This window comes from Pituophis catenifer, unplaced genomic scaffold (genome assembly GCF_029215685.1).
Source record: "Pituophis catenifer annectens isolate HBS135680 unplaced genomic scaffold, rPitCat1.0.hap2 SCAF_3, whole genome shotgun sequence".
NCBI lineage: Eukaryota > Metazoa > Chordata > Lepidosauria > Squamata > Colubridae > Pituophis > Pituophis catenifer.
The window spans coordinates 71,074,640-71,218,051 of NW_027256883.1; the positions used below are offsets into that span (position 1 = coordinate 71,074,640).

The window sequence follows — 143,412 nt, forward strand, 5'->3', positions numbered from 1 at the left end:
ACTGTAATATATTTAAGAACTGAAAATGATTCCATGGCCTATTGAGATTAAAGATCTTCTGCTGTACCTTCTATAAGTTGCCAGACTGTTTTCACGTCCAAGCAGAAAACCACGCTTCTTCCTTTCAACCTCTGAGGATATATATCAAGCATATTTTAGTTGCATAGAACCTCTTGATTGCCAAGTAGAAAGTTCATTTCCTGGAAGAGCCTAAGTATTTGCCTGGAGAACCCACTGGCTCTTACTGACTTTCTTCCCTTTTCTTTATTTGCCTTGACTTGGAGTAACAGGTGTCAATCCATCTAAATCTTGAAGGAATCAGAAAACTGAGCGGAGCACAGCCACGTTCTGGTTTTGGTTTGGTATTAGAGATAAAGATTAAAGGTAAAGGTTCCCCTCGCACATATGTGCTAGTCGTTCCCGACTCTAGAGGGCGGTGCTCATCTCCATTTCAAAGCCGAAGAGCCAGTGCTGTCCAAAGACTTCTCCGTGGCCATGTGGCTGGCATGACTAAACGACAAAGGCGCATGGAATGCTGTTACCTTCCCACCAAAGGTGGTCCCTATTTTTCTACTTGCATTTTTTACATGCTTTCGAGCTAGGTTGGCAGAACCTGGGACAAGTAATGGGAGCTCACCCTGTTACATGGCACGAGGGATTCGAACCGCTGAACTGCCGACCTTTCGATCGGCAAGCTCAGTGTCTTAGCCACTGAGCCACTGCTTATAAAGATAGGGATCAGTGAAAGGAATATAGGAACTACCGTATTTTTCAGAGTATAAGACGCACCGGAGTATAAGACACACCTACCTTTTTTGTTTTGTTTTTTTTATAAAAAGTTTTTTTTTATTTTTTAGACAACCACACATACAAACATACAATGTATTTTCTTTGAACAGAGTATTTGGTCGGTTCACAAATTTAAACAGTATTTAGTCATTTCAATTAAATTTACAATTTCTATATTTCCTTTTTGCCATATTTATTCCTCATCTATTTTAAAAAAAACAATATTACCCTTCATCCTCATCTCTAATCTTAATCAAATTCAATTTTCCCCTTCTATTCTATATTATACCCCTTCCCATCGTCATCTATTTTTATATCCATCCTCACATTGGGTTAATTATGTAATATTACAATTGTTTAATACAAATTCAACATTTTAATATAAATCAATTAGTTATATAACTATCTTTTTTGTATATTAATCAATATGAACATGAATATTCCAATTATTTCCATGCAATCCAATTTCTTACAAATCAATTAATTATATTTACCAATAATATTAAACCAAATAATTTCCCCCAAATATATTTCCCCCAAATATATTCCTCCAAACCACAACTTAACCATTTCTGCTTTGAACACAATATACAATTAATAGTATCTCAATTATTACAATTCCCTAGTTAAATAGAGCTTTCCCCTTATGTCACTCATTTTCGCATCTTAAACTCTCCCAATAACCCAAAGTTTTGCCCATATAATTCTCCAAATCACAACTTAATCATTTCTACTTTCATCACAATATATAATTAAAAATATTTCAATCGTTACAATTTCCCTAATTAAATTTAAAAATGTTCTGTTAACCAAGCTACAACTTAATGCTTTTTACTTTCACCACCATATACCATTAAAGGTATTTCAATTGTTACAGTTTATACTTATTCATATTTCTAAAAAAAATAAAAAATAAAAACTTATCATTGTCTAGATTTCAAAAATACAAATATTCCAATTAATATTCATTTCATTTTTACAGTCATGATTTCCCATTTATTTCTTACTACTAATCTTATTTCAATTCTAAATATGTATATCGTCTTTCTCTTTCATTTCTTTTTCTCCCTTCCCATTTTTATTTTTGCCTTTTTCTTTCTCCTTTTTTTCTTTTGTATTTTAAAATCTTGAACTCTCCTCTTTTGCTCTAAATTTCCCATTGTTTGCACCTACCTTTTTTGATGAGGAAAAAGAAGAAAAAGAAATCTCCCTCTGCCTCTGCCTAATTTTGTCTCATTGTGGCAAACAGCCTGCTTTACTTTCAGTTTCGTTTTCAGCATAGCTTGATTAGCACAAGGGGAAAAAAAATCTGCTCCAGCCTTGCAGCAAGTAGCAGAGCCCTGCGCAAAACAGCTGAGAGCAAATCAGCTGAGAGTTGGGAGGCCGATCTAATCAACTTGTGCTAATTAGCCTGTGCTAGAGCTGAAAGGAGCTGTTTTTTCTTGCTGTTTGCTTGCAAGGAGGTAACTGCTCAAGGCAGAGGCCAAAGGGTGGGGGCCAGTGGGTGGGCGGGGTACATTCGGTGTATAAAACGCACCTAAATTTTCATCACATTTTAGGGGGGGAAAAGGTGCCTCTTATACTCCGAAAAATACGGTATATTGAATACGTTGGATTGAGTCTATATAATACATAAGATACTAATGCTTCTGTGAAGCAAGATTCCCCACCCCCCTTTTTCCTGGAGAAGGCACCAAAGAGGTTTTAACAAAAGCTACGACAAGAGAAGGGTTGAGTAATTTAATGCTGAAAATACAGATGCTGTGTGTTGATAATGCAGCTCTTGCCAGGTTGATATACTTAGTGTGATGCTTCTTTTAAAGTGTCGCCTTCTCAGAGGCCTGTGTTGTGTTAATATGTGGAAGAGAGGAAGGAAAGGGGCTGTGATCTTCTTGCCAAGAAATGAGAAGAGAGGGAGGGAGCGAGCGAGGGAAAAAACACATACAGTTAAACAGTACATACCGCAAAACAGGTTAGACAGGACTCTAAATCCAGTTATGAGTCGGTTCTCTGTGCTTTGAGGCATCTTCCCTAAATTTTTCTTCCTACCTCTTTCGATACCCCTCCCCAAATTTTCTTTTAAATGGTCTTATGAAGTCTATCCTTGCTTGCATTTGGGGTGGTCGAAGATCAGCAGTCTTCTTTGCTGCTCCCAGCAGTTCCTTGAGGAAATTCTGTACCTTGTGTTCTTGCCCTCTGTTGAAATTGTCTTGTGACCATGTAGAGAGGAGGAAAAAAATGGTATGCAGGGTTACAGCTAACACTGCTGAGGTTTTCATTTGTTTTAATAGTTGAAAAAAACTTCAAGGAAGCTTTTCAGTTATTGGCAATTCACATCTAGTATCAATGCATGCATATCTATTCAAGGAATAATGGGGGAATTTGTGACCAATTCTGGGAAGTCGAGTTTATTTTATTTTATTTATTTTTAACATTTGTATGGCTGGCTGCCCATCTTAAACATAACTCTGAGTGGCTGACAACAATTAAACCAATACTATAAGTCAGTGATAAAATGTAAAATTTGTTACTACTGGTTCTGTGGGCGTGGCTTGGTGGGGGCCGAAGAGGTTGTAAAAAAATGCTTTTAAAAGCCTCTGACGATCCCAGCTGAGCCGCACGATCGTCAGAGGCTTTTTTTTTTTTTACTTTTAAAAGCATTTTTTCGGCCGAAGAAGTTGTAGAAAAAATGTTTTTAAAAGTAAAAAAAAAAGCCTCTGATGATCGCGCGACTCAGCTGGGCATGCTGCAGGGATTTTTGTTACCGGTTTCTGAACCACCCACTGCCATTGCTACCAGATCAGGCGATCCGGTCCGAACTGGGAGCATTTCACCCCTGCTATAAGTACAGGTAGTCCTTGACTTACGACCACAATTGAGCCCAGAATTTACATTGCTAAGTGAGAAATTGCATGCATAGCTCAACGGTGAGTTGTGTCCCGTTTTACGACTTTTCTTGCCACATTTGTTAAGGGAATCACTACAGTTGTTAAATTAGTAACACGGTTAAGTGATTCCCCATTGACTTTGCTTGTCAGAAGGTCGCAAAAGATGGCCACCATGACCCGGGACACTGCAACTGTCATAAATATGAGCCAGTTGTCAAGCATATAAATGTATCTGGATATCCCCATGTAACCATGGGGATGCTGCAACGGTCATAAGTGTGAAAAATGGTCATAAATCACTTTTTCCAGTGCCGTGCTAAATTCGAACAGTCACTAAATGAACTGTTGTAAGCCGAGGACTACCTGTATAAAATCATGAACTATAACAGCCAGAAACAAAAAACCCGGTGCTTCGGTCATCTCCTTAGGATGTCCCTCAACCAACTCCAGATATCCAGATAACTCTTATCCCAGCACCTGGGTCTTGATCTGGGTCCTAAAAAGCTAGAAGGGTTGGGGGCCTGCCAGATCACCTGTGGGAGGGTATTCCATAAAATGGGGCAGCCATGGGAAAGGCAGACCCAGCATCTCGCCTGAAGTGCTTGTTGTCCATCCTCTGCAATCTGTTGATACCAGATGGTTTAGTAAACACACCATATATATTCTGAGTTTTGGTTTGCTACAGCTTCCAGCTGCCAGGTACTCTCCTAGAAGTGCATACACACAGTTGTGTTTGTGTATACATAAAAATGCACTGGGGGCTATATACTCACTTGCCATGGTTTTACGGCAAGTAAAGAAGACATTGTCCTTTTTTGATGTCTGCAGTGCTCTGCTTAATTACTAGAACTTGGATTTCAGGCTAGTTTCAATAAAATCACACATCTGGCAGGAGATCCTTCGGTGGGTAGAGTTTCTAACACCATCCCTTTTAAGTTCTTCATTCTCCTCTTGTTTCTTTCTTAATATATACTCCCAATATCTGGCAGCTAACTGCCTTTCCTTTTGGTTAGTTCATGTGTATGTTCTTTTACTCTTGATGGCAGTGGATGTGAATGTCTGAGCCTCCATCATTTGACTGACTGTTCGACAATGAAGCCTGTAGTTTCGCTGCGTGGATCTTGACCTGAAACTGGTGTATGTGAATGGAAGGAGTGACTTAAATTTGGGGAGCATTGGCTCTGTTGCTATGGGAAAATGGTCAGCATTCTGCTTTATTCAACCTGAAAGCTGCAGTTTTAGCTATTGCTGTGATCTTTGGTTCCTAATGATGAACACTTTCAGGGCAACTGTCTTACAGAACAGCATTGGTGAGCTGCTTTCCAACAGATTAAGTCCAGCCTGTTTCTCCCTAGTATTTGGATATGTGTTTCCTTGTAACCAGTTCTGGGATTTTGTGGCATATCAAATGGTTTAGCACAGGGGTGTGAAACTCAAGGCCCGCGGGGCGGATCTGGGTGCTTAAATCTGGCCCATGGGGCTGGCCTGGAAATATCAAAGGACCTGCTTGCGGTGCCTCTGCTGGACAAAACGGGCCGCGGGCAGGCCCCCATGGCCTGTTTTCGGCCTTCCTGGCTTTCTGCAGCACTCTGCCAGCCAAAAATGGGCTGTGCGGAGGGTATCTGCGCGGCTTGTTTTTGGCTGGCAGAGTGCTGCAGGAGGCTGGGGAGACTGAAAACGAGCAGCCCCCCCTGCACCCCGTTTTGGCCGGTAAAGTGCTGTAGGAAGCCGTTCCCGCCAAAACAGGGCAGAGGGCCCCACGTGTGCATCCCCGCTCCCCGTTTTGGCTGGCAGGGTGCTGCAGGAGGCATCCGTCCCTTCTCCCCCCGCTCCTTGCCCCCCTCATGCCAGCCTGCGGAGAAGAACTACAATGCTGATTCAGCCCTCAAAGAAATCCAGTTTAACACCCCTGGTTTAGCATTACTCTGTGTTTAGGTACAGGAAGTCCTCAACTTATAGTATGTCCACAATTGGGACCAGAATTTCTGTTGCTAAGCAAGGGGATTGTTAAGTGAATCATACCTGATTTTACAAGTTCTTTTGCCACAGTTAAGCGAATCATGCAGTTAAATGACTCTTGCTTCCCTCATTGACTGCTTTGTTGGAAGCCAGCTGGGAAGGTTGTAAATGGCCCTGGGATATTGCAACCATCATAAATATATACTGGTTGCCGAGCCCTGAATTTTGATCATGTGACTGTGGAGATGCTGTGATGGTGGTAAGTGTGAGGCCTGGTTACAAGTCACTTTTTAAATGTTGTTGTAACTTAAAACAGTCACTGAATGAATCGTTACAAGTTGAGGACTACCATATTATATAAAACAAACTGTCTTTCTATGTGGTAGATACTGAATTCTCATTTCCCCCTTTGTCTCTTTTGGAATAAGGGCACTTGCTGGTATATCTGTAATTGAATATTTAAGACACTTGTCTTATCATATATATGTATTATAATTGCAACTGGCACACTCATATATATATTATAATTGCAACTGGCAAACTCCTAACGTCTCATAGTGGTTGTTAATACTTAGCCATTTTTGTGTATACTTTTCCTCAAGCCAATAATGTTGTAGGTGAACGCTTCTTGCATGACAGTTTGAGGTAGTGTGGGAGAAAACTGCCCGATGGTTGTGGTGAGCCACTGTGTGCACACAGTTCATTGCATAATAATTTTGGCATATGCTGCAACTTTTAAATTGGGTTTCTTGTGCCAGTTCTAACGCTAAACAGATCATTGCAAAAATAATGAAAGAGAGGAAATCTTGATATAACAGTCCTGAGTTTTTGAATATTCCTATGTCGAGTCACAGTATAAATTCAACTCAGATGATTAGTTTTAAGAAATGGCAGCTACAAGCAATATTTCATGAATCCTCTAATGTTGTTGTAGATCGGGGTGGAGAACGATGGCCCTTTTATGACTTGTGGGCTTCAACTCCCAGAATTTCTGAGCCAGGAATTCTGGGAATTGAAGTCCTCAAGTCATAAACGGGCCATCATTCTCCACCTCTGTTGTAGATGATGAAGTCCTTATTTACCCCTTTTAACAGCACATCATTCCCAAGATGTGGCAAAGACTGAAGCATTTCAAAATATAATGCCAGTTATATTATCTCTGTCTCTCTCTGGCTGCTAGCATATCATTTGTTACCACAAACAAATCAGTTGAAATCACAGATGAAGACACAATATACCATAATGCTTTTTTTCAACAAATGTTTTTTCTCAGGAACAGGGGCATGCTGCTAGCAGCTCCAGACAGCAATATTGGAAGGGAAAAAAATCTAATACAACTCCCAAACAGTTAATATTTTCACATTTTGGGTGTTGGAGAGTTCCACTGGATTCAGTGACTGAACTGATATTTAGAAACTTTTCATAGTCAGGATGGAAGCAAAGCATTGGGAAAATATTTGTTATTTGGGATTCATAGGATTAGCTTTCAAGTGGATTATTTTTCTCCACAAAGGTAGCATAACCTCGCTTCGACCCATTTTCGTGTGATTTAGGAAAAAGTGTTGCCTGCAGTATTATGAGTGGTTGAGCTTTGCATTTCCTCCTCCTCTTCTTTGATTGGCCTCATCAGGGTGAATTATGTCTGGCTGCTTGGTAGTTAATTGGACCCTCTTTCCCATTCACTAAGCTGATAAGTCCTTCTCTGTCTGCCTTCATCAAGCATCTTTGTTTGAGAAGTTGCTGAGGCTGAAGCAATGTAGCAGACATAGGGAACTGTGGTCCTTTTATGACTTGTGGACTTCAACTCCCAGAAGCATGGTTGGCTCAGGAATTCTGGGAGTTGAAGTCCACCAGTCACAAAAGGGCTATCGATTCCCACCCTTGCAATACAGAATAACTACTTTCTTATTTGGTGTCCTAAATGAAGGTAGCTCTGTGGTTTCTTTTAATAGCGGCCTTTTTCCGTGTGCGACATCCTCCAGCATTTTAACTTTTCCAGAAGACCTTCCGAATTAACCTTCTGTTGATTCTTTCAAAGCAAACTGTCCAATTACCTAATACACGAGGTGAAGGAGCAGGCTTGTATAGCTGATGAGGCTTTCTTGGCAGCTTGTAAATACAGGTTTGTGCAGTCATTACAAACCTTTTCTCCCCATTTCACTGTTGTTTTTGATTCTGCAAAATGCTCTGGAACTTCATAGAGGCTCCCATTTAAAGCAGTTGATTGTTTTGCAGATGCAAAAGAATATAGGAATTGAATCCAAAGTACCTTGATCCAAGTGTAGAAATTTAATGTGGACTAGTGTCCACATGTGCTCTAGTCTTGGAGCACATTTTAGGTTCCCATAAGGAAGAGATACTTTCTTTATCCTGCTCCCTGTTGGAATCCTTTGGACCGGTTAGGCTTTTTGCCATGTCACTATAATAGTACTACTTTTGTTTTTTCCCCTCTTTCCTGAACAGCTCTAAGCCTCAGCTTTTCCTGTTCAGCCCTGAAGCCAGTGAGTTTAAGGGCTCTTCAGTGGTAAACACTAAAGATTTGGATTATCTTCTCTGTAATTAACCTGTGGAATTCATCACCACAAGGTGTGGTGATGGCCATTAATTTGGATGGGTTTAAAAGAGAATTGGATAAGTTCACAGAGGACAAGATGTTACCTCTGAGTTGAGGATAGCTTGCCTCAAACCAGTTGCAAGAGAATGGCAAGAACCGATGGGTATAACTTTGTTTTCTGTTTGTAAGCATCCCACAGCCATTTGCTTGGTTATTGTGAAATCCAAACTGATGGAGCAAGATGGTTCTCGGCCTGATCCAGCAGACTGATCTTCATGTTCCCAGAGTTCAGCTGGACTGTCCAACCACGCCTTATGATATGGCATTCCTCTATCTTTAAACAGTAGGGAATAGTAAACTTTATGTTATGGCTGATGATGAACTTTATGTTATGGCTGATGATGAAAGGGTAAGGAAAGTTGTATTTGCATCAGCATTGGAAATAAAAGAGTTTGTTGTGATTGCAGCCAGCCTTGCTGTGTTTATCGCAATTTTGGAATTCCACACATCTACCAGCTTTCTGCTAGCCTGACCTTCTCTCCATACATTTAAGGTGGAGAGGTCATTCTTCTGGGTAAAGTCAAATTTTACACATAACTCAGCCCCTACAAAATAAAAGATAATTATTTGGAGATGCTAAAATAACTTGAGCTGCCTCTGCCTTTTGAATGTTCAATTGCAAAGGAATGAAAACACAGTCAGTGTATTGAAGATTTTTATGCCTGCTTTTGGAAGCAATGTCTAGTTGTAAGCACTTGGGGGAAGAATTGAACAATTTTATCCCTCAGTTGATGAACTTTAGATGTCTGAAGGCAGTATCAAATAAATTACCAATATGATTTTTGCCATGAAATTTATCTAGGGTTATTTTATTTTGTAATTATTCTGACTCCTTACTGTTAAAGATTATATTTGTTTTTAATTGTTAGTTGCTTCAAGCTTTTAGCTACTGTTTTGATCTTAAAGTGAGAGGGCTTTGGAAAACATATTTCCATATTTCTTCGGAGAAAGGCGGCATACAAGTTGAACAAATAAATAAATAAATATTGATGTATTTTCAATCTTACGCCTTAGTTAATCCTCATTTAACTATCATAATTGGGACCAGTAAATCTGTTTTTAAATAAGCCAGTTGTTAAGTGAAACCACAACTGTGCTGATCATACTTCAGCTTTCTTGGTTTTGGCCTGCAAAGTTTGTACATGTGGAGATTGGTCTTAAAATTATGTTTTTCATCATCCTCGTAATTGTGAATGATTGCTAAATGGGGACTACCTGTGCTGGTTGCATTTGATCATTAAAGAGACATTTTTATGGTTCCCAAGCTTGACAAAACTGAATAATGGTACAGTTATATTTTCCTTATGATAACAGTAGTCTATTCTTTTTTTATATATGAAAAAGTTAACCTGTTCAGCAAAGCTAATTTAGCTGTACCCTCCCAAAACAGAATTTGTTGCCGAGATTTTGGCTGGTTTGAGAATGTGGGTCAAGAGTAAGAATAGTAGTAGTTTCCTTCAAGAGGCTTCTTGTACATATTATTTCCCTCCCTGCCCCAAGGAAAAGCATATGGAAAAATGTCAATTAGCACTCCCCACCCCCTGCAGCCCTGCTAAAGGTCAGGGATTGAGTTATGACCCCAATCCTTTCAACAGTATGGAGGATTATAAAATTCACTCCTTTTAGAATGTTTGCAAAAGTCACTGCTATGTAAAACATAGGAAGCATTATGCTCCTATTGCTTGAACATGTGTAAATACTATCAGGGGCCTGTCATTTATGATTGTTCTTTTTTTTTTCCTTTTTTTTAAACTGCATGTTTGGCCTGCAGTTCTGGATATAATCTGTTTGCTTGAATCTCCTTAAATTTTTGTAGGATTTCAGTGGCCTAGGTTAGAGGAACAATATGCAAGCTTGTGATTATGTTCTTGTTACTAATAATTTTTGGTTTAAAATGAGTGAGATTTAAAACGTTTGTATAAGATTTTTTGCTGAAGTCAAACTAGAGCAGGGGTGTCAAACTCTATTTCATTGAGGGCCACATCAGGGTTGTGTTTGACCTCAGGTGACGGGGTGGGCGTGGACGGGGTGGGCATGGCCAGCTCAACATCACTCGTGTCGGGGTACCTGTGCTGGCCCGAGCGCTCTGCCAGCGAAAACAGCTGTAACGGCTTCCTGCAACCCTCTGCCAGCGAAAACGGAGCTCGAGAGAGCCGCATATGGCTTCATGAGCTCCATTTTTGCTGCCAGAGGCAGTGTAGGCCGGTCCTTCACTGTTTCCAGGATGGCCCCATGGGTCAGATCTAAGCACCCTGTGGGCTGGATCCGGCCTGCGGGCCTTGAGTTTGACACCCCTGCACTAAAGGAAGTTTGAATCCATAGTTGTGGGTTGATAAAATTCCTTGTCAGTAATAGCATTCTAATACATATATGTTTGCTGTTATTATTTATTAAATTTGTTTGCCACTCATCTCACTGCAAGTTAACTCTTAGAACATGATCAGCATTACATAGGCTTTAAGACATGGGTGTCAAACTCGCCACGTCACATTGCCGTCACGTGATGTTTCACGACGGTTTTCCCATTCGCAGAGCTGGGGTGGGCATAGCCTGCGCGTGACTCATGGGCCACCAGTTTGACATTCCTGCTTTAAGACATTGTTTCTCAAACCTGGCAACTTTAAGATGTATGGACTTTAACTCCCAGAATTCTCCAGCCAGCCATGCTGAGAATTCTGGGAGTTGAAGTCCACTCATCTTAAAGCTGCTAAGTTTGCAAAACACTACTGTGAGATGTCCTTATAGCATCTTCTATAGTATATGAATATTGTTATCGCTTCAGTCTATTGTAGATTGGGTTGTGGCACACAAGCTATGGCTTGTTTAAGGCTCTCAATTTCATATCTAAGGGAACTTCCTGATTTACACAATTTCTTAAACATAATAATTCCTATATTCCCTATCTTAGGAGCAATTAATATAAGGTATAATGTTTATTTAAAGCCAGCCTGTATTGATCCTTGATAGGGATAGGCGTGCCAGTGGTTAGACAATCTGGATTTGGGAAGGAAGCCTTCGGAAAATTTCAGATTTAATCCTTGACATGCCTGATGAAAAACAAAAAAACCCTCTTGAATTGGTTCCAGACAAAAGTTGATTGTGGAATCAACATGACTCATTAATTGAACTCAGCAATGGGAGGGATACTTGACATGTTGTTCATTTAGTAACTCTCCTGTATTTTCCCAGTGCTGCTGATATCTTTTTTTTTTCTTACCACAAAAAAACCTGACTACTTGGGTAAAGAGGTAGATGCATTTTAGATATCTCTCCTGTCTCTTTTTAAAGACATATGGTTTTGCAGTGGGCAGATGAAGTTATTCTAGCTTACCACCTGTGTGTTACTGAATTTGCGGTTGATGTTGTTTTAATCTTCTATTTTTCCCATAGAAGGAGCACTGAAGTCCTTTTCTATCCTTTTATTTTTAACCTTATGAACTCATTTAATATGTGACTTATTTTTGTTGCTCTTTTTTAATTAAACAGTTTAAACCACCCAATACTGAAGGTTTATAATACAATACAATAAAATATTATTCATTGATTTAAAATATTTAGTTGCCCATCATTCCTAAGATACAAGGCACTAAACAAAGAACCAGATATGCCAGAAATGTAATAAAGCAATTTAAAATCTCAATCTATCTCTCTTTCTCACTCTCTGCAAGAGATAAATAAATAGGGGGAAAGGGTGTCCATTCATGAGCAGTATAGCAAGATCGAGAGGAGGTTGAAGTAAGTTCAAGATGATGTTCTAATTAACTAAAAATAGTCCTTGTTTAGCTACCACAATAGGGACTGGCAACTTGGCCATTAAGCAGAATGGGGTTTATAATCTTACTTAAGCATTTCTTTGCTTTACCAGACCTATGCAAAAATTGGTAAATGCAAAAATAAAATTACTTTTTCCACACCATTATAACAAGGCAGTTGCTAAATGGACTACCACAATAAGGAATAATTGAAAATAATACATATATGGATAGATAGGTAAATGTTGCTGATAACATTCTTCAACAAAGTGTTGCTAACTATCTGATTCAAATAGTAGTGATTTGCCATTTATTTATTTTGAGAGCACATTACCAGGCTAATTTACCTCAGCCCTCCTTTTATGTAAGGGTTGTTTTTGTGGATATAATTGTACCATTTCTCAGTTTTAGGACTGATTAAAGAAACAGGTGATAAAAGAGTGGAATCCACTCAGTTGATTTAAGGAATACATGAACTGGAGTGAGTCTGGCTGTTGGATAAATCATCATCATTGAAGAAAGGCACAAGGGGTGCTGAGAGTCTTGAAGTGAATGAAATACAGGTAGTCCTCAACTTATGACTACAATTGAACTCAAACTTTCTGTTGCTAAGTGAGACAGTTAAGTGAATTTTCCTCATTTTATGACCTTTCTTGTCAGTTGTTAAGTGAGTCATTGCAACTGTTAAGATAATAACATGGTCGTTAAGTGAATCTGGCTTCCCCATTAACTTTGCTTGTAAGAAGATCACAAAAGGGGATTGCACCCTGTGACACTGCAACCGTCATAAATGATGAGTCAAGTTGCCAAACATCTGAATTTTGATTACATAACCTTGAGGATACTGCAAGGCATGTGTGAAAAATGGTCATGAGTTTACTTTCTTCAGGACTGTCGTAACTTTGAATGGTCACTAAATGAACTGTTGTAAGTCAAAGACTCCCTGTATTTGCTCAAAAAAGGCTATCGTCCTCCCATAATAGAGAAAGCCCATCGCAATTCCACAAACAGAGCAGGCCCAGTTGTTTATGAGGGCAAGGAACTGTAGACGCTCCTCACCTGGCAGGTGATGAGAAAGAGATTTCTGCCCCTCTCCCTCCAGGAGAGGCACCAAGGTTGAAGGCAACGCGGGCCCGGCCTTGTGAAGGATTTGGCAGCAAATAGACTGTGCTGAAACCCAGGCAATTTCCCTGCAAGCGGGAAGTTTTCACCTTTCTTGGTGACTAGGAAAAAAAAAAAAAAAAAGAAACAAGGAGTGGCTCTGCTTTTGAGAAAGAATTGGGTGTGGTGGGAAGAACAACTTTGAAAGCATTACATTTCCCTTTGGAATTACTTAGAAGGAAATGGAGGCAGTGTGCTGCTGTGTGGTGACAAACAGAAGTTGCACGTAGCCGTTGCCTCTCAGCTTCGACTTGAAAGTCTGTGTAGGTTCCATCTGAAAGACGGGCTGGATGAATGCTGCTTCTGCCGCTGCCAAAAGCAAACCTGTCATTTTGGCTGGAATGCTTGTACAGAAATGGGCCTAGCTAGGGCTGTGCAAAGAAACAGAGGCGCTCTCCCTGCCCCTCCCCACAGCTGTTTTTCTGCATGTTTTCCTGGACGGTGCCAAGTGAAGTTGCTGTCTGTCCTTCTTTCAGATTCAATAAATCATGAAAAGGGGGTTCTGGATGGAAGGCTTGCAACCGGGATCATTTAATATCAATTACTTGGGCCCTTTAAGTCCTCCCCCCCACTTCACCACAGTTATGGAAAGTGCATTAAAGATCCACCCTCCTTCCCAGCTCTTTCTTTCCTTCTGTTCTTGCACCTCAATTTTAAGACGGTGTCAGCTGCTGTAAATAAGTCTAAAGTCTAAATACGTCTACCAAAGCTGCTGGTCTGCTTTTTTAAAAAGAAAACAAGAGCAAAAGTGAGGTTTCGGAGAGCTTAGTAGCTTCTCTGGCCCTGGAGATGAAGAAGCCTTTTCTTCATGTCATCTTGGAAACTGAGCACAGATGGAAATTGTGTTCCTCCTCAGCCAGAGGCCCATTTTGCAGCCTCAGTGAATTTCTGCATCCAAATCTGCTATCAGTAGCAATTCTGACTTGTGATGATAAAGGGGAACTTTTCCACTTTCTACTTTATAACTTATGTTGGTTATAAATTAAGCAATACAAAGGGAAAGATTTTAAAATCCATCCTTTAGTATTGACATGGGAGATTATAGAGCAAAAGCAGCCTTTAAAGCCACGCTTGTTTCTAACTTCTAAAATCTAAGCCCTGAATTTAGTTTTATTTAAACAAAAGTCTTCTATGATTTTGGGCAGCAATCTGTGAATCTCTTAGCTCCCCAAGTGAAAATAATCTGCTACCTAAACTCAAATTTTCCACAGCTAATTCATCTCTTCTGCTGGATGATGCGAACTTTATAAGGCGGAGTCTAAATTATTGTCTGGCTATTGTGTTCATATGTAGCAAGCACCTGTGGATATACTGGTAGACCAGTGTTTCTCAACCTCAGCAATTTTTAGATTTGGGAATTCTGCAAATTGAGGTTTGCACATAGTCAAAAAGAGTCATTCCAGAATTTGTTAGAAAAGGGAGGGTCTTCCTATATATCTTCTTAACAATTTCTCCCCCCACCTTCCGATTATTGAAGAACTAACATGGCTTTTGAAAAAAAAAATAAAGTAATAAATTCACTACTTTTAATTTTGTTTCTAATTTCTAAGGCAGCTACTTCCATTTTTCTCTCCCTCCCTCCTTTCTCTCAGTTTTTTGTTCGAGTCATTATTGAGTCCTGGACTAGTCCATGCAATTTTCTTGCAAGGTTTTTGAAGAGTTTTGCCATTGACTCCTTCCTAGGGCTGAGGGAGTGACTGGCCCAAAGTCACCAATTGGCTTTGTGCCTAAGGCAGGATCAAAAGTCACAGTCTCCTGGATTCTAATCCAGTGCAGCATTGCACCCAACTGGCTCTCGCTTTTGTTCTAATGACTCCAAAAAAATTTAGATTTTGATTCTTAAAATTGGTTGTGAACTCTGTGAACCAAAACCTATGGAAGCTTGCAATGACAATGTCTTTGAGAATGGGACAAGCTTGACACAGATTGATAATTGAAGGTGGTCATTACTCTTCTTAGGATCCCACTGTGATCCACACAAGGCTGCAAGTCAGTTGACTTAAAACAAGGTTGGATTCTGGATGAAATTACAGTGCCTTTAATAGCTAGCTGGCGAGAGGGAGTGTTGGTTCTTCTGTAACATCCTTCAAATTATTCTGTCAGGCTGTTAAGGCAAAGGAGTCCTTCCTAATAGGGTTTGGCTCACTTACTATTCACTGAGTTATATAATCCACTGATCAAACATGTTTCAAACTGCCTTGTTCGGTTATAGGCCTGTTTTATCTTCCTTTTACAAATATGAACAGAGCTATGTGCATTTTTAAAGTTTCACTACATGGGAAATAACTTTTTTTTTACAGGAATGACACTACAGCCCTCAGAAAGGCATTTTGTCTATGATAGTGAGTGCCAGTGCAATTCTGATATATATATAAATTTAGAGTTTTCCATCTTCTGATATTTCTAATGAAAGTGTAGCTGGTAAGCTGCTTTGCAAGATTTGTAGGGAAAAAACATTGATAGAAGTAGTTTCCCGTGTACAGTGATCGCTGAACAGGATTTGGTAATTTGGCACAAGGATGTTTGTTCTTCACCCAGCAAGTGTGTCAGTTCCCTCTTAACTGGAGCAAGCCACTTGGAAATTTGGGTGTTCCTTATCTTTTGAACTCCACAATTTTTAATAGTAATTATAAATATATATTGTATTATTATCTCTTTGAATTATCCTCCCTTAATGGTTTATATGATTGCCATAGGGCATCAATTCTACCAATGTATTTAAGCTACAAATCTGATGCTCCATCCTTTTTTTTTCAAAAGAAAAAATGCATGGCTAATTATGGATTATGTGGAAATATTATTACTCCCTGCCTTCTTTTGGGAGGAGCTGCCTATTTCTAATTGCATTTAGGGTGAAGAAATTTTAATAGAATTTAGAAGGATCTATCTATCTATCTATCTATCTATCTATCTATCTATCTATCTATCTACTCACTCACTCACTCACTATCCAAATGACTCTGGGCACCCCAACTCCCTCACCTCAACTCATGAAAAGAAAAATACAACAGAACAGAAGAGCAAAGTACAAAAACAACTGAAACAGAGCAAACCAAAATAAAATATAAATAAATAAGGTAAAATAAAGGAAAACCAAACCAAGAGGGATTTTTACAGTAATGGGATACCTCCAAATTTGGGTAGCCCAAACAGTCAAAGCTGCTTGGTCTTGTCAAAAGATGCAGAGGGAAAGGCCTTGAAGGATATGAGAAACCAAGCAGTGCTCAGATAAAGGAGCCTGAGTCTGGAGCAAGAATGTAATGTGAGTAAACTCTCAGGCATCCCTCCCTTGTTCACACAAAGATAAAGGGAGGGAAGGGGGAAGCACATTTAGACCTGCAAGATTCTGTTACTAAAGATTTACAATAAAAGGACAGTGCATTGGTTTCCGGGTGATCTACTTTATGAGCTGACAGGTTTTAGCCCAAGTCTGTTTCTCCTCTCCAGACCCACTTGGCTTCCAGGCACTGGGTCAGGTTTTCAGCAGCTAAACTTGATCAGCCAACGATTGAGATGTATTAGTATCATCCATTTGTTGATGATATCTGACCCAAGCTGGCAAATGTCTTTTCTCAGAGGTTTCATGTAGGTTTTAAACAGAAGGGGAGTGAGCATTGATCCCTCTAGCACCCCACCCACTGCCATGGATATGATCTCTTTCTACTTATCAATGCCAATTAAAACCAGCCACAGAGAAAGGGAGAAAAGACTGTAAAACAGTATCTCCCACTCTCAACCCCCAAAGCCAGTTTTGGATGCTGTGGGGAATGGTATAGAAAGCTGCTGAGAGCAAAATCATGGATGCAAAATCATGGATGCAATACTCTTATCTTGGCTCCATCTCAGGTGGAGCATGACCAATGGGATCTCAATACTCGGTCCTGGCATGAAACTTAACCAAAATAGGTCCAAATAATTCACTTTCTCTAGGGTCCTCTGGAGCTGAAGCCTGATCGCCACCTCAAGCATCTTCCCTAAAACATCAGTCCTGGACAAAACTTCATGTTAAATCCAGTGATGTCTTCTTGAGGAGAGTATGCACCACATCTTCCTTCAGGGCTGAGCGGACCATCCCTCCCTCAAACAAATTGACACCTACTGCATGGACTCAACCACACATCACCTTGTGGGTAGTCTTAATCAACTGGGAGGGACTACAACAAGTGGCTGAGCTAATAAATTGGAAAACCGTTTTCAGTTCCTTGGGAATCACAGTTGGAGTCAACCAAATGATTTTATCTGCCAAATAGTGAGAACATTTCTCAAAATGACCTTGCATATGGCAGCCCATCCCCCAGCAAGGAACGGGTCAAATGGGACCACTGAATATCTGCTGGCAGATGCAACAGGGGCAGAGAAATGAGCATGTTTTGCCAACCGTATTATCATGGTGTAATTCCTAGTATGGCTTCTTACTTGCGCTTGATCAGGTTTGTTCTTCTTATTTCCAAAACCAAGTTGGATCCATTAATTGCTTGGGATAGACCAATCTAACAGACCTTGATCCTTTGAAGTGTGGGGATGACACCAACAAGCCAAACAGCACAAAGTGTTCTTGCCACAGTAATAGAAATATAGCTATATCCTCCAATACCAGATCACATTTCAACTACCCCAAGGCAGAACCAAGGTCTAATTTTTAACCTCTGGTATGCATCACCCTCATGACCTGAAGCAGATCCAAGATTGCTCCTGAGCCACCCCAAAAGTTCAAAAATTTCCAGGTGGAAGATTGAAGTCCCCAAGAACCATAAGCTCAGGATTCTCAACTTCCAGCCCAGCGACAGGATCCAGCAGTTCAGGAAGGGTATAGCAAGGAGATGGTAGAAAGTAACAATCCCATCTGCTCCCTGAGCCCAACTTTGACCAGAGAATCTCCTTATCTTTGGGATGAAGCCTCTGAAAGCCCACAATGACTCATAGATGACAACTTCTAAACAGTCAATGATTTGGTATTTGTTTGGAACCCTCTTTTCCAGGCCATTAGATGCCAAGGTACTGTGGTGGAGCCATGGAAAATAGTTGCATCAGACTTGGGATAAGGCACTAGCTTTTACAGTACTGCAAGATCACTGGTTCTCAGAAATAAATTTCCAATAAACTTCCAATAAACGTGTCATGGCATGGTAGCTGTAGTGTAGTTTCTTCCCAGGCTGCTCAAGTCATGTCTGAAAAGGTCTAAGCCCAGGAGGCAGAGAAATCTCAGTTTCTGGCTGTTTTATTCTGCTGTAAGGATGCGTTTCTGGGATTGTCTTTTCCCATGTGGTCCATGCGTCAGACTTGCCAGACGTGTTCGAAAGGAAACTTGGAAATAACTGAGAACCTTGAGGTTCCAAATTTCACACGACACAAGCGAATGGGTTTGTGTCATTTTAAATGTTAATGCTTTCCGTGTTAATTTTCGATTTACAAGGAGAGAATTGAGCTAAAGCATTGTTTCCTAGTGTAGGTTCCTTCTCCTCAAGAGGGAGTAAAAGTTGTACCGTTCCCCGAGGTGGACTATCTACATTCTCGGAACTCGGCACCTCCTTTGGCTGCATCTGGCCCAAAGGATTTGTGTATCAGTCAATACCCATGACTTTTCCCTTGTGAAATCTGCTGAGGATGTAATTCTTATATTGCTCTTACTCCTTGTTTGCTTGACAGACAGTATCTTCATAAAACAGTCATCTCTATGCACAGAGCCTATTGCAGCAATATTTACATTCCCTTATGCACAGCAGGAATGCTTAGAAAAAGGAATGTGGCACACCTAGAAGCTCTGAGTCGTTTCTTGGAGAAGATTTAAGAGTTTGCTACATGGAAACAAGATCTTTGGGAGCAATCAATTCCATGCTCACCCCTCCCTTCAGATATATCCATAACTGTTAAATGAAGTGTACTTTAGGAAGTGCCAGGACTAAAATGGGAGTTTGACAAACCTGGGGATGCTAAAATTATAGATAATTTATAAAGGGTTTGTGTGTGTGTGTGTGTGTGTGTGTGTGTGTGTGTGTGTGTGTGTATCTTTAAACCATATTTGTTCAATTCAGTCAATACAATAGCTTCCAAGCTACATCCATAATTGGCTTATGCTGTTACAGCTTGGCAAATATATTCCTATGGGGATGAAGTCTGTGTTCATAAAGAGTAAGTGATCTTAATTTTATGTGGGGTGATCGGAGTTGCTAAAATGCTGCACATGAATTCCCTGTATGCAGTGTAATAGGGAAAGCCCTTGTGACATAGTTAGCTTTTCAACCAGATATATAGGTTGCGCATCACACTTCACTGACAGTTACAATGCTGAACTTCTCAGAATCCCCAGGTTCTAGGAAACATTGGGATAGAAAAAGTCTTGTACACAAATATTTTCAGTAAATATTGGGAGGGTGTGTGTATGCTTTTGTGGGTGTTGTTAAAGGGACAGGGTTTTTTTTTTTTTTTTCCAAAATTGAACAAAGATGTGTATATAAAGCTTCTAAAGTAAGCCTGAAATTCATAAATAACAACACATTGATGTTAAATTGTTGAGAAACCCTTCGTAACTGCTTAGTTGATAGTGTCCATTAATACTAAGGAAAGAATGATAATAGATTTCAGCTAGTGAAGAAGTTGCAGTAACCTCTTTAGTTGATTCTGGGCAGTTAAATATACATTAGCCAATTTTCTTTGACACCCCCCCAAGAATAGTGATTCTGCACCGTAATCTTCCCCAGCCTGCTGTTCTCCAGATATGATTGGCAATCGTTTGTAATATCTCCAGCCATGTTGTCCATAAATTGTTGGTTATGTAATTTGATACAGCTGAAGAACATCATATTATAGTAGCTATTATACGACAAAGAAAGTGGTACAGCAAGGTGGCAGTTGTAAATGAACTAGTGCAGTGTTGGCGAACCTTTTTGACACTGAGTGCCAAAACAGGAATGCACACCCGCATGCTGAAAACCAGAAGAGCAGATGATCTTCTGGTTTCTGGTGCACATGTGTGTGCGAAGACCAGCTGCCGGGTGCGCATGTGCTGACCTTGGCCTTTTGGGGGTCCTCACCAGGGTGGCGGGACATCCCGGTTCCACAGCCTCAGATACAGAGACAAAGTTGGTGGGGAATGCTGCCTCCCTCTGCTGGAAAGCTGGAGCCCCTTCCCCGCCTTGGAGAGAAGGGGCGTCAGTGTTCCCGGGGCTCAGGTTGGGGGGCCAGCAGGCGGGAGAGCTTTGCCCCAACTCTGGATGGGATGAAGTGCCCCCCCAGTCCACCACCAATAAAAAGCCAGCACAGCCCCCCACTCCCACCACTTCTGCCAAGGGAGCACAACTGCTTCCCGGCCACCACGCCTCTTTCCCCGTCACCAGACAGAGTCCTATGCAGACTCAACTCCTGTGCAGCCCCACCACCCCAGAAGAGCAGCAGCAGCAGCGGCAGCCACAGGGCAAGGGGCAGTAGTGACCAGATGGTCTCCACAGCCACTCCTCCGCTGGTGAGCCAGGCCCTCGGTGGCGTCTCCATGTGTAAGGATGCTCCTCCTCCTCCTGGATGGTCCAGCATCCCGGCGTCGCCTCTGGTGGCTGCAGGAGCAGTGGGCAGGGCAGCTAGCCACCCAACCAGCAAACGGTGCCCTACTACCCGGTGTGCCCGAGCTGGCCAGGTGTTCTGGACCGTGGATGTGCGTTGGTGCCGCAGGCTTGAGGGCTGGGCCTGCAAGAAGCCTGCGAGGGAGGGAGGGAAGCCCTGTCCCGCCTGTCCTGGCCGGCAGCTCTGCTCCCCTTGCTCTTCTGGGATCTGGCATGTCGGCCAGTTGGTCTTCAAGCACCCAGGAGTGCCAGAAATGCATGTGCTGGGAAGACAATCTTCCGGTTCCCGGTGCGCACATGTGCAGTGGCCAGCTGGTCTTCGCATGCTCTTTTCTGGAAAACCAGAGTTGCCGGGGCTCTTCTCTGGAAGACCAGGTGGCCGGCGGCTGCTCTTCCGGTTTCTGGCACTCCTGCGCACATGAAGACCAACTGGCCGGTTCCGCCGGAACCCAGAAGAGCAATGGGTGCCCAGAGAGATGGTTCTACGTGCCACTTCCGGCACCCGTGCCATAGGTTCGTCATTATGGAACTAGTGTCAAGCGAAAATTAATTGAATTAAATGCATTTATTAGATTTGTTGCTGTCACAATTAAATGATGCTTTCCTGCTTAAATATTGTCTAATATATCCAGAATCTAATTTAATAAAAATGGAGAAACTGAAAACCCCTCCTAACATATAGCAAAAAGCACAGAGACCATTAAAATAAGTAAGAAAAACCCAACAAATCTTAGATAGTAGCAATCTCAATTCAGATCTTTTTCTAAATATTTCTTTTTGGAGCAACTTCAGAAATGCTAAGTGAAGTGGGAGTTGATTATATTTCGAGGAAGAGATATTTTACAAGGCTAATGGAACAACTGAGATATAGCAGTTAAGAACCTCCACCTTGCAAAAGTTGAGGGACACCAACAAGTTCTTCAAGCACACCTGGCCCCAGGTGTGTTGAAACTGGTTAAAAAAAAATCTTGCAAAATACTTTAGTGCCAAGCCAAATAGCACTTAACTCAAAAGCAGCACTTTGGATTGCTCTCAGAAGTTAATACTGTAGGGATACAGCTCAGGGCCTAAAGCACAAGTTGAATATATTGATGTCAATGGGTACTCACTAGTAGCCAGAATACTGCATTCTAAACCAATTGAAGCTTCCAAATGATTTTCAAAGTTAGCTTTTTCATTGCGGTAGACCAAATGAATGGTGATGAGGTTGTTCGATTTCAGATAGGACTGCAACCAGTATACCAGTTGACTGTGCAACAGTTCTGGCCATGGCCTGTTCCTACCAATCTAGCAGTAGCCATAGAAACAGTGGACTGGCCCACAGTGCCTCTGCCAGCAAAAATGGAGCTTGGGAGGGCTGCCTGCGGCCCTCCTGAGCTCAGTCTTCACTGGCAGAGGATTGCATGAGGCCATCGCAGCCGAAAATGGAGTTTGTGAGGGCCGTGGGCAGCACTCCCAAACTCCGTTTTTGCTGGCAGAGAGTTGCAGGAGGCCATCACAGCTGAAAATGGAGCTCAGGAGCCCATTTTTGCTAATAGAGTGCTCAGGCAACCACAGGCACCTCTGATACGAGTGACGTCGAACTGGTCACACCTACCATGGCTGCGCCCACCCTGGCCCCCCAAGGTCAAGCACAACCTTGATGCAGCCCTCAAAGAAATTGAGTTTGATACCCCTGCTCTAGAATGTTCAGAGGTCATAGGCTGACCACAATCTCGGTGATTTTCCCTAAAAAGAGGAGCTTTTAGTCAAAGTGCTTAGAGTGCTAGTTTGGTTTAGTGGTTAAGGCACCAGGCTAGAAAGCAGGAAACCGTGAGTTCAAGTCCTACCTTAGCAACGAAAATCAACTGGGTGACTTTGAATCAGTTACTCTGCACTCAGCCCCACCCACGGTTTGCCTGAACTGGTAGGATTTCACCACTGATGCATACATACATACATACATACATACATACATACATACATACATACACATAACACACATACACACACACACACACACACACACACACACACACACACACGTCAAATGTACCGTACTTTTCGGAGTATAAGATGCAGCGGAGTATAAGATGCACCTTAATTTTGGGGGAGAAAAACAAGCAAACAAGAATTCTACCTCGGCCTACCAGCATTTAAGATGGTGCTGCTTTACACCGCCTTCCTCCTCCTTCTGTAAGCGAGAGGTGCCTCAGAGATTCGGCTGGGAAAGAGGGCGTCGATTACTGATAAGTTCTTTTCCAGAAAACTTATCAGGGTGCTCCTGCGATCTGCAGGGACTACTCGCTTTCCCCCAAAGAGACCCCAGGCATGCTCTGGGGGAGGGACAGAGCACAGCCTGAGGAACAAACCTCTTTGGGACGGTCTGGGGAGGGGGAATCTGCCCGGCAGCTTCGGGGAACAAGGCGGGCGCCACGATTTGCAGCTGGTCACCCCTCTGGTCGCCCAGCGGGCAGTTCAGGGCAGACAATGGTCGCAATGACTTCACTCCCCAGCAGTGTGAGGATCTGCCACCGCTGCTGCCTAAGCCTTCTCCGCGCCCAGGAGCCAAGCGAGCTGAACGGGAGTTCCTAAAGTTAAGCATCCCTCCTTTCCAGCCACCGCTGTCCGGATTTCCCAATGCAATTCTCAGAGGCGCGTTTCCTTTGGCATCAGGATTCCAAAGGAAAGCGTTTTCGGGTGGCAGACCTGCAATCTCCTTCCCGATTCCAAACATGGGGTGTGCAGAGGCAAAAAAAGTGCATCACATTTCAGGCGGCGGATCCAGCCAGGAGGAAAGAGAAGGTGAGTCTGCTGAGAAGGAGGACGAGGGCGCGTGGCTCTGCAATGTGCAATAGGAAGAAAAGCACTTTCAGGCAGCAGCGCTGCAATCCCCTCCCCGAATCCAAAATAGATCCCAGTTCCCTGCTGCACATTGCAGGGGAACTGGCTGCCTGCCACCTGAAACGTGGCTCTGAGAATTGCATTGGGGAATCCGGGCAGCGGTGGCTGGAAAGGAGGGACGTTTCGCTTTAGGAGCTCCCGTTCGGCTTGTTCGGCTCCTGGGCGCGGAGTGGGCTTAGGTGGCGGATCCTCACATTGCTGGGGAGTGAAGTCATTGCGACCATTGTGTGCCCTAAGCTGTCTGCTGGGCGACCAGAGGGGTGACCAGCAGCAAACAGTGGGGCCCGCCTTGTTCCCCGAAGCTGCTGGGCAGATTTTCTCCCCCCCAAGATCGTCCAAAAGAGGGTTGTTCTTCAGGCTGTGCCCCAGTGGTGGGTTCTTTCCGGTTTGGCCCGGTTCGGCCAAGCTGGTAGCAGTGATGATATGATGTCACCGAACCGGTTCTGCCGCCCCGCCCCCCACCCCCCGCATTATTCTTACCTTTTATTTGGCCCCACCCCCAATCTATTGCTGCCTTCTGAGTCCCAGCTGATGGCTAGAGGGAAAAAAACTGTTTAAATTCTTGCGCGGGGCTTCAAAGGGCCGCCCTACAGCTGATCAGTGTTAAAAGAAAACAAATGAGTAGACTGGTGCCTGCAGAAATACATGAGTAGATCAGTACCTGCAAAAATAAATGGGTAGACCTGTGCCTGCAAAAATAAATGGGTAGACCAGTGCCTGCAAAAATACATGAGTAGATCAGTACAGCTCTGCAAGCAGTTAAAAGCCTGGTAGACCAGTACCTCTGCTAAATCCTAAATAATTGTCACATGACCATCAAGCCATGCCCACAAAATAAGCCACGCCCACAGAACCGGTAGTAAAATTTTTTAGAACCCACCCCTACTGTGCCCCAACCCAGATCCCCGTCGCCTGGAACTGCCCGAAAATGTCTGAAGGATGGGGGCCAGCGGGTGGGCGGGGCTACATTCGGAGTATAAGACGCACTCAGATTTTCACCCCCTTTTTGGGGGTAAAAAGGTGGGTCTTATACTCCGAAAAATACGTTAGATGGATCAAAAGAGGGATTTTTTTAAAGGAGAGATTGAACCACAAACTCTTTCAGGACTGTTGGCCTTAATCCAAGTGAGGCATTGGTCACTTCCACGATTCAATTTGGTTCCCTGAAGGAGCCAGGAGGTGCAAGAATCAAGCATACATGTGTACAGGGATTTATGATGGAGAATCCTGTCTGCTTTATCAAAGTCCACAGGTCAGGAGGAATTTCAGATAACATGGCAAGATGTTGCTGCAATCACTACACTGGGCTGTGCCCAGGAAGACTCCGTTAATCTGAGTGATGTTATTGGAAAAATATTCTGCTTAACCAGACATTAGCAGCCAGGCAGGAGATTTCCCTTTTGCTCCCTAGAATTGTTCCTCTAGATCAGGGATGTCAAACTCGATTTCATTGAGGGACGCATCAGGGTTGTGTTTGACCTTGGAGGGGCGTGGGGGGGGGGCGTGGGCAGCTCAACATCACTCCTGTCGGGGGCGCCTGGGGTGGCCCAAATGCTCTGCCAGCGAAAACGGGCTCCCCAGCTCCATTTTCGGCTGCCATGGGCTCCTGTAACCCTCTGCCAGCGAAAACGGGCTGGTCCTTCGCTGTTTCCAGGGCGGCCCCGCAGGCCAGATCTAAGTACCCCATGGGCCGTATCCGGCCTCCAGGCCTTGAGTTTGACACTCCTGCTCTAGATTAAAAGCAAACTTGATTATGTATGGGGTATTATCCTTCTCAAGTTCCAAGTCCTCAAAGATACTGAACGTGCTGCACCAATTTTTCAGAACTTTATAGTAATGAGGAATTGTGTTCTTTTTTTAAAAAAGTTATAAGATGAATTCAGAGATATATTAGGCCCACTAATTCTACATTGCAGAGTAAGTTATTTTGTGACTTGGCTTGCATTGTTGGATTCCATGCTGGAACGCATAGTCCCACACTTGAGAATTCCAATGTGGAACGATAATAGACTATAGCAGCTTTAAATCTAAAACTGAATGTGCTGCTTTCATATAAGAACTGATGCGGGGGGGGGGGCAGCTTTTTGGATCAGCTGTGGCATCAGGTCTCCCAGCATAAAACTCAGCATAAAAAAATATTTTAAAATATTCATATACAAAGCAAAGTGACTTCTTCTGATGCTAAACGGTTTGCTTTTTATGAATAATGAATATGGATTTTCTGGATAATTAAATGTAAAATTACAATCTGTAATGACCATGCTGGTATGTCGGCATTCTAGGCAGCAGGTTTGAATATTTAGTGAAATGCAATTTACTATTTTTGAATAGTAGCTTTTTTCTTATTCTTAGGAAGGAGGAGGAAAAACAAATTTAACTTAAGGGAGGAGGATAAAGATGGGGGCAGGATAGAGGAAGAACATCATAAGATTCAGGACAAATGAGCTTGCACTTTCTTGTTCCCTATTTTTCTGTGCAGCAAAGCTTTGAGAAACCGCTCTCTCTCTCTATTCTAGCAGTGTTTGGTCAGAAGATTTGCTGTTGATTTGCAGCTTTAATTGTTGTTGGTTTCACAGTTAGCCAGATGTTTAGACTGGATTTGGCATTTTTATCCACCTATCCAGTCCTTCTCAAGTCAGCCTCAGATAGGCAGATGTTGTTTGATGGTGTTAACGGCATCGTTGCAGGATGGAAGCTGTCCTACTTCCTTTTGCAATTGAATGATGGTGATTTTGTTAACACCAGTGGTGTTCAAGTAAGGCTTCCCGTGTTTTGAGATTGCACTGGTACCTATGAACTATTTTTGTTGTGTCACAACAATGTGAAGTCACAGCTGCCAGTTCTTTGTGCCTTCATACACATCCAGTGCTTCCCAAGAACCTAGGATGTTTTAATGTATTGGGGTACTATATGTGCAGGTCTAAGCAGTGTGGAAATTTTCTCACTGAACAGATTTTCTCAGTACCATGCGGGCTTTTTTTTGCTATGGCACCAAGTGTGCCAATAATCCGTGGGACCACCATAATCTTTCAGTTTTCAGATCTTGATGCTTTGTGATCTTTAGATCTCTATTTCTTTGTGCTCTATTTTATTATCCACATCAATTGTTCACACTGTCTTCTTTTCATCCACAGTTATATCTGGTGCGTTATGAGCCAAGATTTTGTCTGTCTATGTTCGGAAATCCCAAAGCATTATAATTTGTTCATTTTCTACTACTTTTTCAACTCTTACATTCCCACAAATTTTTCATTGCAGGCATATGATCATTTTCACAGATGTTCAAGTAAATCAGTTTAGCAACTGTGTAATGTCATTGTTTATAACTAGTTTGTGCAAACGTTATTGCATGAGCTGAGTGTGTGATCTACTTTTTTTCCTGCCTCTTTGCACAATCTACAATTTGAATCATTTGATGATTTTTCGGTCACCTGACAGAGTGAGATGGGTGACATATAAATTTAATAAATAAATAAAATTTCAATTATGGCCTTAATTGCATTAGTTCAGTCAGAGTAATCATTTTACATGCAGGCTGTATGATGCTTTGAACATGTGATTATTATTATAATAAAGATTTAGTACGCTACTACTATAGTTTGAATTGCTGATTCTAGTGTTGGAACAAATTGTGTTTCTGAAATAATAATGTGTACATTGTTAAAACAATACCTTTATATCACATTGTTAAACTCCATTGGTATTTCATCGCTTCTTGTTACAAATCCATTAAAAAACATTTTGTGCCTCTATGCTGTGTGAAATCACTGGCTGTTGTTTTTATGTGCCTTGGTATTTTAAGGCCATAGTTAACTCAAAGTTCCTGATGGAGTAAAGTATGTAGAAGAGACTGCTATATTCCATTTACAGATGACATTGGTCTGTCTCATTTAATAAGAGTCATCTTAGATATGTTATTGTTAATAAATGTATTTGATATTTTTTTTAAAAAAAACATGTTATAGACCAGGTCTTTGTTACTTCATTTTTATAAAGTGGTAGTCAGGATGGAAAATAGGACTGTATTACCACATTTTGAACCAGAACGTGGGGAGACCACATTTTGGTGGTCTCCCCATGTAGAGCACCTGGTGATAATCCTGACGGGAGGGGATCCAGGCAAGACATTCTGATTCAGGAATGAGCAATTGGGGGACATGTTATATTTGTGCAAGGCCCTCCTCGCAATAGCTGCCCCAGGAGCTGAGAGTCTTGGAAGACCCTCAAATTAACTGCCAGTTCCTTCTGAGGGTATGTAACTGCATTCAGAAACAATGGAAGAAAATCCCCACATTTAAGAGCCTGAAAATCCCCAGACATTTGATTCTGTTGGAATTGAGCCTATGCTTGTTTCTCTTCATCCAGGTCTCCAAACATTGAAAAAAAAACCAACTTGACTTGGTTGACCAGGGATCAAGAGATACAATTGGGTATCATCAGACAACCAGTTTGGTGGTATGGTTAAGGGTAGAAACTGGGAGACTAATTAGTAGTTCTGCCTTGGGCACTAACTATCTGGGTGATTTTGGGCCAGTCACTCTCTCTTAGCCCTAAAAAGGAAGCAATGGCAAACCACTTCTGAGAAATCTTGCCAAGAAAACTTCAGGGTCTAGTCTAGGCAGTTGCCAAGAGTCAAACACTCAGTGTACTGATGATACCTGACTATATGCTGTCAGATGTCCTCACCTAGTAGTTTTATGTGGATGCTAAATAGGAGTGGGGAGAGAGTAAAATCCAGCAAAACAGGCGTTTAGATCTATCTAGCCCTCTACCAATATCAAACTGGAACCAACCTCAAAGGAAGAAATAGAAAAATTGCAACACCATGTCTCCCGCCTAGCCTCCTGAGCCAGTGCAGATGGAATAACATGATTGATATTATTGAAAGCTGCTGATAGGTAAGGAGGACCAGGATGGATTCACCACCTGCATTCTGATCCAACCAGAGGTATCCACATAAGTGCAACCGATGCTATCTCAATACAATACTCAGGAATGAAATGCAACCAAAAGATCCAAATTATTAGCTTTTGCCCAGTTTCTCTGTAGCCTGACTCTGTTCTCAATAACTTCTTTGGCCCTCCACATACCGTCCCCCAAAGGGAAGGTTGAAAACAAAAGAGGCAGTTTGTTGTAGTGGATAAGATGCTGGCCTGGGGACCAGAAGACTGTGAGTTCTAGTCCCGCCTTAGGCATTAAAAACTGACTGGATGTCTTTGGGCCAGCCTAACCACAACAGGTTTGTGATGGGGAAAATAAGGAGGAAGGAATATTGGTATGTTAGCCACCGTGAGATGTGTATGAAGAAAATGGTGGGATAAATATCTAAAATAAAGAAAAGATGAAATATGTCTAGTACTGTTGAGTCCAATGATGTCTACTTGATGAAAATATAAACCACCACTTTTTAAGTGCAGGTAAGTCTACTTCCTCTGTCAAGGATGAATTCACTACTGCTTGGACCTAATGACATGTTGTGTCTTGGGGCCTCTGACCTGTTAGCAAGAGATGCATTTACCAGCAGTGGTCCAATCATAGCCTCAATAACATACTCATTTCCTTAGTACTATCAAGCTTAAATTTCTTCCAGGTAAAGAAGCCTGGCCATACTTCAGCCAACTCCATAGGACTTGTATAGGCTAGTCTCCAAGTAAGAGCAAATCTGAAGAACTATATTAGATAGATACCTTGAATAGTCCTTACAACAACACTGCATATATTCCATGCCCAGAGGGTCTGGATTATTTTAAACAGGGCCACCTGTTGGCAGTCTGTAGGCTTAATAAGAATGGGAAAACACCTTCATTTTGCCTAGACTTATTGCCATGAAGCAATCTTTAAGAATCTTTTGCCCAGACCAGACATATTTGATTTGCTCTTCGTCCTCCTCTGTGACACTTTAGAGGTATCTCTTCTCTTGTTTAATTTCCTAGAGTTCCTATGAAAATTGAGGGGATCTCCGAGATCATTGTTGCTGTCTAATTCCAAGTGATGACTAATGTGTCAGTTGCATCAGACAGATTTCCTCTGAAGCCTGATAGGGGTCCATCAGTGCCTGGAGCAGACCAATTGAACAGGTCCTGTCTCCCTGTGGCAAGGAGCAGCCATGAAGAGCTCCGGGGCAATCAAAGAGTGATAAGACCTTGACAAGGGACTGATACAGACATCAATATCCAGATCACGCTACTATTGCTGAGGAAAAACTCAAATCACACTTCCGTGGGTCAGAGAGCCCAGCCAGGGAAGCAGCCAGAGCGTGGCAACCCCCCTCCTCCCCATCCTTAGACCCAGCTTCACAAACAGGATCTCCGGTTATCTGTGAGTCAGCAACTCTGAAAGTCACCAGAGCCTCCCAAATGACACTTACTCCTCCACTGAATTGAGTAAACTGCTAGTATCTTGAGCTATTTATAAAACTTATACAAGAATTCTGATTAAGTTTTGGACTCAAAGCATTTTGCTATTGACATCTGCTTAGGAACAATACCTAGATAGGTGGCAGTTAATTTTAAGGTGATCTGGTCTGAAAGAATTTAGCATGTGTTGGTTAAGGGGTCAGGAATCACAGATCTTTTTTAGTTTTGTAGCAAAAAATAAATATTCAGAAAAAAAAAATAGAGCTTAAAGGTAAGTCAGTTAAGTCTAATGGCACCAGGCCCTTCCCTTTTGTGAGACAATGTGCGGTTGCATTAGAGAGGCCTGTACAATAACACTGCTTGGGCAAAACTCCAAAGCGCTCAATATGAACAATATTTACATAAGTTGAACCGGCCTCCTTTCAGAGAGCTAGCAGGAAATCCAAAGACTGCTGAGTGGTCAGCAAAAGATAAAAACAGACAAGACTTGGGCTGCTGGGGACTCCCTTGTACTGCTGGATGCAAACTTAAGCAACAACTGAGTGGAACTTTCCTGCATTCATGGATTCAAAATAGAAAGAGACGTGCCTGCTCTCAATTTATGCTGACTCAGTAGTGTGGTGGTGTCAGGAACACCGAGAATGTGTTGAACCCTCAAACCATTAAATGTAGTTGCTTTGCATAGAAACGCCACATGTAACGTTCTGCTCTATAGTTCATGGGTTGACTTTGTCTTTTCATTTCGAAGGATTGGTAATAAAAAATATATTGTTCCCTCCGCAATCCAACCCTCCACATTCATTTAATTTTGTATGTTAACTTTCCCGTTGAGGACAGCCTTTCTAAATGATTAATGCAGTTTTGACAACTTCATGGAACCGCTATGCGAGAGACATCTGATCTCTTATTCATTGCATCCTTTCTTTAGGTTTTTCCCCTCCATCTCTCCCTCCCTCCCTCTGTTTTTGCTCATCCCTCGTGCTGCCGCTTTATGAGAAGGGGAGGATGGGAAACTCCAGCACATTTGTTACCAATTAAGCGGCCAGTACATTCTCAAAACATAGTAGGTCTCACGAGTGGTGTTGTGTGTGTGTGTGTGTGTGTGTGTTTTGTTTTTGTTATGTTAGTGGGTAAGTCTGTAAATGAAACAGAAAATCATCACCCCTAATCTTATGTGACTCAGACTGGCATGGCCATTTTTTGTTTCAATAAGCCAGTTAAGCAATTAGGCACCCCGGGGAATGGGTTATTATGAACTAATCATTCCCCTGAGTTCAGGAAGGTATGAAATATAGCCAGGATACAATTGCTTGACATCTTCTAAGCATGGTAATCCCTAGAATCAAGCCACATTCTTTTGAACTGCCCTACTAATATTTTAAAGCCTTTTGCTCCTCAAGAAAGGAAATTTAACAAATTTCTTTCAGATCAGGATCTCTAAAACTCAGGAGCGATCTGCAGAATTGTTCCAATTTGACATAAGGAATGTGGCAAGGATCCCTTTGTAGGGGAACAGCTGTGTTACTGTGGGGTATAATAATCAGAGGGAATCTAGCAGTACATTTTCTAACTAATCCATCCCGTTAAGAGGCATCAATTTTCAAGAGTTGCAACTTATTTCTTCATATGTTATCAGATGTCTTCGGATTATTATTATTATTTTTTGGAAATACAGGTAATCCTTGATTTACAACAGTTCATTTAGTGACCATTTGAAGTTACAACGGCACTGAAAAAAATGACTTATGATCATTTTTCACACTAATGACCATTGCAGCATCCCCACTGTCATATGATTTACAGTACATTCGGATACTTGAAAACTAGTTCATATTTATGACGGTTGCAGAGTTCTGGGGTCATGTGATCACCTTTTGCAACCTTCTGACCAGTGAGATCAATGGGAAAGCCAAATTCACTTAACAATGTTACTAATTTAACAACTGCAGCAATTCACTTAGCAAATGTGGCAAGAAAGGTCATAAAATGGGGCAAAACCCACTTAACAAATATCTCAGTGAGCAACATAAATTTCTAGCTCAATTGTGGTCGTAAGTCAAGGACTACCCGTACAAGTAAAAGGCAGTGTTAAATGAGAAGAAAGGTCCTTAAAGGTATTACCTCTGTCAAACCAATTGAAATACTACAACATTTCTACAAGCTTGGAACTCAAAAGCTTGCAGCAATTTTGTACAATTACACTTGACCTAACAAAGGTATTGCCTTTTGCCAGTTTTATTTACTGTTGCTGGCTCTTGGATCTGCCTCATTTGAGCAATATAGTCTGGAAATAATTTGAGCAACATTATTTGCTTAGCTACCTAAAAATGTAGTGCTGAGGCTAGGAATTCCAGAAGACCATCAAAAGGAGGGTTTTGCTTTCTCTGTTCTCTGCTCCCCGCCCTCCAGTGCCTTTATTTATATTCAGAGATCCTTGAGTGAATAAGTAGAGTTTCCAAGTAAGTAAAATAGGATTTTGCCTTCTACCACAAATATGGATCTGTGCTGGAGTACAAACCATACACTGGAGCAGGAGGCTTGCTCGTTTCTTGTTTCTTAATTTAGACATTGATCCTATGAAATTTGACTGCTGGGCTTCAGTTTAATATTCAGCTGGTATGTTGTGCCACCTGTTTGCAGTGATTAAGATTCACCAACTACTTCACGATGTCATAGTGAGCACTTGGAGATGATGGCTTCATCTTTCTCCCACATCTTCTCCTGGTTAGCACCTTGTAAAGCCAATCTGGCAAAAAGAAAATGTTTAAAAATGCTCAAAAGTGCGTAGACCAGAAAGATTTTTACCACCTCTCGAGTCTACGTATTCTGTTTGGGTTTGGCCCCCTTTTGGCTTCAAATAAAAAACACAAGCTATAACAAAACAAGCCTGAATTGAATTTTCTAAAGTTCTTTTGCACCATTGTCTAAAAATTATCCCTGGGTGAGTGTCTTACTTGAAAAGCCAGTTTTTAAAAAGTTTTTTTCCTGCAAATAATGATTTAATTTTTAACAGCATTCTCAAAAAACAACAACAAAAAAAAAAAAACCAATGCATTGAGACTTGTGTTTGAATGAACTGAGGATATTTCCAGGTAATACTTTACATGCTGTAAAGCCTGCATCTCTGAGAGAAAAATGGCACAATATTTTATATCATTAAGAATTACCCTTTTAATGGTGAACTTTTTTTTTTAAAGAAAAGAATTGAAAGAATAGTCCCTGGCTTGCCAAAATTGCTTATAGTAGGAGAAAGCTATTAGACTTCTCAAAGTCTCAGATATGATGGGAATTACCGACACAACTGAGGTAGCAGGTTATGGAAGGCTGGAATATGCCTTGTTAGACATACTGAGACACACTGAGATTGTAGAAGTAGATTAACTAAATTGAACAATCAGGCTAGGGAAACAATATGTTGCATTCCTGTGGTGTTCAGCATGCATTGTATTAGGTGCAGGTACTGTAAAAGTGCCAGCTTTGTTTATGTCTCTTTCAAAGTAGAAGTCCGTAACTTAGCTTACTTCCTGTGGACGGAGTCTTCCTTTCTAAGGATGCTTCCTCCCATATCACCTGCCTATGGTTGTACAGTGGTACTTTGGTACTCGGCTGCTATGAAACTCATTGAATTTGGTACTCAGCATATTTTGACACGAAAATTTTGTCCCGGTACTCATTGTTTGTTTAGTACCCAATGCACAAGCTAGAACTTGTCAGTGTCGGCTGCCTTGTGACTGACTACATTATTCCTTATCGGAAACAAATGTTTGGTACTCATCGTTTTGGTGCTGATCGTGCCTTCCAGAACCGATTAACGATGAGTTCCGAGGTACCACTCCTCCTCCTATGAGGAGACTCATAGAAATAGTGAGAAGACTGAACCCATGGTCTTCCGCTTCAAACAGTAAAGAAAGGCTGGAACTGTGCCTTCTGTACACTGTGTAGCATGAGTGATCTGCGCTCAGCCTTCAGGCAATCCCACTTCCCCAGTTTACTCAGGTTAATCATCCCTAGAGTTGTGCTAGCTTTCTGAAATCCTGAGAAGTCTAGTGCAACCATCAAGATCTTACATGCACACCAATCCAGTTCTCCAATATGGGATTGTCTCTGGCTTCAAAGCATAAGGCCTAGGTTCCAAGTACCGGTATTTCTCACTAAATTAATATTAAGAAAGAGTGCAATAATTTTGTGGACCTAGGAATGAGCCTCACTTAAGTTAATGACTTATTGCAAGGAGATGCATTTTGTAGTGATATATGTGGTTAGGCTGTGGCCAACGCGGCCACTGTCTATGTACAATGTGTGATGGCCAATTGCTTTGACTCTTTTTCATACTGTTGGGAAGGGGGACAGGATGAGTGGCAATTACCCATCTTAATGAGTTGACTTTTTGCTCTTTCGGAGACCAGAAGGTTAGCGTGGGTTACAAGAAATAGAAGGCATCTTGATAATTTATTCAGCTAATTAAAAGCAAATAAAGCTGTGCATATATCTCGCTGGTATCTCAAACTATTTTCCCAGTGAAACTCATCTTCAAAAGGTGGGAGACGTCTGTAGTAAGAGACAGCAGACTGGATCACTGTGTGTGTTGGAAGTGTGATGTCAGGGAGCTGAAGACAAAATGATGCGGATGATAAGAGGGTTGGGGGGGGGAAGTTGGAGAGGCATTTGTTTAGGAGACGCCTAGTCACTAAAGCCGTCCAAGCAAAGAAACCCCCAGGGATAAAACAGCTGAAAATAAGAGGGTCTGTTTCGCTCTTGACTTGAGAGGAGTGGCGCTTCGTAATAAATGACTGTGTGGCAGCTGTCTCCCAGCTTTGTCCCTTAATCCCATCAGTAAGAGCAGCCAGGATTGCAAATGCTGCTTTCAAGCAGAATTCAATTTGGGGGTGGGGGGAGGAGGAGAGAGAATAGGAGGTAGTGAGATGATGATGAATCGAACCAATAAATCGAACCAATAAATAAATGACTTTCATATAATCAGCAGGTTTATATCGTGAAATTCTTTGGTTATTTTGTAAGTTTCACAGGGTTTTTCTTCAGCCACCGTTAAAAAGAAAAACACCAAGAATAAAATATTCTCTCATTTTATGTTGCTTTTTTTTCTTTTTTTCAAAAAAGTCAACATCAGTGTCACTGAAAGATAGATGTGATGGAGAGGATTTTAAAAAGCCATAATCCTAGATTAGGCTCTTTTTAAAGCAAATGTTAATTGGGAATGGCTTGATTTTAAGACATAATGAGGTTTATTAATTTCTTCTTAATGAGCTGCTACTCATTTAAACAAGCCAATCTTATTTCAGAGACATCCCTTTAACTAAGATGTATCTGGAATACCAACAAATGGTTGTTATTGATGCTGCTGTTTCTTGCTTTTCATCCCCAGGTATTTTCTATTTAGAACTTGTAATGCTGTTGTTTACTTTGTTTACATTAGATGCTAGAGATAAAGCCTCCCTCAGGTTTATTTATTTGTTTGTTTATTGAATTTATATAGCCTGATGTAACTCTGGGCAGTGTATACAGTTAAAACAAACATTAAACAACCAGTATAATTCATCTACTTAAAAAAAAAAAAACCTGTAATAACAAAAATGACAGAGAAGAATTCAGTCATATTTATACCAGCCATTTGATGGGCTCCATGCTTTCTGATGGCAAAACCAAGTTCTGAGGGCCTTCTGGAGAGCCAATAGGGTTGGGGCCAACTTCACCTTGGAGGAGATGATGCTCCAAAGGGAGGGGGCCATGGCAGAAAAGGCTTTCCTCCTTGGTCCCGCCAAGTGAACCTCTTTGGCTGATGGAACTTCTTGCAGGACCTGATGGGATGGGTGGGTGTAATTGGGGCCAGGTGGTCCCTCAAATAATCTGGCCCAAGTAATAGTGATTATACAGTGTAGTCCTTGGCTTACAACAGTTTGTTTAGTGACTGTTCAAAGTTACAACAACACAGAAAACAGTGCCTTATGACTGTTTTTCACAGTTACGACTTTTACAGCATCCCCATGATCATGTGATCAAAATTCAGAGGCATGGCAACTGACCTATATTTGTGACCATTGCAGTGTCCCATTGCATGTGATCCTTTTTTGTGACCTTCTGACAAGCAGTCAATGGGGAAGACAGTTTCACTTAACAACCGGGTTACTAACTCATCAACTGCAGTGATTCACTTAACAACTGTGGCAAGAAAGGTTGGACAAAGTTCACCCAACAAATGTCTCACTTAAAAACAGAAATTTTGGGTTCAATTGAGGCTGTAAGTAGAGGGAAACGTCTAACATGGAAATGATTTGCTATTTTCATCTTCTGCAGTTGTTTCCCACATTTCTTAGGTTTCAGAGATCAGCCGGCATTGACTAAGGGGCTACCAACTCTTTTGACTCTGTGACATGTTTGTCTTGTTTATTGCAATGAATTTCTAAATTGGTGTGAGGGAAGCAAAGCTTAGTAGAAGTAGAGTGGGAATTCAAGTGTCAACTAAAAGACAACTGCTGTACTCTTTTTAATAAATGCCAAAATACACATCTTTAAAAAAAAGAGGATGAAAATGCCCCGAAGGATGCTGAACTTCATAACTGAAAGCCTCTGTTTTTGCACAACTCGAGTTCACGTACTGTCTCTCCTTTCCACTTAGGGAAACTTGACTTTCTCCTTTATTCCAGTCAGTCCCATATTTGTTTTTGGAGTGAGTCAAAAATTGGATCACTGGCTATTGCCACATGAATAGCTTTGCGGTCAGCCATTGGTCACTTGATTTGTATTTGGATGCTATTTGTAGTTCCTGGGCTGGAGAGATTTTATTTTGGGGGGGAGTGGTGAGGTTTATGCATTGTTAATGAGCTTAAAGAGGCTTTTGATGGGGAGTCTGGAGAAAATCACAAGTTAGAATAGCATGCAGAAAACATTAGAAGCAGCCTTGTTGCTTTCTCTTTGGGGATCCCTGAAAAGATTTTCAGCAGAAAAAAATGTAGTTAAAAAGATAGGCAAAAAAGATTTTGAAGATGGTTAAAGGTCATAAAAGCAGTGAAAAGTGAGCATTGATTGGTTAACTCACTGCTGTCGGTGGGTGCGCTTTAAATCCTCCCCTGTCAATTAGTGAGGAAAAATACCTTAACTTAGTGTGTAAGTGGCTGCGTAAATATGCTCCTTCCATGTTGCTTCAGTGTATAGTTGTGGAGGAAAGCATCTTTGGCTACGAAGGTCAAAGTCAGCCTTCCTCCCCTTGCTTGCCAGGCTCCTAAGCCAGGGGTGGGAAGGGAGATTCCCTGCCTTTCTCCTAGTTAACAGGTGCAAGGAGCAAATGCCCAGAGAGATTTCTGACATCACTGAATTGCAGCTTTTCCTTCATCAGGGCATTACGGCTTCTTCAGTTTCCACTGTGGCTTAGTAAGAATAGCCAGACTGATCATCCCTTGGCTGTCCGTTGTGTTCCAGGTCTTGGCATTTGCATGACCAATTGATGGTCAAACTGGGACGTGAAAGCCATGAATATGGCAGGGGCTGTCATTACATGGCCTGTGGCAGCCCCAGTTTGTCCACAGTTGGGGTGCAGTGTTTTTAAAGCTATATAACTATAACTATAAGAATTAGACTTGTGATACCACGGTTATGGTTCTCCTTCATCCTGCTGTTGTGTTCCCTATTCTGTAGTCTGGCTACTTACTTACTTTCTAGAATTATCTGAAATATTTCAAAGTTGGGTCACCTATCACAGGAAGATTACATCCTTATTTCAAATCTGTACATTCGATACAGAGATTATTTTCAGGCGTGGAATCAATTATTTTTGTTCGGTTTTCCTTTCTTTCTTTTAAAGTTTGCTAAAATATTTTTGGGCCTTGATTGCTCAAATACCACATTTCAAGTATAAAACATTGCAGTAAACACACACACACACACACACACACACACACACACCCTTCTATATATTTTAGCTAAGGCTGGAAAAGGCTATTGTTATGAAGATTCTAACAGCTTGTTTTGTGGATAAGCTCTGTGTTATAAATTCTGTGCAATGTAGATATATAATATGCACTCACGCACACACACACAATGTTAACATTCATTATCCTGATGTTAGCTTTTGGTAGAAATGCTGTTATTGTTGAATGATCTCAGGATGAAAAATTAGTTATTTAAACATTGTAACCTTCAACAGTCCAGCAAATAAAATTTGGCTAGAGACACCTGTTGGTTTGCATCTTTCCTTCATTTTCCTGTTTTTTTGGCTTCAGTCTCTTTCTTACTGCCCCTGCTACTTCAGTCATTAGAGTTGAGTGGCTGAAACAGCTGCAAACCCCATGCTGTGCAATTTTTTGGTTTTTTGGTATTGCAAACTTCAAGAGATCCTGATTCAAGTTGTAGATAAATCCAGGTGGGTTTGCAGTGAGAAAGAGGAACTCTGCAGTAGTGATAAAGAATAAACTGTTAAGGAATCTGTTCTGGATTAGCATTTTTGACACCAGATCTGCCTATTGGGAAGAATAGCATTGTGTAAACAACAACAAAAAATAGATGTGCTTCAGGATAGTAAGCAAATGTTGCTAAGGAGCAATGACAAAAAGTTGCAAATACTTCATGCAGTAATATCGAAGTTGAGTTGACAGTGCAAAAATCTGAAGATGTTAAGGCCCAAGTCCAGCCCAGATTTCTCCTCTCAAAAGCCAAAAAAAATAAATAAATTGGTTTTTGCTTCAGGAAACCAGGAAGCCTAATCCCAAAATGGTGTGTTCACTAAAAGCCTTTGTAAAGCATGTAAACATTTGTAAGCAAACTTAATCCAAGGAATTGTTTCTTTTCAAAGAAAGAGGCAATGGCAGTGTTTTGCCTTAAAGTTAAAGAGGATAAGTCTGCATGTGGTTACACCAAAGGAACAATATAATGTGTAAGGAGAGTGAGTTCTTTTATATGTCCCCATTAATTGCTTCTAGTCTGGAGTGAAAAGGACTAGGAGAACAGAGTGTTTGACTTTGATAAGTTGTTGCCTGAAGTAGTGGTGTGTGTATTTGAAATTCTAGTGCTGTTCTAACTTGTGCAGTCCATGATGCTGCTAGCAACCCTACAAACTATCTCTCTTTGAAAACCTCGATTTCTAGTTTGCCTGGACATGTTCTTAAAAGCAGGCTGAAATGGGCCAAACCCTTGTTTTATGGCATTCTCTTAGCAGATAAAGATAAGTCTGACAACTGATTGAACAATGCAGGCTGTGAAGCAACATGCTGAGTGGAAGTAGCGTTCTTTTATGGACTCAAGGTGGGGACTCTGATAATTGGACTGCCGTTGCATATATAAGGTCTTAATGTTCATTTTTTATCTCCTTGATTATGGGATCATTGGCAGTAGAACTCCTTTTGTTTTGGAAACAATACAGTGTTCTCTTCAAATGTATTGGGCTACAATTTCTGCCATCATGTATAAGTGCTATGGATAAGGAAATCAACAGTTTTATCATTTTACTTAGAATTTCCAATTGAAAAAAAGGCGATTTTTTTTTTTAAATCTCCAGAGTTCAATCAGGTTAATGTAGGTATTGGATACAAAATCATACGTAGTAATGTTTTACTGTAAATGACTGTTTTTGTTTTAATCGCATTAATATGCGTGCTAACAACCTCTTTAAACTCAATGTAAATTGTTCTAAACTTGACCGTAAAAAATATGATTTCTGTAATAGAGTTGCCAAAGTTTGGAATGCTCTACCTGATTCAATTGTTTCAGCTACAAATTTTCACAGTTTCAGTCACAAATTGACTTCTGTGGACCTTAGGTAAATGTAAAGGTTCCCCTCGCACATATGTGCTAGTTGTTCCCGACTCTAGGGGGTGGTGCTCATCTCTGTTTCAAAGCCGAAGAGCCAGCGCTGTTTGAAGACATCTCCGTGGTCATGTGGCTGGCATGACTAACGGAAAAGACACACGGAATCCTGTTACCTTCCCACCAAAGGTGGTCCCTATTTTTTTACTTGCATTTTTTACGTGCTTTCGAACTGCTAGGTTGGCAGAAGCTGGGACAAGTAATGGGAGTTCGCCCCATTACGCAGCACTAGGGATTCAAACTGCTGAACTGTCAACCTTTTGATCGACAAGCTCAGTGTCTTAGCCACTGCATTCCTTCCGTGGACCTTACATCATACTTAAGTGGTCAGTAGAGGGGGCATGCATAACGTGCCTATCGCCCCTGTCATTGTATTTTTATTCTTTTATTCTTGTTCTCATTTTTGTTTGACAAATTCAAATAAATAATAAATAAATAAATAATAAATAAATAAATAAATAAATAAATAAATAAATAAATAAATAAATAATAAAGTAAGTCATCAAGAAATGGAATCTAGGCTTGACACACTGCATCAGAAATATTCATCAATTCAGGAACTACTTTGAGAGGATGGCATAAAATGGTTCAAAACAAATAGACCAAATATTGTTTTTCTTTAAAATGTATCTTGAAGATATGAAAATTTCTGAATTTCAGAGGTGCACTGTGGGCTTTAATTTGTAAAGCCTCTTATGATCCGAGTTACTGATGAATTTATAATGTCAGTGAAAAATATTTTGCATGTTTTGCTTGTACTCTTCTGGTACAAAAATGATGCACCAAGTACCAGGCACTAATACTTCTCAAAAATTTTTTGGCTTAGATTATCAAGTTTTGTTTTCCATCACATTGTAGGTCTGCCCCAAAGGCTGTAAACTGGTCAGTTTTCTCTAGATATTTGTAGTGCTTGTATATTACATCCTTATATGGGTGTAAGCTTTACAAATTGCTGTTGTAGATTTCAAAGTATGAACTCTGGTAACTGATTTTTTTTTTTTTTTGGCTAAGAGAAAAACAAAGCATAAACATTAAGCGTGGTTCTGAGGCAGGTGTCAGCTTCCTACAGGCTTTATTCTGAGAGGTTTGCCAATACTAAATTAAAACAAATCAATTTAATTTTCCTACGAGTCTGAAGGAAAATGGCCTGCGTACTAAAAATGCAGATATCAAGTCATCCACTGACAAAGAAGTGGCAAACGTGTAATACAATTAAAAAAAAATAGTTGTGGAAGACCCTTATCTTTTTCATTTTCTCTTTTCTAGGCAGTTTTTGTACTAATCCTTCATTTGTGCTGACATCATCAGGACTCAACTTACACCAGCAACTCAGAATTCACATTTTAAAGGTTAGTTTGGATCAACATGGCTTCTTTCTCATCTCTCCCCTGCGCTGCTTTTTTTCCTGAAGTGCCTGTATCACTGTCTGATGTTATCCTTAATCCTCAGAGATCAGCAGAATGTGGAAGCAACCCAGTCTGCTGAGTGATTGCTGCTTGGGTTCAGGTGGGAAGGGAGGAATTTGACTTGTATATTGGGAAAGAAAGTCTATTTTTGTGCTGCCACAGGGATCACCAAAAACACAAATAGGGAAGAGAAGGGATTGGGAGTGTGTGTGAATGGATGGAGAAGCGATTTCCATGGATTAACTTGTAAAGCAACATGACTAAGCAAGACTCATTGTGAAAACACACACAATTGCCAGCTAGTGTAAGGCGAGAGATAGTCCTAGTACTTCTAGAGAGGGCACTAGATGGAAGAATTCAAACCTGTACGGGGTGGGGGGTGTCTATGATAATTCACCACAGCCAACTCACTACAGGACAACTCGCTGTGGAACAAGAGTTACACTAACATCAAAGAAATGGTGGAATAGATTCATTAAAGAAAGGATGCAAAAGGAGGGACAAAAATTAAAATATTTTTTATTTATTTTAAATAATTACATAGAATTGTTACATTGTCCTGCAGAGAGTTGGCTGCAGGGGTGGGTTCTACTTACCTTTACTACCAGTTCGCAATGGGATCACGTGCGCACACTCGCTTCACTCGCGCATGCGCAGATCACTTCTGATTACGTCAGGGTCAGTGGGCGGAGCCTCCTGCCAGTTTTACTACTGGTTCTATAGAACCGGTCCGAACTGGGGGCAACCCACCACTGTTGGCTGTGATGAGTTGCCTGCAACAAGTTGCCTGTGGCGAGTTGGCCATGGTGAACTGGCCTCAGCAAGCTGGCTATGGCAAGTGGTCCAATTCCCTATATAGGATTAGTCCCAAATTCTCAATCTCCATCAAGCCAGAAGTTATATACTAGCAATAGTTATTCCTCTTGGCCATATAAATTCTCAGTCCAGTGATCCAAAAGTAATATATCATCAATAATTCAATATATTCATCAGTATTATCAATATTATTCCTTTTGACTATATACGGGTAGACCCCCAGCTTACAACAGTTCATTTAGTGACCATTCAAAGTTACAACAGTACTTAAAAAAATGATTTGTGTGAAAAATGTGACCATTTTTCACACTTACGATCTTTCCAATATCCCCCATGGTCACATGATCAAAATTCAGGCATTTGGCAACTGACTTATATTTATGACCATTGCAGTGATCAGGGCTCATGTGATCACCTTCTGACAAACAAAGTCAATGGAAAAGCCAGATTAACAACCGTTTTACTAATTTAAAAATTGCAAAGATTCACAGTAACAACTGTGGCAAGAAAGGTTGTAAAATGGGGAAAAACTCACTTAACAAATGTCTCACTTAGCAACAGAAACTTTGGGCTCAATTGTGGTCGTAAGTTGAGGACTACCTGTACATTCTCCAAAGGGTAGGTTCACTTCCAACTCATAACTGTGAAGTCTTTTATGTATAATTGGGGATAGTGGAGTTTTCCGTTTATACATATGTTCCCTCTATGGCCAACAGGGCCTTGGCTATTGCCAGGATCAGGCAGATGGGGGAGGATTTGTAGACTACAATGGATGTGAAACTTTATGAGGAAATGCTCCCGTCTCTTTTACCAAAAGTCAACATTTTCTCCTGAATGGGACACTTATTTGCATACCACCTTTCCATTGACTGAACAGAATTCAGCAATTGGTTTTCCTACAGTTGTTTTTTTAATCATGTGGGAAGAAGTGGTAGAAGTGTAGAACAAATGCTAGTAAAATTGTTTGTGAGAAAAAGCGCTTTGCTCAGGGTTTTCTTGGGTTCCTGAGATTGTACACTGGGCCTTTCTCTTCCCTCCCCTGATTTAAAGTTGGTTGAATAAAATAATAATATTCATAGATTATCCAAATCAACAAATGGAAAAGAATTTCAGGAAAGGATGCAATATGGTTCATTGTACAATTTGGTTTATGCAAACATATGGAAGCAATAAAGAGAAATAACCCAAAATATTTCAGTTGCATTGATTGGCTTGTGACACATGAGACAAAACAGCCACAGTATCTGAGATTGGTGGGTGCTGATCAGATAAAAATGATACATAAATACAGGTAATCCTTGACTTACAACGGTTCATCTATTGAACTGCACTGAACAAAGTGATTTATGACAGTTTTTCACCCGATCATTGCAATATCCCCATAGTCACATGATCAAAATTAAAACACTTGTAAACTGATTCATATTTATGACAGTTGCAGTGTCCAGGGGTCATGTGATCACCGTTTGTGATTTGACAAGCAAAGTCAATGGGGAAGCCAGATTCACTTAACAACTGTGTCACTAACTTATCAACCACAGTGGTTCACTTAACAATTGTGGCAAGAAAAGTCGTAAAATGGGACGAAATTCACTTAACATCTGTCTCACTTAGTAACAGAAAATTTTTTTTATTGCAAAAGTTTTACAATTACATTTTCACCCCTTTTCCCCCCCCCACCTCCCCCCCAAACTTCCCAACCTCCCTAACCCTCCCTAACCCTCCCCTCCCCCCAGACTTCCCTATAATATACTCATACTCATAAAGAACCCTAATATAACACTTATATATAAACTTGAACCCCTCCCTCCCCTGTATAATTTTTCTCTTTATCTCATTACATTAAAAAATTTCTAGTACATTATTTTCAAATAAAAGCTATTTGATACTTTCTAGTTTGATATTTGTTCTGAACATATTCTATCCACCTTTTCCATTCCCACTCATAAGTCTCTTGTAAACAATCTTTTAAATATGCTGAAATCTTCGCCATCTCTGCAAAACTGGCCATCTTCAAAGTCCATTCCTCAATAGTGGGCAAAGCTTCATTCTTCCAGTATTTACCTATCAACAATCTTGCTGCTGTTATCATATACAATATCAATTTTGTTTCACCCAATGTAAAACCCTTAACTATACCCAATAAAAACAGTTGTGGAGAAAATTGAATTTTTTTCTTCAAAACATTCTGCATGACCCACCAAATTTTTATCCAAAAAGCCTTAACTTTCCTACAGGTCCACCAAACATGATAATACGTAGCATCCAAACATTCACATCTCCAACATTTTGGCTGAACATTAGGGTACATACATGACAACTTTTTGGGATCTAAATGCCATCTATAAAACATTTTATAGAAATTTTCCCTCAGGTTCTGCGACTGTGTAAATTTAACATTCTGAACCCAAATTTTTTCCCATGTTTCCAACATTACTGGTTCTTCAAAATTTTGTGCCCACTTAATCATACAATCTTTAACTAATTCAGTTTCTGAATCCCTTTCTAGCAAAACATTATAAAGCCTTTTGATATGCATTGGACCTTTCTCTTTTATATGTCTAACCAATTCTTCCTCATGCAACATAATACCAGTTTTTTGGTCCTCTTTCCATCTCAATTGTAATTGGTTATATTGTAACCATGTTAAATTAATCCCTTCATCCAACAGTGTCTGCAATGTCTTCAGCCGCCATCTGCCCGCATCTGTAAAAAGAACCTCTTTGTATAAAAACCCCCCGAGTGACATTATATTTTTTTTCCACAAAGTATGACCAAGATCCAGCCATTGCGGTATTTTATAATCCCATTTGAGTCGGTGCTTCTTCCAAACTCTGATCAAAGAAACAGAAATTTTGAGCTCAGTTGTGGTTGTAAGTGAAGGACTACCTATACATAAATCATAAATACATTAATCAAACACATAAATACATTTTTTAATTTCAAAAAAGGAGAGGAACCTGAATTTGCTCTTTAGAAACAAATCAAAACATAAAATATTCCCCACACAAGATATCATCAAGATGTTGAATTATATGTTCAATATGAAATTGTTTACTTATTCCCTTCTGGAAATACTTAATTTCAGCTAGAGCCTAGAAAGCAAACGTAAGATACGGTGTGAATTTGTATGACAGTTAATTCATTTCTCTGTGCTTCCTTTCAAAAACAATTGCTGGAACAGCAATAGTGTTAGTCCAGTGGTGTGAATTCCACACTTTTCTAACCTGTATCATATCATCACCATTCAACATCCAACATGGCGTGATGTTTAACTAAATGTACCTTATATACAGTATCTGGCAATGGGCTTCCAATCAATTGCAGTATTGAATGAAAACATTGAATTGCACTAAGATGTGTAGCCAGATTCTCTGCTTTTTATAACCAAGTTTGTTAAACAGGACTTTGAGGAAAGACACACATGAGCAGACAAATAAGGTTTGCAGCAAAGAGCTTGATCACGATGCCACAAGTTTTGTAAAAAAATGTGAATGGTCACGCTTTGGTCTCACTTCTCAAGTATTGAGAAAATCTGGAGGTCTTTGTAGTATTGTAATCATTTTAGTCACAGATCTTGGCAGGTTTGTAAATTGCTAAATGAGTAAGAAAAGTTATAGGAAAACACACACACACACACACACACACACACACACACACACACACACTGATATCACATGGCTTGATTTGATTCACATATTAGTCTAAGCTAAAATCTGGTTTGTAAAAGTTGATTAATAGTTTAGTATTTGGGAAAATAAGCCAAACAATAGTTTAATCTGTGAACCTAGCCAATTAGCATTATTATTATTAATAATACAATATTAATATTATTACATAATTATGTGCATGTTAATTACTATTAATAGGCCAGTTTGATATGGTGATTAATGCACTAAACTGGAAACCAGGAAACTGTGAGTTCTAATTCTGCTTTAGGCATGAAAGTCGGCAAGGCGACTTTGGACCAGTCCTCCTCTCAACCCAACTCATCCTTAATTAGTTATGTTAAACATCCTTTGTGAGATAGTTTCCTGCTTTGGGTGCCCTAACAATAATAGATTTGGAAATGTTAACAGTGTTTTCTTTGGTCTAATTTGTACAGATTTGGAACTGTACAAATTTGTACAGTTATGTAGGGGACCAAATCCAAATCTGTACAGATTTGGATTTGGTCCCCTACATTATTAAGTAAGGATAGGGGGCATAATTAGAGGGCCTTATAATCCTGTTGCTTCTTGCTCTGATCTTTCTATTGGAGGACGCACCCAATCTGTGTATCCTTCATTGTTGGATTACAATCTCCAATCATCTTTGTGTTCTCTGGCAATATTGGTGGGAATGATGGGATTTTTTTTACATACAAGCATGCATACCCATCTTGCTATTTTTTTTAATCCAACATATACTTCATGGGGAAGGCAGTATGAGAGAAATCATAGTTGGGGCTTTTAATTTTTTCTTTAAAAGCATGAAGGGAAACAGGAGGAAAACAAAGAGAGTGAGCTATGGTCTTTGGAAATGGGCTCAGGGTGGAAAAGTTTAATTTATATTAATGAGCCTGTAGTTCTGTGAATATGCATTTGGGAGTAAGTCACACTGAACTTTAATATGACTTACTTATGAGGATATATATATAGGATTAAAGAGTGGTTAGTATAAAAGTCTGGTGTTCACTTAGGTAATTACCTCTTTCCTCAGGTTTTTTTTTTTTAAATCCCAACAGAGGAAACAAATTTAGCAAGTTTCTTCCTGTTGAGACTGAATGAGAAACAGCAAGCCTTGGTTTAATTTTATTTCTTTGTTTTTGTATTTTTCTTATTTAAATCATGAATCGTCTCTGAGGGCCTTTTTTTCATGGTCTTTGGGCTGACCACTGACATTGCCTCTGAGCTGGCCTTTGTCAAAAGCCCACTGATTCGTTTGCTGTTGGTAGCTTCTAGTAGTCTATTTATATGTGTTAATGCTTTTGAGTCTTGCAGCTATTGCTTGCTCTTTTTCTTGGAGGGCCTGGATCCAAATGGAAGCGAAGGGGGCATTCCTGTGAACTTTAACCTGTGATAATGCTTCCTTTTTTACCCTTCATCTAAACAGGTCCATTTTTTGACAGTGCAACTGGCCAGTTTGTGTGTAGCTTTCATTAAAACTACATCAATGTCCTGGGAACTCGCTCCTTGAGGGCAAAGATCATTTTCCTCAGGGAAACATTTCATGAGAATGTGACCATAAAAAATTAAGTTTCTGCTGCATTGTTAGTCTTCTGTTGACATTCTAACTGGCAGAAGATGCCATTGAAGGTGTGGAGGCTTTAAGAGACAGCTGAGCTTAACATTTGTGTGAGACAGCCCAGTCCAAAAGATGTGCGAAAAATGCTGCATTTTCTTGAAAGCAAACTAAACTGTAGTTTTACAAAAGCTGTATTTGTTCTTATGAAAATATCTAAACAGTTGTGTCGTACAGAGTATTCACGGTCCAATTTCCAATGCTTCTGTGCTTTTTTTAAAAAAATGTGTACTTTTACACCAACTACAACGTGGGATCGCACATGTAGCATGACAGTAATTGCAGATTGTAAATTTGGCTTCCTTTTTTTCTTGATAACATTGAAATTGAGAAGATTCACCAGGCATGATAGGTTCCTGACCTATAGTCCTTGATCCTTTCTCGGTATACTAGGCAGCAGGTCTGTCTAGCTTTCTTTCTGTCCTTGAGGTAAATCCTTTTCTGTCCAGTGCTGTTATTTGTGCCAATATTTTATTTAAAAAAAAATGTTCTGAGTCATTCTTCTCCTACTGAGTTTTTCTCTTCTAGTTTTTCATCATAGTCTTCCTTTTATGTTACTCTCTGTATTGTCTGCATCAGGATTCTTTAAGCAGAATTCTGCAGAATCCTAGAGTATCATGAGACTTTGATGGGATTCCACAAGCACTAAGATTTCCCACCCACTTTTCAAATACATCCGTTTATTTTTTATCACTAAGGCTTTACCCCCTGAAAAGGTGTTGTGGATTTTTTTTTTAATTAAGAGATTCCATGGTCTGAAAGAGTTTGATGTTCTATGATGTGGAAAAGTCTACATCATCAGTTTGAGACATAGATACAGTTGTATATCTGAATTCGTTTGAATTGCGATATGCTGAAAATAAATGGGATAATGATGAATCAAGATGGCTTGATCAGAGTTGATATGATACTTTAATAGCTGCTGCTTTAATTATGCAGAATAATTACACTTCCCAGATTATTAATTTTTTTCTTTGAAAATGTTGGGATATGTTTTGGATTCTTTCATTAAATGCACTCTGCCCTCTTAAAAATAGAGAAATTGTATGAAGCCTTTATTTTTAAATTATCTACTTTTAAAATGTTATATAATAAAGGAACCCAAGTTGGGGACATTTTGTTTTTTATTCTTTTTTCATTCTCATTGTGGCAATAAAATATTATAACTTGCCTTTCTTAACAACAATGAAGGTGAAGGCATTTTAACAGTATAAAAATATTAAAATATGGTAAAAATATTGTAAAAAACCCCAAAACATTACTGTACAATATATACATGCTAAAATCTGCCTTCAAATGGTATAGAAAGCTGGGGGGAAAGTACCATATGTATTTGTGTCAGACTTAAGCTTTATGCTAATAAAATTAGTAATAGTAAATGTCATAAAAGAAATAAAAAATAAAAAGTGAAGAATTAATCATAGAACAGAACACAGTTATTTAGAGCAATGATTATGGATGAACAATAAATAAAGATCTTAGCACCTAGCTTAGCTCAGTGACAAAATTAGAGAGGATGGAAATCATCCTTTCCAGGTAGATAATAAACCACCATTTACAAAACAATTCTAGGCTCATGGATTTTTCTAAGCCAAAGCCAAACTAAGTCATGTTGTGGCTTAGTGTGAACCTAGGCAATAAATTATCATAGATTTGCTTTAATCTAAAACCCATTCCAAGACTTGGAGATTTATATCAATACTTAATCCAAAGATCCTTGAGAAGATGGATTTGGGGCAGTTTTTAGAAATGAAAAGGCAGATTATTTTGAGTCATTTTCATGTAATTTTAATCATTGATTATTATACCTTGGTTATCAACAGCAGGGAAATTATCTGATCACTTAGACTTCTATATCGCTTCATAATGCTTTATAGTCCTCTCTAGGCGGTTTACAGAGTCAGCATATTGCCCCCAACAATATGATTCCTCCTTTTACCCACCTCAGAAGGTTGGAAGGCTGAATCAATGTTGAACTGGTCAGAACCGAACTCCTGGCAGTCAGTAGAATTAGCCTGCAATGCTGCATTCTGACCACTGTGCCACCACAGCTCATGTAAGGATTCAATGATCCCATTGCTTAGCAACAAAAGTTCCAGTCCCAATTGTGATAGTAAAAAAGTACAATACAGTACTTGCCTTGTGGTTGTTGAAAGGGTTTTAAAATTCATAGGCCCTTGATGGTGAACCTATGGCACGTGTGCCACAGGTGGCACGCGGAGCCATATCTGTGGGCACGCAAGTGTTGCCCTAGCTCAGCTCCAGTGCTCATGCATGCACCGGTCATCTGATTTTCGGGCCTTCTGGGTCTACCAGAAGCCGGGAAACAGGCTGTTTCCGGCCTCCAGAGGGCTTCCGCAGAAGTGGGGAAGGCTGTTTTCGCCCTCCCCAGGCTCCTAGAAAGCCTCTGGAACCTGGGGAGGGTGAAAAAAACAGGCCTACCAGGCCCACCATGGCATCGGATGCCAAAAGTGGGGGTCGGCAGGGGGTTGCGCGTGCATGTGAGGGGGCGGGGCAGGGCGCAGCATTCAATTATGGGTGTGGGCACACACGTGCGCAACCCCCCCACGCTCCCCACGCTTTTGGCACGCGATGGCAAAAAGGTTAGCCATCACTGTCATAGGCTTATTGATATGGAGGGGAAAAAATGAGCAAGAATGCAAGAAGTGTACATGTATTTCACCTAGGGGAAAGATGGGATAAAACATTTTACAATTTAACATTGTAAATAATAATAATAATAAAATCTAATCAATAAAATACTTGCCTTCCCATTCTCCTCATTAGTTTTGTTGCTTCATTCTTAAAGGAAGTGTCATGCAGTACATATAGGCGATCATAGTTTTGAGTTATATGGTTTGGTAAGACACTATACTATATGTATGTCTGTTTATAATTCCAGAGAACAAACTCCAAATCTTAAGCGGTTGTACAGCAGCACCAAGATTCTCAACTGTTTTGAGGGTGCATATTTGCCCTTTCAATACACAGCAATGGCAGCAGTTATGAGCTTGGGAAAGATTGCTGAAAATGGCAGTATGGCATCTCAAAATGTCAAGTCCCCGTCAAAATCTCTTACTCCTAGTCGGATTGGCAGGAGAAACCAGGTAAGGAATAATAATTTATCTTTATTTTTCAGAAGAACACCTCTCCACTCTGCCTCCTCCTGGTTAGCTAAATTCTATCAGTCTTCCCAATTAATGAGAAATGTATATATTGTATATTCAAAAGCCAGTCTGTACATGCCTTCTCATTTATTATGGAGCAGCTCTTGAGACTAAGCATTTGTGAATAAATAGCTTTTGAGCAAATTGGAAATAAATGAACTCCACTAATCATGATTAGTGCAAATGATTACCGTACTAGGTTGGAAAATTGCAGTCAAGCCACACATGCTTTTTATACATGCTCTCATTCCTCCTCTGGTGTTTTCTTGCTCCATTTCCCTTGCTGCTTCCTCTATTGTTCACCTTCCAGGGCTGGAAGGGGAAGCTGTGTGGTTTCTGTTTCCCAGATCTGTTATAGGCAAGTGACTTGACCATCTTCTTGCCTTTTTGGTGGGTTATTATCAGAAAAAAAATGTTTGCAGGGTTTCTTTTATCTATCTGAGCTTTTATTGGGCTACTTTTTGTTGTAAAAGATCACCTATTCATAAGATTGGAAGGGATCTTGGAGGATGAAACTTTGAATGATGTGTTTAGTTGTTAAGCAGCTGTGAAAGCACCTCCAAAATCAAGGTTTCTAATTAGCCAGGCTTGGTAATAAGCAAAATACAAAAACCGAACCATCCTATCTAATCTCCAATTTTTGTAAGGGTTTCAGATGTCTCGGTACCTTCTTCTATGAGAACAAGAAACAATTTAGGAGTAAATTGGCCTGCTTAGGAAAAAAAAATGCTGCAATTTTTAAGGAGTCTTTGAAGCATAACAAACATTTATTGAGAAATCAATGTGACTTGGCAAGGCACATATGTCTTGCCGGTTTCCTAAAGCTGGGGCATAACCAGCATTGGATCACAAGATGTTTTAGATCCTGCAGCATCAGGCTACTAACTATTCTGCAGTGAACTTCAAAGCAGTGTTAAAATGTTGGAGCTATCATGGCTTCTTTGGTTGCCTTAATTAGCACAAATCTCACAGATCTAAGAGAAGAAGAAGAGGCAGAGTGTGGAGAAAGAGTCAAGAGAGGAATCAGCCTGGAGTTGTTATGTTGCCAGAAGCTATCCAACTCCAGTGCCCGTTTGAATTCTGTTAACTCTGATCTTTAACTCTTATCTAATTTAGTGCTGACCTTAGTTGACTAGATTCTTGTGTATAATCTTGAGCATTAAATCTTCTTAATGGGAACTTGATGTATGGTCTCTATGTATGTATGATGTATGGTCCCTATGTATGTAGGCTCACTTGGCCTCTCTTCTAGAGTTCCTCCTCACTATGGATGGGGGTGGCTCTCCTTTCTGTAATCCAAACTTCTCTACAAATTGGGAAAAGTATGGAGTTGCCACAGACAGCAGGAACTGCCCTTGGCAGCTGTATTTATAGGAATGCCTTACAAGGGCATCTCTGCTTCAATGTAATTCATGTTTTCTCCCAGTCAGAAAATGTACAAGAATGACTTAAGATATTAGGCAAGGCTAGAAGTGATGGTACCCTGCTTGGACCACATTTCTTTGTGCAGGATGTTAGCAGAAACTGTGGTTGCATGGAGAAACTAGTAATACAAGGCTTTTGCAGAGGGAGCAATGTTTTGCTGAACATTATACCTGTGCTGACCCAGCCTTCACAAACAATGAGAAACCACTTACTCACGAGTAACACAAACCCCTTTTTTCTTAAAACAGGGTACGAACAGTCTTTATTCACGTTGGATAGACAAAATGAAAAATAATTAGTCATAAATGAAAGTCTTTTCCCAGTCAGGGAGGGACTTGCTAGGATTTACAACTTCTTTTCCCTGAGAGCCGGCTTATTGCCTTCCTCTCCTCTCCTCTCCTCTCCTCTCCTCTCCTCTCCTCTCCTCTCCTCTCCTCTCCTCTCCTCTCCTCTCCTCTCCTCTCCTCTCCTCTCCTCTCCTCCTTCTCCTTCTCTTCTCTACGCATACTCGCATCTGGGAAGGGCCACATCTGTTCCTCCCCCTCACTCACTCAGGTCAGACCTGGAAGACAGCTGCCTTTCCCCCTGGGGGCGGACAAAAAGCCATGGCTCTGTATCTACCTCTGCTTTTGCTTCTGCTTCTGCTTCCTCATCAGAGCCTTCCAAAGGTGCTGAAGCTAGCTCAGGCTCCCTCCCACCCTTCGTCTGAGTCTGCTGCTAGCTTTGCTGGCAGCCGACAGGCACATCAATACCCTAATTTTTACCTAGTCTGCCAAGGTTTGAGGTATGTGTGATAGAGCCATTGGGCTGGACTATATTTCCTTCCCTTTGGTCCTTTGTATAGCACTTTGTTGGAAAAGCAGGAAGAAAGTGGATATGTTTGTGTGAACTTTACTTAGAGCCACTGGCCCTTTAATCACATCAACCCTTTCACTGGGCATTGGATCAAGACAGTAAATGCGACAGGATTAACATAAATACTTGCACTTTAATAAATAAACAAATAAATAATGAATAGGGGCTATGAGTGACTTTCCTATTAATCAAAATAGAAATTGACATTTAAGTAGGTTTGCTGTTTGGATTGGAGTACCTAGAATGGTATAAGCAGATGAGGTTTAGTCGTTATTTTATTTGCTAGTGATCCTTACCACAAAGTTGCTTAGATAGGCAGATGTAGACTATCCGATGGCAATTCCTGCTGCATTGAGAGAGCGCAACATTTTAAAGATTGTGTTGAAGTTTAAACATAACATTCTGAGTGTCTGACACAAGGAAAGAAGATGGTGGGGGAAACTGTTTGATTCCAATCTTATGCTATTGAACTTTATTGCTCGATTTTACTGGGAGGAAGCAGTCCTCCAAGGGAAAGAAATAAAATCTCCATATTCACAGGCAATATACGGTAACTACACTGGAAAGCTGTTGCTTCATGACCTACTTGTAATATTTTGGTTGCCAATGGAGATAGAATCCTGGACCAGATGAATTATTTTGAATACAGTTTGCATTATGCTAGGTTATTTTGTGGGTTAATGTGCTTTTTTTGTTAAATCTTATGGGAGGAAATATTTGAGTTGAAGTTACATGTTGGACTTAACATGTTGAAAATGCTTTTAAATCACTTTGTAACTGGGAGGTGCAATTTTCATTCTTTTATTAGTAAGAGAGGGCAGTGTGGTGGCTCAGTGGTTAAGATGCTGAGCTTGTAAGCTAGAAAGCTGGCAGCCCAAGTTCAAGACCCCTGAGTGCCACACGATGGGGGCGAGTTCTTTTTTCATGTCCCACCTCCTGCTAACCTAGCAACTCAAAAACATGCAAATGTGAGTAGGTAAATAGGTACCACTTTGGTGGGAAAGTAACAGTGCTCCATGATGTTGGACAGCGCTGGCTCAAGGGCCTTAAAACGGAGATGAGCATGAAACCCTATAATCGGCAATGAATAAAATCTGCAGGGACACCTATTAGTAAGAGAGATCCATGTTAGGATGAAGGATCTTAATCCAATTCAGAGAATATGTCCTTTAAAATTATAAATGCTTATTCCCCTCTTTATAGTTGGTTTCATGATGTGAGAGATCAAAAATTCCCAGGGGTGCTTTTTTCCACCTCTATCAGAGGTCACCTAAAAGACATATCAGTCTTCTTATCAAATTGGCTGCTTTTTGCTTGGTGCATTGTTTGAGAGAAGGGTTCCCCCCCCATCAGAAATACTTCAGCCTAGACAAGCAGTTTTGCCACAGTCCAAATTCTTCAGCCAAACTTTAAAAAAAAAAAATCCCAAATACACACGTACACACAAAGTTGTATTAAAACTATTTCATTGTAAACCGAGTCCAAACAGATTCTTCCTTTTAGCTAGCCTGTTTCAGGGTATTGAGCCTGTTCGGTTTATGTCTACCAGCTGAGACACCGGGGGTGGGTGGGTGTGGAAAGCAAAGGAAGCACAGGCCTGGTAGTTGCACGGAGTTGGGCTAATATTAAATCTGAAGTTTTGCCCTAATCAGTTCTGACCGAGTTGCCTTGGTCCATCTTGCTCTTTGCTTTCAAGGTGACTAATAATCACTCTTCGGTAATTTGCTCATTTGAAAGGGGCAGATGTTAGAAAACAAGGCTTCCAAACAATTAATGGCATTGCACAGCCAGGCTTTGTTCAGCAAGGGAGCCATATATTTCACAGGAAAGCCTGCACAAACATATTTCGTCCCCAAATGTTTGTTCTGCTGAGACAATATTTAGCATGGTGGAAGAAGGAGATGCACCTGAAGGTAACTCTGTGAGCCAATTAGAATTTGAAGGTCCCTGAGAAAAACTTTAGTACAGGTAGTCCTTGACTTACAACAGGGCATTTAGTGAACATTCAAAGTTACAATGGCACTGGAAAAAGCGACTTATGACCATTTTTCACATTTACGGCAATTGCAGCAGCCCCATGGTCAGGTGATTTATATTTGGATGCTTGGTATAGGATGTGTTAACAAGTGTTTTAATAGGAACATACGAGCACACAAATTTTGTGTTACTTGAGCCATGCATAAGGAAAATATGGGGTGCTTATCCACCGTGTCACACTTATTTTTTTAAGAGAAAGGCAAAAAGAAGAATTTCATAAATGGAATACTAAAGAAAAATCTGCAGATAGCAAAAACCTTATGTAAATTTATTTTTTAAAAAGGTTGTATGCTCCTGAGTATAAGAAAAAGGTTTAACAGTGAAGTGATACTACAGTTAAGTCATTTTTAAATAGATTTACCTGAAGGATCTGCTGGATATTTTGCTGGTGGAATTTCCAAAATCCAATATAAAATATTCTAACAAAGTTCTTTAAAAGTATGTTCACTTTTTCTGGGAACTTTTTTGAGCTGAATGAATAGTTTGCTGTCTTAGTTTTGATGGGTTTGCTGTAATTTCTGTGAGGAAAAGAACAATTCAGGAACAGCTAAGTACTTAAGTATCTATAAAGCCTTAGGTACAGTCAAAACTCTCCGGAGTCTAAATGTGCTTGATTTACACTCCTGTTTTAATGAATGGTATTCCATGTTCAGATCAGGGGTGCTATTCAGCAGGTTCTTACAGGTTCTGGAGAACTGGTAGTGGAAATTTTGAGTAGTTTGGAGCACCGGCAAATACCACCTCTGGCTGGCCCCAGAGTGGGGTGGGAATGGAGATTTTGCAATATCCTTCCCACAGGAGTGAAGAGGAAATGGGGAATTTGCAGTATCCTTCCCCTGCCATGACCACCAAGCCACGCCCAATGAACCAATAGTTAAAAAATTTGAATTCCACCACTGGTTCAGATGTCTTTGAAAGTAACTTAAAAATATATAGTTGCATTTCCGTGCGTGATGTGGTATACACACTCACACTCATACACATTGCCAAAGACTCAGCTCTTCAGAAAGGTTCTAATGCTGGAAAAGGGTGAAGGAAGGAGGAGACAATCAACAGCAAGGTAGATGGACTCAGTTACAGTGGTGAGGAGAACATCATTGGAAGATTAGAAAAACCAGGTTAGGGTAAATTGACGTAGAGAAAATCTATGTTGTTTGCTAAGAGCCAAATAAGACTTAATGGCACATAATCAATATGTGTATGAATTTATAAACTGTTTTGGTCCACCAACTATTAAGTGGTGTAGATGAAAGGAAATAGCTCAGTAATTTTGCCTTGTAAACTATTAACAAGGATTTTGGCAGGGTTTTGGCTCAGTCTGCAAAAAAATTAACTCTACTGGAGTTAAAATTCAGTGCTGTGCAATTGTAGAGATGTGATATAGAGGCCTAGTGTGTAAAGGAGAAGATTGGGACTTCCTTTAAGTGAACTATCAAGAGTACATCAGAATTTGGTGTTGAAAGAGACTAACAGAGGCTAATTCTGGCTGCACAAGACCAAGGCTTAAGAACAAATGCATATAAAAGCCAGAGTTGAGAGCCACAGCACCAGACAGCACATGCCACTTCTGCAAAAAAACTGAAGAAACCTAGTTAGCTATTGCAAGAAGATTGCACAGATTGACTACAAACTATGACATTGTGAAATAACAACAATGGTGCATTGGAATATCTGCAAGAAATATTGGTGGGACTACAAAATAGACAAAGTAATGGAAAGTAGCTAAAATGTGCTAGAATTCAAAGGGTCACCTGCCACATAATACACCAGATTTAACCACTGATGATAAGAAAGGCAAAAAAAACCCCTCTGGATAGTGGATGTGGCAATACCTGGAGCCAGCAGAATAAGAGAGAACTGGAGAAAATCATGAAATACAATGATGTGCAAATAGAAGTATGACCACAGTGGCAAAAGAAAGCAAAGATAGAACCAACAGTAATAAGTGCAATCTTGGATGCAATCCCAAAACTTCTGGGGCATCCCTTGAACACCTTCAACCTTGACAAAGTTACCATCAATCAATCAGTTGCAAAAGGCTTGGAACAACTTATATCCTGCAACAATACATTTGACAGTACATTTACCAGTACCTGCCTATCTCAGATCCTTGGAAAGGACTTGATTGATGGATAAAAATGTCAAACCCAGACTAAACATCTGGCTGATGAACAACAACAACAATAAAAAAGTTTTAGAGGCAGCGGGAGAATAATTAATTAAAATGCCCCTGGTATTTTGAAGGATTTAAAACTCATGGACATTTACACACACACATATATGTGGAGCAAATTTAAATTATTTAGGATTACATTCTACTAGTATTTTTTTTTCATAATATATCAGGAAGTAATGGACAGTTCATTTCAGAATGCTGGAGACAGTTTAGACTGTTTTTTAAAAGCGTGGACAGAACCTGGGAAAGTTAAAATAAAACTAGATGTGCTATGTATGATAGAATAGTGGATAACTTGACTCTTTAAAGCAGTTTGGCAAGAGAAAATGATTAACTTGTTTCCCGTCTGTCCTTTGACAGAAATGTTGGTGTCTGATTCAATATCCCAAAGGCATCTTGAAAAATACCAATGAATGAATCAGGATGTTCTGGGTAGACACAAATTGTTTTGGTTTCTTGAGCAGTGCCCATCATACCTATAACTAATCGGGAATCATTCTGTTCCCTAGCTGTTTTCTTTGCTTCTTCCCCCAAAACAGCAGGACCAGTTGAAGGTTTCCTTTTTGTTTTTTTTTAACTCTGATTCTAGCTTGCCTTACAAGCTGGGGGTGGGGAGAATGCAGCAATAAATAACAGTAACAGAAAGTAAAATGAAGGGGTTGGCTGTTTCTCTTTAGGACTTCTCTGTGGCTGAGCATTGGTGAGGCTGCTATAGTTCTTTGTTATGCAGAAGTGATGCAAACATCTAATTGAGCAGGCTGTGGGTCCCTAAAGTGCTTTTTGCAAAAGGCAACTGGACTTTCTTGTTGTTGTTGTTTTCCTTTGAAAACGTTTTGCTTCTCATCTAAGAAGCTTCTTCAAACCATGACCTGGATGATTGAGACTCACCATAGACATTTAGTCTATGGGTCCTTTTTTTCATTTTTTAAAAGCAGTGTTTCATGTTTAATGCAAGCATCGTTGTCAAATTTTAATTGGGAAAGCTAAAAAACGGATCAGTTATAATTTTGCTAATCCCCCCCCATGATGTATTACTATACTTTTTTTTTTTTTTTGGTGTTTCCCATCCCATATTCTTATATATAACTTGCTCTGCTCTTAAGGGTTAGATTAGAATGTACAGCAATTTCCTTTTCTCTCTATTGTTTTCAGTTTGGGGTGATTTCTGTTACTGCAGATGGGAAAAACCGAAAGATATCATTGTACTTGATCAGGTTCTAGGAAATCTGCAGATTATATCCCTCATGCTACCCATGATAGACAGAAGAAAATGCTCCTTTCATGCAGCAAGTAGTTTAGGTTGTACATTTTGTAATATCAAGATATTGTGAAAGTTTCCAACATATGTAAGTTTTTTTAAAATATCCCAGGAGTTTCCATTTTTTCTAGCTGGGTGTGGCATTTTGGGTATAGCAAGGAGCTTGTTCGTTCAGGGAATGGGTAGCATGAGGGATATAACCTACCTTTCGCTTTCTCTGACCCTTTCCTCCTGCTGCAGCCTCCACTATGGATGTTTCATTTTCTGGGAAGCTAGGCAAATTTCCAAGCAAAGCCAGAGAACTGCAGTTGTCCATCATTTTTATTTTTGAAGGAAGTTTCTGGGCCCAAGGACATTTCTGCAAGTAAAGGTGATACCGGAGGCCAGTACTTTGCTTTGCAATATGTCATTTTTCACTTGTTTCATTTAAAAATAGATATATTTAAAATATGCAGTATCAGATGGGATAAGGAGGCTAGCAATCAGCAAGAGAGATGTTGGCAGGCACAGTTGCTTCCCCGGGCTCTGTGTTGGTGACCCTGGATTAGACAGCCGCATGAAGGCTAAGACTATTAATACTTTAATATTTGAAACTACAGGCCTTTGTTTATTGCTATTACCTTTATTTATAGTCTCTTTTAAGGTAAAAAATCTTCTAAAATGACTTACAAGCAAGATAAACAAAATAATAATAATACAATAAATATTATTTTACCACAAAGGAACTATAAATTTGTATGATCAGAATAGTAGTTGGCAATGACTCTGTGGGGAGGAAGAGAAGAATCCAGTTGAAAGTCTACTGTGTAGGTTGTTCCTGATTACTGTCATTGAAGAGACAAGGCAGAAAAATTTCCAGCAAGTTTTTCTACAGGATAGCTGATTATAATGATCTTTTGGGATTCATTTTGAGGAATAAAACTGTGCTGGACTTGTGTTCCTCCTCCATAGCTTTTTATAATCTGGTTGGTCAAATCACTTCCATAATTTTAGATGTTATGATGGGACCCTTTCCACACCCTTGGTTGAAAGAACCATCTTTTTTCTTTGATTGTAATATTTTTTTTTTTAAAAAAAGCCTTTTTAATAATATTTTTCCCATGTTAACACTGCAAGAATTCACTATTCATATTGTGAATATGAGGGAGTATCATTGTTACCTCACTGTAACATTTTCTTTGTAAATAACTTGGCTTTTAAATAACATTATGAAAATGTATATTTTTTTAAAAAAAATAGGAAACAAAAGATGAGAAGTCTTCCTACATCTGCCCTCTGTGTGAAAAGATCTGCACTACCCAACATCAGCTGACTATGCATATTCGTCAGGTAAGTTGGTAATTTTACAAGATAATATTTTTAATCTGGAGATCTATCGATAAATTTATAGTAACAAACCCACAATTATGTTGGCTGTCAATGTGTATCCTGAAGCCTCTCCCTCTTCCAGCTGTGAACCATTTTTATTTTAAAGATAGTTATACACAGTCTTTGTCCCTCTGTTGCTATTGCTTCATTCTTCCCCTCTGCCTCTTTTCCTATTGATGCCAGACCAGAAATTTCAGAAAACTGGTGTAGTTTCAACTAGGGTTGGGCTGAAATTTACGTTTTTGGTATTCAGGAATATGTGTGCTTGGATCTATTTCAAATCTTCCCAAAATTTAGGGGAATTCTGTGTCACAGCAATCATAGCTGTTTGCTTTATTCCAAAACATCCTAATTCCTTGGGCATTGGCTGCTATACAGGTAGTCCTCTACTTACAATAGTTCGTTTAGTGAACATTCAAAGTTACAACGGCACAGAAAAAAGTGATTTAGGTCTGTTTTTCACAGTTAATGACCTTTGCAACATCCCAATGGTCATGTGATCACATTTCAGACATTTGGCAACTGGTTCATGTTAATATGACTGTTGCAGTGTCCCGGGATCATGCAATCATCTTTTGCGACCTTCTGATGAGCAAAGTCAACGGGGAAGCCAGATTTACTTAACAATCATATGACTAACTTATCAGTTGCAGTGATTCACTTAACAACTGTGGCAAGAAAGGTCGTAAAATGCGGCAAAATTCACTTAACAAATGTCTCATTTAACAACATAAATTTTGGGCTCAATTGTGGTGGTAAGTCGAGGACTACCTGAATTACCAAAGCTCCCAGCAGATAGTCACAACCAAGTTATGGTTTTGCTTTTTTGCCTCCTTGTTTTTATATACTGAAACTTAGGAAGCTGCTGGTCCAGGAATCCAATTTTTGTAAGCAATGTCTCCTTGATCACTCTAAAATACTCAGCATTTCCCCCAGCTTTAGATCAGACAATACTATGCTTTGCCATCGGTGCATAAGTGTGCATGTTATTTTTCTGCATACATTTTTTTTGAAGGAATATGAAAAGAAGGGAATCAAAATACACAGGTCCATTGAGTTAGGTCTCCAGGTCAAGTGATTTAGCTATAACTATATGGATCAGAAACAAAAATGAGTTAGAAGAAAGAAGAGAAAAATTGGGACATGGTAGCAGGTTAATAATCTTCCCATAACTCCATAACAAAGAAGATGAATGAATATTCATTTATCATAATAGCACGAAGGATAAAAACAGTACTTTTCAGGAGTTCCTATGATTGAATAGCAAAATAGATCTCATAAAAGGCATTGTATTGCCTAGCAGTAGGAAGGAAGGTTAAATGGGAAAACCTATTCTGTGTTTTAAGCTTTACCTTTAGATAGCTATAGGAAATGACCTTTTGGGAGTCTGCTGGCCCAACAGGGACAAACGTATGCATGTGTACACACGTGTGTACAGAATTTTTTTTCATTTGAATTAGTGTTTTTTATATGGATCTTCTGTGAACTGCGAGATAAAATAGAGGCCTTTTTCTTTGGTGATTTGTGGGGGATGAGTAAGAACCATCTACAATTTGTGATGGTCATACCAGGGAAACCTGCCCCGAAAAAGTGCATTTAAGACAGTTATATCTCTGATGTACTCTCAAGACCTTAATGGGAATGAACCCACAGAGTTTGAATTGGCCCATAAACCTCATTTTTCAAGGCCATTAGAGGCATTCCATATAAGCATGTGGTACAGCCCATTCTATTTCCTTTTGGTAATCATCTCAGTAACTTTTCTGAATGTTTCCTGGTTCAGAACAGAAATTAGTTATGCAATCTTTATGCAACATTCCAAAGGGGAAGAAAAGCTGTTTATCGATGCTTTATATGGTGATCAATTCAAGATGTAAAAAAAACAACCCATATATTTCCCCCAATTTTTGCCTTTTTTCCTCCCCTGCTTCCTGCGATGTATTTTATTTTTAGGCTGAGTGATAACTGGAATGATTACCTCATGCTAACTTGAGTCTGTTGCATTGAACCTTCTTAGAACGATGATGGTTGCAATTGACTAGTATGTCCTTGACCCTGAACAAGAAGAACTCAAAAGAAAAATCTGTTGCTTCCCTTAGCATAACACTGACACTGGAGGAACAGACCATTCCTGCAGCATCTGTGGAAAGTCTTTGAGCTCTGCAAGCTCCCTCGATCGCCACATGCTAGTGCATTCTGGGGAGAGGCCTTATAAATGCTCAGTATGCGATCAGTCCTTCACCACCAATGGAAACATGCACAGGTGAGAGCCAGGAATGAGATGACAGCATGCAAAAGGGTGATCAATATGTATGTTTGGAAGATTGTTTACAGCATGTCCTATTCCCTTTCAGGGCTATAATCCAATGTGTCTCTTTTTAGCATGTATGGTCATCTGACAGCAGTTCCTTCCAGTGCATGATCAATTGCTTTAGTATGTCCTCTTGTTGGAACAGCTTATGGGAAGATGGGACTTAATTAAGTCTTGTATACATAAACATTCCAAACCAAAGCCTTCTCTTTTTAATGGAGACATTGGAGCAGTGGTGGGTTGCTACCGGTTTGCACCGGTTCAGGCGAACCTGTAGCAGTGGCGGTGGGAGGCTCCACCCACCCGCCCGGATGCTTCTGCGCATGCATGAGCGAACCGGTAGCAACGGGATTTGGGAACCCGCCCCTGCATTGGAGGCCATTTCTCAGTGTAGATTTGCCTTTATTTCTGTCCCAAACTACTGGCCCAGCCTGAGCTTATTAAATACTGCTGAACATAACAATCTTTGCCAAAGACTCAGAAATGCTTGAAAAAACACTCCCTCAGTGGAATATAAGTTGCACTGATCAGTTTTATCTTATCAAAATTCTTCCTAATGTCATTAAAGTTTGATAGGTAGAAGAAAACAAATGTATCCTAATGAAGGAAATTCATTCATTTTATCTTTCAATACAGGTAGTCTTTGACTTACAACCATTCGTTTAGTGACTGTTTGAAGTTACAGCGGCACTTTAAAAACTGGTTTATGAATGTTTTTCACATTTACCACCGTTGCAGCATAGCCAGAGTCATGGATTCAAAATTCATATGCTTGGCAATTGGCATGTGTCAGTGTCACTGGGTCATGTGACCACTTTTTGTGACTTGACAAAGTCAATGGGGAAACCAGATTCACTTAATAATGTTACTCACTTAACCGCTGCTTTGAAGCACTTAACTGTGGCAAGTAAAATGGGCCAAAATTCACTTACCAAGTGTCTTGTTTAGCAACAGAACTTTGGGGTTCAATTGTGACTGTAAGTCAAGGATTATCTGTATAAATTTATGTATAAGCATATTCATGTTTTCTTTTTGAGACAACCCAAAGGTGAGGGAGGGAGGCAGGCAGGTGCCAAGATTTTCAAACCTCTTCTAAATAAACCTACAGTGCTATTGTCAGGGACAATCTCATTCTGATTTACTGATTCATTTAATCTAATATGCATTCTGTGAACCGTGTATCTGAGAGATTACACCTGTCAGGTAATTTGTTCTTTTAAAAGCGCCACTGTAGAAAGAAATGATATAGTTGTGAAACAAACAGCAAGCTTAACAGACTGTATCTTTTCAGTGTGATTTTTTTCCATTATGGTAGAAAGAATGGAAATGATGTGTTTTCATTTTCCCAAACAGCCAACGTAGAACCAAGCGTTTTAATAAAGCCCTGTTTAGAGTTAATTAGGTCATAATATCTTCTACATAATCATAGGTCTGCATTGAGTGTGAGGATTTACTGTATTTTTTGTACTATAAGGCGCTCCAGACCATAAGACGCACCTAGCTTTTGGGGAGGAAAACAAGAAAAAAAATCTGCCTCTGCTTCCCAGCAATTTGCCTCCTAACAGCAAACAGCCTGGTCAGCTTCAGCACAGTCTGATTTAGCACCAGTATCTGATTGGCGGTTGAATCGGCCTTCCAGAATACAGCTGATCAGCTGTTCCAGGCTGTGGGGATCGCTGCTGCGCATTGCTATCGCTGCCACCTATCACCACCTCCATGTGCCTCATTTTCAGCCTCTGCACGTCCCAGTTTCGGCTTCCGTGTGCCCCATTTTCATCCCGTTCCAGGTGGCGGGGATTGCCACTGCCTATCGCTGCTGAAGGGAGGCGGCAATCCCCGCCACCTGGAATGGGCTGAAAACGGGACAAGCAGAGGCTGAAAATGGAGTGCCCGGAGGCCGAAAATGGGGCGTGTGGAGGCGGTGATAGGCGATGGGTGGCAACGATCCCTGCAGCCTGGAACAGCTGACTGGCGGTATTCGCCAGCGGGTGGGCGGGGCTTTGGCAACATTCGCTCTATAAGGCGCACAGACATTTCCATCCACTTTTTTGGGGGGGGGGAAGTGTTTCTTATAGTGCAAAAAATATGGTATATTCATCTGTATCTAGACCTTTGGCCAAAAAAATCAGAAGACAGTGTTGTGTAGTAGTTAAATGGTGGATTAGAAGCAAGAAAAGAAAACCCCTTAGGCATGGAAATCAACTGGATGCCCTTGGGCCACTCCCTCCCTCTCAGCACTAAATCAACATAAAGTTGTGTGACAAGCTGACTCAAAAACAACCCCCTTGTTGCATCACACATTGATAAGCTTTATTATAAGATCAAGGCAGCCCTGTGCAAAGCAAGCAAAGCCAACAATTATGTGGGACAAGCTTAATTTTTTAGTATAAAAAAATAGCTATATTTTTCTTGCTGCTCCATAAAACATTTGCCTGTGGATGGGATGCCTGGTTTGTTACAACAGAGATGCCTATTGCGTTGTCTTTTTATGGTTAATGGTAGCTTTGGGTAAAAGTGGGGTTTAAATAAGGAGTCTCATAAACTGCTAACCGCTTGTGTGGTCTATATTAATACTGTATCTTGGGCCTCTCATGAAAGGTAAGCTTCAAAAACACAATTGTTACAGGCACTAAGTATACAACAGAAATGAAAACTTTGCAAGATTCTCCATTTTATGGTATATAACAAATAACAAATTCAAAGCTAAGTATTTTAGTATTTTTTTTAACAGTGATTTTAGAACTGAAGATATTTTTACAAGTGAAATGTTTGGTGTATGTTACGGTAGAATGATGTAGTAGGGCAAAGCCTACTGAAATCTCCATTGCACAGCTATTGGCTAAAAAGAAGATAGATAACTTCAACGTCTCATTAATCTGCTTCCTCTAGTGGGGAAGATCAGGGGGGTCTGCAAACTTGGCAGCTTTAAGACTTGTACTGGCTGAGGAATTCTGGGAGTTGAAGTCCACAGATTTTAGAGTTGCCAAATATGAAAAATACTGCTGCAGAGGAACATGGTTTGGTGAAGGAATATGCAAAACTTTGTGTATATGCACAGACACTGGTATTCCTTTTTCCATACTTTGCTGGCATGTTTTCAATTGTGACTACTCATAGATATGTACATCTTGTACATATCTACGGACTATTTCCCAAGGTACAAAACCTGACATCTTTCTGCTAAGAAAGCATAAGCAGACATTTTTGAATTGGACTAAGACTCTATCAAATTCAACTCCCCCTCCATCCCTCCAGTGGTGGTCAGCCTAGTAAGGCAGAAGTATCTTCTGTTTGTCTAGTTACCTGATAATCAGAGTTGTACTGCTCTGCTCTTCACAAGGACATTCTGTTCAGCTTCACAAGACTAATAACTATTGTTGACAAATTTGTCTAGTCTTTTCTAAAGCTGCCTAAGGTCACCCTTATTGTGTACTCTTTCAGAAAGCAAATTGCAGTGCTGCAGCTATTCCAATTTAACACATTGGTACTGACCTAAAAAACCCTAAATGATTTTGAACCAAGTTCTCAATAGAAGTGATACATCTGCATATATTTGCCTTTGCCTTAAAATAAGCATCCTAGACTCTATTCTTTGGCTGGGTTGTGACAAGAGTTAGACTGATGAATGCCAGGGATAAGGTCATTTTTCAGATTGGCTGCATGGTCCTAGAATATCCTCTTAAAGGCAGTCCATCTATCTGTTCTTTCTAATCGTCCTTGGCAGTTAATTTTCCTGCATTTGAGATGCTTAGAAACTTCTTTATTTGCTAGTCTTTAATTCTTTTTTTTAATCGTTTAAAGGGCGCTTAACTGATTTGCTGTAGCTCCCCTTAGTAAAGGGAGATTATAAAATCTGCAAAATAATACTTGTTCTCTGATTACATCTAACAACCTTGTGACAAATTCTAGCTTGACAAAGCATTTCAATGAATGTCCTCCTACTTCTGTTTTAGCTCTGTTGAAATGAACTGCAGGCTTAAGAGATTCAAGGGAGGCAGTCCTGTTGACGAGTAACAAGTAGTGTAGCTCAAGAGACAGCATGTATGAAATTTATGTTGGCAACACTTGAGCATGCTTCTCCTTTGCAGGGCGGCAGAATCACGTAACTCAAAATATTTATATTTGATCCCTGAAGCAAGCCTGGCCGAACAGGTTTTTGAAGTGCTTGCTAACTTGCTTGACATATCAAGCCATTCATGTTGGAATTTAGGTGTCCATTGCACTATGCATTTCTTGATCGTATGGGAGGAATTAGGCAATTTTCTGCAAGGCAATGATTCCTGTTTAGGAAAATGTGGATTGTGAGTAGTATATAGGTTAAAAACTATTTCCTATGTTGCTTTTCCCATCTCTGTGTGACCATCTCTTAGATACCTGCTAAATAAAAGAGGTAGCTTAAAGATGAGAATGCAGTTACCCTTTTAATTTCCTAGCCAGATTGAATATTCAGTTAGGTCCTTTCACTGTTCTAACTTACTGAGATGTAGAGTGAATTTTCTAAATTGATCTCCCTACCTTCCATCTGTTAAGCCTTGGAGGGCTTGTGCTGTACAGGATCAATCAGGTTCAGAATGCAAATTTACAGAAGATATCCATTGACAAAAGTTAGGTTTTTGTTTTTTTTACCGAGGATGCATTTTGTTCCTTAGTCAAAAACGAATGGCAGAAAATCTCTCCCCTGAAAAAGCAATGTCAAGCAAAGGAGGGGCCTTTTCACGATATTCTATGTTGAATTATATCTGGAAGAGTCTGTTTGTCTTGGTGCACTTTTAAGGAAACATCTTGAAATTACATTTCCTAAATGGCATTTTATAGTATCTTCATGTGCACGTTTCAGATTATCTTTTTCTCCAGTTTCAGTTCCAGCTTGGAACTGATTGATTTACAGCAGGGGTGTTCAACCTTGGCAACTTTAATACTTGTGGATTTCAACTCCACAAGACGGCCAGCTAGGGAATTCTGGGAATTGAAGTCCACAAGTTTTAAAGTTGGACCCCTCTGGTTTACAGATTGAAGATACTTTTTTCTGACGATACAGGTAGTCCTAGATTTATAACAGTTCATTTAGTGACTATTGAAAGTTACAAAGGCAGTGAAAAAAGTGATTTATGACTATTTTTCACATTTACAACCGTTGCAGCATCCCCAGGTTCACATGATCAAAATTCAGACGCTTGGCAACTGATGCATACTTATGACAGTTGTATTGTCCTGGAGTCACATCATCAACTTTTGCGACTTTCTGTCAAGCAAAGACAATGGGGAATCCAGATTCACTTAATAGCAATGTTACTAACTTATGAACTGCAGTAATTCACTTAACAACTGTGGCAGGAAAGGTCATAAAATAGGGCAAAACTCACTTAACAAATCTCTCACTTGACAACATAAATTGTAATCATAAGTCTACCTGTACTTTCCTTTTTCTCAGGAAGTCACCCAGAGTTGGTGTTAATTTTCGGCATTCCAGCTGCTAAGAGTGGCAAGATCTACATGTTAGGATCACAGATAATCCTTGGTTTTATGTCCACTTGTTCTATACAGTGATGCTGAAAAAATGGACATATGACCTATCCTCCAGGTTTTGGCCATTGCAGTACCTCTGCAGTTATGTGATCACAGTCTGGGTGCTTGAGAGCCTGGCTCATTATTATAACATTACAGGGAGATATTTGGGATCTTCCCTGGCTTCCAACAAGGAAAATCAATGGGAAAGCCAGCAGGGAAGGTCACCGGTCATTCCCACTTCTTTTCTTGCCTGCAGGACCCTTTCAGCCCTCCCAGGCCTTTTCCCAATTCACACCAGTCCCTTCAGGCTTTCGCTGACCCACTCCAACCCTCCCTTTCACACACACCCATTCTCCACCCCCACAGCAACCTTGTCTCCCTCTTCTTTCTGCCTAATGACCTATATATCCTGTGATTACAAAGGCAACTGGGATTGCCGTTGCTAAGCAATGCAGCACATTTTAGAGTACATCACTTAGGGATGGCAATCCCAGCCCCAATTGCTGTCGTAACCCGAGGACTACCTGTACCTTAATTACATGTGCTCCGTAGTTCAGAGTACTTTTCAATCTGATCCCTATACATGCAATACGATATTGGGTACTTCTGGTTCACGTCTTCATTAATTTCCCAATCATTATGGAGCAGCAGAAAGTTGTGATTAGTATCTTCTTTCCGATAGGCAAAATAATAAGCTGTTCTGTTTGAAACAAATGAAGCAAGAAATCTCCTAATCTAATTCTGAGAAGTCTCTTTCCAATTCAGAAGAATTCTTACGAGTTTCTGCTGAGTTAAATGAGTGACCTTTTCTTATTTAAGGCACTTAAAATCTCCCAATGTTTTCAAACCCACCCTATGTTGTAAAGTGAGACCATCCTGTTCAGGTTGATAGAAATATCAATATTTGGGGGAAAAAAGCTTTAGTTTGTGCTGGGAGAAGAAAAGAGCTGTACAATGCACTGAAAAAAATAGGCACCACAAGGGAAACACTAGTTGCCAGGTAAACAAAATTGATTTTATGATGGAATACAGGAAGTTCTTAACTTACAACCACAATTGAGCCCCAAATTACTATTGCTAAGCAAGTGGTTGTTAGGTGAGTTTTGCCCCATTTTTCAGCCTTTTTCTGCCACAGTCATTAAGTGAATCACTGCAGTTGTTAATTGAATCTGACTTCCCCATTTGCTTTGCTTGTTCGGAGCCAGCTGGGAAGGTTACAAATGGTGATCACATGATCCTAGGCCAGGGATCTGCAACCTTAAACACTCAAAGAGCCATTTGGACCCGTTTCCCACAGAAAAGAAAACACAGGAAGCCACAAAACCTCGGTGGGTGTGGCCAACTCCAGATCACTCACTTTCACCAGTCACATGACCCCCCCCTCCATGCCTACCCAGCTGGTCATTAAGGCAGAGAACCAGTTGTTAAAAAACAACAAGGAACCACAAAACCTTTTGACATCTCTCTCTCTCTCTCCCCCCTTTCTTCTGCCTTTCCGTATCTCTCTGTCTCCCCCCGCCGCTTCTCCATCCCCTGCCGTCGCCCTTACCTTCTCAGGCCAGGTGAGGAGTGACTGGGAGGGGAGGGCGAGAGGTGGAGCCAGCCAGTGGTGGGATCATCCAACAGGGAGCCACAGCAGAGGGCCCAAAGAGCCGCATGCGGCTCTGGAGCAGCAGGTTGAAGACACCTGTCCTAGGATATGCATGCCGGGGGAGCAAGTGCATGAATTTTGATCACATGACCATGGAGATGCTACAACAGTTATAAGCATGAAAATCGGTCATAAGTCATTGTTTTCAATTCCTTGTAACTTTGAATGGTCACTAAGCAAATGGTTGTAAATAGACAACTAACTGTCTGTTAGTTTAAAGACGTTTATGCACAAGGGTGCTTTCTTTGCTAGTGCTGCTGCTGGAGGGGAGATATATTTAATAGTAGAAATTGGTTATTATGAGATAATAATAACCTCTCTTCTTGGTGGTGGCCCCTTTTCTATAGAATGTTATTCCCCCGGGGTACAATTGGCCCCCAGTTGTCTTTTTCAAAAGACATAAAATGTGGTTTTGTCATTGGTTTTTTATGTAGTGGATTTTTAAATATTGCAAGCTGACTCGAGTCACCTATGTGTAAGTTGGGCAGCTATATAAATTTCTTTAATAAATAAATACTTGAACCTGCCTTATTTATGTCATATTCGATCTCTGATCTGTATGTCAGCTATCAAACTCAACTACGTTGGTACCCATCATTAATTGGTTCCGGGAGGCATGATGAGTACCAAAAATGTTGAAACATATTTTTCCTGTAAGGAAAAATGTAGTGAGTCACAAGGCAGACGACACCGATGACTTCTAGTTTGGAATAAGGTGGCTTTTGAAAATCAAAGCAATAGTTTTGATTGTTTTCGCTTGGAAGTCACCAAGTAACCAAAAAACCCCAAGTATTCAGCTGCCACCACCATGGAGTGGTTGGATGCTTTGTTAGACTGCAAATAAAAGCCGATGAGAAGCTGCACTGGATTCCTAAACCCTTAGAACAAGAAAATGTGCATCATTTAACATTATTTTGTACTCCTGATATCAGTGGTATCTTTCCATCATGATACTATATTAAATTGTCCCAGAGGCTTTGGCCGTACATTAACAGGCCATTAATGAGAAGGTGTGGAAATCTGTTAACTTGCAGGTAGCAGAGTGAGGTCCTTCTGGGGATTACTGACTGTCAGCCAGGATAAAATGTACAATACTGCATATGCATCTGTCAAAACTGCTATCAGCTGTGGATAAAGATACTAGGTTTTACTTAGAAAAAGTGCTTTTCAAAAATCACTCTGTTTTGCAGTGAGGAGGGAGACTGGGATCTCTCACGTACCTTCTCTTGACTAGCTGGAATACTTCCTCACTGTGCATATTTTCAAGTGTCCTGTTTTGTGGTTGGTGGCTTACTAGTCCCATTTACAAAGACTCTGCCAATCTAAGATGGAATGAGTGAGGTTGTGGATGCAGGTTTTAACACGCATTTTAATAAAGTGCTGCCATATTGAACCAGTTTCTTTTCTGTTTTAGATTTCTTTCAAAGAAATAAGTCCTTCACATGCAACGGGGGTGTCAAACTCGATTTCATTGAGGGCCACATCAGGGTTTTGTTTGACCTTGGGGGGGCGGTTGGGGGGGCATGGCCAGCATGACGTCACTCGTGTCAGGGGATACCTGTGGTGGCCCGAGCACTCTGCCAGCGAAAATGGGCTCTCAAGCTCCATTTTCAGCTGTGACAGCCTCCTGCAACCCTCTGCTAGTGAAAACGGAGCTTGAGGGGCCACATGTGGCCCTCCTGAGCTCTGTTTTTGCTGGCAGAGGCACCACGGGCCGGTCCTTTGTTGTTTCCAGGGCGGGCCCGCAGGCCCTATCTAAACATCCCATGGGCCGAATTCGGCCCCCAGGCCTGGAGTTTGACACCCCTGACATACAATGATGTTCTGAAGATGGTACTGTTAACAACAGATACATCTTGCTCATCTTTTTCTGATTTTCTTTCTTAATATTGAGCATCATATATTCAGGGTCACAGCCTACTGTGAGGTTTTTCTTTGGGTTGCTGCATTGCAGTGAGTGGGAATAACCCAAGAATTAAAATATGTTCTTAGGTTGCTCCCTTTCATTTCAGTGGGACTTCTACAGAGGAATTTCCTTGTGCGTGTTCTGCTCTTGGGTTTCTGTTGAATTACTCAGTGTTGCCATCCTGCTTCCAAGAATTTAATTTTGGTTATTACATCAATTCTAGAGAACTGATCTTGAACAAATTAGCATTTAATAGGGGGTTCTGTGTGCTTCACATGGGATGCTTGTCACACTGTAGGTTGGCTGATGCACAGCTATTTATCTCTTTTCATATTGCTTGTTATCCTTTTTTTCTTACGTCTTATTAAATGAATGGTCTCTTTGCTTTGGAGTACTTAGTGTTAGAGATTTGTTTCAGACTTCATAGGGAGGAGTAGGTCCAGAAGTGAAGGATCTTGCCGTGTCTGTAACAGAGAATATTGATTTTTCCATCACATTCCTGCTTGCTTTGGTATTTTTAGAGAATTTTTATTTGATCACCGTGAGATTTTTTAATCTGATCATGGTTTGGCTGTGCTGGAGCTAGAGGAAAACCCGTAAAGTAGGGCTGTGCACACTTCGAAAATGATTTGGAAGTACCGTAGCCTTTTGAACTTTCTATAAACACAGCACCTCTCTGTTTACGAAAGCAGCTGGTCTTTCTCCAGGTTACTGAAGAAGCCTGAAAACAAGATGTGCCTTCTCTAATTATAATAGGTCAGCTGCTTATAGCAGCCACATCTTTTTCCAGGCTTGTACAAGCAGCCTGTAAAAACAAATTGGCTGCCTTGGTGAATAGCAGAGATTTTATTCTGCTATATAAGCTGTGCTCATGTTAAGTTCAACCATTTCTTCTAGAAGATCATCCTCCTAGGTCAAACCATGCAGTGTAATTTACTAGTCAGAAATTTGAAAGCGGGGAAGGTATTAGCTGAAGGGATTCTGCTGCCAATGTTAAGAATTTTGGCAGCTATTCTTTTCCCAGAATGGGTACAAGCAGATGGATGATGATGATGATATCTTTATGCTATCCATCATTATGTTGGATGCATGTAGTTTTATACTTGGAGCAGATTTTGCTTATAGGCTTATTTCTCAGTTCTGTACAGGTAATCATCGACTTAAAAAGGTAAAGGTTCCTCTCGCACATATGTGCTAGTCGTTCCCGACTCTAGGGGGCAGTGCTCATCTCTGTTTCAAAGCCGAAGAGCCAGCGCTGTCCGAAGACGTCTCCATGGTCATGTGGCCGGCATGACTAAACGCCGAAGGCACACAGAATGCTGTTACCTTCCCACCAAAGGTGGCCCTATTTTTCTACTTGCATTTTTCACGTGCTTTCGAACTGCTAGGTTGGCAGAAGCTGGGACAAATAATGGGAGCTCACTCCGTTACATGGCATTAGGGATTCAAACTGCCGAACTGCCAACCTTTCTGATCGACAAGCTCAGCTTCTTAGCCACTAAGCCACTGCGGCCCACATACTTACCGCAGTTCATTTAATGACTGTCCCAAGTTAACAACAGCACTGGAAAAAGTGACTTAAGACCATTTTTCACACTTATGACACTTGACCATCCCCATGGTCACATGATCAAAATTTAGACACTTGGCAACTGTCTCATATTTGTGATGGTTCCAGTGTCCCGGGGGGGGGGGGAGGGGGTTCACTTCCCCTTTTGCGACCTTTTGACAAGCAAAGTTAAATGGGGAAGCCAGATTCACTTAACAAATGGGTTACTAATTTAACAACTGTAATGACTCACTTAACAATTGTGGCAAGAAAGTTGATAAAATGGGGCAAAACCCACTTAGCAAATGTCTCTTAACAACATAAATTTTGGGCTCAGTTGTGGTCGTAAGTCAAGGACTACCTGTATAGAGAAATTCCTGGACTTATATAACCTCCTTTCAAAGATTCCTAGATTTGATGTCTGATATCTTTCACTTGTTGGTTACTTGAATCTTTTAACTGAGAAAACTGCTGCTTGAGATGCTGAGAAAATCATCTGACCTGATACAGGGGAATTTTCTCAGCATCTTGTGTTTCATATTCGATCTGAGAGATGGGGAAAATCTGTTTGCATATAGAAAACTGTATGTGCTAGGAAGGGGTGTGACATCATGAGATATCACAGCATGCACAGACTGGCCTTTTGTTATTTCAGCGCAAGCTTTTACTTGCACCTTTAACCGTTTCAGTTGTGTAAACTACTCTTTTTTTTTTCTTTTCAAAATTGCTCCATTCTGGCCCACATTACATCTTCCAAGGGTTTTGATCTTAAATCTGAATATTGATTATTTGCAAGTGAGTGATGGTATGTATCTGCTAAAGTAGGGTCAAAGAAGGCAGTAATGGAAAATCCAGATATGGAATAAAAATGAAATGATTTTGGCGTTTGAATGGGTGCGCTAACCCAAGTACAGAGCATGTGAATAGCTGCAAGGCAGTTGGTGTTCATTTCAAGCCCTTCTCATCAGAATCCTAACAATGTCAGTTTACAGTTTTCAAGGTTGTAGAGATAAGCTTGCAGGCCTGGTGCTGATTTCAGATGAAAAGCGGAGCACACTAGTAAAGATGCACAAATATCCTCTGGTCCTTTTTAAATAGACAACCAAGTCCAGCTAATCTAAATTCCTTTTCTAAGGATAGCATGTTTTGCTTGACATTTTACTGACACTTTTTTGGGGGTGGGGTGGGTGGGGTTCATTTTTTCCTCTCAGAAATTCACTTTCATCATGGCTTTTCGTTTGATCTCATTTAAAGAAGACATTTTTGGAAAAAGATTATATTATTCACCAGTTATCATCAGTACTCTGAACATATTTATAACTGATGCTCCAATTTATTTTCTATTTGATTGTTTTTATATCCTTTATGTGCCTTTCCTTAGTGATGTGTGTGTATCTATGTTCATGGAGGGGAGAGAGGGGCTGGCCAACTTGATAAAGGGTCATCAGATTGGGATTTGAATATTCTGAATATTCTATAATGTAACACCTTGAGTATTATACTACACTGATCTTACATTAGCATCAAAACTATATTTAGCGTGAAATATACAAGTATGTTAACTGTTGTTTATGATTACTTTGGCACTTCCCTTATTGAGTTATTATTTATTTATTTATTCATTCATTTATTTATTCATTCATTCATTCATTCATTCATTCATTCATTCATTCATTCATTTATTTAATTGGACTTATATGCCGCCCTATCTCTGCAGGACTCAGGGCGGCTCACAACAATAATAAGTTATCCCAGTTTTCTGTAAGTTAAAATTTCTTAGATTGTGCGCTGTGCTTGAGAGCCTTATATTTTGTCTTCTTCCCTTTTCAGCACTTTATTCATAGCATAATTTTTGTGGCTTGCATTTCTCCACCACTTCTTAAAATCCAGCTTCAAACACTAGGTGTAGGCCTGTTTGGTAAAAATCTGACGATTTGCATGTGCTTAAAGAACATTGCCCCAAATAAGCATACTTTGATTCATAAATTTGATCTTTCTAATTACAGTAGGTTATATTCCCTTTGTCTTCAAATTCATCCCTGAAGAGATGAATAATATGGAATGTCAGTTGGATAATTTGCAGGGGTGGGGTGGGGAAAGGGGAGCACAGGCATATTACATGCAACTATTTCATCTGTCTATCATTACATCATTCCTTCCCTAATACTTTTCCTATTTTTCATAGTGGTATGGACAGGTGGGGAATGGATGACATTTGCATTACCAGTGCCTATTGCTTATTATCATCATAGGAATGACAGTCTGGGAAGGAAAAAGTTGCTTGCTGCAGGTTGCTTATGGCATCAAGCAAATATTTGGAACTTTTAGATATTTTAGACTACATCAGTCACAAGTCTCAGTTTATGGTTAGTAATGCCAGTCCAGCACTTCTGAAGAGGTTTGGGTTGGGAATAATTGCTCTCAACAATGTCCATTTGATAAAAGCTTGAATCATTTGACTATAGATGTTTGTCTTGACTTTATGTGAGATGGTTAAAGGCTTGGCTGAAGCACAAAAATCAACCAGGAATAAGTGAGAAAACCGCAAACAAACCAGATATTCTGGTTCTTACTACACAGGAAAGTTTGCAATGAATTAGCCAACAAGAAACTCTGATGTCCTGCAGTAGAATAATATACTCATTATTTCTTCAGTCCAATCCACATATCATGCTAATAAGCAAATCACATTAAACAGATGTAGTAGTGCAGAATGTTTCTGTAAGCAACAAGTGAGCAATTCAAAGCATGCCAAAATCCTTAGTTCTTGTTGACCATCTCACCACTTCCTGCACAGTTATCATTAAATGCTTAGAGAGGCTGTTGGGCACAACACTGAATTTATTCTGTCTCCTGTGAACATAGGAGCCAGCTGCCTAATACATGGGCTAGAGCAGGAGTCACCAACCTTTCGGACCTCAGGGACCACTAAATTCATAATTTTAAATCCCACGGACCACTAATACAATATGCCTAATGATCGGTTGGGTGGGTGTAGCTAGGTGGTCATGTGGCTGGGTGGGCATGGCCAAGTTAATGTCACTCACGTCGAGGGATGCCTCGCCAGCCTCTATTCACCCCTCCCCTCTCAGCCACTCCTTGCCTCCCTGTCGGGGCTCCTTAGTACCCCAACAGGAAGCAGTTGTTGGAGCTAAGCAGCCACCACAAGAAAGAGTTGGCAAAACAGCTCAGTTCAAATTGGATCTGACAGAGGAGGAGGCTCAATAGAAGCACCTCGCTGAGGACTACAAGCATAGGCTGTCCAAGCAGAGGGAAAACCTGTGGGAGTGCAAGGCCAGATACAGGCGCCTGGAGGCTCAGCAGGCTGAGATGGTCAGCCAGTTCCAGGCCATGAGGCAGTCCCACTGGAACAAGGTCCTCCGGCTCTTCACCACCAGCAGCACTTCCCTCCAGCCATCGCCCAAAGTCCTGCACCAGGAGGCTGAAGCAGACTCCAAGTTGGAATTTCTGTCCCTCTCCGACCTACACAAGAAGACCCTGAAGGGGTCAACTCAAACTTTCATTGCACGTATCCAGCCCAGGGGCCGTAGTTTGAGGACCTCTGATTTAGTGCAATATAAAAAATGCAAATAATTTTTCTGCAGACCACCAAAATTTTCTCGTGGACCACATTGTGACCACAAAGCAGAACCGGTTGGATATGATGATGGTGGTGGTGGGGAGACATTGGAGTTGATCCTTTATCTAGTATCCAAGTGAAACAGCAACAGCTACCAAAACGAGTGTGCCAACTGGATTTCCATCCTTTCCTTGTCAAATGTTGTACTTCCTTGACAAGCATAGTCGTAAAAATTGCTTCTACCTGTAGACTGCTGGACAGTTTTTTCCCCCTCCTCACCGCCAATAAAATCTTTTAACTACAAGGGTTTTTACAAATTTATAAGGATTATTTGATTGCAGCTGTTTGCGTAAGGTGATACGTAAAAAAGAAGCTGCAGCAGGTTAGAACAAAAGAAAAAAGAGTGAAATCTGGAATGGGGAAAGATGTCCAAAGCAGACTAGTAAGGAAAGCTGTTCTTGATGGTAGGGAATGCTAGCTGATTGGGGAGGACAATAGAGCATTCTGCATAAGGGCAGGGCTGGCTGACAGTTTCATAAAGAGAATTAGCACAGCATTTACTGTGTTACCCATTCTTAACACAGTTGATTGGAAAATGTTACTTGGTTTTTAAAAAAACAGGAAATTCAATTTTGTGAGCTCAAAAGTAGGTATATTTGTGCACTACAAAGATTGATAAATTGTTTTACAAGAATGTGTAATTTTTAAGAAAAAGAATACCAGGTGTAAAAAGAACGTATATGGAATGCCCGGTAGAATTTGGAAATACTGTCCTAAAGACCATGTGAGCTGGAAACCAGAAAAAACAACAACAAAAACCTGCTGAAATATCAGAAAATACCAGAATACTTCAAGCCCTTTTCCAGCAGAGAGTTGCAGATTCCATGATCACTACAGTATGTGACTATTTTTTAGTGGCATGATTTAAAAACTTTGTTGTTGTTGAGTTAAACTCTAAATAGCTATGGTAGACTTATGGACATAGTCCTGCTACCCACATAGGTCTTGTCCTCTTCGGAAGTGGTATCATTGCATCATTTCCACTCCCTCTCTGGGGCTGAAAAAAGTATGTGAAAAATGCTTGCTGGTGTTCAGCCCCAGCAACGGATCCCAAAGAACACAGCACACACAAACTCTGAACAAAACTTAGTTTACTCAAATAACACAGTTTTAGCAAATGCCGGCTGTTAATAAAGCGTTCTTAACAGCCTGCCAGAATTCCACAGATAAGATATTCAGAGTCTTCCTGGAGTTAGCAGAAAGCCCAGAAATCAGGTTTACAGAGACATCCCAACGCGATGATTAGCAAACTAAAGTTGTTTCCTGCAGCTTGTTACCAGCTGTGTACTTTCTTAAATAGGCTAAGGGAGTGGCCAATTAGCCCCAAGCCTTACTCTCGAGGAGACCTCCTCCTGAGGAACCACTCCTGCCTTTTGGCAGCTCTGTGTGCCCGTGCATTGAGAAGAGGCTCCTCTTCATCCTCTTCACTTATGGGAGCTTCTGGAGGTTCTGAAGGCCCTGGCTGCTGGCGCAGCACCACACCAGCCTCCTCGTCGTCAGGATCAGCAACAATCCGCGCAGGGCGCTGGTGGGCCACAACAGCTGGAGGGGGGAAATTTACTTTAGTCTTCCCATTGAACAAAATGTGGATGGGGAAGAGATGTTTGTGTGTGTGTGTGTGTGTGTGTGTGTGTGTGTGTGTGTGTGTGTAGATGCGTGCGTGCATGTGTGCGCCTCTCTGGTGCTGTTTGAAACCTTTCAAGGTAGAGACTTTACTGGTTTCGACCCCATGTCATCTGGACTTTTTTCTTTGTAGCCCATTGAGGCCAGGAAGCCTTCAGTGTAAGGTATCTCCATCTGAGAGAGGGCTTGAAATACAGTTTTGCTTAGGGTCAATTCTGTACTCCTTTTCCCTGCTTATCATGTGCAAGCCGACATGCATTGATTATTTTCCTCTGGTTGCAGTTTTGTTTTAAATGTGTCCTGCAATTTCCCCAGATCTATGGACTCATCTGTGTTTTTTTTTAATGCTTCAGCATTGACGTTTTGACTTAGTGAATATTAGGATTCCCCATAAATCTTGGGAACAAGGGAATTTTCTGTAAACATTGCAAATCGATGTGTCAGGTTCAGTTAGTGCTTGCCTCTTAACATGGGTGGGGTGGGAGGCGACTGGCTCAGAAATTCTGGCAATTGAAGTCCACAAGTCATAAAAGAGGTGTCGTTCCCCACCCCTTCTCTAGACCAATTCCTGAAATTCTCGGCTATAATTATGCTGGCTGGGGAATTCTGGGAATCGAAGGCTACACATCTGAAATCACCAAGGTTAGAAAGATTTCTCTGTGGCAGCTGTAAAAAAGACAGACTCCCTTATGTAAATGGCCAGCAGAGATAGAAGGATGTTTGATTCTATCAGTTCTCTCCTGAACTGATGTGTAAATTAGCCCCAAAGAAGTACTGCATCTATAATCAAAACCAAAAATCTGGATAATAATTTTGTTGGGGGGGGTATTATTATTTTAACCAACAGCTTTTAGTTAACCCGCAGTTCCTTGGGGGGGGGGTGTATGCTAAGGTTGCTCCAGTTTTCTCACTCAAAATCATTTTCTTTCTAATTTGGTGACATTTGTTTTATTTCCAACTCCCATTAATTATGAGCCAAAGCAAGAATACTTAGCTCATTCTCTTAAACCCAAAATTCAAAGGCCAGAATCTATTTCAAGAAAGAATATTTTAAGTGTGTGTGCGTGTGTGTGTATTGTGTAATCACCAGGGTTCTCCTCTCACCTGGAAGCCCTGAAGGAAGATGATTAGGATGCTTTTACATTGTAGAGTGTGGTAAAGTGCAGAAAAGAAGTTGGAAAATGCCTTTTTTGCTAAAAGAATGAATCAGGAGATCCTAGTAGATTTGACTGTGTAAAACAGCACTCCACCCCCAAATTTGAGCACTTAAATCCATGAGGTACTTGCTACACATTTTGGCTTTCTAGAGACATATTGCAAAACGTTCTTGCCACTCACTTCCCTTCTCCTCATATGCAGAGTCTCATATACTCTTCTGGTTTTTTATAGCAATAGCACTTAGCTATTATATACACTTAGCACTTAGACTTATATACTTATATATATTCACAGTTCTTTACAGCCCTCTCTAAGCAGTTTACAGAGTCAGCATATTGCCCCCAACAATCTGGGTCCTCATTTTACCCACTTCGGAAGGATGGAAGGCTGAGTCATCCTTGAGCCTAGTGAGAATTGAACTGCCGAAATGCTGCATTCTAACCACTGTGCCACCATGGCTCTTATGTTCTAAGAAACAAAGTTTCCATGAATATGACTTCTGACAGGTAGTCCTCAACTTATGGCCACAATTGAGGCTAAAATTTCTCTTGCTAAGCGAGACAGATGTTAAATGAGTTTTGCCTCATTTTACTATCTTTTGTCACAGTTGTGAATTACTGCAGTTATTAAGTTAGTAACATGGTTGTTAAGTGAATCTGACTTCCCCATAGGCCGCTTGTCAGAAGTTTGAAAAAAAATCATCACATGATCTCTGGACACTGCAACCGTCATAAATATTTGGCAAGCTCCCAAATTTTGATCATATGACCATGGGGATGCAGCAACAGTCATAAGTCTGAAAAATAGACTTTAAAAAATATAAGTCTCTTTTTCCAGTGCCTTTGTAACTTTGAACTGTCACTAAACGAATGGTTGTAAGTCAAGAACTTCCTGTACTGCTAGAAAATCAGAAGGATTTGGGTGTGATTTAATACTCTGTTACAAAAGTTCTCAGACATAGGTGAATAATTTTGGGAGTAGCTCCCTTTCCTTTGAAAGTTTGGGCCTGCAAAGTGGGCAATATACAATTGTTTTTTATTTTTAACAGTGGGTTTCAAATTTTTTTACTACCAGTTCTGTGGGTGTGGCTTAGTGGGCATGGTATGGCTTGGTGGGTTTGGCTAGGTGGGTGTGGCAGGGGAAGGATACTGTAAAATCTCCATTTCCTTCAATCAGCTGGGATTTGGGAGGCAGAGAATAGATGGGGGTAGGGCCAGTAAGAATTTTTACTACTGGTTCTCGGAACTACTCAAAATTTCTGCTACTGGTTCTCCAGAACTGGTCAGAATCTGCTGAAACCCACCTCTGGGTGACATGATTATTAACACAGTTTTAAAATGGCAAGAAATAGTGCTGGTTTTAGCCAGGGGTGAAATCCAGCCGGTTCTGACAAGTTCTGGAGAACCGGTAGCAGAAATTTTGAGTAATTCCGAGAACTGGCAAATGCCACCTCTGGCTGGCCCCAGAATGGGGTGGGAATGGAGATTTTGCAATATCCTTCTCCCAGGAGTGGGGAGGGAATGGGATTTTGCAGTATCCTTCCCTTCCACGCCCACAGAACCGGTAGTAAAAAAAAATTGGATTTCACCGCTGTTTTTAGCAATTATGGTCAGAAGAGAATTGAGCACAAAAGGGAAGGTGGGGGCTAAAGATCATTTTTCTCTCCTTTCCCACACAAGGAGCCAGTTTGAAGATGGTCCAGTGGACAGCAGCCATTTTTACCTCATAATAAATAAGTGTACTAAGTTCTTAAAATACATGTGCAGAAGTAGAAAGAATGATTTGATGAAAGATTCATGGAGGATAAATTTATCAATGGCTGCTAGTCATAATAGCTATATTACTCCTGACCTTTGAGACAATATGCTTTTCAGCATAATTGCTGCAGACTCCCCTTGGGAGAATACTATTGTATTTATGTCCTGCTGGTAGACATCATAGGCCTCTGGTGGGCCACTGTGGAAACAGGATACTGGGTTAAATAGGTCTTTGGGCTGATTCAGCAGGGCCTTTCTTATGGTTTGACAGATGTGAAAATAAACTCGCATGTGAACAATAACCTCCAAACTGGTCACACCTTTGGTTTATATGAAACTCTTTGAAATAATTAATTCTTGTGGTAAAAGTAATTTTATTTTAAAGCCATCTTATTTCAAAGCGACAAGTGTTCTTATTCAGATTTACTGGAAGAGATGGGGGAACTTCCTGGTGTTTCCATCAATTTTTAATAGGTTTGTCTCCATTTAGAACTGTAGAAAGTTCTACTTATTACTTGTTTTTCATTGCAGTTATTTTTCGTGCTTTGTAAGGAAAGCATGCACATTATGTTATGCTAAGGGCAGAGATGGAGAAGCAAGACATTTTTGACATGTGCTACGGATGCTGAAAGCCTACCTCATTGTGATGAATTGACAGAATAATAAGAGTTGCAAGGGACCTTGGAGGTCTTCTAGTCCAACCTTGCTCAAGCAGGAAACCCTATACCATTTCAGACAAATTGTCCAATCTCTTCTTAAAAACCTCCAGTGTTGGAACACCTATAACTTTTGGAGGCAAGCTGTTTCATTGATTAATTGTTCTAACTATCAGGAAACTTCTCCTTAGTTCTAGGTTGGTTTTCTCTTTGATTAGTTTCCATCCATTGCTTCTTGTCATGCCTTCAGGTGCTTTGGAGAATAGGTTGACTCCCTCTTCTTTGTGGCAGCCCCTCAAATATTGGAATACTGCTATCATGTCACCCTTAGTCCTTCTTTTAATTAAACTCAGACATACCCAACTTCCGCTAGTATTCTTCATATGGTTTAGCCTCCAGTTCCCTAACTGTCTTTGTTGGTCTTCTCTGCACTATTTTTGGCATCTCAGCATCTTTTTTTATATTGTGGCAATCAAAACTGGATGCAATTTTCCAAGTGTGGTCTTACCAAGGCATCATAATGTGGTACTAACACTTCATGTGATCTTGATTCTACCGCTCTGTTAATGCAGTCTAGGGCTGCATTGGCTTTTTTAGCAGCAGCAACATACTTCTGGCTCATATTTAAGTGATTGTCCACTAGGACTCTAAGATCCCTCTTGCAGTTACTACTATTGAACCAGGTCCCACCTAGTCTATACCTGTGCATTTGGGTTTTCTTGCCTAAATGTAAAACCTTATTTTTCTTAATCACATAATTTATAGAAGTGCAATTGAGATGTGCTTCTGTAAATTATTTGTATTATATATTTCTAATATACTTGACAAATATGACTCTTTTATTTTGGAGCATCTTTCCTGTGATAATAAGTAGTTCTTAGACCAGGTGGATGACTTTAGACTCTGGGGTTACACAAAGCTACAAGAAGCTTTGAATAAAATTCCAAGAGTCCCTTCTGAACTGTTATCTATATATATAAAAGCGAAAACCAGTCACGCCGTAATCATGAAATCTCCAGAACCATAAAGCCTACAAACTTGAAATTTGGCACATATGTTCCTCTTGGCTTCTAGGTGCTCACTAAGAAAGGATTTTTCTAAATGACCATCAGAGCATTAGTATTTCCTATATTATTATTAACACACTCTGATGCTAAGGAGTTCTACTCCACCTCCCCCCCCCCGAAAAGAAATCTGTTCCAAATGCAAAACACAAGCAGAGGACAGGAGTTTCACTTTCAGTTTTACTTTCACAGCAGGAAGCAGCTTTATACAGAACCCTTGAGCTAAGCAATGGCCAGGCTCCTTCCTGTCTCCTTCTTGTTCACACAGCAAATACTGTTTCACTTTCCAAATAGCCCTCTGATGTTAAGGAGTTCTACTCCCCCTCCCCCCCCAAAAGAAATCTGTTCCAAATGCAAAACACAAGCAGAGGACAGGAGTTTCACTTTCAGTTTTACTTTCACAGCAGGAAGCAGCTTTATACAGAACACTTGAGCTAAACCATGGCCAGGCTCCTTCCTGTCTCCTTCTTGTTCACACAGCAAATACTATTTCACTTTCCAAATAGCCCTCTGATGTTAAGGAGTTCTACTCCCCCTCCCCACCTGAAAAGAAATCTGTTCCAAATGCAAAACAGAAGCAGAGGAGAGGAGTTTCACTTTTAGTTTTACTTTCACAGCAGCAGGCAGCTTTACTACAGAACAATTGAGCTAAGCCACACCCAGCCTCCTTCCTGTCTCCTTCTTGCTCACACAGCAAATACTGTTTGAGTTTCCAAACACCCCTCAACTCTCTCACACACTGATAGGTTGCTAGTCAGATGAATACTGATGGATGCTGCGGGCTGGGACATTCTACTCCCCCTTCCCCCCCCCATTCCAACTGCCAGTTGCATTATATTAACACAATCTGATGTTATGGAGTTACACATTCTACATTAAGTTTCAGGCTGTAAGTGTCAATTTATCAAGCCCGACCACATAGTTTCATATCGAAGCACGGGCGTCCAGCTGGTTAAATATATTGGAAGTTTACTCTCCATTAAATCAACGAAATCAAATGCCATGTTTTTTGTTTATAATTGCCTCCAACATGGCAGTCAAAAGGCAAAGGCATTTGCCCTCACCCCCAAATGTATAGCCCTATTTTATGCACTCAGGTTCAAATTCTTGCATTTGAAATTACTATAAGGCTAGGTTTCCTGATAAACCATGTTCATTTATCACTGCCTGAGCATACAAATTTAGATAAACAGGATCATCTCTATTTCTCAGGACAATAATTAATTTGTATATTAAACATTTACAACACATTCAATTTAAGTAGTTGCTGGAATGAAATACAATAATAACCATGTAAAAACAAACCACGATAAAAACAATAACATCACAGTATAGCTTAAATAGACAACTAATTTACTGTAAACTGCTGGTGACTTCAAGTTGATCTGCGGTCACTAAGACAGGTTAGAATTAAAATTAATATTTTCGGTCAGCACCGAAATGAAATAATGTTGGTGTTAGACTGGCTTCAGAATGTGCTATACCCACGGTGATAGAGATCACACACAATATATTTTAGTAGTGTTTGAGGTAACCTGGCAACATTAATCACAATGTCTTAACAGAGTTATTAGTCTTTTATTGGTTCATATTTAAAGTGCTGTGAGATACTTACACTGCTGACCCACTGGAAATGAATTAAATTGTGTCTATTGGGATTCAGGCCTTCTGTGAAAAGAGAAGAGCAAATATGAAAAAGTAGGATTGTAATTCTATAAATGTCTGTTCCAAAGTAAATCCCTTTGAGTTTAATTGGACTTTATGAGTATCGGAATGTATCTTGATTTCATTTAAACTGTATTTTCTAAACCCTTCTCCTGAATTTCTCCAGAAAATGTTAATTTTCATTTGTCATTACATAAAAATGATTACACTGATTAAAAACATACATAGGAACATACTGTTTAATTATAGTGCCTTTTTAGGTATATTACCATGGCCACTTCAGCAGCTAAAATATTTCAGTTGTTTGTGGCTTTTTTATGCTGCTTGTCAAGTCTGAAGAAGCGGAAGTAATCTAAAACTTATTATCTAAGATTCTAGCATACTTTTGTGATGCAGAAATGTAAAGTGAAGGAGCAGAAAAAATGCCATGTTTTATGCTGTTTGTACTTTAATTATCTTTTTGTACTTTAATTTACTTAGTATTGCTGGTCAATTCATTTCTTCCTTATTTGAAAGAAAAAAAAATATCCTGCCTTGCCAAAATTATAAATAAATTTAGTTGCAAGTACAAATCCAAAGCCAGCAAGTGGGGAGTGGGGGGTGGGGTGGGGAGGGGGAAGAGGGAAGAATCTGGTTTACAGCAGATGTATTATATATTTTGGTAAAATAAAAAAAAGGAAAGTAAAACAATAGTTTATACTTTGCAGAATAAATCTCAAATATGGGAATAGATAATTTTCTTAAATTTCAATAATATACTTAAGTGAATAGGCTTATCTTCTGTATTCCTAATAAGATTAAATGATACCATTTCTTTATCATCTGAATTTTTCTCTTTGCTGTTACTTAGTTAATTGTCAGAGCCTGGGTATTCAGTTAACTATGTGAAACTCTCCATGAGAAAATCTCAATGCCGCAGAGATTATTAGCTCTCTTTTGATACAATCTTGGTCAGTGTGGTTGAATGTCCTGTCTGCCTATTTTTTCCCCCCATCCCATATAATCAGGTTTGGGTCCAGGTGGAAAATTCAGTTATATCCCTATCCTCAATTACCCTCTTCCAAGTCCCCCCCACCCACTTTCCTATAGTACTCCCACCCTCCCACTTCCTTAGTCCATTCTGTTAAGTCCCTTCTTCAATCTCCTTTAGTTCTGGGAAACTGGATCTACACATTTAGAATTAGGAGTTTCTCTTTAAAAAATGACAAATTGATAATTCTGCTGACATCATTTTCAAATGGATGGTTTCTCCCTCCTAGTTTATTTAAATTTAAATTTAAATGTATGTACCTAATAAGGATAAGTTTTATACACAAACATTTTTCAGTTTAAGATTGCCTATGAATTCTGAGCTTGCTTTATCAGTTGCATTGTTTATTTATCTATTTATTAAATCAGTACCAGTATGTCCCAGGAGAAGCAGCCCGTGGCTGTACTGAATCGGTTTCATGAAAAGTAAGCACTCACTGTATTGCTTGGATGCATCTGGATTTGTTTAAAGTCATTATTGCTGAGCTGATTGCACTTTACCAAATGCAGCCTGGACTTTTTTTTTTTTTTTTTGCTGCTCTCTTGTTGGCATGAATATTTCCATTTGCCTCAGTGGAGACCCAGAATCTCAGTGGAGACCCAGAAGTATTTTGGGACACCCCACAGAGCCATAATGGAACAAGCTTTCATCAACTCAGACTGTATGAGACAACATACAGGCAACCACCCTGACCAAATGTCTTTCCTTTTCTCTTGCACCTCAGTTTCTGGGACAAATGACTTGACACATCGTTAAAAAATGGGGAAGTTAAAACAGGGAAAAGATGCTTTAGTGAGTCAGTTAACAGCTGTGGGTTTTGCACTGACTACATCCTGTGTTCCGAAATGAGGGCTCATAATAAAATACTTTCAGATCATGAAGGATTAAAGATACTAGTGGCTCTCTTAGGATGGTAGTTGGAAAATGTGGCCTCAGTTTAGCCCCAGAGTTCTTTTGTTGTCTTTGGCTTGTCAGATAATGTGCTCTTTTGTATACTTCTGATATCTTAAATTGATGTTGAAAAGCTTAGTAACTAGCATATTAAAAAAAAAGAATCAACTCTTATTCTTATGATTGAGTTTCCTTAAACAAGAAATTGGCTTCTTTCCAAGTCTAATTTTGATTTGAGCTACTTTCCAGTTCAGGACCTGTAACGAACATCTTCTTTTTTGCCTTCTCACTCTTTTCCCACCTGACTTTAGACATATGAAAATCCACGAGAAGGATGCGACGGGTGCCACAAGTACAACCCCTGCCTCTCCACTGAAACGCAGGCGCTTGTCCACCAAACGAAAACTCAGTCATGAAACCGAGGCTGACAAGGAAGAGCAGAGTCCAGCAAAGAAGGTCCTCTAGCAAAAAAAAAATCCCGCTGGTTGCTTAAAATGAGAGATTATGAATTCAGTTAATCACTTAAAAATGGAAAGAAGGCGAAGTATAATAGATACACAATAACTAGTTTATAATTTGAGACACACAGCATGCTTTAGAAGTTGTGCATACTTCTTATGAAAGTATTATGCAGTATTTTGGATAAAGATATATACTTAATAAAGTAACTAGTCAGGACCAGAAATAAAAACATTGTGGGTTTTTCTTCAGCTCCTTTAGTTCCCAGCCAACAGAAGATGTTGTGTCTATTTATCTATGCTGATCTCCATTATTTACCTCAAGGACTGATGTTAAATAAATGATAGTGTATAAATAGTGTAACTTTGGATTGTCTCCAAAGATTCAGGATAAAATATTAGTGAAAACACCTTCTCTGTCAACATGGCAACTTCAAACGATGTTTTGAGTTCTGCATTTTGATTCTTTGTATTTATTATTATTATTTGGAATAATTACATTGCTATACTGGATTTGTTTTGAGTGAGTGACGATTGATTGTGATCAAATTGTTTTGCCTGATAACCTTGAGAAATGAAATAATTTCCTCCATATGTTCATATTCTGTGTGATGTGGAATACCTCTTAAAGAAGGGATAAAGGGAGTGGAATGAGAGAAATATCCAAACAGGTCAAAATTTAGTTAAACTAAATTGCTTTTGTAAAGAAACATTCACATTTCTTAATGTTGAGGACTTTCTTTTTTTTTTTTTAAATGGATCTCCAAATATAAAAAGAAATTCCTGGTTAAATTTTGGATTTATCCTTATTGATCCATATAGTCCCTTTTTGTAACATTTAGCCAAGGGATAAAGCAGTGAATTATTTACCAGCTGAATTGTATTAGTTACAGAAAATGTTACCTGAATTGCAGCCTGGGTTTGAAAATTTCTCTCTTTTTTTTAATTTTTACCATGAACAGGTTGTGGAGGAACCACAAAATGGTGAAACTGAAAAAAGGGCTGATGAAATTTATCGATGTCCAGTCTGTTTCAAAGAATTCTCCTGCAAGTTTGGGCTGGAAACCCACATGGAAGTACATCCAGATACCTCATTGAGGTAAGAAGAGTGCCGCGAGATAATTTGTGAAACACAAGATACTTCAAGTTGATGTCACGTGCAGCAAATTTGAACGTTTGAACTCTAAAGCAGGGGTCTCCAACCTTGTCAACTTTAAGACTTGTGGACTTCAACTCCCAGAATTCCTCAGCCAGCAAGCTGGCTGAAGAATTCTGAGAGTTGAAGTTCACAAGTCTTAAAGTTGACCAAGTTGGAGACCCCTGCTCTAAAGGGGCTTGTTTCTAATGAAATGGGCTCTGCAGGCATTTTTTAGCATTATTATGAAACTTCATTGCTGTTACCATTACTTTTACTATATTCATGACAAAATAAAATACATCTTGGGAGGCAATATTTTGGCCTACAACATCTTACAGTTGCCTAGTTTGGGAAACAGTGGTTTGGAATGTGTGATCTTTGTGCAATCAGGTTCCTGTGAATGCACTAATCTGTTCTCATTTCTATTCTCTAATCTACATGATACTGTTGCACTCAAATTATACTGTGGTGCAAGGCTGGGAATTAATCTAGCATAGAGTATCAATCAGTAGTTGAGACACAGGTCTAAGATGTGCCTCGCAGTAAGTCTCTTTGTGGACATGCCACAAAGACCTCGGTTCAGAGACCGAGTTCCCATAACATGGTAAAGGTAAAGGTAAAGGTTCCCCTCGCACATATGTGCTAGTTGTTTCCAACTCTAGGGGGTGGTGCTCGTCTCCATGGTCATGTGGCTGGCATGACTAAACACCAAAGGCGCATTGTACATCGTGCTAAAAGTGAGATTGGGCAGTTTGAAGTTCAGATGTTGTAGGAATTTAGCTGTTCTTTTAGCAGGCCATATGAACCAACATGTCACACGTTATGATTTAGCAGTTTGTGCCTAAGCTGTTATGTGAATGTGGTAATTGTGTTCTGTTTGATTTTGCATGGAATGTGAACTTCATAACTTGTAGCATTGTATAATTCTTCTAAGTTTCCACTTTCTAGGGTTTTTTTTTTTTGTTAAGTTGGCTCTTAACAAAAAAAAATGAAGGAATTCTCCCATTTGAAAGTGCTCATATGTGTATGCTGATATATACTGTATGTCCTGTGTGTGTACGCTTCCTGTATAGAAGCGCCTTTTCCTGAAAACTAATTACTTTAGCTCTTTTGATAAAGTTAATGAAATGAAATAGATCAGCATTATTGGCATAGTAAATCTGATGTTGAAGGGATAGCAGGTCCGTAGTAATTTATTTTTAATTGCATCATTCTATGAAGCCTCCCAAAATATTTTTGGCAGAATAGGTCCTTGGGATTCAAGTGCACACAGGATTATTGTGCAAATAAATAAGGTCTGAGGAAGGGTTGCTAGTCCTGCCTTTGAAACTGTGCAAAGAGAGGCTGTAAGTGACCAGGTGGATTCAAACCTATTCTGCTACTGTCAAATTAGCAAGTGAATAGGAAGGGGGTGATCAGTCTGATACTTGGCGAGTGAGCAATACACCAACTCTTTTGAATGTAAATGTATGAGCTCAAAACACATGCATTGACTGGGTGAGAAACTTCTCTTTTGAGGGGGTAGCCAGCCTCTTTTGATGATGTGACACCTTTAAATTATGCATTTTTGATAATTATGGCTAAGGGAAGCCCTCTCCATGAGTGCTATGTGTGTGTCTGTATGCAAAATAATAGGGTCCTTTGTTGCACTGACAATTGGCTGGAAATGAGGCGCTTACCCTAGAATTTACTCTTCAGGTCTAGACTCTTGTCCCATTGAAACAACCTGGAGCTAGCCACACTGGCTAGTTAGGGCAGGGTAACTCTGACTGATGTCTTCTAGGGACCATCATCATCACTAGGAGATGGGCACAACACTGCCCTTTTCATCCTGGCTTCCCTCCTGCTAGGATTAGTTAAGACTCTAGTTTTCTCTTCAGTCAGGCCAGCCAGCAGGGCTCCAGCTATTTTGGTGCATTTATATAGGAGCGATGATATAATTAGCCGAACTGGGAAATGCCACATGGCCAATAGGGAAAAACAAGCAGTCTTTCACATGTTGGATTTTTCTCTTCTGAAACTGCCCCATGCCTGGTTTGGTTTTCCTACTGAAGCTATAAATGTTATTTCCCCTCAGCATTCAACAGCTTCAGCAGTAACAAAACTAAATTACTCAAAAAGGCTTTTTGATGAATGAGGATTTAAATCATAGAATCAAGATTAAAGCCACTAAGACCATCCTGTGTAAGTGAATGACTGTCTAGCAACTGTTTTAGCACAACCAGCAAAGAGGAACATATTACTTTTCCGGTAATTTGTTCCATTGTTAAACTTCATTTGCCAATAGAAAGGGTTTTTTTTTCCTAATGTTCAGTTGGAATTTCCCTTCAATTTAAATCCATTATTCCGTATTGTCTATTTTTTAAGCAATGGAAATTAAGTCCACAAATCTTAAAGTTGACAAAGTTGGAGACCCCTGCTCTAAAGGGGCCTGTTTTTAATGTAATGGGCTCTGTAACAGTGGTGAAATCCAATTTTTTTTTACTACCGGTTCTGTGGGTGTGGCTTGGTGGGCATGGCAGGGGAAGGATACTGCAAAATCTCCATTCCTACTCCACTCTGGGGCCAGCCAGAGGTGGTATTTGCAAGTTCTCCGAACTACTCAAAATTTCTGCTACCAGTTCTCCAGAACCTGTCAGAACCTGCTGGATTTCACCCCTGCTCTACAGGCATTTTTTAGCAATATAGCATTGATTTTCTTCTGTGTGATATCCTTTTAGGCAGACTCCTAAATTCTATTTACACACACACACACACACACACACACACACACACACACACACACACACACGTCCAATTCATTTTCCTCCTATTTTCCCCCTAACAACCTTGTGAGGTGGCTGAGAGAGTGTGACTGGCCCAAAATCACCAACTGGCTTTCATGGCTAAGGTGAAACTTGAACTCACTTTTACCTAAAAGGATGTTGCATAGAACAAGATCGGTACTTGGGATACCATATTCTTGTTCTCTGTTCATCCTTGTTGCTTTCTTTGAAGCTATTTCAATTTTATTGAATGCTCCTTAAAGTATAGTGCCGGGATCTGGAAACCTGAAGTGAGATCTGACCAATGTTAGAAGTATTTTGTCCTGTGGTTTGGAAATTACACATCAATTGATGTGCAAATTGCAGTTCTTTCTTTCTTTCTTTCTTTCTTTCTTTCTTTCTTTCTTTCTTTCTTTCTTTCTTTCTTTCTTTCTTTCTTTCTTTCTTTCTTTCTTCCTTTCTTTCTTCCTTTCCCCCCCCTCTCTCTCTCTGTGTGTGTGTGTGTGTGTGTGTGTGTCTGTCTGTCTGTCTGTCTGTCTGTCTGTCTCTCTTTCTGCCATCTCACAATGCTGAGTCATACTGATTTTTCAGCCATCTCCTACTCACAAAACTTCTTCACACCTAATATTGCTTAACTTGGTATCCTCTATCATATTCCTGTTCAAATTATTTCAGGCCTCTACATGCATTATTTTTAGATTTGTCTTTTAAAAATTTCATTCAACTTTTCAGCCTTTTCTCTACCTTATCAAGTTGATTTCTGAATTGTATTTTTGTCTTCTTAGGGTGTTAGACATCCCCTCCACTTTTGTATCATTTGCAAATTTGATAAGCATTTGCTTTACCTCATTCAGTTCCTTAATAAAAACTTGTTCAAGAATTCAGGGCCCATGATTGAATCTTAATACTCCACTCATTTGATGAAGAAGAAGTGCTCTTTAAATATGATTTTCAAACCCACCTATATGATCAGTTTTGTTTCGTGTGATTTAGTGTGCCTTTAACGAGTCTGCTAGTCAGTATGTCATGAGACACTTTATTAAAGTGCTTTGCTGAAATTAAGATTTGTCTACAGCAGTCTGGTAAAGTAAGATTGGTTGTTGTTAACAAGCCCATGTTGACTTCTGGTAATTGTTACATTGTTTTTTAAAGCACACCAAGATCATTCTCTTTGTGGTCTGTTTTATAATCTTCCCAGGCATCAGGGCTGAATTGCTCTGTAGGTCTTTGGATTTTCATTTTCGTCCTCCATTGTCTGGTACTTCACCCCTTCTGGATTTCTGGAATTTAATACACAAAAGTTTGGCCAAATCCTGGGGGTACCCCAGGTTGCAATCAAAACTGTTCTACTTAAGTAAGTTGTTCCCTATCTGTGTTTCTGTCAGTCTCAGCCTTCAATCCAGCTCCTTCATTCTTCTTTTCAAAGTTGCCTAGGAGAATAGAAATCCTCTTGTGACAACTGAACAAAAATACAAGTTAGTTTCATTCTTGGGCAGTTGATTGGAGGTTTGTGCCTGACACTGGTTTCATTCTTCTTTTGTCTTTCCTTGACAGCCAGCATACCATGATTCTTAGGTTTCTGTCCATCTTCCTATCTGCCCGTTGTCTTTAAAATAGCTCTCTAAGAACTTAAAACAATGGCTGGTTCACAGTAAACCAGTGTTTTGTGGAATGTTGGGGTATATAGCATTGCACATAATTCTTGAAATGTTTTTTTTTTAATCAACTGAAGATAAAACTCTGCAGGATTACCGTCTTCATTGCTTTGGTGTTTGTGATGTGAGATTGGGAACTGGAAGCAAATTGTGTGCACTGAAGATGGTATCCCTTCACAGTAAATTCTGTAATGTATGGTGTTAAATGTCTACCCGAGTTTAAAAGGGAAAAGGGCTAAGAATGTGTCAAAGCTTGGTTTAGATGTTATGGTTGGTAGGAAAATACCTGAGGGGATAGGGTTAGATCATTTGATCCTATTCTGCTTCTTTAAGGTTTGGTGCTGAAAATATGATGTGAATAATCAGGGATTTTACAATCAACTATACTTTTGAATACAATTAGGCAGAGAGAGAGAGAGAGAGAGAAGAACCAACTTTGATGAATAAGAGCTTTTAGATCTGAATGGGCCAGATTTTTATGAACATGTAACCCTGTGGAGTGAACAGCTAAGTCTGTGACATATGTTTACTTTCAGTTTATTACTTTTATTAGCAAATATTGACTCCTTTCCTCCAATTTATACCTCCTGCCCTGTCTCCTCCCTGTTCTGCCCTCCAGAGATTCTAAACTTGTATAAACTTGCTTAGTCTCCTCTCAGACCTTACTTCTTCAGCTGCTCCTCAGGCTTTGGACCAGGTAACCTACAAGGTCCCTTCAAACTCTGTTAATCTGTTAAATCTCCTCCTTGACCATTATCAAACCTTTCCCTGGGAGGCTCTGCTTTCACTTCAGCTGAAAGCCAGAATGGGAATCTTAATTTGAAAATGCCAGGGTGCTCTGAGAAGTTTCCAGAGCTTCCTGGTTGCAACCTAAACTTGTGCATGGAGTGTTCTTCTGCCTTCTAGAAGGAATGGCAAGCCTATTAAAGCAGGGTGAGGAATATTATTTCCATACAGCAGCTGGCATGATATACTGGGGAATTAATTGAGTCCCATCGTAGTATAGAACCTCTTTTCTTGCAGCTAAAAGCTCTTGATTGTGTTTATAAGCTGTTGAATAACAGTTGTCTTGTCCCACTATCTGTTGGTCAGATTTTCACCCTTGGCTCTTTTCCCTTCAGTATTAATGCCAGCTCCTCTAGTGCCAGTAACTGGGGATTAATGCAGCTGTTTGATCCCATTTCTCAGAGACTTCTGGGCAAAAGACTGGGTTGGGGTTGTCCTGAAAGGCAAAAACTGCTAATGTTAACAGGGATATAAACCAGTGCACATTTAATAAAGGTGAACATTGAAATCTTTTCAACAGCGAATAAGTCATTTGCTTTGAATGGCTACTTAGTGCTTTTTTACTTCAAAGCTGTTTTAGAATTCTGGCAATCTCTTCTTAAAGCAGAAGCAAAGGGGCATTTGAAGGTTCAGAAAATAATTTTTGTGATGATCAGGAAACTTCTGCCTGAGTATTGGTTAATGTAAACAATTATGTACAGTTCAGTTTTACAGCTTTTTCTCCCCATGGCTAAAAGCCGGGTCACTTTTTAAAAAAAACCAAAACAAAATAAACAGTTTAGGGCCGTGATGGCGAACCTATGGCATACGTGCCAGAGATGGCACATAGCACCCTCTTGATGGCACGCAAGCCATTGCCCCAGTTCCATCGCCCCAGCTTGTGCGTGCGCCTCCCGCTAGCCAGCTGGTCTTCGGATCCCTGCCACGCATGTGCGGGGGCAGGGCACGTGTGTGGGGCAGAGCGTGCATTGGTGGGGCGCAGGTGCATGCACTGGGCGGGGCATGTGCGGGGAGCGCATACATGCGTGGGGCACATGCAGGGGGGGCACACACGCATTGCATTTTGGGGGTTTGTATGTGTGTGCTTTGGGCATTCGGTCTGGAAAAGGTTAGCCATCACTGGTTTAGCTCTAAAGTACTGCATGCACCAAAGTACTAACACTGGGCACATTTCAAGAAAAAGTGAAGCATTTCTCTGTTGCTTTTGATTTCAGCGCGAGTAACCTTAACTAGATCTTTAAATCTGCCCACTTAAATGTTATTAATTTGGAATTAAAGTGGAAATAATCTGAGAATTGTGCTGTCCTTCACCATACTCATTTATCATGATCAGTTCCCTCTTTCATTTGTGACTCTTGGGGCGGGGGGAGGAGATAGATAATAAAAATACCTCTGCATGTGCGACAGAATGCCTTCCTTTGACACCAAGAATCGCAAGAGACTCATGTTCAAGTCCTTTTTGAATATTCTTTATATGCAGTAGCTGACATGACAGAAAGGCTTTAAAATGTAATTTTGTACATTATTGCAAAATCCTGTTGGAATGCCTGGTGCAAGGGAATTTATGTTTTGCACACATGTAAATGTGCTGTTACACAAATCTGACTCTTGTTGGACAGCTTGATTTTTTTTGTTTTTGCTGTTATTGAAAAAGAAGTGGAAGTTAAGTTCTGTTTGCAAATAACTAAAAATGTTAGTTTTCTGATGCTAATATCACAGCTTGCATCAAACTGTCACTGAAGAACAGCTGGAAAAATGCCTTGCTAGTACAGCAGCTTTAGTTGTCACTCTTGTTAGTCATTCTACTTTAAATCCCTCTGTCTGCTTCAATCTCTGCTTTATGTAACCATCCTATCTGTATTTAGCTTGACATTATGTGTGAGGTGTTCACATTAAGATTGCACGTTTTTTGTTTTCTCTCTTTTTTGATATCATTATGTTCAAGGTGTTTATCATATGTTTTCTCCATTGACACAGGCAACTTCTGTATAAAAAGTACTTTAAAATTCAATAAAGAGGCTCAAAATTGGTCCTTAAAGATGCTGTCCATAAATGCTTATGAATCGCCTGGTTTTAATTATATCCTTTTCACATCTATTGCAAGAATTAATAGTAGAACTCTGTACAAAGTTGTTTATATTTCCTGGCCTTTATTGCAGTTAGTACTACATTGATTCTTACTGGGAATAGGATCATAAAGTTCCATCAAACGGCATTTAAGCTAATTTATCTATATCCTTAGTGGTAACAGAGACATTTCACTGCTCAAAGTGAAATCTAAATGTCAATGAACCCATTGTTAGGCGCAGTACTTTGATACAGATATTTGGGGGAATTAAACTAGTAATTTGAAAAGTCATCCTGGATTAAGATATCTGTGGATTTATTTGCAAAGCTAAAGTGTTGTGTTCAGGATGAGTTTATAATTATTTTTCCTTGGTCAACCTGAGCATTAGTGTGAAAGTAAGAGCCCCTTTTTTACAGTATGTTCAATATGTCTCTATCAGTGGAGAAGATAATTGGTTAATATTTCCCTGGTGGTTTGCTATCTTCCTCTAGCTAGCTGCTGTTACATAGTTTATTGCTCTTTTCTCTGTAATGGCCTCGTTCCAGCTGTTTGATGCTCCCAAGTGGGATTCGCAGGAGAGACCTTAAAAGCCCAAAGACTATATCTCTGTTTTCATCTTTCATGCCTTTAGAGTCCACTCACAATGACCCTTATTGTTTTTGGAGGAGATGTGGAAACAAGGTGCCAGAGAGTAAGTGGGAGGTCTTGGGAGGAGCCGGGTTTTGAAATGAAGTGTGTCTGGTTGATGTTTTTGGGTGACTACTTCTCGCTCTGCTGCTGTGACTTCAGATTTCCATCTGCAATCATGGCAACAGGTGTTGAGTTTAGAATGCTGTTTTCCGACCTGATGTGATTGGATTCACGTAAAACATCGCATCATTAAAACAATTGAATTTAACAGAGGCAGGAGCAATACTTGGGTGGGGTCAAGGCAAAAATCCGTATTTTAAATTAAAACAAATTAAAATTAATTGTAAGTTAATTGACATGTTGAATACAGTTACCATGATTTCTCCCTATTTCTTTAATAATTTGCACCCTACATCATATAAACTTCACAATTTGGTAACCACTTTTAGAGTCGTTCTGAGTGTCATAGTCAAAGTTTGACAGGACTTATACATAGCCTGGGGATCTCTGACTGAGCTTCACTGCCATAAACCATGCATGCCATGAATTACAGATAGATTCACATGTCATGCCAAGTCAAAGCCAACAAATCCTGTTGGGAGATGATCATCTTGGTTATCCAGAAGCAACGGTTACTTGCCTTGGTTATAGGAACTTTTTAGCATCTGGTTTTCCATTATACTAGCTCTGTTTTTACAAGGAAAGAGAATGGTAAGAAACAGTGTTCTGTTTGGACTGATACCAATGGTGTGATTATGTATCTTTCTCATAAGTAATTATGCTCTTTTCCTCTCTCTAGGTGTGATGTCTGCTGTATTACCTTCCGCACACACCGGGGGTTATTGCGGCATAATGCAGTTATTCATAAACAGCTTCCAAAGGATTCAACTGGAAAGCCTTATATTCAGAACAATCCTTCAATTCCTGCCGGCTTCCATGATTTGGGCTTCACAGACTTTTCTTGTAGGAAATTTCCTCGCATTTCTCAGGTATTTGCTCATTTGACCTGGCTGTTTGTGTAATAACCATACTTCCTTTTCTATTTAATTTAGAAGAGAATTGGGAACTAAATATTTGATGCATCGGTCTCTTGGAATCAGTTTCAGTTGCACAAAAACTGGCTGCTGTTGACCTTTGGATTTTGTGGATAATTTAATGCTCATGTGTTTTCTTGTGATGTCTCCTAGGTTTGGTGTGAAACAAACCTGCGGAGATGCACCAGTGATTATCATCGCTATATCTGTGATGTATGCAACAAGGCATTCCCCATGCTCTCAGCGCTCAAGCTGCACAAAGACACCCATGCAACCGATCAGGGAAGAGAAGTGCACAACCTGCACTCAGAGGACGCAGACCTAAAAGCTTATATGGCATCCTTGGGGCTGCAGCATACCAAAGATATTGAATCTGTCAAGCGGGAGGAGCTCGTGCCAGATGATGAGGTCCAAGAAATGCAGCTACGAACACTGAAATGTAACCTACCTCAGGAACCTGGAAGTGATAACCAGTTGAACCTATCCCCTCTGGAGGGTGCTTCTGTGGGAGGCCCCTTTTCAGTCCTTCCCCCTACAAAAGAAAATATGAAGCTACTCTCACTACAGCCTTTCCAGAAAGGCTTCATAATCCAGCCTGACAATAGCATTGTTGTTAAACCCATTTCTGGTGAATTAGCAGATATCCAGCAGATCCTAAAGATGGCGTCCTCAGCGACTCCACAAATCAACCTCCCACCGCTGTCTAAGGCATCTCATATCCCTATCCCATCCATATTCAAACATATGCCTCCACTGAAGCCAAAGCCATTGGTAACCCCTAGGACTGCTGTAGCAAGTTCAACACCACCTCCATTGGTCAACACTCAGCAAGCCTCGCCAGGATGTATCAGCCCAAGCCTTCCTCCAGTACCGCCCAAAATGGTCAAAACCTCAGACCAAGAATCAACTTCAGATTCTTCCATCACACACAATAAATCCAGAACAAACTCCAGTCCTTCTCCCCAGGCTAAGCCAGAATCTTTGGCTCAACATGAAATGAAAACTCAGCTGGAGCAAGACAGAATCATAGAAGCCCTTTTGCCTTTGACAATGGGGACAAAAATAAAACAAGAGGTGACTGAGCGAGACTTCAAGGCCATCATGACTGGAACCGCAAACAAGAAAACCCCAGCTGTGAGGAAAGTTTTGTATCCGTGCCGTTTTTGTGAGCAGGTGTTCCCGTTCTCTGGAGTCTTAAGAGCTCATATCCGTTCTCACTTAGGTATCTCCCCTTATCAGTGTAACATCTGTGACTACATTGCAGCCGACAAGGCAGCCCTGATCCGGCACTTGAGAACGCACAGTGGGGAGCGGCCGTACATTTGCAAGATCTGCCACTACCCTTTCACGGTGAAAGCCAACTGCGAAAGGCACCTGCGCAAGAAACACCTCAAAACAACTAGAAAGGAAATCGAGAAGAATATTGAGTATGTGGCCAGCAATGCGGCCGAGATGGTCGATGCTTTCTGCTCCCCAGACACCGTGTGCAAATTCTGCGGGGAGGACCTTAAACATTACCGTGCCCTCCGTGTCCACATGAGGACACATAGCAGCTGCCAGAAGAAGAAGCCATTTGAATGTAAGGAGTGCGGCACTGCCTTCTCAGCCAAGCGGAACTGCATTCATCATATCCTCAAGCAGCATTTGCACATCCAGGAGCGGGAAATTGAGAGCTATGTGCTGGCCGTGGACTGCACTCCTCCAGAAAGCCAGCCTGACCCTGTGTTACTGGAAGAAAGCACTTATCTGGATTGCAAATCTGTGTCACCTTTCCTGGAATCGCAGAATGGCTTTTTAAGGGGGGCTCCCTCTCATGCATCGATCAAACTTGAAACTGCAAATAACTTCCCAATGGATTTTGATGAGCCTTTAGATTTCTCACAAAAGAACAAAACCCTGAATTCTGTACTGGTCAAGCAAGAGAACCCATTCGGGTCCTCTCTCTACGACAGCTCCATGGAGCCCATTGATCTGTCAATTCCCAAGCCTCCAAAAAAGGACAGCGATGAGGGTAGCATGAGTGAGGATAAGAAGCAAGAGCTCCATGATGGTCACGATGAAAAACTCCAAGGCTGTCTACCGCCTCCTCCAGCTAACGGCAACCTGGAAAACACAGCTCTCAGACATTCCCAACCACTGAAGGGACCACTTCATTTGACTGTCCCAATAATTTCTCCAGGCATCTTGGGGAACTCGGTTTTGCTGAGGCCTTTGAGGCCCAAACCTCCGCTTCTCCTGCCAAAACCTCTCGCAACAAAAGAACTGCCACCCCTCGCTTCCATTGCACAGATTATTTCATCTGTGGCTTCTGCTCCGGCTTTGCTCAAAGCAGAAGTCTCAGACCCTGTCCCCAAGGTGGCCATTGGCAGCTCTACCACCTCTGAAAAGTTAGGAAGCCCCAGTCCTAAAGCAACTCTCCTAGCCACTATCCAAACAGATACCAACACTCCCAGTGACTTAACGAAGAGCACCAGCAGTCCAACGGGGTCCCAGAAATCCTCGACGTCTGGATCGGTAAAGAAAAGAGGCAGAAAGAAAGGCACAAAAAACAAGCCCAAAGCAAGCAGCGGTCTGGACTTGGAATCAAGCGGGGAGTTTGCCAGCATAGAGAAAATGCTGGCAACCACAGACACCAATAAATTTAGCACATTTCTACAATCAACTGCAGACTTTAAAGAAGCGGCTGATAAAAACGGAGCTAGCGAGGAAGAGAGAGAGGCTGTTGAAGACAAGCTCCTGCGTGGAAAGCGAAATGCCTACTCAAACTGCATTCAGAAAATCAAGTGCCCCCACTGCCCTAGAATTTTCCCCTGGGCAAGTTCTTTGCAGAGGCACATGCTCACTCATACAGGTAAGAAAGCTCTTACAAAATGGCCGGGGGCGGGTGGGTGGGTTAGGGAGGGGCAGGATACGCTCACAGGAATCTTAGTTGAGTGACCGGGAGGGATCTAGAGGGAAAAGCATCATTCATTCATTACATCCAAAAGGAATTACCAGGAAAATCTGCCAGCTTTAGTGTATGGATAAATTTACCTTCTACTGCACCATTCTGGGGACATCCTGTTGTTGTTGTTGTTGTTTTAATTGGGAAATGTATGACTGTGCACTATATTTGTGCACCAATAATTTAATTTGGTAGATTTATATAGCTGTCCATCCCTTATAGATGACTCTGGGTGGCTAACAGTTAAAAGCAATAGACACAAAGGTGAAGCACAGCCTGGTGATGAAAAACGTTCATAACTTCAAACATTATAGAACGGCAGCAGAACATAATTGAACTACACACAATCAACCAGACAACACGCTCCCCCTCCTCTCTATTTGCATGGATTAACAGCAGTTGACCTCATGCTAGAGGGTTGTCCCTTGTACTTGTAAGATCAAATCCTGATTTACAGCCCAGTTTTCTATTTTGAGCATGACAGTCTATAATTTGCGGCAACCAAACAGGGTAGAGTGTATCGGGGGTGGGAGAACCCAGGACTCATGGCTACAGTGCCAAATTCTACTGTGGCAACTTAATCTCTTAACCTCTAACTACTGCTCTGAGTTTTTTCTGACAAAAAGCAAAACTAGAAGGTGTTGCAGAAGTAGTTTTGCTATGCCCTAAATTCATTCTGTAGAATCTTTTTTTTTTTTTAAATGATAGATAAGTGAGGATTTCTGACTTAATTCTCCCTCCTTGTCAACTAGAGTAGCTATAGGGTTTTGACTCTTATCCACAGGCGTTTATCAGGCGTTAGAGATAATGGGAAGTAAATGCCAAGGTTATCTGGAGGATCCAGGTTGGGAAAAGCTGAGAGAGCAAAGGTTGGGTTAAATAGATTGGGAGGAAAGAAACAGCAGAAGGGAAGAGTACATCTTCTGTTTTCCTGCTGTCAGATTTGTTTCCCTTCTCAGTTTTTCCATTTGTGAGGCTTAAACATTGCTTCCTCCTACACTTCAATGCAGTGGAAAAAAGAAAAATATTGAGCAGTATTTGGAATAACAATAAAGGAAAGAAGGCCACAGTGCTGCTCCTTTCTGCTCCTCCTGTCTTCATTGCCTTCATTAGAAGTTGCTTTTCATGGCTCAGGAATTCTGGGAGTTGAAGTCTACAAGTCATAAAGGGCCATCGTTCCCCCCCCGCCCCCCGTTCTAAAGGAATTGCTGACAAAACTTGCATTAACTTTTAATATCTATGATGCTTGCAGAAAATTACTAAAAAGATCATCCTGCCCCATGTAGAATATCTAAAATTTGCTATCACTCAACGACTAGACATGCCCTGATTTTGATGTATCCGATTCTTGAATTGAAAGCCACGGTGAGGAAAAAATGCCTTTCTATTGACTCTCCTCAAGCATAGATGGAAGGGAGAAAGAGACATACATCTACTCTTCCTTTTTGTCTTTCTTTATATGGGTCTCTATTTTAATAAATGGCATCAGAGCTTTTTGTTTATTTAAACTTAGCTTCCAGATTCTAAGATAGGGATCTTTCTTTATTACATTTGGCTTTGGTAAGAGGGAAAAAAAATCACTATTGTGGTTAAGAGTGTGTGAAAAATACACTAACTAGCTTTGTTTTTGCAAATCTGTTTGCAGTTAAGTAATGTCGTTAAATTCCTACGATTCATATACTGCTGGTAAATGCTATTTGTTAGGTTTATGAATATTGTTATGCCTTTTCTTACCTATACCACCCCCCATACTTCTTTCTTGCCATCTTAAATATATTCCCTCGTCTTATTAATTCTGAATTCAAACAATTGTTTTCTGTTTTGATATTTTAGAGCATTCAGTGTTAGAGGCAATAGGAACACTTGTGGATTGACTAGGCTGTTGAAGTTTGCAAATAATAAAGGGCAACAGATTGGCATTGAAGACAGTGATTAATTATTAAAATGCATTGCTCATACATAGTATTTCTCCCACCATTTTCAAGGACAGCTGCGTGGGGCAGCCAGAGCAGTTGGCCTGCTTAAGCACCCAGTATAGGTGCTTGCATTGTCTCAAATGAGGGAATCAAAGGATTAGCCTCTTCGCCAATCTTATTTCCTTTTATGGTGCTGTCATCAGGAAAGGATAGAATCTACAGGAAGGAATTAAACCTATTTGCAAGAATGGCAGTTTAGTGTTGGGTAACTGCAATAGGAGAATAGTCCTAAAATATTTGTCACCAGTAGTGGCACAAAAGAAGAAATTCCAAAATTGGAATCAAGCCAAGATGATTAACGGTCCTTGACTCAGAGTAGCTGCTTACTCCTGAATGAGATGAACCATGCTAACCAAAAGTCTTAGCCTTTTCCTTAAAAAATGTGGCTTCACCATTCCGGGTGTAGAAGATAACTTCTGCCAATTTAGTCTTTACCACTGAACTCAGAGTAGACCCAGGTCATTTTTAAAATCTTAATTATAGCCTCCCCAAATAATTCTCTTTGTTGATTTAACTCATCGTTTTGGACTGTATTGTCTAGAACTTGTTGGCTGGCTCTGTCACTTAAAAAAGAACCCCATAGTTCATACTTCTACATGCATTAAAAGGGCTAAGTATTAATAGACTTTCTCATAGCATGAGACACCCTCTGGGATGCAATGTAGCAAAGGAAGGGGAATAAGGACAGTTTATTGTTCATGGGTGAAGCTATTTTTCATAAATACCTATTTGCTGTAACCTGATGAGCATCCATTTAGATTGTGATGAGATATAAATTTGATAAATATGAACACTATTGCTAATAATAAGTGTAGAATGCATAACAGTAGGTGTAGAGCATTTGGAAAGAATCTGAACTAAATTGATTGAATGGAAATATATTCTGTACATTAGATGTTGCTGTAACATGCTGAATCTATTAATACTATTCAAATTGGGAAAACTTGGGTATTGCAATGCTTGGCAAACTATTCCCTGGTGAATTCATTCAGCTGGGTCAATGCTGAAATAGCAGGTTTAAGAACAATATAACAGCCCTCTTCTTGCCTTTACAAATAATCCCTCCTATAGCTCCATGTGAATATTTGCTTTGTGTGATTTTCCCTCCTTTTCAGAAGCCCCACCCCTCAAAAAATAACAACAACAACCACTACCACCAGATATAAATTCAATGTTCATGCCAAAGGCCCAGAACATTCAGAAGAAAGCTTGTCTGTTGAAGGGAAGGGACTGTCCACACTACATACCAACCAAATCTTGATAATATGTACAATTGATGAATGAATTGGGCACTGCCATATATTTATGTCATTCCTGTGGTAACTTCAGTATTAACTGCTACTCCCTGGAGCTGGGATTTCATACAATTACAACAAAATACAGTACATTAACTTTCCCTCCATCAATTTAATTTCATTGTTTCTCACCTGTTTTTATTTGTTTCTATTTTTTCTTGTAATGTTGGTGTAATGATGAATAAATCAGAGCAAGCCCTCCATGTCTACCACACAGCCTGTATTATCCTTAAATATCTGCCATTGACTCCACTGTGGTTATGATCACCTATTTCTCAGTGTTGATTCATTTGTTTCTGCAGCAGAATGGGGCGGGGAGGAAGAAAATGACAAATTCAAACTTGGAAAACATTCCTAAAATCTCACACTGCAATGACAAGATTCCCACAGTAGCTCTTGCTCCAGTATCAAGATTTTGTGGATGTTTTTTTTCTCCCTCTTCTTAAAGGAAAAAGCTGTTAAGTGGAAAATAAAAAGATTTTGGTCCTGGTTCACAATTTTAGCACTTTCTAATCGTACAAAACCAGTTCCTTTAATTGCCAAGAGAAGATTATGAGAGTTTAAGCCCACCATGTTTAGAGACTAACCAGAACTTTTTGGGCTCAGTGTGTCAAAAATTCAGAAAATGCCTAACTTGATTTTGCTGGCATGTCATTGCCTCCCCTCCCCTCCCCTCCCCTCCCCTCACCAAACAAAACAAACAATTCTTTATTTCTCTCCCCCCCCCCCCAAAAAAAAATCTAGGCTACCTTGAACAGCAGCAGTTGGTGGTAGCCCTGAGGCTGGGCCTAAAGTCAAGGACCAGGCCTCAGCTTCAGCTTACACCCCTCCACCCCCCAGGATCTTCCATGTGCTGCTTATTTTTAAGCCTGTGCAGTCTCCCCAAAAGCTGCTCTGGGTCGCACAAGACCTTCATTCTTGAAGCAGCTTTGGGGAAGGCTCTTCCACAGCCTCTGCAGCCTTGGAAAATTGCACAATCCACACCCCATTCTCGTGTGATTTTTGGAGGCTTCTTTTTGTAAGAGCATGGCCTCGCGCAACTTCTAAAGGTTCTAGAGGTCGCACAAAAGTACATCTTTTTCTTACATGGCCTCTACAACCTTCAGAAAATTGCAGAAGAATGGGGCATACTTTTGAGAATAATTGTTGCTGGGTGTAGGTGAATGCTGGCGTAGGTTTGTCATAATTGGCCTAATGCATTATTATTTAATACAGATCATACTGAGACTTTTATTTGGACCTGTTGCACAATATGGTAACACGATTTTTTTTTTTTAACAGAGAGATTAAATAACATAGTATTTATTTTCTGAAATTATCTGTTCCCGGAGGCTTATGTGTGTATCTGAAAAAAATGTCCATTAATGAACTGTGAAAATTCCTACTACCCGAGCAGTGATTAGGAAGACTCTTGAGAGATTGTAATGCTTGAAATATACTTGAAAAAAGTATTTGGACACACTGATTCATTCCTGCTTTCTGTTTTGTGATATTCCACTATTCTCCTTTTCCTGCCTCATGTTCTTTTGGGGGTTTCAAGATGATTAGAGGCTACCTTTATGCATGGTTGAATGGCATGACTAGTTGTATGTTATTTTACTTATGAAGCCCAGCTGGCATTGCAAATTGTATTTTGATGACTTGACTAGGAGAGATTTTTGTTCTGCCTTCTAATGTTTGTTTTTATAGCTGTGTGTGAATTGATCGAAGATACATGCAACTACGAGGAATTGTGGCCTTCCTTAGGCAGCTAACTTTTAAGCCTTTTTCTTGCTATAGAAATGGCCAGAGGTAGTAACGATTCTGATAGTTAACTTTTCTGAAGCATCTTGTTTCTCCATGCCCTATGCCCTATCTGTTTTTTCTCTATCACATACCTTATCTCTTTGGAATTTTACTTTATAAAATGAATTAATCATATGTTTCCATAGCCATGTCTCTAATTTTGTCATGAACTTTCTTTTTCTTGAGCTCAGAACTCATTCCTTGCAGGTGGATTGAATAAGGAATGATATCATGGAGTGTTCTAATTAGACACATAGCACCATGGAAATTTATTGGGGACTTAAATAAATGTGTGAAATGAAAGAATCTTCCCTTTAAGTAACTGATGGAAGCTTTTGGATGAGTTTAAATGCCAAAGGAAGGTTGCAAGCCAGTTCTATAGTTGCCTTTCATTTTATCAAGCCCATGACCTTGTAGATCAGTTCTAAATGGGCCACAGAAGCTATGATCATTTTCAGCCAATCATATATTTCCTTCTGGATTTATGTGGTGTCATATGAACAATTGATTACAGTGTATTCCACTGATACCAAACATCTCAAAATAGTTATTTGTTATTAAGTGATTTTTCAGGCAATTATATTGGAGAACTCTCAGACTTTTGGGGTTTCAGAGTCAGTCTATCTTTCTTAGGTTATTTTATGTATGGCTATACTGGAATCCTGAACGTGCTACTTGGGAAATAAATTGCTTCAAATTTATTAGGGACCTTTTTAAAATAAAATTAATCGATTTAGGACTGAGCTGAGTCAAAGTTGTTCAAACTAAGTTGAAGGGATAGGAAAACACAAGGAGCTCCTCTGATACATTAGAAAAAAAAAGATAAATATGTTTTTTTTCCCTGCTTCATTCAGGTCAGAAGCCCTTCCCTTGTCAAAAATGTGATGCCTTCTTTTCTACCAAATCTAACTGTGAACGCCACCTCTTACGCAAACATGGAGTTGCCAACTACTGTCTGAGAAGAAACGGGCTTATCCCCCAGTCTAAAGAAAGTGATGCTGGAGCTCATGATAGCACAGGTAGCTTTTTTAGGTTGTTCCAGAATTTAAAGATAAGTTGTGTTCCTTTTTGCTTTGGGCCTTTAGAGGAATCAGTGAGGCTTTAGAAGACTTTTCAGGACCTGAGGAATTCAATTAGATGTCCCAAAGGTGCTTTTTTCAAGAGGCAACTGGACTTATTTTCTTTTTTTTTTTCTTTGAAGACATTTCGCTTCTCATCCAAGAAGCTTCTTCAGCTCTGACTGGATGGTGGTGAATGGAAGGATTCCCCACTATTCATCCCCACCATCCAGTTAGAGCTGAAGAAGCTTCTTGGATGAGAAGCGAAACATCTTCAAAGAAAAACCAGAAAGTCCAGTTGCCTCTTGGAAAAAAAGCACCTTTGGAACAAGCATGACCTGGATGACTGAGACTCTCCATAGACAAATTCAATTAGATGTTAACACCTTGACTAACTTAAGTCTGTTGTGGGAGTTTCCACCCTATTCAGAAGAGGTGGGAGCATTGAACGTCTCACAGACAGGCAAGAGGATTCTGTCAAATCTTGCTCTTTCTCATCTTACCCTAATTTTTGCTTCAGATGAAGATCTCAGATGAAAAATAATATTTACCCAGCAAACATCAAGGGACAGAAAAATGTTCAACATTCTTGCCTGCCCAGTGCTGGGATTTCAGTGGATCATCTGTTCAGCATTGGAAATCACAAGTTTTGGATTCGGTGATGCATAGGTTGTGTTGCTGCAGTGTTTAATTTGGCCTTGAGAGGAATTTGTATTCAGCAAATACCCAGGAGATAGGGACCAAGATAGTTGTCATTGGTTCTAGATTACCTATCTGATTAGATAGGTTATCAAAGCAGACATGCCTGATAGTAGTTTACAAATTTTAAATTGTAATGAGATTTGTTACAGCATATATGTACCATAATGAGGAATCACTTAGTGTTTTCTAAATGTCTTGGATCCCACTCATCCTATTTTTATAGAAATGTTATTAGAATTACAATTCACAATGATGCAAACCCTAAAAGAAAAAGGAAAAATAGAAGGTGTGGGGGAAAAAATAGAAAAGAAAGGGGAAAAAATCCTTAAAATCTTGTCATTTCAATCTTGATCAACAATTGTCCATTGAGTGTTAGATGAAATAACAATTATTTTAACCTTGATCAAATAAACCAATTTTATATTCTTTTCGTTTCCTTCTAACAATCTTTATCATCAAATAATGGTCTAGAACTTGATTTCTTTTCATTTTTTCTTTCCCACGAGATTCTTCAAAGTTTTAACAAGCCTCTTTTGTAAATCCGGTATAAGAAAATTATCCATGTCACTCTCTTGGCTTGTTATATGTACATTCCTCTTAATTATTAAAACATCAACTAGTTTCTTTTCTATGTCTGGTGTAACATCTTTTTCCATGTCATTCTTGTAGCTAGTCATTTTTAAATGCACTTTCAAATCAATTTCAATCACATCAGGTAATATTTGTTCTCCATAGCAGCTTTAATACATAGTCTACCTATGAGACAGACGTTCTTAAAATTAACTTCGGAGTACATTGTTGAAAAATTCCTTTCAGTATGTCCAATGTTAAAATATTTTGCTTCATTCTGAATTTGTACGTTGAGTTTTAATGTTCTTTCCCTTTAATTGTAATCCTTAATTGCTTCTCGTTTTCTATGATGTCCAATTTTTAAAGTTGGATCTTACTGTTTTTAAGAATTCAAGACAAAAACATTTTTCCAAAAGAAGAATTCCTTATAATTAATTGCAAAATCTTATTTCAAAATTACCTTCACTTTTTATAAAGATGGATGTTTGTAACTTTCTAAAATTAAAATTTTAATCACCCCTGTATTGTTTATCCAGATTTTTAAAAAGTCCTTAAACTTGTATTTATAAGTGATTTCACTAAGGATTTAAGGAACCTCACCCAGTACTGTAAAATCCTTTGATCCAAAAGTTCTGAGTATCTGAAAAGCAATTAAAAAGCAATTTTCAAAAGAGATCAGAAAGGGTAGAATGCGAACCCAGTATCCTTTTAAAGATACCACCTGTGGTTTGGGCAAGATAGTTTATTCCCTTGTCAACTAGAGCTCTAAACCTGCTGGAGACACCTCTCTTGCAGTTTCCTCATGAGGAGAAACTGTGAAGCATTTTTGGGCAATCCCCATGTTCTCTCCTTGTCCATAAAGAATTACAAAAAGACGGTCTGCTCACTGGCTCTTTGTTCTGTTGCATCCTTCAGAGCCATTTTCAGTTTGCCGTTTTTCTTCCCTGGCATTCCAGATCTCCATTATGCTAAGTAAGAAAGCCTTCACTTGAAGATAATACATGATGAGAAATCCTGTGTTTGTATTATTAAGATTTTTTGGCTTTTGTAACATTTTATATGGAAGTTGGAGAAAATTATCTGGATTAAAGCTACTATTGATAGTTGGGAACTATGGTTTAGTATCATTAACCAGTTATTTTTATTTGATTTGGTGTATTGAGTGGTAGAATGAAATTAGAAAGCTGACTGGGAATCGGGGTAGTTTTTGGAGAAAGGGCTGTTTAGTGCAGTCACCTCTCACTCAGCGAGGATTCTTGTGAAGAGAAGCAGCTATAGCATGCCATGGTTTCCTGTAAGAAAAGCAGAGGATAAATAGAAATAATAGATAGGAATAAACTGACAGAAAAATTGAAAATTTCATAACTTAATAATAGAAAATGTAAATTTACCGCTTCGTTCTTTTTTTATTCCTTTGTATCACTTGAATTGTGGTTGTTTATGCTTCATCTATCTATACAGGTAGTCCTCAACTTATAACATTTCATTTAGTGACTGTTCAAAGTAACAACAGCACTGAAAAAGTGACTTATGACAATTTTTCACGCTTACGACATGCATCCCCATGGTCATGTGATCAAAATTCAGAGGCTTGGCAACTGACTCATATTTATGACGATTGCAGTGTCCCAGGGTCATGGGATCAGCTTTTGTGACCTTCAGACAAGCAAAGTAATGGGGAAGCCAGATTCACTTAACAGTCACGTTACTAATTTAACAACTGCAAGGATTCATTTGACATCGGTGGCAAGAAAGGTCATAAAATGGGATAAAAATCACTTAATAACTGACTCACTTAGCAACAGAAATTTTGGGCTCATTTGTGCTTGTAAGTCAAGGACTACCTGTATCTGGAATTCAGTGGATGTACATGTAGAAATATGCTAAAGACAGGAGGAGAGACCTTTTCCCATTATTAGAACAAAAGAAACAATCTTCTGAATGTGATGTTTGCAGGTACCTGCTCTTAGCTGCCATCCATGTTCTTGTTCTCAGCATCTCAGATTGGAGAATTTAGGAATCTGTGTCCGGTTCTAACCATGGATGTTTAATTTTGAGGACTTTTTCTCTCTACAAGGCAATGCATAAACTAGAGTGAACGCACTGCACCCCTGCCATAGAGGGGAGGCAACCTATCAAGGGATAAATTTAAGTACATCACTGAAAATTATTTAAGATAAGTTTAATCGGCATTTGATATGAATTCTTTCATTTGTATGAAAGTGATCTTACCAAAGTGTTCCACCTAGTGGAAGCTAACATTTTAGGCTTACTATTTGTTTGAGTTGGGTATAAACTACAGTAAGGTGCCATGTTCAGATAGATGCAAATTCAGACAGGCAGTGTTTTGCCAGTGTTGTGAGGCCAGGGACAGCTCACAAATTAAAACTCATACCAGAACTAAACTCATAAGTCTCTTTAGATAAAATCTATTCCCACTTCCTCCACCAAACATTCTTTATCACCATCCTCAATTAGGGAGGATCAAATGGTTTTGGATGCTGCTATTGTTAGATAATTGGGAATTAGGTATACAATTTACTGCAAATCACTCTGAGATCTAATAGTAGATCCTGGATTAATTTCTGCCTACAGTTGGTATGCTGTGCTTCTTAGTTTACAAATAAAGTTATGGGCCAACAAATGGGAATCAATACAGCGTGATGTTAAATAACTTGAGAAATATATGAATTAAAAACTTGTTCTCACCCCCTCCCCACCCCTTCTCCTCTTCCAAGCACAGCAGCTCAGAGTTTGCTTCTTTCTTCTTAGTTATTTACTTAGCTATTATCTTATGGTTTCTGAAAATGTTTGTTTGCATTATTTGCACATCTTAAATAGAGCAGTCAGGAGCATGTGTCATTAGATCTTCACATTCTTGAGTCAGATTTAATAAGCTAGTGACCTTTCAGGTCCTGCTTGCTGCTGTTTTCTCCCTGTTTGGTGACAGAATGAAAAGGAGTCCTTTAGGAACAAAGTGCCAATGGTTTATAACTTAAGCCTTTGAAAGCTGGTATGTATGCCTTATATAACAGGCTGTTATGCAAATCATAAAACGTACAGGCATTTCAGTTAAGGCCTGTATGTTGTGCTTGAGAATCGCCACTCGGTTCGAAACTTGGTCTTTACAGTTTTAAATAACGAATTGCTGTTTCCACCCCATCCAAGAACAGTTACCTGTATGAAAGAACAGGGTTTAAACTTGGCTTCCCAGTCCAACAGAATTTCTATAATGCCATCTATTCTTTTTACTAATAGCAGCAGTATTTCATGTGACTCTCTGTGCTTACTGAAGGGAGGACAACACAATGGGCATGTATTTATAAGGTCTCTGAAAGATCAGGGTGGGGTTTTGCTCAAGTCATCGTAAAAAAAGAAAAGAAAAAGATAAACGGGCTAAAGTTCACATGTTTATAAAGCGAGGAGTATTAGGGAGTCTAGCTGCAGATTTATGAGGTCAGCAGTCCATGGCAACCTGCAAAATGCTTAGAACATACAAAAGATAATTGGATTAGGAAGATACCTTAAAGTCTGGTGACTGTATATATAAACCCTCAACTTCCCCTTAGGTTTGGTGCATAATGTTTAATCATGCCATACTATTGTGGTGTAGGTTACAGCTCCCAGGAAATGGTTTACCGAAGTTGTCATTTCCCACATACAAATTTGGTACAATATGTATGTTTTGGTTCTACTAACCCAAGGAATCATGGATGTGGGATTTTTCACATGAAAATATAAGTAAAATATGGCTCTGGGAGTGGTTAGGCAACAGAGAAGGCAGATGTGCTATATTTCTGTTTGGTCTTACATTACGTAGTTGTCTGGGGCCAAGTATTGATTTCTTGTATTTGTCTTTTTAACTAGAACCTTCAAATCTATGAACTGGAATCAGTTATGCAAAGCAGGGGGATGGCCCCCTTAAATAATAAACTTTGGTGCCAAAATTTCATATCTGATTAGCCAAACTTTATTTGTTTCAACATTCTAATTTAGGTAGAAGTTATTGCTCTTAATGATACATAGTTGTACATTACTGAAAATCACTCAGATCTGCTAGTAGACCTCAATCTATTTTCTGTCCACCGGTCAGGCTGAAACTCTGTAAAATCAAAACATCTGTAATCTCAAAACATCCTTAATGAGGGAGAAATTAAGGAAACCTGGAAAATGTTATTCAAAAATTGAGAAATAATAGAATTCATATGTGAAACAATATATTAAAATCACACTTTAATGGGGAGACCAATGGGAGTAAGGGCTTCAGCTTCTTAGTAACCAAATCTAGTTTTTAAAATCTCATTTATTAAATAAGGCTTTTCGAGTTTTTTGTTGCATTGGCCTGCGAGATGTATACAAAGCTTTCGTCTTAAGAAAGAAAAAATAGGTGTCAAGCACTCTTTCTATTGAAAAGAACTGAGAGATTCAGTTAATCAACACTGGCTGGTTTATAAATTGAAAAGCTTTTTAGGGACTTAACTGCCCTTTATTTTGCAAGATGGATTCTGGCTATTCATATCATTTATTAGAGTGTAATCTTTTCATCAGTGCAGCGCAGTACGATATAGAGAGCCAGTTTGGTGTAGTGGTTAAGGCAACAGCTTTGAAACCAAGAGACTGCAAGTTCTAGTCCTGCCTTAGATGTGAAAGCCAGCTGGTTGACTTGAAGCCGTGCACTCTTTCAATCCAACCTATCTCACAGAGGAGGAGTTGTGTGGAAATTAGGAAGAGGAAAGAGTATTGTGTATGTTTGCTGCCTTGGGTTACTTATAAAGTCATAAAAGTGGGACAAAAATTCAATACATACATACATACATACATATGTATATACATATTTTCACTCCCAAGAAATAGTGCGAAAAGTTATTTTTCAGTCTGGAGAAGAAAGCTATATTGATCCTGCTGAACTGCCAAAGAGCATTTGCGCAATTATGGAGTTTCTTCTGCAGATAGTCCTTAAAGGTGAGGACATTTGGGGATGCTGGGAAATTTTGAGCAAGCTATCAAATGTTAGCTTCAAGGAGGAGTTGCGGCACCCTCATCCCTATCCCATTCCCATTTCAAAGACAAAACATGCTTAAATGCCTGCCCACAGATTACTTGAATAAAGGTTTCAAACATAGGCTCTTTCCTCCATCAATCAACTACGGTTTTATTGCTGTTACTTCGTTAAGAACACATGAATTTTCAGATCAGGTATTCTGTTATAGAATTTTATCTGTAGCCAATGATACTGTTTTATTTCCGTAGCCTACTTTCTCTCCCCCCCCCCCTTTGTTTTGAAATGCCTGCATTTTATTTTTCATGTGTTTAAAACTGTGTGCATAGCCTCTTGATTTGTGGCCTGTCTTTGTCTGGTCTTTCAAGGTTGTCCTGTTGTCATTCATAAATGCAGACTCGATGAATCAGCACAAAAAGGATCTAAAACGTTATTTTATCAGCATTCCGACATCCCTTTAATTTCTAAGTCGCTATTGAGCTTTCAAAAAACTCAAAGGGTTTAGACTTTTTATCTAGAGACTGTTCGTTCTTGTAACGTATAGAAGGCATTCTAAAAAACAGAATGGCTATCAATACCAAATCTAATCAGGATTACATAGCCTATTATGCTGCAACATTAGCTAAAGTTTGGGGGTTGGGGAGGCGAGGATGGGTGAAGAAAAAAATCCACAGCTAGCTAGAACTTTATTAGAAACAACCAGAAAGTTACAAAACAGTCTGCTCATTTTGTACATCTAAGTAGGTATTCTTTTGTTCCATTCATCATTCCTCTAGTCTTTATATCCAGCCTGATGAAGCGTGCTGAAGATAAAAAGGAAATGGTTAATTGGCTAGGTTTGTATCCCATCTTTTCTTCACAAAGTCAGGGTGACACAAATAGCACTTCCTCCTTCAGTTTTCCCAACAACCCTGTGAAGTGGGTAGGTCTGAGAGAGAGTTACCAGCCATAGGTCACCCAGAGCGATTGCAAGGCTGAAGGTGGACTTCAGCCTGCCTTTTCCCAACCCTGGTCTAACTACTTAAACCACTGCACCATACAAGTAGTCCACGACTTACAACCACAATTGAACCCAAAATTTCTGTGGCTAAGCGAGAGAGTTAAATGAGTTTTGCCCCATTTTATGGCTTTCTTGTTAAGTGAATCACTGCCATTGTTAAGTTAGTAACATGGTTGTTATCTGACTTTGCTTGTCAGAAGGTCGCAAAAGGGGATCACATGACCCGGGAGACTGCAACCGTCATAAATATGAGTCAGTTGCAAAGCATCTGAAATTTTGTTCATGTGACCATGGGGATGCTGCAATGGTCATAAGTGTGAAAAAGGGTCATAAGTCTCATTTTTTTCAGTGCTGTTGTAACTTTGAATGGTCACTAAACCAACTGTTTTTAAGTCGAGAACTAACTACCATACTGACCCTCCACTCTGACTAAGCTTCTTTGCCCCTCCTCTTCCTTCCCCCAAAAGTGAAATATTTAAAAGGATGACTTCGTTTAGACAAACTAAATATATAATCCCTGGGATTTTGGAAGAGATATAATGATGTTGCTATGTGTCTCTCTTTGGGAGTACCAGAAGGAATATAGGATTAGCTTGTAAGGATAGGGAAGGAGCACCAATTCTAAAAATAGTCTCCCTGATGTAGTTCAGAGAACAGAGGAATGCTAAAAGGGTGCCTGCATCATGGTTTCCATGGACTGAAATTTGATTCAGAAGCCTCTAGTGAAAGTCACTGATTAATTCAAGGACCTTCAGTCAGATGTTGATGAATTTGTTCATAAATAGTCCAGCTGTTCAATCAAAACTTTGCAGAATACTGTTTGTTGTGCATGTTTTCTTCCATTAGATTAAAGGAAATAGTTCATGAACGTGACAAAAAGTTCATCAAAATTCTAGTAACTTTGCTAATAGTATATTCCACTTTTTTCTCCTTAGTATCCACAGATAAATCAACAACAATTTAACTATGGGGAACTATGATTTCTTTGAGTCTGATCCCATTAATTAAATAGCTTGCTCCATTGTTTTCACATTTCTATCATGTCGCTAAGAAAAAACACATTTGGATTTATTAATCTTCCCAGAATGTCATAGCATATGAAGTATTGCACATGAATTGATGAAATTACTGCACAGGGCTCAAGCATTCATACACCAGGTTACTGTTTGTTCATTTTTGAATTAAGCTGACATATTTGGCATCACACAATTGTCCTTGTATTGAGTTTGGAATACAAGAATATTGTTGTTATATATTGCTGAATGTCCTACATGCAAGACACAAAAGACTAGAGAACAGATAAACATAGTCGACGATGGTATTACAGAAAGTTGATTTTGATGGGGCCTCCTTGAGTGTTGAAGAAGTCAATATTTCTTTCTTCTCTCTTGCAGATAGTCAGTCTGACCAAGAAAATACAAGTGCAGGAAATGAAGCACTCGACTTGACCTCTGGGGAGAGAGACCACCTAGAGGAAGCAACTGAGTTTCTAGAAGAACCTGAGTGCAGTCCCAAAGAAGAGGAGAAGATGGATCTATCCCAAGGCGAGGAGGCTGCACAAGGGAAATTAAGTGAGGGGGAAGACGAACCAGAAGAAGATTCAGTCAGCAACAAAAGCCTGGACCTCAATTTTGCTAGCAAGTTCATGGAATTCAAGCTGGCTGAGAATGATCAAAACCCAGGCAACGGGGCTCAGTCTGAAAATAAACACACCTGTGATACATGTGGGAAATCCTTCAAATTTGCTGGTACTCTTAGCCGGCACAAAAAAGCCCATGCACATGACGACAGGAAAGATGAAAAGAGCAGTGAGGATGAAAGTAAACCTGTTCAAAGTGGAGACCAAGCCCGTGTCCCTGTCATGCAAGAGGACCCATCTCTTGAACAGGAAGAGCCTGGAAAGGACATTAAGGGCGCTGAGTCTCCCACAGATGGTGAGGCAACAGGAAGGGAAAATGAGGAGAGCGAAAGCATCTCCGAGGGAGAGAGCACGGAAAGAAAATCTTCTGAAAAGAGCGATGAAGACCGGAAGCCAAAGCCTGGTGCGGGCACTAAGAGTGAATCCAAAGCAGACAAAAGGAAGAAAGTCTGTACAGTGTGTAACAAGAGATTTTGGTCTCTACAAGATTTGACTCGGCATATGAGATCCCACACAGGTACATGGGGGCCACTGAGGATTATTTGCAGTAACATAATTACTCTGTGATAGAATATATTCAGAGGTTCCAGATAGAACCCATAAGATGTTTTGTTAAACTGAGGAAACACCACTGTTTAAAAAACTGGCTGTTCAGAGGCTGCTGAACTACAGTAGGTGGGACTGTCAGATTCTGCATAAGGCAAAACCTGTTATTTTAAGTGTTTGATTTCCCTTGCGCACCGAGTAATATGTAGAACTAACTTCAGGTTTCTGGCAATGTGCAGTTTGAAATATTTGGAGCAACATAAAGAAGGAAGATGGCAACTTTCCAAAACACTTATTTTAGCATAAAATTATTTAGCATGAGCCCACTTTTGCAAACTTAGGTTAGGATCCTGCATAAATTCTTAGTACCTTGAACAGTAGGACATATAAGTTAGATGCATATTCTACTATAGGTAGTTTATCTCAACTTTTACTTTGCAGCCTGTTTGATTTCCCCTCAGAAGTTCAGTATTTATTAGCAAGTTGTGTCTGTATTTCAAGAGATCTGCAGTTTTGTACAAAACCACTTGGTGTGAGATTCCATGTCAAATGATGGGAGCTCAGTTGGAATTGAAGCAGTGGTGGGATTCAAATTTTTATACTACCAGTTCTGTGGGCGTGGCTTGGTGGGCGTGGCAGGGGAAGGATACTGTAAAATGTCCATTCCCACCACACTCCAGGGGAAGGATACTGCAAAATCTCCATTTCCTCCCAATCAGCTGGGACTCGGGAGGCAGAGAATAGATGGGGGCGGGGCCAGTCAGAGGTAGTATTTACCGGTTCTCCAAACTACTCAAAATTTCCACTACCGGTTCTCCAGAAACTGGTCAGAACCTACTGAATACCACTTCTGAATTGAAGGCCACAAAATATGGGAGAGAAAAGCTTCTGGCCTGACAAAATCCCAAATACAGGTAGTCTTCTTCTTACAACCACAACTGAGCCCCAAATTTATGTTGCTAACTGAAACATTTGTTAAGTGAGTTTTGCCTCATTTTACGACCTTTCTTGACACGGTGGTTAAGTGAATCACTGCAGTTGTTAGTGACCACACGGTGGTTAATTGAATCTGGCTTCCCCATTGACTCTGCTTGTCAGAAGGTCACAAAAACTGATCACATGACTCCAGGACATGTCATATGACCATGGGGATGCTACAACAGTTATAAATGTGAAAAACGGTCATAAGTCACTTTTTTCAGTGTCGTTGTAACTTTGAACGGTCACTAAATGAACTGTTGTACATGGAGAACTGCCTATATTTACTTTCTCTGGGTTAGTTAATATACAGCCCATCTATCTGATTTGTCACCCATATTCAGGCTAACGGAGAAGGAATAGAGGAGAGAGACAACATTGCCGTCTTTGCTTAAAAGTGCCTTCAGAATTCTCATGCCTTCAATGGTTGGGTTGAATATACGGGTGCTTTTGAATGCTTGCATGAGTGGTCATGCCCAATCTGGGCTCTTCGCTGAAGGCAGCAGGAAGCCAAGATAAGCCACCCTTGCAGGTGCTGTAGCTTAGCTGCCTGGAAATGTGTCATTGGCAATCTTGGCAGAGAGAGGCCTTGTTTAAAGCTCTGTTAGGTAAGATTAAGCTCATGAGCCATGATGGGTTTTCCTTCTCTGTCCTAAGGAAGACAAACTAGGTGGTTCTCTAATCTTCTCAACTACCAGTGATCCAGGCTAGACGTGGAGGTGATGATTGGTCCAAGACATGGTGATTATCCCAGGTCACTTACTAAATTTCCTACGCTTCAGTCTGGCAGTCATTCAGGGAGTTCCCCAGTTTAGCAATCTAATCACATTGACTCTGAATTAAGCAAGAGCTCTTGCAATAGATATCTGTGGGTTTTTGAAAGACGACAGCCTACATTTCAGTCTTTTTCCTATCCATTCTACTCTGAATTAAATTTAGCGAAAGAAGTTATTTTTCTGCAAATATGTCTTTGGTCATTAATCACGCATTGATCTGTGTGGAACAGCAAAGATTTTGTAAGATGATTTAAAAACGGGGTTTGTCTCTCCCCTGTTGTAAGGATTTGGCATGTTGCTTAAAAATGAAGGATAAAGCCTTGGTGGCACAGCAGACTAAAGTGTTGTTAAGTAGCACTTGCAGCTGCCTGCAATTACTGCAAGTTCAAATCTGACTAGGCTCAAGGTTGACTCAGCCTTCCATCCTTTTGAGGTAGGTAAAATGAGGACCCGGATTGTGGGGGCAATAAGCTGACTTTGTACAAAAAAGAACACTGCTTGGGGGGGCCGAAAGCCCTACTAAGCAGGTATATACAAAAGTATGAAGGCTATTGCTTAACGCATTGTAAGCCGCCCTGAGTCTCCGGAGAAGGGTGGCATATAAATTGAACCAATAAATAAATAAATAAATAAATAAATAATAAATAAATAAATAAATAAATAAATAAATAAATAAATAAATAAAAAATAAACTGTGTGAGTTATGATAGTTGCCCATCTTCTAAGCTATCATAGATTATGTAGAAAGTTTAAATCAAATCTAGTGAAATTCAGGTAGCTATGATAACAAGGCATTTTTCTTTGCAGCCTCAAAAGACTCTCTTAAAAAAGTTAAAAAGATAAAACGTGTAAGATGAATCTAGGGAAAAATGAAAACCGGTCGTAACAACTCATGAAGTGGCACTTCGTTTGCAATCTACCATTGAAGACCAAATACTTTACACCTTTGATAAAGTGGAGTGCTTCATTCTTACTTCCCTTTTTTTTTTTAAAAAAAAAAAAAAGGGAAGCCAAATGAGGCGAAGATAATGGAAACTACATTTTTCCCTCTATTAAGCTCTTATCTTTCTTTATAAGAGCTAATTTTCCAGTCTTCTGTGTATTCAGTAGAGTCAGATAGTCATCCGTCCGTCCATCCCTTATCTATCTATCTACCTACCTATCTATCTATCTATCTATCTATCTATCTATCTATCTATCAATCTATCCATCCATCCATCCATCCATCCATCCATCCATCCATCCATCCTCTATCTAAGCTTTATCTATCTATCTATCTATCTATCTATCTATCTATCTATCTATCTAAACTCCATCCATCCATCCATCTACCGTGTTTCCCTGAAAATAAGGCCCTGTCTTATATATTTTTTTGAACCCTGAAATAAGCGCTTGGCCTTATTGCCATGCACTCAAAAACTTGATTGGGCTTATTATCAGGGTATGTCTTATTTTGGAGGAAACGGTATCTATCTGGATTATTTTTTCAAAACCACAACAAAATGCAGACTTTTGTATATAGACATGATTAGATAGACATTTATAAAGGTAAAGTGTGAGAGGAGCAGAGCATTTTCTTCCTGTTCCTATCAGTAGGGACAAATGCACAAATCTTTCTCCTAGCAGCATTGTCAAGGGTCTTCAGCTCCTATCATCAGCAAACCCTATATCTGAAAGGATTGTAATGAAACAATCAGTTTTTTGAAGTAGTCATCCAGCTTCTAAAGATCTTGATGTTTAGTAAAGAATGGAAATACTAATTCCTGGTGAGGAGCCATGGTGGCACAGTGGTTAGAATGGAGTATTGCAGGCTAATTCTGCTCACTGCCAGGAGTTCGATGGCTCAAGGGTTGACTCAGCCTTCCATCCTTCCGAAATTGGTAAAATGAGGACCCAGATTGTTGGGGGCAAAATGCTGACTCTGTAAAGCACTGTGAAGCAATATATAAGTGTAAGTGCTATTGATATGAGCCTCTGCATGTTCCATTGTTTCAATTATTTGTCTACTGTGTGGTCACAGTCTCTGTTCAAAGGGCACCTTATAGTATCTTCCCTCAATAACTGCTGAGGGGATTGAATCTGGCCAAGGATAAAGCCATTTTGGAATTTTTATGTGAAAAGGAATGTGATAGCTGTAATTGAAAACATTTAAAATGCACCATGTTGCTTTTGTTGTTAAAAATAAGACAAAAATGATGGTAATGGTGGAATTTCTACTACTTAAATTACAGCGTGGATTCATACAGTATGTCACAGAACTGAGTACACCCCCTCACATTTTGTAAATATTTAAGTATATCTTTTCATGTGACAACACTGAAGAAATGACACTTGGCTACAATGTAAAGTAGTGAGTATACAGCTTGTATAACAATGTAAATGTGCTGTCCCCTCAAAATAAAGCAACACACAGCCATTATTGTCTAAATCGCTGGCAACAAAAGTGAGTACATCCCTAAGTGATAATGCCGAAATGGGGCCCAAAGTGTGGGGCCCAAAACACAAAAAATATTTTGTGTGTTGTCCAGTGATGGGATTCAAATTTTTTTACTACTGGTTCTGTGGGTGTGGCATGGCTTGGTGGGCGTGGCTTGGTGGGTATGGCAGGGAAAGGATATTGTAAAATCTCCATTCCCTCCCCACTCCAGGGGAAGGTTACTGCAAAATCCCCATTTCCTTCTGATCAGCTGGGACTTGGGAGGCAGAGAATAGATGGGGCGGGGCCAGACAGGTGGTATTTACCGGTTCTTCGAACCACTCAAAATTTCCGCTACTGGTTCTCCAGAACTGGTCAGAACCTGCTGAATACCACCTCTGATGTTGTTACATGAAAAGATATACTTAAATATTTACAAAAGGTGAGCAGGTGTACTCACCTCTGTGATATACTGTATGATATAATTGTTAGGTTATATCATACAGGTTAGAGTTAGTTGGGTAAAATATGGCCATTTAAGTAGGCCTCAGGAGAAATGGATTAAAAATCATGATATTGCCCCAGTGTTCATGGTAGACACTTCTCCTTTGCCCCTAGTCAGCCTTGCTAATTCTGTACACCTTAAAGAGGATCTGTCACTGGTCATCCCAAGCAAGAAAGGAAGGACCCTCTTAGGGATGAAGGAATGTCTGACCTTTGATTTTGTCTCTTTTTCCCTTGATCCCAGGGGAGCGACCATACAAATGTCAAACCTGCGAACGGACCTTTACGTTGAAACACAGCCTGGTTCGTCATCAGCGCATCCATCAGAAGGTAAAAAGTGCCAAGAATCATGAGAAGGACAGTGATAGAGAGGACACCCGTTCACGAGGGGAAGAAGACAGTGAGAACGAGTCTCTCCCCAGCAGCACAAACCCCATCTCGGAAAATGAGGGCGATGCCCTTGTGGGGCCTGGAAGCCATTCTCCAGTGACCAGGAGCCGCAGAGAAAGCATGGCCAACGCCACCAAGGATCACTCTTGTAAGGAAGATAAGCCAGCTGGGAAAGCCTCAAGTTTAGGCCTTGCCGAGCCAAGCAAGAACGTGCCGAAATCGACAGCGAAAGAGCAGGAGTCTCGAGGAAAGGCCGTTCGGGAGAGCTCCTCTGATTTCATTCAGGACTTGCTGGAGATCCAGAACAAGAAATCCTCCATGAGTCATATCCTCGCCTCTGCAGAGAATGCGCCTCAGCTCTTGGAAGTTGAATGACAGCTATGGCTTCAGCGGCACCCCAGCAACCTGATCCAAGACACAGGATTAAAGTTGACAGAGCAAGCTTTCCTTTGCTGCTGTGTCAACCTGCTGTGGTGACCCAGGAGTGGGCGATGGGTGGATGGGATTGGGGAGGATGTATGGCAGTCTGGATTCAGTGCCATAAACCCTTCAGTATAAATAATGCAAAAGACTACAATTATATACTGGTCTGAGTGCCTTACTACTTTATTAGGTCTTTTGGTATCGTAGATATTTTTTAAAGCAAATTAGATGATTTTTTTTTAAAAAAATATTTTAATTATTTGGAGAGGACCTTTTTCATTTAAGCATTAATGTTACTTTTTTTTTTTTTTTAATTCGGGTGTGTGAGTTTGTTCTTGTATATCTGTGATAGCCGCTTTTGTGTATTCTCTGAGCTGGAAACAAGGTGGGGGGGTCAGTGGTGCAAGGAAAGCCCTAAAAAACTGCAGCCAATAACTGGAAGAAAATTTAAAAAATCCCAAGCAGAAGAAGTAGATATAAAAGGTTAACTTGTTTTTGGTTTGTCTTTTCAGACTTTTTTTTTTTAATCACATGAGGGAGAGTTAAAGCAGTTTAACATATTAATATAAATTAAGGTTTTCAAGCTTGGTTCAAGCTAAAAGCAGGAAGCCACAATTACTATTATCTTCATTATTTCTTCTATTTCTCCTTCTCCTCTTCTTCACATGATCAGTGATGGCATTCTAGCTACTGTCATTTTGTATAAGGCCCTTTCTGACCATTGTGGACTTAAAGAGTATACAGAAAGGGTGGCATAGTGAATCAAAAAAAAACCTATGGAAATAGGCGCCCACTGTTTATGTTTATATATGTATGTGTGTGTATACATACACATATATATGCATACAGTTTGTGTGTGTGTGTGTGTGTGTGTATATATATATATATAAATGTTTGATTTGTGTTTCAATATATTATTGTTTTAATATTTTATAAAAGTTGTTAGCTTGCTAATCTCTGCATTCTGCAGAAACCAATGGACAATATTTGTCCACGGAGATCTACAACACAGCTTGGATTGCCTGCTTAGATATTTCTGCCTAGTCTCTCACCGACGTTTCTTCTTTTGGGTTTGACGCTCTTTTAATATATATTCATAGAAACCTCTTAGCATCAAATGGAAAACAGTGAAAGGCCCGTTCACAATTCAATCCAGGTGGACATAGCATAAATTTACATGGAGGGAATAGAAAGAGTGAATACTAAAGCAGGGGTCTTTCCCCAATTCCTCTGTGTTCATACTGATGATACATAGGTAAGAAGACCATGTCTGATAAAGGAATTCAGGAAAACAAGAGTCCTTGCTGGAATTGAAAATTCATGCCACAGAGGATTGTTCCTATGTCTTTTCCCTACCCCCACACACAACCAATTGAATGCATGTAGCGTATGTAAGTTGCTACTGTGTGTCCACTTCTGTTTTCCCATCCAATCATACATATGCCTTCAATTTCTCGGGAACGATTGTGTCAAATGAACCTCAGCAGATAAAGGGGGTTCAGTGTAAGTTAATAAAAGAGAGAGGAGACAAATGAATTAATGACAGGCTGGCGTGAAGATAAATGAGTTAGAAGAAGGCTATCCAGATTTCATGTTGAAAGGCACTGCAAATGCGGTGGCATAGTTTGGAATTCGCAGTAGTTGCGGTTAAAAAAAAAAAACACAACTAAGGTGATTTAGTCTTCTAGAAACAATAGAGAAAAGTGAAAACTTTTGAAGCCTTAAGTGATCTTACTACCTTAATGTGCTTTAAAGCAAGGAACTCGTCTACTACTGGCAATAAAATTTCCAGATGGACAAAAATACTTACTCCCCAAGGTTTCTAGAGGTTTTTCCAAATGTTCAACTCTGTTCTGAATTGGGAATGGACTATACATTCCTGTTGCTGGCAACAGGAGATAAGGCAAGTCCTCCAACATTAAAACTGATCCACTGACCCAGTTAAGCTAGTGTGTTCGGTTGTAAGGTTCATTTTCTGCTACTTTGATGTGTGGCCCGTTTGTCTTGAGAGGGAAAAAAATAACTAATTTCAGTGGGATTGCCCTCTTCATGTATGTGTGACTTGTGTGCATGTGTGCAAATATGGCTGCATTGCTACATTCCTGTATTTCAGTTTTAAAGATAACAAATGCAGAATTGGATGTGAACAAGACAGCTGACAATTTCACTTGTAGGTCTGTTGCTACTAATGCGTGACCCAGAGGATGCTATGTGGCTAATTCTGTGTCCAGTGTGAAAAAAGCTTGCCTTTTGGGATGGCTATCCTAATTCTGTACCCTCATCTTAAAGATGGAGGAAATTTACAATTATTTTCCAGTTCTACATGATTGTGAACCCAGTTCTCAAAGCAATCTCTTTTTCTCTTCAAGGAGCCTTTGATAAAAGACGATATGTTTCTTTTTATAAGAAACCCTGCATATGTAGGAGTCTGCCGAAATTTGCCTGGGGTCCACATATTCTGATTCAGACTGAGTTGTGGGTCAGGAATGATCATTTACTTAGTTGTGGGGCATATATATACAGTATATAATAGGGCAAAGGCATAGTATTTCTGGGACGTTTTTCTGTTGTTCTTTCACATTGAACCTCTTTTGTTCAGTTTTTCCCCCCTGCCCTTTAATTTAAAATTGTTAATCCAGGGTGGAAAAAAATAGTGGAGTTCCAAATTGACTGGTTTAAAAACATCCAGCATTCTTAATCAGTGGCTGTTGTAACTTGGAACATTAATTTAACAAGTTCTGGAAAACCAATTTTGATCCGCCTTGCCTAAAGTGATACTCCGTGCAAATAGCACTGAAAACAAATTAGAAACAAGTTGATGTTACATAGAAATAAAGTAATATATCCTGAATTCTCGGTCAAAATTGGGAGTATTATACCAATCTATTTCATGTTCGTTATTTTTTTAGAGATTCAACTCAGACTGCAGAGGAAGAGCAAGGAGATCATTTTGGGGCGATAGTATTTCATACAGAATATGAAGCACAGATTTCATTGTTGTAGAGGGTGTATAAAACAGTTTTGAAACCAATCCTCTGGATTATTAAAAATAAATACCAGTTGTTTCTTTTAGAATATAAAATCATTTGCTAAATGATGCTTTCCATCAAAGTCAATTTCAGCATCCCTTAATATAAATTACTATTATATTATTATTATTATTATTATAATTATTATAATTATTATAATTGTTATTTGGGAATATTTTGTTATTAATTTGAGGGGTATTTTTTTTTTTGCAGCTCCCCACACTAAACTGCGCAATATTGTGGGGGAGAAGCCATTAGCTGAATCAGGAGTGTCAGAACTGCCCTCAGGCTGAATGGGTCATTCTGCAGACCTGTTTAATCTCTTGGCCTTTGTTTGGGGAGGGGTGCAAGTCTGACAGATCTGAACAAAACTTTATGCTGCAGAAATAATGTAGCAAATAATATCCCAGCACCCTGCCGGGACATCTGCTAGCAATAATCACTATTGATTTAAAGCTTTATTTAGTCTTTATGTATATCGTAGTATATTATAAAATCTTGCCACATTTTACTGGTGTTTTTATTAGTTGCATTTGATGGAAGAAAAAAAATGTGTTCCCTTTTGTTGTTTCCTCTCCTCACATTCACAATCCCCCCCTATATTAAAACTGTGAACTTTATAATGTGTTTAAACTATGGGTGAATCTTAGGCTTAGTTTGCATGTTGAGCTAGTTCATTTCTCTGCATCTTCATGATTTTTCTTCTCCCTCCCCTTTCCTCTCTCAGGGCTTTTTTTTTTTTTTTTTAATCTGAAAATCTCTTGTTGGACTTGTAAAGGAGCTAATGGTGAAAATTCAATCACTACAATAAGCACTTGACTGTGAAAGTATAAAAAGAACCAAGAATAAAAGTAGACCTGATACGTGCAGCAATAACAGCACTACTGATGTAGAGCTAGCTCTCTTGATGGTTTAATTCCAGCTTCCCCATGATTTGTTGTTGTTGTTGTTTTCTTTCTACAACCTGATCCTCAATTTTCCCATCAACGCTATAGTCGCTGTTGGAGTACCTCCAAGTCCCAGGATGAACCTGCGTGTTGCTGCCTGCTGTGTTGGTCGGATGGTTGAATTGTGAAATAATTGAGAGTAGAGCCGACACTGCCTTAAATCCTCTGGTTTCTCAAAGCCATTAAGTCGGTGAAAAGATCCAGAAAGGAAGTCAGGGCAATGAGCTTGCATGAAGTGATAAATCCCTTACCTCTGTGTCCTTCAGCCCAAGGTGACTCTATCATGGTTTTGAGGAGGTAACTTACCATTGAAGATTCTCCCTTCTGGTAATGCAAGTTTGGTTAGTATTGATGGGATGGGGTGAGGGGAGTATTTCTCTCTCTTCACTTAAGACGGATGTTTTAATTCTAAAAATTTCAGCCCGTGCAAGGAGATAATTAGTGTGTACAATTTATATATAGAAATATAGATATATATATATTTTCGAAAGGGAACGTTTAAAAACTGCTGCTACAAGTTGTGTACAAGACTGATTTATGCCACATGAACAGAGAATCACACTATTTCTTTGGGTACTTCTATTCTTCTCATTCAGTTGTATGTTACTTCCAGATTCAAAGTGATGAAAATAATGCTGTTCTGTATCAAACGATCTACGCAATAAAAGGTTATATTTAAAAAGAAAACCGTACCTTTGGAAGTTGCAAAACCATGATCTTTTCGTGCATTTGGGAGTCTAATAATGCTTTTGTGTATTTTCAGTTGGGATTATTTTTCAAAAGCAAAAAACACCCAGAATATTACACTTGTTCTTTCTCTTAATGAGTTACTTTGTCCCCCTCCAAAGATTTGTATTTAATAATAAACTGAATTGTTTTTCTCCCTTCATATTTGCCCACGCTTAGTGCAAATAGTTACCTTGCTAGTGCAAATGCATAAAGAGGGAAGATCTTTTAATTCTTGAATTGAAGAATACATCACAGAGGGTATATACCCTGTTTCCCCCAAAATAAGACATCCCCTAATAATAAGCCCAATCAGGCTTTTGAGCGCATGTGCTAAACTAAGCCTCCCCCCGAAAATAAGCCCTCCCTGAAAATATTTAAATGCAGAGCTGAAAATCAGGGAAGACGGCAAGAGGAGCCCCATCTTGCTCTACACACCCCAAAATAATAAGACCTCCCCGAAAATAAGGCCAAGCGCTTATTTTGGGGTTCAAAAAAATATAAGACAGAGTCTTATTTTCAGGGAAACACGGTAACTCCTTTCCAAAGATGGAGTTGGGAAGTACAGTAACACTTCGTAAATGGGGACATGACCTAATGTAACATCTGCATCTCTCAGAGCTTAAGGGAAGGTGGATTGTACGTACAATTTTGATATTGTAGCTGTGTTTCGCCACTGGGTGGCACAGTTGTAAGAACATGGTACCCTGGAGAGATATTAGAAGCATCATCTCGGAGTGATTACTTTTCTTTTAAGATCTAATGACTGAGTAAATACTTACAGTATTCCCTAAGCCAGATTCATTTCAACATCCAAGAGAGACAAATGGGCAGATTTCCCTACTCCAAATGATTTGACACAAACACCGGCAGGAGTATTTTATTAGACATATGTTTCTAATCATTCCTGTGATTGGGAGCTGCCCTGAGCTTCAACGCTGATGGAAAAGAAATATTTGAAAGCTGCAGCATGGGGAGATAAACAAGAAGACAATAAAAAAAAAAAGATGGGACATCTAGTACATATATACGTTAAACTAGATGGAAAAGCAGGCTGTGGAGAAAATTGGGCATTTGAAGTCTTGGAGTCTTAATTTGATAATGATGATGAATGCATTATTGTTCCTAAGAAAGGTCATTATAGAAGAAAATGGGATTTTCAAGGAAAAAAGAAACACTTTTGAGTCAATGTTTTCTTATTTCAAAAAACAGCAGCACACCCTGCCATGAAAAATCGTATGGTGTATTTTTCATTTTTCCAAACTCACTATTGAGTATGAATTAAGCAAAGCAGTGTGTATCATGGTAATCCTTAGGACATTTCTAAGGGTATTTTGAGAATATCACTGACCCCTCTAATGGAGTAGATAAATAATTTCTTTGTGAGGACACCATGGCTGTATTTCAGAGGAAACTGACAGTTGCTGCATAAAAGATTTCTATGAACTTTAATCTCTGGTCATTTAGATGCTGTCGTCCACAGGCTTTGAATCCCAGTTCCAACATTCCCACAATTTTTATTAAAGAGCATATAAGAAGGAAGTGGGACGGCACCTGCAGGGCCAAGTGTATCACAGATGACACTTCCACTGTTTCCAACAGCTGCATTCCCTTGCTTTTCTTATGAGTATTAATATTCAGTCCGACAAGAAGTTTAGTTGTCAGTTCTATCAACAACCCTGTCCCCAAGTTTAATGATCCTTGGTTTACAGTGTTTTCTCTTCTGGTTTCTCTTAAGAGGACACAGTCATGCAGAGTCAGTGCTGAGTTCCCATCAAACTCCAAAGCCTGGGTAAATTGCTTAAGCAGCCCTCATTCTGCCTGGAGCAGAATTTTAATTTTTAACATTGCTTCTGATCATAATACATGTAGATTGCAAAATAAATCCCCATTTCACAAAGCTCCAACACCCATTGCCTCTTCTGTTTCTTGTGGCATTTGCTGGGATGTGGTGTTCCCATAGTTAGCATCAGTGGTGAAATCCAAATTTGTTTACTACCGGTTCTGTGGGTGTGGCTTGGTGGGCATGGTGTGGCTTGGTGGGTGTGGCAGGGGAAGGACACTGCAAAATCTCCATTCCCTCCCCACTCCAGGGGAAGTATACTGCAAAATCCCCATTCCCACCCCACTCGGGCCAGCCAGAGGTGGTATTTGCCGGTTCTCCGAACTGCTCAAAATTTCTGCTTCCAAGTTCTCCCGAACCTGTCAGAACCTGCTGGATTTCACCCCTGGTTAATTAGCATGCTCACCATCTTCAAAGTCTCTGGAACCCATCATGGATTTCCTGATAGGCTCAGCATGTTACTGGATTCTAGGATATGGAAGGGGGGAGGGAGAATGGAAATGGATGTGTGACTTCAGAATGCTCCCCCCCCCGCTTTTTCATACTTTTGATGTGATTTCCAAAGATGGTATTTTTATCCTGTTAAAACAAATGGCCAAGGTGTCATTAATGCTAAAATAAGTTTTACATTAAAAAAAAAATAACATCCACCCAATAGTTGAAATAAAAAATAAAAAGTATTAGCTTTGCAAAATGGATTAAGATCATTTTCTTTTTGGAACCATTGCATTTTTTCCGGGCCTTGTCAGACATACAATGTAGGAGATGACCAGGCTGAGCCCAAATGCATCATCAGTCATGAATCTCTTTGTGCTCACAGGAGATCTAAGTGTAGCCCACTCTGAATTCCTGTGACTCTTACCTATTGCCAATTTGCTAGGACTGTTAATAGTTCAGATTCTTGTAGAGAGTTTAGGCTTGCAATAAATCTTTATACTCATTTGAACTGGATCTCCTGATTTCTCCAGTACTTCACCTCCAATCCTCAGACACCAGAAGATGGCCCAACCTGTTGCAAGAAAGTACTATATATTTTTAAATGGCATATAGTATATGTCCAACTATTGTTTGAGATTGACATTAATTATGCCATTGGGTTCCATATGGAATATACACTCTGGAAAAAAAATGGAAATATCCCTCGCCTTCCATATAAAATTTTATGGACATGATATACCGTGTTTTCCCCAAAATAAGAACCTGTCTTATATTTTTTTGAACCCCAAAATAAGCGCTTAGCCTTATTTTCAGGGAGGTCTTATTATTTTGGGGCGCATGGAGGAAACCAGAGGAAATGGCAGGGACTGGCTGTGCATGTGTTTACATATTTTTGTGGAGGGCTTATTTTCGGGGGGGGGGTATTTTAGCGCATGCATTCAAAAGCCCGATTAGGTTTATTATTGGGATGGCTTATTTTTGGGGAAACAGTAATATAACATCTCTAGCTCTCTTCTGTGAGAGCTTAAAGGAAGATAGACTCTGTAGAGTGTAGCATTCTGATAGACACTGGTTCAAATATAATGAAAGTGTATGTCTCTTACTTAAGTTTGGGTCTTGGAGGAATGTCATTATCAATATGGAAGGTACCTGCCCTGGCCAGTATTTCCTTAATGTCTACAATGATACTGTTAGACTGCTGTTATCAAGTTTGTACAAATGGCTTGACATTGCAGAGAACCTTTACTGATTTTGTCCTTGAGGTAAAAATTGTAATACACAGTTTTTATTATCCCTAACCATCATGATTGACAATAAATGGGGATTGAAGTCCAGCAAAAGAGGAGTCCTGGTTGGGGAAGCACATGAGGGAAAGAAACTTGAGGGGTTTGGTAATGTTCTGCCCCAGCTACGGACCCCAAAGAACGCAGCACACACAAAGTCTGTACAAACCTTAGTTTACTAAATTAAATCAGTCTTTTTCAAATAAAGGCTGTTAATTAACTTTCTTAACAGCCTACAAGAATCCAAAGAATAAATAATCGTAATCTTACTATGGTTGGCAGAAAGCCCAGAAGCAATTTGCAGGAAACTGATAAGAGAACTATGATCAGGACACGAAGGAAAGTGAACGAAGTTGTTCCCTGCAAATTGCCTCAGTCGTCGTCCTTCCTTAAATACGCTAAGGGAGTGGCCAATTAGCCCCAAGCCTTATTCTCGAGGAGACCTTCTCCTGAGGAACCATTCCTGCCTTTTGGCAGCTTTGTGCGCCCGTGCATCGAGAAGAGGCTCCTCCTCTTCTTCCTCTTCACTTATGGGAGCTTCTGGAGGTTCTGAAGGGCCTGGCTGAATCCCTGCCTCTGGCACCACATCTTCTCCAGCCTCCTCATTGTCTGACTCGAGTGCCAGCTGCACAGGCTGCTGGCGCAGCACCACACTAGCCTCCTCGCTGTCGAAATCAGCTACTAGCTGCACAGGCCACTGACAGGCCACAACAGGTAAGCAGCCTCAGTGGATTTAAGGCAGTAAAAAGAAGCAGAATTAAAAACAGTAATCCAACAGGGAATGAACTTCCTGAAATACGGTGTTGAATAAGAAAATGTGTTACATTAATATATAACTCAGGAAGAGCCAGTTTAGTGAAATGTTTAAGGCAACAAGCTAAAAACCAGGAGACCATGATATCTAGCCCTTCCTTAGGCACAAAGCCAACTGGGTGACTTTGGGCCAGTCCCTTTCTCTCAGCCCTAAGAAGCAGGCAATGGTAAACCACTTCCGATAAATCTTGCCAAGGAAACACGGATTTGTCCAGGAAATTTCTAAGAATTCGACATGATTAAATGGAAAGGGGAAAAAAACATTGGGAAATCAACAGGCAAAGGGCAATTCAGAACAAACTTCTAAGTCAACAACTAAATAAATGGAAAGTCAGATGGGTGATAAAAGAAGCATGTGGTTAAACGATACAGAGTTATTTTGGATCCTGGGAAAATCAGTTTCTTTCTTGTTCTCATTGGGTTGCCCATATTGAACAGGTTTGTAGAAGTTAGTACATCCTTTGCTTCAAGTTAGTCAATCAGAGATGAATCGGAACAAAGATCTTGCCCTTTGAAAATTAGCTATTATTGAGGTGAATCATATAGTCTTATACGTGTAGGTTTCTTGGGATGCCAATAGCTGGGTCTTTATTATAATCACCCTTCTCTATGTTAATGGTATAGTTGGCCTGGCTAACACCTTTGGATTATTAATATCAGGAGTTATTCATGTGAAAACAGCCTGAGAAGAGGGAAAGGTAATATCCATTGCAGCTTACATTTTTAAGGTATATCAATTCTCCAAACTTCCTCTTCCCCAATTATCTGAGTATTTCCACTTACAGTATATATTTAGTATTTGTTTGCCTACATGAAGTATGAGTGTAGCATCTCTAAATATCTCTAGGTAGGCAGATTGTAAACTAGGCTGATTGTATCGTAACTCCCCTTTTAAGCATATGACTCTTCTTTGAAACTTATCCAGTTTCGGTTCTCATTATCTTCCAGATTTTGTATCAAGAATTAATGTGGCTGACTGCAGTGCAGTCCACGTAAGTGTACGTCACTTTCACGAGGACGTCGCAACTGTGCATCATCATTGCCAGTCTGTATTCTCCTTCCCGCTCCCTAGATTTTAGTACAATGTGGAATTAAATAATTGCACATTTACACTGAACCCAAGTAGTGTGCTATTGGCAGTTACTTGCACATGATGAAATGTGAAAGCTAAGCCACAAAAGTCACTAGACCACAAAAAGATTTAGTAATCTGCCCACATGTGTAGCTATCATATTAATTTAACAGAATAACAATTGGAAGGGACCTTGGAGGTCTTTTAGTCCAACCCCCTGCTCAAGCAGGAAATCCTATACAATTTCAGACAAACGGTTGTCCAATCTCTTCTTAAAAACTTTCAGTGTTGGAACATTCACAACTTCTGGAGGCAACTTATTCCACTGATTAATTGTTCTAACTGTCAGAAAATTTCTTGGTTTTAGGTTGGTTCCCTCCTTGATTAGTTTCCATTCGTTGCTTCTTGTCCTACCTTCAGGTGCTTTGGAGAATAAATTGACTCCCTGATTTGTGCTATAATGAATTCATATTAGATAGCACTGGCACTCAGTTTTCAAAAGATGTCTTGCCTCATTACTTGGGAATATGGCTTTTATTTTCCAAAGGTAAACAAACAACTAGACACAAGTTAAAATGGAAGTTCATGATTTGTTGTGCTGTTTCCCATTAAATACTCGAGAATACAGTTCATGTCAAGATATGAGTAAAAACCAGGGGTGAAATGCTCCCGGTTCGGACCCGATCGCCTGATGCGGTAGCGATGGAGGCGGGTGGTTTGGAGAACCAGTAACAAAAATCCCTGCCCCCCCCCCCCACCACCCATGCCCAGCTGAGCCGCACAATCATCAGAAGCTTTTTTTTTTTTTAACTTTTAAAAGCATTTTTTCTACAACCTCTTTGGGCAAAAAATGCTTTTAAAAATAAATTAAAAAAAGCCTCTGATGATCGCGCGGCTCAGCTGGGATCATCAAAGGCTTTTAAAAGAAAAAAACCCTTTTTTTCTTTTAAATGCCTCTGACGATCCCAGCTGAGTTGCCTGATCGGCAGAGGCTTTAAGGCAACTCAGCTGGGATTGTCAGAGTCTTTTGAAAGCATTTTTTACAACCTCTTCGCCGAAGAAGTTGTAGAAAAAATGGTTTTAAAAGTAAAAACAAAAATTGGCCACGCCCACCCAATCACTTTACCCCCCCCCAAGCCACACCCACAGAACCGGTAGTAACAAATTTTAGATTTCACCACTGGTAAAAACCAAATGAACGATCTGGTTGTTTTTACACAGTGCCCTGGTAGATGGTAGCATCTGGTTAATCTGATTGCTTTTTTGAAGGGTTAACCAGTGTAGCTGAATCAGAGTTGGGATGGATTTACTACAATTGTCTGCTTAGAATCCATTAGAACAGTGCTTTCAAACTTGCGGCCCATGGGCTGGATGCGTCACGTGCTGGCCCTGCCCCCTCCCGGTTTAGCAAAGCGGAAAAAAGTCCTGATACGTCACATGACACCGCCATGACACTACGAGTTTGACACCCCTGCATTAGAACATTTCTGATGACCAGCCAATTTTTTCTGTTTGAAGATTTTCAATGAAGCAACACTTACCATGTTATGGGGCAACCATTTCTCTGGTTGAAAGCTCATACGGTTTTGAAATTTCTCCTGACTTCTAGTCTGAACCTACTTCCTTTTAGTTTCAACACATTTATTCAGGTCCTGCTTTCTGGGGCAATAGAAAGAAGCCCACTTCCTCTTCTTTGTGATATTTGAAGACTGATCATATCTCCCAATAAAGGAGACTATTTGTAGCTTAGGGTTGACATGAAGGGTCTTTGGTGCTCTCTAAGATTGCTTGTTTTCTTGCGGGCGTTTCATTACCCAAACTAAGTAGCGTAATCAGTGCTACTAGATACTAACACTAATGATGTTACCTAGTTTGGGTAATGAAACGTCCACAAGAAAACAAGCAAACTCACCAAGGACCCCAATCATATCTCCCTTTGATTGTGTGTTATGCAAGCTAAACATAGACAGGGTTCTTCAATCATTCATTAAAAGGCTTATAATCCATCCCTTATATCCTGGTAGCCTTCCTGATAGCCTTTTTCTGAATTTGCTCCAATCTGTCCCTCTTCTTCTCCTTCTCCTTCTCCTTCTCCTTCTCCTTCTCCTTCTCCTTCTCCTTCTCCTTCTCCTTCTCCTTCTCCTTCTTCTCCTTCTCCTTCTCCTTCTTCCTCTTCTTCTTCTTCTTCTTCCTCCTCCTCCTCCTCCTCCTCCTCCTCCTCCCTCCTCCTCCTCCTCCTCCTCCTCCTCCTCCTCCTCCTCCTCCTCCTCCTCCTCCTCTTCTTCTTCTTCTTCTTCTTCTTCTTCTTCTTCTTCTTCTTCTTCTTCTTCTTCTTCTTCTTCTTCTTCTTCTTCTTCTTCGTATGTGTTTTATTTGCAGTTTTCTTTTAACAACCAACATATCTTGTGGACAGTGTAAAGACTGGGTCAATACATTTTTTACACAGTGCTGACAGTAATAATACAATTACATATACATAGTTTTAATCTTCCAACTTCTAACCTTAATATGCTCATTATAATTATAATATATTCTTTTATATATCAATATGTATAATACTATTTTCCCAATTTGTACTTATTTCCCTCCCCCCCCACTTGTTGGGGTTCTTCATATTCACCTCTTTATCTTTAAACAGTACTATTCTCTCTTTATGATACTTTATTGCTTTCTCCAAAATATATATCTAAACATCAATTACATTTCTTCGTACAATGTGTTTGTTGATCCCTGCTAAGTCATCAATATTTTAATATTTTAAGTATTACTCAATTTCCACCATAAATCCAATATCTTAGTTTTCTATAAACCAATTTTTAATAAAATTTAATCGATCCTGGGATTATATCACTAAATCCCCTGAATTTGTAATCCTTAAAAGCTATGGATTCCAATATATTTTTTACATACTGTTAGTCATAATAATACATTTAAATATGCCTAATCACAGTCTTCCACCTCCTAACCTTAGTATATTTGTGGTTATAATAAATTATATTATATATCTATATATGTGTTACTATTTTCCCAATTTATACCCTGTTTTCCCCAAAATAAGACATCCTCTGATAATAAGCCCAATTGGGCTTTTGAGTGCATGGCAATAAGGCCAAGCGCTTATTTCAGGGTTCAAAAAAATATAAGACAGGGTCTTATTTTCGGGGAAACATGGTACTTTCTATTTGTTTCTATTAGTTTTTAATACAATCACAGTATTACAAAATATTATGTCTCTATCTGTCATCTCTCAGCCTTTTTAGAATTTCATAATTTATTGACTTTTTGGTGATTCTTTTATATTTCTCTCTTGGGATCCTATATTTCTTTCTAACATTTTTACATAGACTGAATGTTCCCTCTGCCTTACTCCTTATCTCCTTCTGCTGCATCATCCATAACCCTTTCATTATTTTGGGGAAGTCTTCCTTTTTTTTCTCGGTGCTATTGTAAACTCTTAAGGGATTATCTATTTGATTCTTAGTATTTATCGTTATTGCCTTTTCATTGTTTTTGTTTTCTTGTACACCATGCTCACCAAGCCATGCCCACAGAACTGGTAGTAAAAAAAATTGGATTTCACCCCTGCACCAGATATTGGAACACTGCTATCATATCACCCCAGTCCTTCTTTTCATCAAACTAGACATTCCCAATTCCTTTAACTGCTCTTCATATGTTCTACCTTCCAGCCCCCTAATCATCTACAAATTCTTTATAAATACATTTTTTAAAATCGCATTTAAGGCAAGAATGTACAATCTCAGGTCCTAGGCTCACATGCAATCTGTCACCCACAGATTTTGTCTAGAACTCCAAAAGTTGTCCTTGCATTAAATAATTTTATGAGGGAATATTTATTGATGTATTTGTTTGTTAAATTTATGGTATTTGTTGCTTTCTCACAGTTGGGCTACTCAAGGTGACTTACAATAATAAAAAAGGAAGAAAATAAAAAAATAGCAGAAGTAAAATAATAGAACAATAAAATAAACAATGAAAAAGAACACCATGGGAATACCAAAACGTTGAACAGGTGGAGAGTTATCTATCTATCTATCTATCTATCTATCTATCTATCTATCTATCTATCTATCTATCTATCTATCTATCTATTTTTAATAGTTAATATTTTTAATAGCTGGAAACTGAGCCAATCCCATATGGTCAATAGATTTAGCTGGTTTAGTTAGTGAAACAAATAAGTTAAGATGAAGGCACTGATGCTGGGATGGATCATATGAATCAATGGCCTTGCAAATCTGATATTTGTTTATATGATTTATAAATATCTCTAGTGGTTTCCATACCGAGCATGCTCAGTATGCTTAGTTACATACCGAGTATGCTCATAAGCAAGCCACACTCTTGTGGGGAGAAGGTTTTTTTCCATAGAGTTAAAGCCAGCAGAGTGGAAATGTTGGTGCCTGAAATGCACTTCCTTATCTGATGACCCATCCTGTTTGCAAACAGCCCTGCTTGCTGTAAAGCTTTCCTGAGGCTCGAGGCAAGGTTATTTATCCAGAATGGGTATCTAATTTTTGTTTGTATTCTCATCCTGTTTTTCTCTCATAAACAGTCCATGCATCACGTCCCCAAGGTTGAGAATCCCTGTTTTAGAGAAACTACAAACTGCCATAAAGCCTGAGTCAGCACAGGGGATACTGAAGAGGGGGTGGGTGGGTGGAGAGAAGAAGGTCGGTGTATGCATCTGTTGGAAACAACATCAGGGGAAGATTATGCATGTCCAGTACTTCAGGATCTCCTTCAGTTTTTCCTTGAAACTGAGCGAGGCCCCTTTTGGAGGCCATAAAGGAGAGAAAATTATTAGTGTCATTCATTATGATTGCTAATTAAGGCCAAGGAGATTGTTGATTGGGGGAAAAACAGGAGGAGAAGCGGTATCTATTCTTCCTTGAGTTTCTATACATAGAGCCAATAAACAAACAATGAAACAAACCAATACAGAAAGAAATGCCTGTCATGCAGTTATTATGCACCTTTATTTCTTTAGATTTGGGAGGAAGGGGCAGCTTGAGTGCATAGCAAGATATTTCAGACCAAACCTACAACTGATGACATGATCTACTGGTACCCTTGAGTGCAAAATAATCCTTTTGAGAATATGCAAAGTAGGCAGCTCAGGGCCAATTACAGAATCCAAGTACAGGTAGTTCTTGACATACAACAGTTCATTTAGTGACTGTTGAAAGTTACAATAGTGACTGAAAAAAGTGACTTATGAACAGTGGTGGGCTTCTGCCGGTTTGTAACAACCGGTTCGCCCGGAACCAAAAATGTGAGCCCGCCTTCGCTTGCGCACTTTGCTCGTGCGTGCGCCATCCGCGCATGCACGCAGCATTGAAAACCCGGCGATTATATAGGCTGTGATAGTGTCTAAATCAGTAGTTCCGCTGGTCGGAACTACTGATTCGCCTGAACCGGTCTAAACTGGCAGGCAGCCCACTACTGCTTATGACCGTTTTTCACATGACCGTTGCAGCATCCCCATGGTCACATGATCAAAATTCAGTCGGTTGACAACTGGTTCATATTTATGATGGTTGTAGTGTCCTGAGGTCACGTGAAGCCCTTTGATGACTTTCTGACAAGCAAAGTCAATGGGGAATCCAGATTCACTTAATAACCATGTTACTAACTTAACAAATGCAATGATTCACTTACCAGCTGTGGCAAGAAAAATCATAAAATGGGGCAAACTTACTTAATAAATGTTTCACTTAGCAACCTAAATTTTGGGCTCAATTGTGGTTTTAACTCAAGGACTACCTGTAAGTCTTTGTATACGGGAAGGGTAGAAACTTGAGTCCTGAAGTTAGCAAGGTGCCAAACAAAAATAGTACCCCAAATTTATATTTAGCACTGCAGGGTTGGGGAAGAAGCTATTTTCCACCTCAGCTTGATCATAACTATCCTTTACATACAGGTTTGTTTGATGAAAGACTTTTGATATCAAAGAAACTGGTGTCTATACCAAAAGCCCAAAAAAAGCTCTCTTATCTTGCGTTCTGCAACTGTGTATGGGTGCCCTTAGTGAAAGGGAGAAAAGTGTCCCCTGGATTTACCAAAAAGCTCCCAATCTCTGGAAGTGTGGATAATGAAGCGTATTATATACCTATGATGTTATATCCATTACCTAGAGGGCTGGTGGGCTGTCCTTCATGAAAAGGAAGACAGCTATCAGTGGGGATACCCCGGCTGTATCAGGTACAAAGAATCAGGGCCATTCATGTAGGTTGCAGCCTACATGATTTATTGAAGCCTATAAATAAGAATCTGGTCAACTAACCATCAGCACTAAATTGATAGATAATGGAATGCAAGGTGGATGGACCTGGGTCTTTTGTAGCAAGGCAAGGATTCTAAACTGACGATGCATTGCATTCTGCCTCCAGTTCTGCCTGCTCTTCTCCTGCAAGCTCCTTATCCCAATTGAATAGGGTTTGGATCAGGGGTTAAATCAGCAGGTTCTGACAGTGGAACTGATAGTGGAAATTTTGAGTAGTTCAGAGAACCAGCAAATACCATGTCTGGCTGGCCCCAGAGTGGGGTGGGAATGGAGATTTTGCAATATCCTTTCCCAGGAGTGGGGAGGGAATGGGGATTTTGCAGTATCCTTCCCCTGCCACACCCACCAAGCCACACCCACTAAGTGACATCACACCTACCAAGCCACGCCCACAGAACCGGTGGGCCTAAAAAAATTTGGGTTTCAACACTGGTTTGGATTAGATGTCCAGCCTATCACGATCCTGATGCACTCAGATTCTGTCCATTTTCACTTTATAGCTCTGATAGTAAAGCACATTCTGTCCCAGGGTCAGGCTGAAGATTGCATTTCAGCAGCTGCCAATCTGTTGGATGTGTGGCTTGCAGAATTGGCTGGCATTTCTCAAGACTAGCTCAGGTCCCAGCCTTCCACCAAGGAACTGTTGGAACAGCTCATGCAGATGGCTATACATTCATAGTGTTGCTGTGGTTTGGTATCTTTCTCCCCTCAATGGGAGGAGCAGCTTTTGGGCCACATGTGCTTGGCTTGTTGCTCCAGAGAGGGGGTTTACAGGTAGGCACTAAGCCAGCAGAAAGAATTTTGAAGAGTTGATGCAGAAAGGGAAATTACCAGCTCCAATTCCCTTTGCCAGGCCCTTGCATTTGAATATTAAAAGCACACAAGAAGAAGCCAAGGCTGGTCTGATCCTCGTGGGAAGCTAGCTATTTATGCCCCTAGACAGTTGAACACAGACAATTTGGGCTTCTTTATGTTCGTTTATTTTTGTACCTCTGAGGTTTGTATCCCAGGTCTCCTTTCAAGAACCAAAAGAAGTATATATGGCATTACCTTTTATTATTTTTTTTATCCTCAAAACAGGTCATCCTGTGAGCTCCCTAGTCATGTGAGGGATTGAATCTTGGGTTTCAGTTCAATAATCAATATGCCACCATGACTATTTCCTTTACGTGTTGTAGATTTAACATGTGGAAAGAAAGAAAGAAAGAAAGAAAGAAAGAAAGAAAGAAGAAGAAAGAAAGAAAGAAAGAAAGAAGGAAGGAAGGGAAGGAAGGAAGGAAGGAAGGAAGAAAGAAAGAAAGAAAGAAAGAAAGAAAGAAAGAAAGAAAGAAAGAAAGAAAGAAAGAAAGAAAGAAAGAAAGAAAGGAAGAAAGGAAGGCAGAAAAAATAACGGAGCTGTCCTCAATAGATGTTATTTAGATATTGCCACAAAAGCAGAGCAGGGAAACCACTGAAATGAGTTTCATATTAAAAGAATCTAGAAACAAATAAAGTTATAACTAGAAGCCAGCGTGGGTTTGTTAAAAACAGATCATGCCAAGTCAATCTTATTTTATTCTTTGACAAAGTGACTAAACTAGTAGACCAGCGAAATGCTGTGGACATAGTATACTATGTATACATCAGCAAAGCATTTGACAAAGTAGACCACAATCTACTTCTTGGTAAGCTAGAAAAATGTGGGATAGACAGTATCATCACCAGATGGATTTGTAACTGACAAACTGTACTCAATGATACTACATCTGTCCTTAATGATACTACATCTATATGGAGGGAAATAAACAGTGGGGTACTACAAGGTTTTGTCTTAGGCCCGGTACTCTTCAATATCTTTATAAATGATGAGGGAATAGAAGGGGTACTCATCAAATTTGCAGATGACACTAAGCTGGCAGAAATAGCCAACATCCCAGCTCAGGATCCAAAAAGATCTTAACAGGCTTGAACAATGGGCCCTATCCAACAAAATGAAATTTAATGGGGAGAAAGGCAAGGTTTTACACTTAGGCAAGAAAAACCAAAGGTACAAGTACAGATTAGGGGAAACCTGGCTCAAAAACAGTGAGCGGGACCTTGGAGTCCTAGTGGACGATCACTTAAATATGAGCCAGCAGCCAAAAAAGCTAATACAATCCTTGGTTGTATAAACAGAGGCATAGAATTAAAATCACGTGAAGTATTAGTACCACTTTATAAATCCTTAGTAAGACCACAGTTGGAATACTGCATCCAGTTTTTGTCACCACAATACAAAAAAGATGTTGAGTCTTTGGAAAAAGTACAAAGAAGAGCAACTAAGATGATTAAAGGCCTGAGACTAAAACATATGAAGAACGGTTGCGGGATTTGGGTTTGGCTAGTCTACAGAAAAAAGTACTAGTGGACTTGTTAGCAGTATTCCAGTATTTGAGAGGCTGCCATAAAGAGGAGGGGATTAATTTATTTTCCAAAGCACCAGAGGGCAGGATAAGAAACAATGGATGGAAATTAATCAAGGAGAGAATTAAGGAGAAACTTCCTAACAATGATAACAATTAACCAGTGGTGCAGTTTGCTATCAGAAATTGTGGATGCTTCATCACTAGATGTGTTTAAGAAAAGACTGGACAGTCAGTTGTCTGAAATGGTATATTGAGTAGGGGGTTGGACTAGAAGACCTCCAAGGTCCCTTCCAGCTCTATTCTGATTGATTGATTGATTGATTGATTGAATGAATGTATTGAGAATCATTGCTGTTTGCAATTGACTTATGAAAATCTCTGAAGTTTGATGTAGACCAAGAGTGCCAAACCATGGCAACTTTAAGACTTGTGGACTTCAACTCCCCGAATTTCCAAGGCAGCATGGCTGAGAAATTCTGGGAGTTGAAGTCCACAAGTCTTAAAAGTTGCTAAGGTTGAACATCTCTGATGTAGACAAAAGTGCTTGTCGTACTATATTTTACTGTATCTAGAGCTGATACATATACATTTCATATCTCCCTGGCTTTGATGTTCTCTTGTCTTCTTGCTCTTAGTAAGTTAGTAGCAGATCTTCCAATAAGTCCAGTTTGAATAATAATTTGAACCCATTTTTGCCTACTTGGACATTCTAAAAGTGCTTTTCAATCTTTCCCCCCCCCCCCAATGATGCCTCGCTTCAGTAAAACAGTTTTTTCTACCACACCTTAATTTTTTTTTTCACAGAGTGTAAATTCTGATGGAACCCTTTATATGGGTAAATCATATCTTCTTATGCAATATAAATAAAATAGAAATGTTCACATAAATAAAATAGAAGTCTTCACATAAATAAGTGAAAAAAGCAAATTACCCAGAATAAAAATATCAGAAAATCAAGCTGTTTTATTACACAAAAACCTACCAGAAGACAAATAAAAGTACATCATTATCCAGATATTCTCAGTTTATGACAACACAGACAATAATTGTGTGCACAGATACAGTATTTTAATAATATCTTATCACTTTCACAGTCCGTATCATCTTAAACAAATTCTTTACAAGTCCTGATTTTTCAACTATGTCACTATTTATAGTTGCAAAGAAAGAGACTTCTTCCCAGAAGTTCAGGAAGAGTGCATCTATGTAACCTTGATATCAGATATTTATTAGTTTGATTTAGTTTGATTTATATGCCGCCCTTCTCCGGAGACTCAGGGTGGCTTACAATGCTTTTAAGCAATAGCCTTCATACTTTTGTATATACCTGCTTAGTAGGGTTTTTGGCCCCCCTAAGCGGTGTTCTATTTTATACAAAGTCAGCTTATTGCCCTCACAAACCGGGTCCTCATTTTACCTACCTCGGAAGGATGGAAGGCTGAGTCAACCTTGAGCCTGGTGAGAATTGAACTCGCAGTAATTGCAGGCAGCTGGCACATAAATACTACTTTAACAGTAGTTTAGTCCACTGCACCACCAGGCTCCTGATATGATCATGTATTTCTCTATGTCCCTTATTTAACTACCCTCTTGAATTACAAAGCCACCACTTCACAATGCCTAGCCAAAAATGCAGGAAAAGAATAAGGGAAAAATAATTTTGAGGGAGAGGGGAGGAGATGGGAATTACACACCGGGAAACTGTGTCTATTGAATTTTCCTTTAGGATATCCATTTATATTAAAGAGGAAAATTATGTTCAGAGAAGATAAGATGCCGAAGTGCATGAAATAGACATACACTAATTTAAAAATAGGGATTGTAGTGTATGAATAATTAATGTATTTTAAAAAGAATGTATTTTATCATAGCAGGGAGACTCAGACCCTTGCCAATTTAATTGCTCAAGCCTTTATTCTTTATATACTATTAGCTGAAACAATCAGAGATAGCGATAGAGATATAGAGATATAGATAGAGAAATCTATGAGACAATTAATTTAATACTCCTTTTCTTCTTATACATCAGAAGTAACTAGTTCCATGGTGACTAGAGTATAGCATAGAGAGATGCGCTATCACCAGATCTCAGAGTTTGAAGGAGCCACAGATATCAAGGTCAACTTTCCCCTCCCACTATACTCCCAACACTATCCCCAATACATAAATCAGAATTACAACATCCTTGACAAAGGGCTAGAATGGGAATCTATCACCCTTTTGGTATTTCAGAGAATGATGATTATATTTTCAAATGTTAACATTCATAACATTTTTGTGTCAATTGTTTTAGGGCTATGTTTAATTAAGATGTTTTATTCATTCAGTACCTTCTTTGATCCTATCTTTCTGTTACTTCTACAATAGATCAAAGAGTAGCAGATGCCTTTTTGTCTCTCTATTCACCAGCCTCTTTCTTTTTAATTTCTGGGAAAAATGGGGAGAAAGAGAAGAGAGAAAGAGAGAATCTCAAGGAGTAAAAATGGCATGATTTTTGTTTCCATTCACTTTTCTGTTTTGATGCTGAAGGAATAGAAGGACTATTGACTGGATTGGAGCATTGGCACACAATTGATTCATACTTGCTTGAGGTGTAGGTAAATATGCCTATATATATCTAGTGTAAGATACATTATCCAAGGAATGAAAGCAACAACGAATAATGGCACACTTATTATGACTAAAATTTTTGAAGGCTACTTTGTCAGATGCGTGTGTTAGTAGGCAGACGTATTTTCTATACATATATGCTACATAGTTTTTCCACCTCTTGGAACTGATGTGGTACATTTTGGAATTTGAAAAATTCTAGAAGATATTTCAATATACAGTATAGGTGGCCCTCGACTTACAACCACAATTAAGCCCAAAGTTTCTGTTGCTAAGCGAGACAGTTGCTAAGTCAGTTTTGCCCCATTTTATGACCTTTCTTGCCAAGTGAATCCCTGCAGTTGTTAAGTTAGTAACATGGTTGTTAAGTGAATCTGGCTCCCCCATGACTTTCTTCATCAGAAGGTCTCAAAAGGTGATCACAAAAGGTGACCCTGAAACACTGCAGCTCTCATAAATACTGTACATGCCAATTGCCAAGTGTCCAAATTTGATCACCTGACCATGAGGATGCTGCAATGGTCATAAATGTGAAAAACGATCATAAGTCATTTTTTTTGAATGCTGTTGGATCTTTGAATGGCCACTAAACGAATGGTTGTAAGGACTACTGGTAATGCTGGTAAGAAAGCTTACTCTGTCATAAAATGTCTACCATGGTGGACCGGGCCAAGACAGACTATTGTAACTGCAGCAAACATTTCCATCACAGCAGAAAGAAGCCAGGACCTGTCATGATGGAAAGTCCCCAGTGATACCATCAACTGAGTAGTAGGTAACTCAGTTTGCTTCCTGTAAGAATCCAAAGCCATGTCTGGAAATACTCATTTGAACACTATTGTGAAGATAAGAACTCTTTTACCTCACACTAAAAGTTTAGGCCTTAGAAAGGAGCTGGCACAACATCTAATTTTACTAGGGAAAACTGGCAGGCACTACCGTTTTGTCAGATAGAAATAGCAACGGGGAAAAGAAAAATGAAACCAGATGTTTCCCCTTACAATTGCTTCATATTTAGGTTAGGGTGGAGGGAAGTGAAATGGACTATTAAAATGTTACAAACATTTTAATTTTCAAACTTCAGAATGCCACCGTAGAAACCAGAGTTATGCATTGCTTCTTTCATTTGCTTGTTACACTATCAAACTTTTTTTATATATATCTGTGTCCTTGTATTAGAAACTGAGAGGAAAAAGACCCACAGATGAGAACAAAAATATGTGGTTCTAATTTCTTTAGAGGGAGAGAGGGAGAGGGAGAGGCAGAGAGAGAGAGAGAGAGAGAGAGAGAGAGAGAGAGAGAGAGAGAGAGAGAGAGAGAGAGAGAGAGAGAGAGAGAGAGAGAGAGAGAGAGAGAGAGAGAGAGAGAGAGAGAGAAAACACGCTTGTAGAATCTTGTAGATTAAACTTCATCCATTATATCATTTTTAGAGGATAAACTTTATAACTTCCATAGAG

At 39.9% G+C, this 143,412-nt stretch overlaps 1 protein-coding gene across 2 annotated transcripts; it reads left to right on the forward strand.

The window, feature by feature from the left end:
* Positions 1 to 50,262: 50,262 nt before the first annotated feature.
* On the forward strand, positions 50,263 to 120,578 carry RREB1 (ras responsive element binding protein 1). Of its 2 annotated transcripts, XM_070942524.1 has the most exons (10): positions 50,263 to 50,380; positions 59,431 to 59,520; positions 61,659 to 61,822; positions 86,280 to 86,424; positions 87,389 to 87,525; positions 96,268 to 96,457; positions 96,656 to 99,353; positions 105,357 to 105,521; positions 114,226 to 114,987; positions 119,935 to 120,578. In XM_070942524.1, exons 1-10 carry the CDS (start codon positions 50,267 to 50,269, stop codon positions 120,453 to 120,455), a joined length of 4,986 nt encoding a protein of 1,661 aa, XP_070798625.1. In that variant the 5' UTR covers positions 50,263 to 50,266; the 3' UTR covers positions 120,456 to 120,578. The 2 variants fall into 2 exon arrangements, with proteins under 2 accessions (XP_070798625.1, XP_070798624.1); XM_070942523.1 differs by lacking the exon at positions 105,357 to 105,521.
* Positions 120,579 to 143,412: the final 22,834 nt, after the last annotated feature.

What these genes read in the sequence shown, in the direction of transcription:
- RREB1 (XM_070942524.1), top strand. Translation starts at nt 50,267, where the DNA reads ATGGCAGCAGTTATGAGCTTGGGAAAGATTGCTGAAAATGGCAGTATG. An exon ending in GGATTGGCAGGAGAAACCAG is followed by an intron (nt 50,381 to 59,430) that starts GTAAGGAATAAT and finishes TAAAAAAAATAG; the next exon opens with GAAACAAAAGATGAGAAGTC. An exon ending in GCATATGAGATCCCACACAG is followed by an intron (nt 114,988 to 119,934) that starts GTACATGGGGGC and finishes CCTTGATCCCAG; the next exon opens with GGGAGCGACCATACAAATGT.